This window comes from Amphibalanus amphitrite, unplaced genomic scaffold (genome assembly GCF_019059575.1).
Source record: "Amphibalanus amphitrite isolate SeventyFive unplaced genomic scaffold, NRLGWU_Aamphi_draft 001173F_arrow, whole genome shotgun sequence".
NCBI classification, from domain to species: Eukaryota; Metazoa; Arthropoda; class Thecostraca; order Balanomorpha; family Balanidae; genus Amphibalanus; species Amphibalanus amphitrite.
The window spans coordinates 110,346-225,610 of record NW_024882667.1 but is presented as its reverse complement, the minus strand read 5'-3'; the positions used below and the strand labels follow the sequence as shown (position 1 = coordinate 225,610).

At 49.1% G+C, this 115,265-nt stretch overlaps 8 protein-coding genes across 25 annotated transcripts; 4 read left to right on the top strand and 4 right to left on the bottom strand.

The window, feature by feature from the left end:
• Positions 1-227: 227 nt before the first annotated feature.
• On the bottom strand, positions 228-1,094 carry LOC122370847 (keratin, type I cytoskeletal 10-like; the record flags this gene model as incomplete). Its single annotated transcript, XM_043346798.1, has 2 exons — positions 930-1,094; positions 228-533 (listed from the first exon to the last, which is right to left on the bottom strand). Coding segments are annotated over exons 1-2 (471 nt in total), but the record flags the coding sequence as incomplete, so codon positions are not given.
• Positions 1,095-8,599: 7,505 nt separating this feature from the next.
• LOC122370854 (50 kDa spicule matrix protein-like) lies at positions 8,600-10,720 on the top strand. The gene is made up of 3 exons (XM_043346811.1): positions 8,600-8,888; positions 9,302-9,477; positions 9,935-10,720. Exons 2-3 carry the CDS (start codon positions 9,325-9,327, stop codon positions 10,559-10,561), a joined length of 780 nt encoding a protein of 259 aa, XP_043202746.1. The 5' UTR covers positions 8,600-8,888; positions 9,302-9,324; the 3' UTR covers positions 10,562-10,720.
• Positions 10,721-23,178: 12,458 nt separating this feature from the next.
• LOC122370853 lies at positions 23,179-25,818 on the top strand. The gene is made up of 2 exons (XM_043346810.1): positions 23,179-24,336; positions 24,902-25,818. The coding sequence occupies exons 1-2, from the start codon at positions 23,232-23,234 to the stop codon at positions 25,714-25,716; spliced, it is 1,920 nt and encodes a 639-aa protein (XP_043202745.1). The 5' UTR covers positions 23,179-23,231; the 3' UTR covers positions 25,717-25,818.
• Positions 25,819-27,430: 1,612 nt separating this feature from the next.
• On the bottom strand, positions 27,431-35,546 carry LOC122370849 (transmembrane protein 45B-like). The gene is made up of 5 exons (XM_043346804.1): positions 35,367-35,546; positions 33,512-33,752; positions 32,919-33,145; positions 32,083-32,286; positions 27,431-29,028 (listed from the first exon to the last, which is right to left on the bottom strand). Exons 2-5 carry the CDS (start codon positions 33,717-33,719, stop codon positions 28,834-28,836), a joined length of 834 nt encoding a protein of 277 aa, XP_043202739.1. The 5' UTR covers positions 33,720-33,752; positions 35,367-35,546; the 3' UTR covers positions 27,431-28,833.
• A 7,587-nt stretch (positions 35,547-43,133) lies between these two features.
• Positions 43,134-66,383, top strand: LOC122370848 (cullin-5-like). Of its 4 annotated transcripts, none has more exons than XM_043346802.1 (12): positions 43,134-43,270; positions 47,860-48,146; positions 48,520-48,780; positions 55,728-56,048; positions 56,526-56,768; positions 57,677-57,822; positions 59,034-59,172; positions 59,577-59,783; positions 60,278-60,532; positions 60,954-61,148; positions 65,555-65,985; positions 66,024-66,383. In XM_043346802.1, exons 2-11 carry the CDS (start codon positions 47,952-47,954, stop codon positions 65,936-65,938), a joined length of 2,346 nt encoding a protein of 781 aa, XP_043202737.1. In that variant the 5' UTR covers positions 43,134-43,270; positions 47,860-47,951; the 3' UTR covers positions 65,939-65,985; positions 66,024-66,383. The 4 variants fall into 4 exon arrangements, with proteins under 4 accessions (XP_043202737.1, XP_043202738.1, XP_043202736.1 ...); XM_043346801.1 differs by having other exon boundaries at positions 43,204-43,390; XM_043346800.1 differs by lacking the exon at positions 43,134-43,270 and adding exons at positions 43,937-43,952; positions 57,313-57,326 and having other exon boundaries at positions 57,691-57,822; positions 65,555-66,383.
• A 510-nt stretch (positions 66,384-66,893) lies between these two features.
• Positions 66,894-109,380, top strand: LOC122370842. 15 transcript variants are annotated; one of them, XM_043346784.1, is made up of 16 exons: positions 67,043-67,169; positions 72,174-72,440; positions 73,770-73,861; positions 83,526-83,635; positions 84,098-84,220; positions 84,698-84,853; positions 85,295-85,450; positions 86,975-87,227; positions 95,696-95,840; positions 96,191-96,297; positions 98,112-98,195; positions 98,507-98,617; positions 99,046-99,129; positions 100,075-100,131; positions 101,006-101,119; positions 107,914-109,380. In XM_043346784.1, exons 2-16 carry the CDS (start codon positions 72,347-72,349, stop codon positions 108,043-108,045), a joined length of 1,818 nt encoding a protein of 605 aa, XP_043202719.1. In that variant the 5' UTR covers positions 67,043-67,169; positions 72,174-72,346; the 3' UTR covers positions 108,046-109,380. The 15 variants fall into 15 exon arrangements, with proteins under 15 accessions (XP_043202729.1, XP_043202725.1, XP_043202722.1 ...); XM_043346783.1 differs by having other exon boundaries at positions 99,046-99,141; XM_043346782.1 differs by having other exon boundaries at positions 85,295-85,492.
• Positions 87,353-91,544, bottom strand: LOC122370846 (lactosylceramide 4-alpha-galactosyltransferase-like). Its single transcript, XM_043346797.1, has 4 exons — positions 91,498-91,544; positions 89,925-90,949; positions 89,202-89,439; positions 87,353-88,858 (listed from the first exon to the last, which is right to left on the bottom strand). The coding sequence occupies exons 2-4, from the start codon at positions 90,607-90,609 to the stop codon at positions 88,645-88,647; spliced, it is 1,137 nt and encodes a 378-aa protein (XP_043202732.1). The 5' UTR covers positions 90,610-90,949; positions 91,498-91,544; the 3' UTR covers positions 87,353-88,644.
• A 155-nt stretch (positions 109,381-109,535) lies between the features above and the next one.
• Positions 109,536-113,858, bottom strand: LOC122370845 (angiopoietin-related protein 7-like). The gene has a single exon (XM_043346796.1). It carries the CDS (start codon positions 113,693-113,695, stop codon positions 112,319-112,321), a length of 1,377 nt encoding a protein of 458 aa, XP_043202731.1. The 5' UTR covers positions 113,696-113,858; the 3' UTR covers positions 109,536-112,318.
• Between the last annotated feature and the right edge of the window lie 1,407 nt (positions 113,859-115,265).

Genomic DNA, 115,265 nt, shown 5'->3' with positions numbered 1-115,265 from the left:
GTATTTGATAGTACGTTACAAGCCTGTCTGTTGTCTGTTCTATCTCCCTCGCCCTCTCTTCCTCTTCCTTTCCACACTCCCTCCGTTACTCACTCTCTCTCTCTCTCTCTCTCTCTCTCTCTCTCCTCTCTCTCTCTCTCTCCCTCTCTCTCTCTCTCTCTCTCTCTCTCTCTCCCTCTCCAGGTCCGTCTCCCTTCCCTCCCTCTCTCTCTCCCCTCTCTACTCACCCCTGCACTGGATCCGGTGTTGACGATCTGTGTGAATCCTCCGTTCGGTCCAAAACTCTGTCCCTCTGACACCGTACCCTGAGCGGTACCGGAGGCCTGGCCCACTCCTCCAAATCCTCCTCCCAGTCCTCCAAATCCTCCTCCGAACGGGGAGCCTCCGAAGCCGAGACCGAAGCCGGGGAAGGTGCCGAAACCTCCCGGCTGCAGGGAGGTGGAGGCCGTGTTGGCGAACCGGGCTCCGTCAGCACCCTTACCGCTGCTGGCCTGGGCAGAGCTGAAATTGGGGGCGCCACCCACGCTCTTGCCCTGAAAAGCACGAGAAACGATGAGTGGTTAGATGCAAAAATGTCAGCTCTTTGCACACTCCTGATCCCCGAGCTACATTCAAGTACGTCATGATTTTAGCGATAGGTCTGTAATTCGATTGCAGTGATATTGTTGAAACATTTGGAGTCACCTTGGATTGGCCTACAGCAGTGATCAATATTAATGGTGATTAATACAATGTTGCAATATTTTTCATATTAATTGTGCATATTTTGACAGAAAGATATAGTGCGATAAACCAAAAATATACAATAAAGTGATAGGTAAGATGCAAAATTTGGTTCGAAGTGACATTGGTATACCAAGTTGGTATCATTTAGTAATGGTTTAGGTAACAAGAAAGGCATCCGATCGATAGCTCGATCTGCTACTTACTTTGGCCACGGAGGAGGTCTGAGAGAGGTGCTGGGTCCCCTGGGGACCGACGCTCTCCCCCAGGGTAACGGAGCCCTGGGCGTTACCCGCCGCCTGTCCGGGAAACGTGAACGGCAGGGCAACGGCCGCGGACGCCGCCCCAAGCAGCACCAGCACCGTCCTCATCGTGACTGAAATGGCAAGGGTTATACAGCAACGTAAATAAAGGGTTATACAATAACGTAAATAAGTAATAAAACCAATCTGTTAACATTCAACCTGTCATGGGTGCTCAACAAGGGAAGGGGTTATGCTACGGTTAGCCGGGAACGAGCTCATGGAAACGCTACAACATTACCAAAACACTAACACGATGACAGCCGCATGCCTAAAGTGGCAGCATGTTATTTACAAACAAATTAAAAAGCAAAAAGAACAAAGATGGAAAGAATATAAATCGTACATCGGATGTAAATTGATCAATATTTTTTTAAGCGAAAGGTAGGACGTTGGTAATGGGCTTTGATTATACATAAAGCGGTGAAATAATTGTGGGCGGGTGCTGCTCAGCACGAGATAAGCGGCACCCGCTCTTAGCGCGCCGGCGCGAGACGGTTCCAGCTGTGAGGAGGGGCAGCAGAAACGAGTTTCGAAATTTACAGGAAATGCTAGCGTGTCTGCATTTCATAGCAGAGAAACACGAGGTGACATTCCTTCTTACACAATAGAATGTCATCTACTTACTTTTCAAATAATCAACTTAATGAAAAAAGGAACGAAGTTAGTTGTTCTCAGGCTAAGATATGAAAGGGTGAATGAAAAAAGAAGCTAATGGACTTTTAAAAAATCAGTTGCTTTATATCCTATTGACACGCAGTTGACAGACAACACAAAAGTGATGCACAACTCTATCATGATGGCCTGGATCGCTATAAAGAACACACCTGTCATTGTGGGCTGGATAGTGCAAATGTACAGCTGATTCACCTGAGTATGTATTTTATACGTGAGTGAGGAAGGAAACGATTAAAGACGCCGCTCAAGGTTCAGGTTACGTATTCTGACCCTGAATTCCCTTGGAGACCGCGGGGATTGACCCAGATATGCACTTCTCAGTGGAATGGAAACCTGCGAGGAAGCCACTTCTTAACACTATTCCGGGAAATATATCAGGGCCGGAGCCAGCAGCCGTCATCATTGGCCTGTATCATTTTCAAAGCGTGCGCAGACGTCTTCCTTCAGTATCATTCGCACCGCAAAAGTTATATCAAAAGAAAAAAATCCTGCTAGCATGGAGCCACACTTACTGGTGAAAAGTCATTTTCACTTAATTTTCAAAATCATTACCTTATTTTTCCTGAATAAGTGATAAATTGGCTATTGAATTCTGAATTAAATAAAAAAGTTACGACAATTCACAGACAAACAACACACTGATCCCAGAACTTTGAGCACACGCGGGGAGGAAATTAGGTACCTATTTTCACGGCGTATCATCTGGTAAATATACCAAACTTAGCCAAGTCTAACCAAATATCTTTTTATGTGGGCGAGGATGGATGACATGGTTATGATTAATATAAGGAGGCTTGAAATAATCTCACGCATGTCAAAGTGTATTTATTTTAGGCAAAATACATATCTAAAACAGTAAAACAAGCTTTCGGCATTACGCCGAAAGCGGCAATGTTTTCCAATATGATTATAATGTTAACCCGCGCCCCACTGAAGGGGGGGGGGCTATTCATAGCCCCCCTCCCGTTTTTCTGCAATAACTTCCAAACCGCTTGACGTATCGATGCCAAACTTTCAGTTCCTTCGGCTGCATCGATTTGACACCTTGATTCAAAATTTGAACTTCGTAGCTACCATAGGTCGGCCGGAAATGACGTCAGAGTGACGTCATGTTCGGCCGATTTCGACGCAAAACATTGAACCACGGCAATCGCTCCCGAGGGCTCAGTTTTTAAGCTAGATCCAATTTCTTTGCATGTGAGCACTCAGAATAGACTGCGCTATCAAATTGCCGTCTCGGATTTTCAAAATTTTGAAAATTTCGAAAATTTCATATCAGGGCATATTTTAACATACTGACTGCGTCCCATTTTGGGACGCAGCCCCCTGCCTTTGGGACGTAGCCCTCGCGAAATTTGGACCACTGCGTCCCACACTGAAATGCCACGGTTTCAGCCGAAAAGTGCGAGCAAAAATAAGTAACATGCCTCGGTCTTTTACTGTGTAAAAGATGTTAGCTTTCCGATTGCTTTGTGCCCTGATTTACTATGTACCTAAGCACATACATGCCCTCTCCAGTCCTTGTGCCCTGCCCTACCCTTGGTCATACACCTTATTATGTTCTTCCCTACTATACCCCTAGGATATGTGCCCTGCCCAGTGCCCTGTCCTTAGGTCTTGTACCTTGCCCTGCCCTTTCTTCAGGCCCTGTGCCCTGGCCTTTCTTCAGGCCCTGTGCCCCGCTCTGCCCTGCCCTCAAACACGATACTTTATATATTCTGCCTGGAAATTTGATGCGCTGCCTTCCCGTCTTTTGGCCCCGTGCCCTGCCCCTGCCCTACCCTAGTTTGGGGCCCCTGCCCTTCTCTGCCCTCAAGCCTTGTACACTTGTCCTGCCATCAGACCCCGTGCCGCTGCCTTGTCTTCAGGTACTGTGCCCTGCCCTGCCATCAGGCCTTGTGCCTTCCCATGTCCTCATGCCCCGGCCCCGCGCCCATCCTCGAGCCTAATGCCTTGCCCTGCCTCAGGCCCTGTCCTGTCATGTTCTGCTTCCAGGCCTCATGTGCATTGCCCTGCCCTTAGACCCTGTGCCCTATTCTGCCATGAAGCCTTATGCGTTGTATCGCCCTCAGGCCCGTGCCCCTGCCCGGCCTCGCCCTAAGTTGCTGTGCTCTGCCCTGTCGTCAGGCCTTGTGCCGTCCCATGCCATCAGACCCTGTGTCCTACTCTGCCCTCAAGCCCTGTATTCTGCATTGCCCTAAGGTCTCGTGTCCCATGCTCGCTCTCAGGCGCTGTGCCCTGCCCTGTCATCAGGCCCTGTGGTGTCTCCCGCCCTCAGGTCCCGTGCCGTTTCCCGTCCTCATGCCCCGTGCCCTTACCTGTCCTCAGAACCCGTGCTTTGTTCTGCCTCCATGCCCTGAGCCTTGCCCTGCCCTCAGGCCCCATACCCTGGCCCTGTTTCACCGGTGATAGCAGCACGCTGCTATTACACGTGTCAAATTGGGTTTCCATGGAGACATCAACAGGCCCATTGCTCAAACACTACCACAAGTATGACGTCAGCTCGCGGAATTTGATAGCAGCGTCCGACGTCCGTGAAACACTGCCCACGTCTTGTCATACTTTCGGGGCCCGAAGGTATGACAAGACGTGGGCGGTGTTTCGGGCCTTGTGTCATATCTGTGTCTTATGTCTTGCTCTACCTTTAGGTACTATTTCTTGCCCTGCTCTAAGATCCTGCGTGTTGCCCTGCCATCAGGTGTGTTGATCATCAGGTGTTCTAAGGCCCTGTGTCTTGCACTACTCTCCGGCCTTGTGTAATGATAGCCTCAGACCCGCGCCTTGCCTTGCCCTCGGACCCTGCATCCTACCCAGCCCTCAAGTATCCGTCTTAGCTTAGCTTCATGGCCTGCCTGTGCCTGCCCTGTCCTTAGGGCTCAGACTCTGTGTCCTGCCCTTCCCTAAAGTCCTGTTTAGAGATGTCAAGTTGGAGCCCGCAGGCCCGGAGCCTGGCCCAAAATCCGGCCTTACAGGGCTTTTGCATGCACAGTGGATTGTATCATTGTTTTGAGGTACCTCATCGAAACGCATCGACTGATATGCGACATGATCTATCTTGGTCACGAAATGACCGTAATGTGAGCTCAAGTTCTGACCTTGACATTTCGAGGTAAAAATGAGAGAAGAACGATCGTGCAAACGAAAATTCTCTACCTTTTTTTAGTTCAAAAGCTTTTCATGAAACCAATATTGACAAAAATGGTAATTTTACCCGTTTTTGGCTATGGAGCCTTAACCGTTGATCTGAACTCAATCCTGACGAAATATTGACGAAAGAGCTGTTCAAGATATATCGATTGCTTTTCTCCTATCGATTGCGCCCTCCTAGCTATCATAGTTTTTGAGATACCGGCACGTTTTCCGAAAAAAATATCGCATCATTGCGAAGTTTGACATTTGATGGCATACGGTCAGATCAGGGCCGTCATGGCCGTCTGGCCATAGGAGGATATAGAGGGGGCCACGGGGCCATGCTCCCCCCCCCCCCCCAAAGCGCCCGGACATGGCACAAAATCGACACATTTCTGGGCATAATAATTAAACAAAGGAACTTCCATTGGGAAAAGTTTGGGTTATATTACATGATAGGCAGTAAGGAAGCGAAATCCGAAGCATCCAAAGCATCCGTTCATCCAAACCATTAATCTATGATGGATTTTTTATGTAGCTTTAAAATCCGATGATTTTTTGTCACAACTTAGGTGGGTACTGTTTGACCTTACGTCATCTAATTATTTCAAACACATAGTATCTTCAATGCAAATTGGCCATGTTTCACACGTCAACCTCTATTTTAAATCAATTGATAAGGGTGAAAAACGCATGAAGAGACGTATGTATCACATTTTAATCATGTGCATATTCATATTTATTCTCTAAGCATAGGTACAATTTGGTGCGTCAAGGGAGGTCAAATACGCCCAACGCCGTTCAGGAAAACGACGAGTGACTAACAACAATGTAAATGTCATTTTAAATCGCCGGTCCGCCCTTTGAATGCGGATAAAGAACGCACTACGACTGGGCGAATTTCGAGACTGGCCAAAAGCAATCACAGCCCGCTCCCAATATCCCGCTTGCAGTGCCCCTCCACCAGCACAGTACACAATTTATCTGTACATTATCTCACTTGCATTATATACTATTTCGCTTGCAATGTGCCCTTTCCGATCAAAGCATGTGCCCTATGCCACCTTTGGGACGCAGTGAAAAATCCTTAAAATATGCCCTGTTTCATATAATAAAATTCAAAACCTACATTTTTACATTTTTTCAAAAAGTTTTTGATTTTTCGAAAGAAAATAGGAATATATGTGATAGAACGCGTTATTATAACTAACTCTAGCATGTTTTAGCTAAATATCTTCAAAAATGGCCAAGTTATACGCATTATTGCAAAAAATTAACAATTATTAATTTTTCAAATCACTTTTCAGCACATATTTGACATCGTACGCCAATATAAATAGCACCATCGTGTTTCTGAGCTCAAACTGCATCCAATAGACACCTTTTCTATTGAAAAATCATAACTTCAAAATTTGACCTTTTTTGACCTGAAAGTGACCTGACGGCTGACCTAAGCTAAATTCGACTTAAAATGACCTCGAATGACACAGACGACATCAAATTCGAAATCTTTGGCCTAAATGGACCATAAAACATGTGTCACGTGACTGACGCATGATATAATATTTTCGTGACCTGTGATGACCTGACCTTGACCTGAAAATCAAAGTACAAGTTTGGTACCCTCAGGGTATCTAGAGCATCTGTTCATGAGTGTGTGAACCAAAAATGAGCCTGATCTGACTTGTAAGACGGCGGCCAGAGCCCAAAACGTGAACAAGCCAAAATGCTAATAGTTTTTACTTTGACCTGACCTGTGACGTCATCAGTGACCTCAAGGTCAATGAAATTAGGTTTCGTTCGACAGTTTTTCCGGGGCTATCAGACGCCGTTTTAATTTTGACGATCGGCCCAGTAGTTTCGGAGCTAGGAGGGGGGCTATGAATAGCCCCCCCCCCCCCCAGTAGGGCGTGTTATACGCAGACCCCAGTGGGGCGCGGGTTAATGTCAATGTTTACTGACCGAGTGTTGATGTATGCGGCTGATGTTGAGGTGAGATTTATTGACATCGTTGTACTTATGATGTATTGTGTGCATGTCATGTTGTAGTGTACGTAATGATACATTGTTGTACATTATTTACTTGCCATGTGCAATGTACCACACTATTTGCAACGTATTGCAATACGCTTAAAAAGTGAGCTGCTATGAGGATGCCTGGAACAATGTGATTGTGCTCTAGCTTTTGAAAATCAAAAACATGTTAATTTATTCAAACTTGATGATGGCGTAATGCCGAAAGCTTGTTTTACTGTTTTAGATATTTTTTTTCGCTAAAATAAAAACACTTTGACATGCGTGAGATCGTTTCAAGCCTCCTTAGATATCTTTTTACAGCAGTTATCCAAATATCATAACTTTATTTCAATGCCGAAATAAATAAAACGTAATGCCGGATAATTTGATTACAAACGAACCAGTAAAGCTTGGTCTTCGTAGAATTATAGAAATTTCTGAGTAAGTAGTCACTATTCAGCGTAGCTTATGTCTCTGCAGTCACTGGACCGTTTCCCTTGTGATCTGTTTTGAAAGGTAGCTTCATCCATGTCTGCCAAGTATTCGACTATTCCTGATGTGTATGGTTGATCCCTAATGCACGTGCTACCTGCTATACGAAGAAGTATCGACTTGATAACAGTTAAAATAATTCGGTATTTACTGGGTCGATTGTGCGGAAACTTGGAATGCATGATTGTATAGGCACTCGCCGGCTAATGAATTTTCATAAGCTACGCTTTGGGTGCTACTGCACGTGCGCACGTGTCAAGGGGTCACTGGTTATATTTGTTAGCTCCCGTCCTCTTAGGAATGGGTTGAACACCCCCTTGTAGTATTCCTCAAATGTTAGCTTTGGTAAAAAAATAGCACACCTTATCACAACCACGTCTGCGTATGTTACAAAAAAAAAAAATCTGCAGTAACCATTGACCCACCGAGGTGGCATTGAGGAACATTTGTCAGAGGCCCACAGATTCTGCTCAGTGCCAGCTGAGTAACCATTGGCACACTGAGTCGCCACCAAGGGCGGCAAAAGACAGGTCTGTTTTATTATTTACGAATTAGCCCTCGTTTACTCGAGTATAAAGGCGACCCCCCGACCAAGCAACGGCCGGAATCTATACCACCACGTTCCGTGTGGCAGTCGTTACCTGTGTGGCTCTGGCCTCCACCCTGACGAAGCCGCCTCCCTCAGCCAATGCTGAATGCGGTCACATCGCATCGCTCGAAATACAACGTTCGAGGGTTTCCAAGCCTGCTCCGCACGAGATACCCGAGTCTGTTCCGTTCCTTGAGAAGGGCGGTAGAAACATCATCGCCCTGCCGTCTGGATCGAACCTTATGGAAAGTCCTAACTTCCCAGGTCAGTATCCGAGCATCTTGGTTATCCCTAACTTAGCCAGATAAGTTTTCCAGATAAGTTTACAAGGTTAAGTAGATAAGGTTATAGATGAGGTAGATAAGGTTATCCAGATAATGCACTTTTCATATGATAATGCATATGTTTCGATATGATATGCCATGCCTATATGCTAGACTTGCTCTGTGACAATCATTTTATACTAGTTATGTTCCTAAATTATGACATGATACGCATAAAATAAAAATGTTATCCGCCAGGGTTCACTAGGATGGGTTCATTGTTGTCAAAGGGGTCCAGCAACATTTCTTACCGGGCCGCCACACAAGTCCAGTCCGCGACAAACCATGAGGCGGTCGAGATGAGCTGGATTGTGGCGCAGTTTGATACCCACCCGCCCTTCGGATAGGGTTGGATGATGAGGGGCGGCACGCCATTTGCCACTAAGTCGAGCCGCGACTCGCGGGTGGCTATCCGTGCGGTCAGCTCTACTGGGTCACGGTCAACGCAAGTGGGTTATATAATTTCGTCGGAAATTCAGATTCATCAGGAAGCTGAGTGTTCCTTCTGGTCACTAAGATCATGTCACTGGGTGACGGTAATCTCTTCCAAGAATATCTCAGCGGACATCCAGCATATAAATTCGATGCTCGTCTAGCCGCACCTCAGTGGATCCTGAAGTCCATTTGGAATCAAAGGTAGGGTAGCATTGCATCATTGCTGGTAGCAAGTGTTTTAGATGCTCGCTCTTTTGACATGGATATTTAATTATAATCCGTGATATAATCGAAAATAGAATGTGATTTAAGTGCATCGGTCATGAGTCCTGGAATCACCCAAAAATTGCATATCATTGATAAACCCTGCTAAGCTAATGTCATGACTGCTGCCTTCTCCATTGTAAATTGCTGAAGGCTTTTCACACTCGTGTAGTTGTGAGTGTACTTAATTTGGGAGATGTTAAGCATCTCGACTTTATTTGGAGACGTAGTCAGGTATCATACATCATGCCTACACAGTACACACAACTACTACTCGCAATATCGAAGCAATCGCCGTACCACCTCTCTGCCTACCGAGTGTGACGGTCTCCCTCCCACACCTCCCTCAGAGTTGACGATCCTGCTGACGACGATGCTGACGCTCCTGCTGACGACTCTGGTGGCGTCCGCCGCCGGCTCCCTGGTGGGCCCGGCGTCCGGTCACGCGTCCGGCACCGTCTCCCAGCAGATCTTCCAGCAGCCGTACAGCAGCGGCAGGTTCACCACCACCCAGTCGGCGGCCTCGGTGAGTCAGGGGGCCGCACAGATCCGGCAGGGCAGGGGCCGGGGTCACGGAGGGAGAGCTGGTGACGTACTAGACGTTAACGCTTTTGATGGTGAACACGTATTAGATGTTGACGCATTCGATGTTGATGACGTATTAGATGTTTAGGAAGCATTAGATGCTGATGAGTGATGCGTGATAGTTGCCGGTGATAGAGTATCTCTTAGATCGTCGCATGGAAACGCCAATTATCCGGCCATTCTTACCCGAGTACGATTAAAATGATTTGTGCAACATACGGCAGCATAATTTGCGTTTGGCTTTCGATTGCCTTCTGTTTTCCATTAGCTGCTTAGTACACCATCTAAAAGACGACAGCCAGTCTCTGTATAAGTCTAAAAACGATATTATCATCACCTCCAGCAGAAGCATAGCATCTCTATCAGTCTAACCTCCGCCTCTTCCGTTCATGCTACAGGGATCATCAGGCCTGGGCAGCTCCAGCTTCAGCGGCGCGACGGCCAACTCAGCCAATTTCGGCGGGGTGACCCACTCGAACACGGGCGCCAGCTCGGTGCAGTCGGGACTCGGTCTGGGAGGAGTGGCGCACTCCCCGGTGATTGGAGGCGGAGGATACGGCGCAGTTGGAGGACAGAGGCCGGTTATCGGAGGACAGCGGCCGGTGGTCGGAGGAGGAGGAGGGTTCCGGCCGGTAACCGGAGGTCAGAGGCCTGTGGTTGGAGGACAGCGTCCTGTGGTAGGCGGCGGAGGGTACGGCGCGGTCGGAGGTCAGAGACCTGTCGTTGGAGGACAGCGACCTGTCGGAGGTCTGGGACGCCCTCGGCCAGTGGTGGGCGCTGTCGGACGTCCCCGGCCGGTGCTCGGGGGCGGCTACGGCCAGCGCCCGGTCCTCTCGGCCGGTCTGGGAGGTCAGGTGGCCGCCAGCAACGCGGTACTGTCGGCAAACCTTCAGCAGGCACAGGGCTCGCTGGTTCAGGCGGGTGGCGCCCTGAACCAGGCCGTTGGTACGCTTCAGAGTGATGTGGCCCACCTCAGCCAGGCGGCGGCGGGCGCAGGTCACGGAGCGCTGGGCTACGGCCGCTGAGGGGCGGGTCAGGTCAGCCTGCCGCCCACCTGCGTCCTGTGTTTATCCTTTATTTGTTGAACAGAACACGTCAACAGTACCTTATGTGAGTGGTGGGACGCATGTAGCCGCTATGTGATGTGATGCGATTATGTTATCAATATAAAAACATGCCTCCGATTGTGTTTACTCCGTTGAAAGGATTAACTATTTGCTGGAGTGTTAATCAGGTCGCTAAGTGTTTTTTTTTATAAAAAAAGAATGCCCTTTTGTTACACAAACATGCCTGAGGGCTGCAGGAAGAATTATTTTGCCTACTGAGTACGCGGAGACTACTGGCACTTCACTGCTGTGTTCGCCACTGCTTGCGGTGCCTGGATGGCGGCCAGTCTCTCGATGACCTCAGAGACGTGACAATCGCTAGTGATCCGGTCAGCCAGAGCACCTGCAAATATGACCTTGGTAAGATCATATACGTCCAGTTGATAATATGGAAACAGAGCGGCGCCTTGTGGCTAGCTGCCTGAGCCCAGCGGTCGAGTTCAGCGGAAAATAAATTAAAAGATAAAGTATGGTGAGCAGACCTTTGAAGATGCCAAAAGCAGGTCAGTCGCGCCCAGAACAACAAGGACATCGGTAATTCGTTCATACAGTCCTCGCCGAAACATGGCTACCTACCTATTACCGCATCTTGTCAGATTGCTCACACACATCATGATAAGGCAACGCAGGCGACTAAAAAGGAAACGACACACGCATCGCTGACTCATGGTCACAAATTCGCGCACTGATTCTCCACTCAACAAAAGTTATCTGATGGTGTCTGTCGAACGCTCTCGGTGGCACTGCATAGCAGCACGCTAGATAAACAGCCGGCTCTCTGCTGAAGTATCCCTCTCTGTTCAATTCTCAATTATCAGTACGTATATTTAACATCGTACAGCAATATATGTAAATAACTCCATCATGTTCCTGAGCTCAGACTGCATCTGACAAACACCTTTTTGTTGAAAAAAAAAATCATCTTTAAAATTTGACCTTTTTGACCTGAAAGCAGGGCTGCGGAGTCGATGGATTTTCGGCGCCTCCGACTCCGACTCCGACTCCGGCTTTCAAAAGCCAGCTCCGACTCCGACTCCGACTCCGGGCAGAATTGTCGACTCCGACCGACTCCAACTCCCGACTCCGACTCCGCAGACCTAGCAGGGCTGCGGAGTCGACAGATTTTCGGTGACTCCGACTCCGACTCCGGCTCGGGTTTCTAAAATCGACTCCGACTCCGACTCCGGTCACAACTGTCGACTCCGACCGACTCCGACTCCGACTCCGACTCCGACTCCGCAGCCCTGCCTGAAAGTGACCTGACCTAAGCTATATTCAGCTGAAAATGGCCTCAAATGACACAGGCGACACATAGTTCGAAATCTACGGCTTAAATGGACCATAAAACATGTGTCACGTGGCCGATACATGATATAAAATTTCCGTGACCTGTGATGACCTGACCCTGACCTGAAAATCGAATTACAAGTTTCGTACCCTCAGCGATAAAGCACCTATTCACGAGTGTGAAAACCAAAAAGGAGCCTGATCTGACTTGTAAGCCGGCGGCCAGAGCCCAAAATGTGAACAAATGAAAAACATCGATAATTTCTACCTTGACCTGACCTGTAACGTCATCGGTGACCTCAAGATCAATGAAATTAAGTTAGCTCGAAAGTTTTTCCGGGGCTACCATGCATCGTTTTAATTTTGACGATCGGCACAGTAATTTCAGAGTTAGGAGGGGGCTATGAATAGCCCCCCCCCCCCCAAGTAGGGTGCGTTATATAAAGACCCAGTGGGGCGCGGGTTAAATGTGTTGTATGTTTGGTCTGTTTGGTCTGTTACTTGAAAGTCACGTGGATCACACAATGCACTATACCTATTTTGCTCGTCAATGCTATGCGAGTTGTTCGTAATGCAACACGGAAACCTGCAAAGCATCACATTTGGTATGGTAAACACAAGCATTAAACCGTGCAGAAAGGTCATCTTAGGTGATAGTGGTCATTTAAAGGTTTCCGCTAGTTATAGCCCATGACATGATGGAGCTAGAGGCCTGCACATGACACGACCCTTACTAAAAAAGTAGGTAGGTACCTACATGCTAAATCGATTTTGTGAAATTAGGTCTTTTGTGAGTTGTGACCATTAAAATTTAAAATCGCTGACCTGATGCCATTTTTGACGGAGAAACTTTACTGGAGCTTGGGAAAAGTTATGTTCAAAACATTTAACGTTTATTTCGGATTCCGTCTAACTACCTGTTGAGAAAATAGCAAGCATTTCCGCAAATGCAACAGTTATACAAAAACAAAATTTGGTGACATCAATATTGACCTGACCCGAAGGCGAAAGTGTTGTTATTATGTGAACATAAAAGTTGTACGTCTTTCAACGAACTAACTAACAAACGTCGTTTACCGGTTGTATTGTAGCTGCCCCGATGCTTGGTTGCCGAGATCGGGGGGGGGGGGAGAAAAGGCCCCCACCAGAAACCGAACCTTTCAGAATTCAGAGCCCACACGGAAAAGGCGCCCATAGAACATCCCTCAGGCAGGGAACGACTGGTGACACTTTTTCGGAACGATTTTTTAGCTGCGACTTTAGAGGCCCCTGCGGCTGAGAGGCTTAGGACGCCTCTCCACATGGGAGGAGGTTAGGAACTAGGAAGTTCCTGCGAATGGGGACGACTTAGGACGCTCCCCTGGTTGGGCGACTTGGGACACCCTTCCAGAGGAGGCTTATGACGCTCCAGCTGACACTGTGCCGTGATCATCCGACATCCCCCCGACGACACGCAAAGAGCCAGACCGTACCCGGCAGCTCTCTCTCTCTCTCGTGACGCTGCGGTCAAAAATTCCCTGCTTCGGCACCCGTCGAGGTCAAGGTCAGATTACCGACGATTCGCGTCAGCTGCGACACCGCAAGCTGGACTTCCGCAAAAAAAAAATTGGGTCAAGTTTTCCAGTTAGGAAGAGCTTCTGGAAATCCCAAATTCAGATCATGCGATGGGCTGTTAATAACGATAAATTACATATATTCACGTTGGAATTCCCGTCACTGTAACTCAGCATCGTGACTGAAAGGCCTTCACGACTGAGAGGCCTCACTTTTTCGAATGTCTAAAACAAAAACGATTCATCACTTCCGCAAATCTTGTGACTCCGGCGCAAGGTTTTTGATAGCCAGGTCACCAAGGCTGATCAATTGACCTAACCTTAATGAAATTCAGCTTCTCTACATGGCTAGATCGACTAACTATTAACGATTGCCTTAAAGCATTCCACAATTCGCTGTTACTTCGACAAACATTCGCCAATTGTTGGATAGTAGTAATAAATTTCGCTTTTCCGTTGTTAAATTGTATACATATATGCATGTATGTGCATTTAAGCTTGTGTTTCCTGCTTTGTTGCGTGTGTGCAGTGTGCGAGTTTTTTTTTCTAACGGGTGCCCACTGCCCACATCTCACGTACTATTGTGCTAGTTACCGGTCACGTTGTTGACTGTTGGTAGCCATGACAACGACCTCGCTGGGTCGGCCCATGCCGCTCTCTACTGTAAACAAATGTCTGACCGCCTGCCATCGACCGAAGCCACGCAGGAATCAATAACGTAACGGTGACTGAGGCACCTGTGGTTACTGCTACAGTTACACTCACCTGGCCTCATGCTCTTCTTCCGCCGTTTTTACGCATTCTACCACATATGCTCAAGTACATATACGTACCTAATTTGTTTTCAAATAGAACGGCAAAATTCTTATCACAGCGGATTCCAAATTACACAAAAAGAGATGAAGAAAGCCACGCTGTAGAGTGCAGGGGAATCTAGGCTTTCAACCGGCGTCCCGCTGGGTGTTCTGGATTTCCACGCCCTTCTGGGGCGGAGGATGTTTGAGCGGGTGCGTATTAGAATAGCCAGTAACATTTTACTTTGACATTTGAGCTAGTACAAAAGAGGCTAGTTCCTCCACACAGCTATATAGTGATAAAGTCGCTGGCATCAAATAGCTGGTTGTTCAAAACAGCTAGTGCCTCAAAATAGCTAAAGCTAATGTCAGAATAACTTTTTCAAAATGTAGTTTCAGAAAAGCCAGTGACAAAATTGCTCATGCATGAAAATATATGATCCTCTTTTCCCATTTACGTTCAAGGATTTCGAGAAACTTGAGCTCAGGATAAGGCCATGGCCTTACCGGGAAAAGTCATGTTGCATATCAATCGATCCGTATCGTCGAGCCGAACACATCTAAGGCGTTCCGCGTTTACAACGCTCTAGGTGGTGATGTTCAATAGGGTGTGTCGTCACTCACAAATCATAATTGGAATGTGATTAACCCTCGCCCCGTTGGGGGGGGGGCCATTTTGGCCCCCCCCCTGTGGTTTTTCCTGAATAGCAAGAAAACGGCGGCGCGCAGCGCCGCCAAATTTTTAGTACCTTCCCGGGCATCAATTTGACACCTTCACACCAAATTTCAAGTCTTAGATCACCTTAGGTCAGGAGTTATTGAGGTCAAACTGAGGTCATGTTCGAGCAAAAATGAGCAAAAAACATGCAATCTTGAAACGCTCACCAAATCTACAGTTATCAAGCAATTTCAAAGTTCTTTATATGGTCTAGTAGAAAGAAAGCGGCGCTACAAAACTGCTATCTCGGATTTTCAAAATTTCTGGTTTTTGACCAAAAAAAAAAATCAAAAAATTGATTTTTTTAGAAAAACTTTGCAAAAATCCAAAAATTTTCCGAATTTCGAAAAAGCCGGAATATATGTGATATTCCCAGCGCTCTTCTATATACATACCAAATTTCAGATCGATATCTCGTTTTTTGGCCAAGTTATAGCGAAAAAACTGTTCAAAAATGATGACGTCAAATTTTTGAACTCAATTTTTAGCAATTCTAGACGACGTACGGCAAAACAAAGACCACCATTGAACTCCCCGTGACGAGCTGCATCGATTCCATACCCATTTTATGCAAAAATATTAACTTTGAAATTTGACCTAATTTGACCTGACCTTGACCTGACCTTGACCTGACCTTGACCAAAACGTGATCTAAGCTGGCCCCAAAGGCTGCCTGACCCATATAATCGCATTTGTCATGTAAAATGGACCATAAAACATGTATCACACGACACTTTCATATTGTGACCCCCCGTGACCTGACCTCTGTGACCTGACCTGGTATCAGTGACCTCAAATAGCAAAATATGTGTTTGAAGAACATTTCCCCATCGATGATTTTCAATGAAATGCATTTTACTCGATTTTACAACGCATTTCTTGAAGTGCCTGTAAACGGTGAAAATTGGACCTTTGACCTGACCTGTGACGTCATCGGTTTGACCTAGGTCAATAAAATTGGGTCACAAGGTAGTTCCCCGTTGGGGCTATCCAACGCCGTTTACCGCTTGTCGCTATGTTGCGTGGTTCTCGAGATCTTAGGGGGGCCAAAATGCCCCCCCCCCCAACCGGGCGCGTTGCTCGGCAGAGCCCAACGGGGCGCGGGTTAAAGGTCATTAGAAAACACCAAGTCTGAAAACCGTTTGTCATTAAATTTAATATCTGCGCGGTAGCCGATTAGGTATATTTTAGGTCGGATTAATACACTGCGACGGTGGCGCCACCTATGCCAAGGGCATTACCTGAGACTTGCCTGAGACTGACGCAAGCTGTTCATGTTGTAAAAATGGGCTCTTCTAACTAAGTAGGTAGAGTCATATGCATAGGCTCAAAAGGCGCCCCTCGGCCCAAAGTTGCCGTCCCTCTGATAATTCCTCACCTTCCTCCTCAGTGCTCAGTGCTCACCCATATCCGCGTTTTCACAGCGAGTAACTTACAAGAGAGGGGGGGGGGGGTGAGGGGAGTTGACTACACAGGGCTAAATCGCGCAGGACTCGATAATAGCCGTTTTCACGACGGGCTTTCCGGCGAGTGCACCTGATTTGACCAAATCTGCACCTAATCTCTTTTACAGCAAATATCTACATTTTATGAATTTATTTCGGTGTTTTAATCGATGATGCTCTCTGATAATACGACAAAGCAGGCATATAAGCAATTAGTGTAACCCTAGCTGATAGCTACTAAGAGACACACTGAACCTGATTTGACCAAATCTGCACCTGATCTGCACCAGATGTGCACCAAATGTGTACCAGATGGCCGTCGTGAAAACGGCTAATACGAACGCACTTGACGGGTCGGTCAACAATTGTAAATATTCTGTCCTTGTCGATTTGCGAGGATCAGCGCTGAGTATCCTTATCTGCACTCGTGGTCGATTTGCCACGTTGGCAAAGCTTGCATATCAGTCGATGGATTATAGACGACGACAGTGCCGGCAGACGGCGACAGCTACTGCTGGCGAGCTGACCGTGCCGGGTGACGAAGTGACCGCGCAGTCCCTGGTAGGGTGACGAGGTGACTACGCACTCCCTGGCAGGGTGACAGGGTGACGAGGTGACCGTGCAGTCCCTGGCATGGTGACGAGGTGACCGCGCAGTCCCTGGCAGGGTGACGAGGTGACCGTGCAGTCCCTGGCATGGTGACGAGGTGACCGCGAAATCTATGGCATGGTGACGAGGTGACCGCGAAATCTATGGCAAGGTGAGGAGGTGAACGGGACCCGGCCATGGCCGCCCAGCTGAGAGCTGGCCGCACCCGCGGAAGAGGAGACGCACCGGCGAGGCCAACCGTGACAGAACTGGTGACCATGTTCAGCAAGCCCCCATCGTCACTTGGCCAGGTCAGTAGCGAGGATGTTCCTTTTCGCAGCGCGCGTGACAAAAGTGAGCGATCATCAGTTGGCAACGTGGCAAGGCTGATTGAACTGTACGACAAGCAGGCTTCGGCAGATGTCAACACTGAGAAAAAAGATGAGGACAAGAAAGAAAGAGAGCCGATATCTTTGATGGCCTTGAACCTGTTGGTCAAGAAAGCTGGACCCATTAGTGAGAAGGTAGTCAGCCTTCTCTTGGAAAGTAACCAGCCATTCAACTACCGCACACATGCTGTGACCCGTGCCTGGGACAACGCCCGCAGAGCGCTGCACTGGCTGCCGGGTGAGCCGCTGTGGCGCTGCCTTCAGCGGTGTCACGTGCACGCGGCCGGCGATTGTCCGTCCTGCTCCCCGCTCGGCCGGCTCTCCGTGCTGCACTTCAACCAGTCCGGCAGCAGCATCGAGGGACTGGACGACCTCGACGGAAACGACGGCCGGCAGTGCGCCTCAGACGTGGACGTCATGATGGAGCTCGGCCCATGCCGCTGGCTCAGAGCTGATGACCCCGAGGGGCCGCCGCTCTCGGTGGACCCGGCTCCTCCTGACGGCGACCCAGACTCGGCGCCGCTGCTGGTGGCTGAGCCGACCGAAAATCCAGGCTTTGTCCTGCTGTTTGTCAAGCCAACGTCTGCATGCGACCATAGCAATCCTCGCCAGTTTTCTGCAGACCATCTCCGTCGTTTGGTGCAGGATTGGTGCAGAACCAGGCATGGCTCGGATGTCATCATCGAAACAGCAGGGCCCGCCGTTAATGTCCGTCAGAAAGGAGACATCGACGGTGGCATTGACTGGGTGCCTTGTCTCCGTTGGCCCGTGTGGCCGTCAGAAGAGTTCCGCACCCGTCGACGTGTGACCGACTTCCCACCGGCAGAGGCGCGGGAGGACATCTGCCGCTTTGGCGTACACCTGGTGCCCACCGGCCACCCGGGGAGCTCCACTGAGTACACCGAGCTGCGGCTGTCATTCTCACGCGCCGAGGTGGTGGCTGGCTGGCACCTCTTCCCTACCGTGAGGATCGCTGCCCGTGGCCTAAAAAATGTGAAGAACGAGATGAAAAAACGCAGGAAAACGACAACAGTGAAAGACACTGGAAAGCGTCTTAAGTCCTACCACATCAAGACCACGGCTCTGTGGCTGTGTCAGGACCTGCCCAGGGAGAGCTGGAGAAGCGCCACCACGGCGATGCACCTGATTCTGGACAAACTGGAGAAGGCACTCACAGATGGCACGCTGCACTGCTTCTTCTGGACGAAAATCAACCTCTTCGCAGAGTACACCGCTGATGACCTGTGCGCTACGCAGCGTGAAGTCAAGAGGATGAGGAAGCGCATGCTGGCTGCGTTGCTAGCGTGGCACGACACCTGCTTCGATCTACAGCCGTGGTACGCTCATTACCAGCAAAAGATGGCGCCAGATAGGGCCTCGGGCAGCGAGGAAACTACGTCCAACGATCAGCAGATCTCGGACCGCTCGCTGCAGCTGTTTGCAGCTCGGTACATTACTATGTATGCAGTTCTGGAAATCATCAAACATCGGCACCAGGGCGTCTCTGGTGTGGAAAACTGCTCCGACCTGCCGGACTTGATCCGGACAGAGCTGTTACGGTCTCGGCTCGGTCGGCGATACCACCAAGGCCGGATATTTGTGCAGGCGATGCTGGCGGCCCCTGACGACCTGGTGGGCAGTGCGCGGCTGGTAGCCCACGGTGGAGACGTCTACACCTGGGACGTGGCGCCGCTGCTGGCGCTGCTCGAAGACTCAGACATGCAGCTGCTGCTGGGAGAACCCGATGCGGTGGCGAGCTGGTGGCGACAACAGCTGCGGCTGCCGCGAGCGGAGCAACCGGAGGGCATGACCGCTGACCTGGACACGCCGCAGGGCAGGAAGGAGCTGCTGCTCAATGTAAACCTCCTGCTGCGAGCCTGCGAAGAGTCCCAAACTCTGCTGACGCGGCGCTATTGCCCGCCGGGGAGCCCAGAGCTCCACTGTGGGTGCCGTGAGACCGACCAGCACGCTCTCGAGGAGCAGCGTCCAGGGCCGGCTGTGCCTCCTCCCACTGCGCGGAGCTCTGGGGGCTCGGCAGCGGATGAGCCGAGACGTAGGACGAGAGATGCTCCCGGAACACGGCGTGCGAGAAAGCCAATCTGGGAAAAAGACAAGCGCGACTGGGATCGTATGTTCGGGGATAACAGCTGGTACTGGCAGTCCTACGAGGAAATTCGCCAGGAGCTGGAGAGCGACTTTGGCTCCTACCTCTACGGCCGGCTGAAGCGGTGCGCTGTTTTCCGCGGGTCTCCGTGCGCCACTGCTACCGCTGAGCTCTGGAGACAGGCCATCGGTCGGATGCTGTCGGGTTCTGAGCTGCGCACCAAGTACGACGCCATCACTGGCGCCCTGCCGGACAGGTGGCAGCTCAGACAGTACGTCTTCGACGACTGCTGAAGGAGACAAACTCACGAGACACCTATGGAAAGCTGGCTTTCAGTATAAACGATGCGTGTGTACCTTTAGGTGGGCAGTGAGCTACCCGTCGCTGTGCGCTTTGAACTATGGATAGTCAATGCTTGTTCAGCCTGTGATTGTCATCTGGTTATTTTCTACAGGATGTCCGTAAAGTCCTGGCGCATTTTTTTGAAGTACCGTCTAACGTGCGCTGTGTTTAGTGGACAACCAACCAACCAACCAACGTGGGCATGATCCAACGTTGATCGATTAACGAGGGTCGTGCAAATATAGCCTTAAAATTGTGTACAGTGGTAGGCGAAGATTCGCCTTATCGCTGGATACCTGCGAGCACCGGTCGGTGTGAGGCTTGATTAAGGCGCGAGCTGCCGAGCACGATGTGGTGTTTCATGGAAAGGTTAAAGTGACCATCCCACCTAAACATTAGTTTTGAGATTGGAGTCCATGGCCTACTTCTGCAATTACCGGTTTGGGCACTCACAACATCGGGAAATGTTTTAACCGTCACACTTGTAGGGGGCGGGGTCGGATGGACCTCATCGGTTTTTCGCGAATAACTCGCGCAAGAAGCGGCCGATCGCGACGAATTTTTAGTACCCTAGAGTTGATCAATTTGACACCTACCCTGAAAAATTCATCACCCTGACCCAAATCATCCTTGACCTGTGACCTATTTCTCGAGACCGTGTTTGGCCGAAATCGCGAATCGGCGTATGTCGACTCATAGCCGTTTCCACGACGGCCATCTGATACACATTTGGTGAACATCTGGTGCAGATTAGGTGCAGATTTGGTGAAATTAGGTTCAGTGTGTCTCTCAGTTAGTAGCTATCAGCTAGGGTTGCACTAATGGCTTATATGCCTGCTTTGTCATATTATCAGAGAGTATCATACATTAAAACACTGAAATAAATTAACCCGCGCACCGACGGGGGGGCGGATATCCGCCCCCCTGAGGTTTTTCGCAAATAGCGGGAAAACCGCGGCGCGTAGCGCCGCGAAATTTGGTACGACTATTCCCTCATCAATTTTACACATGGTGTGCAAGTTTGAACCTCCTATCTTTTAAGGTCAGGTCACCAGGTCACTTTGAATGACCCAACCTCAAGTCACTTTTTTGCAACTTTGTCACCGTGCCAGAGCTACAGTAGATGTCGGAGGCCTTTGAAAGTCGCAAGATGTTATTAGGTCATTAGTAGCTACCATTTGTTTATCTCGGAATTTTGATATCGGTGACCTAAGGTCAGGTCAATTTCGCGACCTCCCCATTATAAGTCAATGGGGGAAAAATCAACTCCCTATTTTTACCACTAAAACGGGTCGGAATGGCCCCATATACCATACATGACTTCATATACGATCAACCTTCACTACCTTGAGGTCCGTTTTGCTGTTGGGCAGCTGTGAGGTCATGTGACGTCATCAAAGGTTACCAAAGGTTTTGGCCAATAACTCCGTACAGGAACAAGATACAGCCGCGTGGATGGTCTCATTGTGTTCAGCTCGTCAAGACGCATCGAATGATATACATGATGACCTCGAGGTCACGTGACCTGAGGTCAACCTTTGACCTTGACCTTTCGAGGTTAACATATATATCATTCGATGCGGATTGACGAGAGGATCACGATGATGCCCTTAGTAGTTTGTTCCTATCTTGACTACTTCGAAAGTTATTCGAGAAAAACTCTCTCCATATCTAGCGCCGCCATTTTGACTTTTTCGACCCCTGTGACGTCATCTTTGACCTGACCTGAAAATGACCTTTGTAAAAATTGTAGATCTTGACCGTGCGTATCCGATGCCGTTTACCGCTTGTCGCTATCTTGCTTCGTTCTCGAGATCTCAGGGGGGGCGGTCATCCGCCCCCCCCCCGTCGGTGCGAAGTTGGCGCAGACCCCCGTCGGTGCGCGGGTTAATAAAATAAAGATATTTGCTGTAAAAGAGATTAGGTGTAGATTTGGTCAAATTAGGTGCACTCGCCATATAGCCTGTACTGAACATTTCGTGGCGCCGCCGCCAAATTTTCAGTACCTTCCCGGGCATCAATTTGACACATTCACACAAAATTGCAAGTCTTAGGTCACCTTAGGTCAGGAGTTATTGAGGTTAAACTGAGGTCATGTTCGAGCAACAATGAGCAAAAAATATGAAATCCTGAAACGCTCACAAAAGCTACAGTTACCAAGCAATTTCAAAATTCTTTATATGGTCATGTAGACAAAAAACGGCGCTACAAACTGCTATCCCGGGTTTTCAAAATTTTGGGATATTGACCCCAGAAAAAAATCAAAACAATTATTTTTTTTTGAAAAACGCAAAAAATCCCAAATTTTTTCCGAATTTCGAAAAAAATGGAATACATGTGTTAGTCCCTTCCCTCTTCTATACACATACCAAATTTTACATCGATACCTCCTTTTTTGGCCAAGTTATAACGAAAAAAAAACTGTTCAAAATTGATGACATCAAGTTTTTGAACTCAATTTTTAGCCATACTAGACCACATGGCGCAAAACAAAGACTACTATTGAACTCCTCGTGATAAGCTGCATCGAATCAATACCATTTTTTTCAAAAATATCAACTTTGAAATTTGACCTAATTTGACCTCACCTTAACCTGACCTTGACCTGACTTTGAAGTAACCTTCACCAGAAAATAGTTTAAACTGACCCCAAAGACTGCCTGACCCACATAATCGCATTTGGCATATAAAATGGACCATAAAACATGCATCACATGATATTTTCATATTATGACCCTCTGTGACCTGACCTCAGTGACCTGACCTGGTATCAGTGACCTCAAATAGCAAAATATGTGTTTGACGAACATTTCCCCATCGATGATTTTCAATGAAATGCATTTTACTCGATTTTACAACGCATTTCTTGAAATGAAACGGTGAAAATTCGACATTTGACCTGACCTGTGACGTCATCGGTTTGACCTAGGTCAATGAAATTGGGTCACAAGGTAGTTCCCTGCTAAGGCTATCCAACACCGCTTGCCGCTTGTCGCTAGGTTGCGTGGTTCTCGAGATCTTAGGGGGGGGCCTAGGTCAAGCAACGCGTCCCCCCAGCAGGGCGCGTTGCTCGGCAGACCCCAACGGGCGCGGGATAACCGTATCACTTATCATTGCAACCAATCCGCACCGTCTTCCTGCTTTGGATGCGTTAAACACTGTTTTCAATTTTGAATTTTGAAAATGATTGAAGTCAGTTGCATTGGAAGAGTAAAGATGTAAAGAAGCCGCTACGAAAATTGGTGTGAAAAACCCACACCAAATTGAAAGTTAGTGTGTAACTCAAAAGTTAAAGGAGATCCCTGCGGTCCAGCAGTCTTCTCGTTAGCTATTGACACTGCAGCCAGAGAAGTGAAATCGGCCTTCAATATGTGGTATTTAGACGATGGATCTATCGGTGGGGACATCGATACCGTCTGCCGTGACCTAGAACGGTTGATTCCAGCACTATCAGCTAGAGGACTTGTTGTCAACCCTACAAAATGCGAGATCATCCTGCCACGGTGCTGTAGTGAGCACCAAACGCGGTCTATTATAGAGCGTCTGCACACATTTATCCCTGGGGCTGCCTTAGTAAAAGACATTGAAGCCAGGATGCTTGGAGCGCCAATGATGGATGCGGCTGCCGAGAAAGTAATGGCGGAGAAGAAAAATGACCTGGAGCGGATGGTGGACCGGCTACAGCACATAGATGCGCACTCGGCCTTCTATCTTCTGAGAAATTGTCTGTGGATCCCGAAACTCCAGTATATCCTTCGAGCAGCCCCTGTGTACAGGCGACTAGATCTCCTGCAACCTCTGGACGAGACGCTCCGCGCTGCAGTTTGTAGCATTACTAACGTCGCCTTTAGCCAGGACAGTTGGACACAGGCAGTTTTACCGACTAGATATGGCGGACTAGGCATCAGACGCACGCAAGACCTTGCACTTCCAAGCTACGTAACATCCCTTCACCATTGTATGCAGCTGCTGATGTCGATGCTGCCCGGATCGCTACGCGCCAGACTGTCGGCGGAACAAGAAGTTACCTTGACGGACTGGAGGATGGCGGCTGAGCCAGCGGAACCTCCAACAGGTGACGCTGCACGAAGTCAGCGTGCATGGGACAGCGTACTAGCCGACAAAGTGCGAAGCAGCCTACTGGCCACCGCTACCCAGGTAGAGCAAGCCCGTCTTTTCGCAGCAGGGACGGTGGAGAGCGGAGCATGGTTGCACGCCTTGCCCTCAGCCAGCCTGGGCACGCTGCTGGACCCTCCCACCCTTAGAGTCGCCGTTGCTTTGCGCGTCGGAGCTGAAGTCTGCCAGCCACATAGGTGTCGTTGTGGCTCCCTGGCCGACAGTTTGGGACACCATGCGCTGACCTGCCGTCTGAGCGCGGGACGTCATCCCCGCCACACCGCGCTCAATGACGTGATTAAGCGTGCCCTGCAGACTGTCGGCTTGCCATCTCTTCTTGAGCCCACCGGCATCGATCGTGGTGATCAGGGTTGCCAGATCCAGAATGGTCATTATCGCCAAATTCGCCCCTCGAATTTCGCCAAAATTCGCCAAATAGGATGCACTGTATAAGCATACGTAGCAGCGCAAGTTGGCGTTCGTGTAACCGTGTTCACGATTCGTTTCCAAGTTTACGATTTACCTATCTCGTTTCCCATATTCATCTACATAACAGCGTACCTTAACCAGCGCCAAATAAAATAGCAAAGGTCGCCAAGCAACCGTTCCCGCCATTCCCGCAACACGCCACAAAGTTGTTTACAAGTAAGCAGAAGATATTTTCATCAGAAACATTTTTATATTTGAGTGCCTTATATGAAACGTTGGAAGGTTAAATTAATCAGCTTACGAAATATTTCGTAACGATGTTTTTTGCTTTGTTTTGTTTACTTTTAAGATAATATTTGGTGATTTGGAGGTGAACTCTGGAAATTCGCCAATATTTGACGTTTTATCGCCTATCGCCAAACGCCGTGCTCCTATCGCCAATGACTTTCAAAATTCGCCAAATTGGCGACATATCGCCAAGTCTGGCAACCCTGGTGGTGATGGGAAACGGCCGGACGGCTTGACGCTTTTCCCATTTACTGAGGGAAAATCGCTCGTGTGGGATGCCACTTGCGTCAACACCTACGCGGCTTCCCATCTGCCGGCCACCGCCGCTGCTGCCGGCGCTGCAGCCAGGGACGCTGAGGAGAGAAAGATGCGCAAGTACTCGGGACTGGCTGATCGGTTTCAAATTCAGCCTGTGGCAATTGAAACTAGTGGCGTCTACGGCCCGGCAACAAGCCGCTTCATAAGCCTTTTAGGTGGCCGTTTAGTCAGCGTGACCGGCGACGCGCGTGAATCGTCCTGGCTGCGACAAAGACTAGCGCTGGCTGTAGTCCGTGGCAATGCAGCGAGTGTCCTCCATTCGCCATTTAGCTCTGGTCCCCTGAAGCAGGCAACAGGCGAAACGCACCTCACTGATCCGGCAGAGCGCCACCAGCTCCACGTTGACCCTGAGTGGGCTACCACACCGGATAACACCGCTAGCCGGTCAGCACCCCTCTCAGAGTCACAGGTCGGCGAGAACATAGAGTTATGCTACACCACCACCAGTCCACACCAGTCCAACAGTCACTCTCCACCACCTCCATCAGATGACATCCCTAGTATATCCGCTCGTTTGGCACGTTATCGTGAACTGTTCAGTCGAATGAAACAAGAATTCACGGAGCAAAGACTCGAGAACATGACTAGCCGCGACGTTATGGCCGATCCGGAGCTAGCCTACTACTTAACGCGAAAAGCAAAGGATCGAGCCGTGGACGCAGCAAGTCCAGAGGTTCCAAGAAGGTCGCTAACACCGTGTTGAAGAAACGCCGCGTTGTGAACAAGAAGTCGTGCTAAATGTTCCATCTCTCGTAACAATCATACGCCAGTTTTGGAATTTTGTTGTGCTTTTCACCTGCATAGCCTGAAATAAAATTGTAACGGATACTCAAAAGTTACGCTCGCGTATGGGTTTGCACGCATGAGCAGCAGAATTCTAGCCCTCGCCGGCACAGCGGGGGGTTGATGCAACCCCCTTTAAGGTTTTTCGCGAATAACTCACGTAAAAAGCGGCCGATCGCGACAACACTTTCAGTACCCTCGCATTGATCAATTTTACACCTACCCTGAAAATTTGATGACCCTGACCTAAATGACCTTTGACGTGTGACCTCTTTTCCGAGACCATGTTTGGCCGGAATCGCGATTCGGCGTATGTCGGCTCGCATTAGCCGCGCGTTTGCAAGCTTTTCGTGGTTTCAAACGTTCAAACATTTGATTTGATGTTGCTCCCATGCATTAGGGTGGGTGTCAAGGTCACCTGAATTTCAGCTCAGGTCATTGACCTTTGGTGACCTCGGTTCACTTTTTCGAGTTTTACATGTTTCTATGCTAGTTTTTGGAGCTGAAGTCGAGTTTAGCAACCATTTGAACATTTGCGAAGTAGTTTTGGTGCCTTCGTAAGTCGTAACATGTTACGAAGCTATCAGAGGCGGATGACAGGTACTACGAATACCCGTCAGGACCCCTACCGGCTGACCTGACCTGACCTGACCCGGCCTGGTCTAAACGCTTAATGACATTATCTCTGATCAAAACTAACACGATATTCGTGATCAGCACAGCACCCCGGAAAACCACATAGCAGCCACACTTACGACTTTCTAACAGGTCCCGATTTTCCCGGTTTTCGGGTCATTGACCTGACCTGGAAGGTCACCCGATGACCTAGGACCTTAAACTTGGGTAGTATTGGCTTCCTCTCGTGACAGGCAGCACGCTCGTTTTTTCAGCGAAGCTCTAGCTCCATCAGGGGCCAAACGCGAGGGGGGGGGGGGTCGTTTGCTGCATGACTCAGGGGTGGGCTTCGTAAATGTACACACAGTCGGCACACCGTTCAAAGGTATGTACCATTGATAGCGCTGTATTTGGTGCGTCTGATTAGGGTCATATGACCCAGCAGGAGCAGCGCCTCAGCGGTCCGTCTGACGGCAACAGAAACATACACATATCATTGGTTTATTATACATATAACTACGTGCATACGGTATATCACATTATTTTTGTCGAAACTGGTTTCTGGGCATTCAAAAAAAAAAACAGTTCGGCACTCAATCGAAAGAAACAGCGAACTAAGTACAGCTGGTTTAGCTCATGAAATTAAGGGGGGACATTTGAGGCATTCGTCCCTCACACAACGTCTGAAACTGCCAACATTTTGTCATTTTCCATTCATGAGACATGAAATCATGTTTCGAAACTTCTGCCAGATCAAAAATTGCTTACAGCGCATGACAAAGGAAGACAGGAGGAGTTTGAGAGCTAAGCATCGCCGGAAATCAGGGGTCCCCAATCCCAGAGTTTCCCGACCCATTTTATAGATCCACCAGTTTGTCAGCCTGGCTGTTTTGCTGTAACTACAATGTATACTATAACGTCATGTTCCCAGAGCTGCAAGCCACTCTTTTTTTGACAAGCATACGCGTATATGATGGCCAGATTTACCTTTGTTTTCACCTAACAAGAAAACGAAAGAGTAGTGGCAGCAGAACATATATTACAAAGCAAAGTATACAATTACAAAGTCAGTCACGCATGGTGGGTACTGGGTATGTACAAATAACAAGAAGAATAACACTATTGAAACCTGCCGCTATGTGATAGGCGGCGCATAGATTAGCATGAATAAGCTCGATTCATTCTTGGCTTGGATTCGCGTTTAGAGTTGCATGATCTTTCCTGAGGCAACAGCCAACAGGGATGTCTCTTAGAATCACGTGAGTGCTAGGTCTAGGTGCTGCAATTTAGCTATGTCCACGCTTTTTATGTGCTCAATCTTTCCAGCATTTTTAGTGATTATATTCTTTGACTCCCTGATAAGCTGTGTATTGAAATGCTCGTGAATTGTCGCCTTGAACAAGTTGAAAATCAAAACTGAAAATGTCGATTTTTGCTCGTTATTGTTCGAATCGAAAATCCTAACTAAATCGCCTTCGGTTATGCATAAAAAGCGAAGTAGTTAAACGCACAAGGGATGATCACGTGAGATCTCATATGACGGATAATGTGCATTGTACATACGTACATACAATAATTAGGTAGGTAAACAGCGTCGTAGCGCACTAGATGTGCGTCATTTAGCAGAGCTCACGAGTGTCGAGTTCATTATTTGTGCACAGTAACTAGCTGCACTAACATTCATCGTAACTTTTTCAACGAACTCTGTCCTACAACAGAATTACACATGAATGCTCGTTAACAAGACTCCGACCATGCTGGTTTGCTGCAGCGAGTCTCGGAAAGAAACGACGTGAAGTTCATACATATTGTTAACATGCACTTCTAACTAAGTGCACACGTATCAAGTGCTTTCCGGATGATACACCGATAATCATTGCTATTATCCAATGACCCACAACCGATAGATATGAGTGAAGTACTGTACCTGCAATTGCTCTCTTGCCTATGGTCAACGTGCAAGTGCATTAACATCGAACAATACAGGTGAGTACGATGCACTCCCCCCCCCCTCTCTCTCTCTCTCTCTCTCTCTCTCTCTCTCTCTCTCTCTCTGTCTCTCTCTCTCTCTCCCTCTCTCATCACCGTCTACAGTCCACAATAAAACACCTTCAAGGCACATTAAGTAACACAGACCACGGAGAAGAGTTTCCACCAGTGGCATGGTCGAAAACCATCGAAGCTCAGCAAAAAGCTCTTTCACAGGCACTGGTGAATTCAAAGGGACATTTGTGACATCCTTCCTATACCGTCCGATATTTGAGAAAAAATCGCATTTCTTATCGCACAGAAAAAAAGCTTGCTAGTGGGGAAGGTTGGATGAAAATTGCTCAGTAACACATAGCCTCCGATGAGTGTTTGGAAATAAGTGAACTTTTTTGAGAGTATGTCCTTGCTACCGCCGCTCCGGACCCGACGGCGTTCATAGCTCGTCATCCGAAGAGTGCAGCAGCTGGGTGGTATCGGCGCCGTTCCGGGGCCGCTCGCCGTGCTTCGGTCGTGGAGTTCGCGAGCGCAGGCCGAGGCCGTGTTTCCAGCGCAGGAACACGCCGATGGCGGCGATAGTCGTCAGCACTCCGACCCAGTGCAGCACGAACACCACCGTCGCCAGTTTCCGCTGCAGGGAACGAGGGTATGCTGTTGAGGCGCTTCGTGATTTTGATGACATTTTCTGATTGTCCAGAGATGATAGAAAGATGATAGATGATAGTACCGTAGCTTACACTGGCGGATCCAGGCTTGCGTTTTGGGGGGGGGGGGCCAACTCATGCAGGAGCCAAACCTAGGGTACCCCGAAATCCTGTTTTCTCATCGGATTTAGGCCACTTATTTTTCGTCACAGCCCTGACACTATGAATTTTTTTTTAACTAAAAAGAAAAATATATAAATGGTAGCCCACCCGACCCATGCCTTTATATTACTTTGTAAACACTTACCATTGTTTTTATCGACCAGTTAAAGGGACCCTCCCACCTTAACATTAGATTTGAGCTGAGATAGCTAAAATGGGGTCCCTGGCTCACAATTACCGGTTTCGGCACGCACTCACAACATCGAGAAATGCCTTAAATCGGAAATATTGAATTTCAAAATTGCAGCATTTTGATTCAGAGGGGCTAATGCTTTTGGATACCCCTCTGAATGTGTGACGTCAGCGGAGATCTAATGATTTTTTAATATTTTACTAAAACGTTTGGTAGCATGCGGTGGTATAGGCTGCTTTGCGCGCAACAAATGCTGCACTTTCAAATAAAGTCGCTAGGAACAGCAGCGGATATCCCAAAAAGTAAACAAAAATAAAAGTCTAATCTCTTGAAAACCGGTGAATATTTTTCGATAAAATTTGGTAGATATTCGTTTTCGCCCTTTCTGAACCTAGCGACATCACTTTCATGCCAATTCATTAACTTTTTTGAAGGTGGGAGGGTCTCTTTAACCCGCTTCGAGTCAGTGCTTGGGTCCCTTTGCAGGCCGGGAGGTGGCAAAACAGCCCTGTCTAACTCGGCTCCTGGGCCACGCCCTGATTGAACTATGTTTCATTATCGTTTGGGGAGGGGGAAAACGGGCCACTTTAGGCCTCTGGGAAGGAGGCATGGCCCTAAATGCCCCCTCCCTGGATCCGCCAGTGTAAGAAGAGACCATTGGAGCTGCAGTTGGGTACCTCAGACATCAGGGTACGCCCTCAGATGTATGCATAGGACTCGCATGGAGACCTCTTATGCTATAGTGTACTGAAAGGACCCAAAGGAGCCTGTCTATATGGGCTCCCGGAGATAGACGTGGGCCCTCAGGAGCCCGCCAGAGCCCCAATGAGGGATAAGTGAGGGATACCAAGTGCCTGCAATTGCATATTGCATAAGCCATAACGCCTTTACAAATCAATATATTATGCATCAGTGGCAGATCCAAGGGGGGCCACATGGGTCATGACCCCCTTGGTGCCCGGGGGCACCACAGGCCTGTCAGGGGCACCACCGGCCTAGTAGGGGCACCATCAGCCCGCCAGGGGCACCACAGGCCTAGCAAGGGCACCACGGGCCTGTGAGGGGCCCCACAGGCTTGTCAGGGGCACCCCAGGTCTGTCAGGGACACCAGAGACCTGCCAGGGGCGCCGCCGGCCTCGCAGGGGCACCATGGGCCTGTCAGGGACACCAGAGGCCTAGCAGGGGTACCACAGGCCTTACAGGGGCACCACCGGCCTTGCAGGGGCACCTTGGGCCTGTCAGGGGCACCACAGTCCTGTCAGGGCCCAGGGGCACCAGCGGCCTAGCAGGGGCACCACAGGCCTGCCAGGGGCACCACCGGTCTAGCAGGGGCACCATGGGCCTGTCAGGGGCCCCACCGGCCTCGCAGGGGGCACCACCGGCCTCGCAGGCATCACGGCATCACGCAGGGGCACCTTGGGCCTGTCGGGGGCATCACGGGCCTGTTGGGGGCACTTTAGGCTTGTCAGGGGCACCACAGTCCTGTCAGGTCCCAGGGGCATCAGCAGCCTAGCAGGGGCACCCTAGGCCCGCCAGAGGTACAGCCCACCGCTAAAGTAATGTAGGGTTTTACCAAACTCAACGGTTGGCTTTGACTGGCGATTGTTTAATGCGAAGTGATTGAAAAGAAGATGTCAATAGCTAAAGTTGCAGCTGCAAGGGTGACGATACATATAAGCTACATTCAAAGTTTCATTGTAGTCTGGCTAATCGTTCCTAAGCTTCAGAAGCACAGGCCTAAGCACAGGCCTAGCAAGGGCACCACGGGCCTGTCAGGGGCACCTCAGGCTCCCGTGCCCCCCCCCCCCCTCCCCCCCAGATCCGCCAGTGATGCCACACCACACGAAACACCGCCAACGTCTTTTTTTTAAGGTCGACTCCGCTCGCGCAACTTTTGACTGACCCTCACTGCTACTATATTGCTTCCATATTATGCTGTGGAAAGCTTTACTTCACCAAGTGGCTAAAAACCTCCATCAAGGTATATTTTCTTAGCAATTTTTCTGGCGTTTTGGGGGGGGGGGGCCAAACAGGCCACTTTAGGCCTTTGGGGGGGGGGGCCATGGCCCCCGTGGCCCCCCCTGGATCCGCCAGTGGTAGCTTATCATTTACGTTGCTTATCATGAACGTGTGGGAAGGTGTCGTTTTCACGCCCCTATCTGTGAGTCTTATTACGCAAATAGACTCCATCCTTTACCTCTGAGGTTATTTTATGTAAGTTCGGTAAAGCCGTGTTAGAGCAAAACAAGACCGTATCCAATGTAATTGCATCAAGCTAAACAACACGACCGACTTAAAAGCAGCAAACGTTTTCCGATCAGGTTATGACGCTAATCCTCGGTCAAAATTTTACAGGGAAAGCGTATGTTTTTATTTTACGCGTCTCCATGAAAGACGTACGATGCTGGTAATCTCACTGTTGCAATGAGCTTGAAATCCAAAGCCACTGCAGAACAAAATCCACAGCAAATCGCGATCTTAACGATTTTTTCCTTAGCTGAAGCCACACCGTCCACCCTACGTCACAACTGCTTCTGAGAACAGGCTAGCGAAAAATTATTACCAGTTACCGGAGCTATTGAGTTTTTCTCGCGAGTTTCCCGGGGTTCTACCTCTATTAGCTCATGTGGTTTGAGCTCCTCCCGTACCCACCTGTCTGTAGCTGTTGGCAGCCTCCCGTACCCACCTGTCTGTAGCTGTTGGGGTCGTAGTAATGTCCCGGCCAGCCACTGGGCGGGTACAACATGACGCCAACCTGCAGGAACCAGGTTCCCTGCAGCAGGAAAAAGAAGCACCTGCCCAAGGCGGGCAGCACGCGGTGCCTCCAGATCCCCTCCGCCGCAGCTGCCAGCGCCGTGGCCAGGACGACGTACAGCATTAGATGGTGGACCTGACAACGAAGCAGAGCATCAGATGGTGAGTTGGAAAATGACGCACAGATTCAAATCGTGTATCTGAAAACGATAGTGTTAGATGGGAAACCTGAAAACGACGAATAGTGCTAGCTGGAGGACCTGACAACGGCGTACGGCAGTAGGTAACGAACCTGAGGGCCACCTAGCAGCAGTTTCAGCTCTGAGGAACCACCTCCCAGACACCTACCAGCATCTCCAGCTCCTCCCAGCCACCTACCAGCGTCTCCAGCTCCTCCCAGCCACCTACCAGCATCTCCAGCTATCCCCAGACACCTACCAGCATCTCCAGCTCCTCCCAGCCACCTACCAGCATCTCCAGCTCCTCCCAGCCACCTACCAGCATCTCCAGCTCCTCCCAGCCACCTACCAGCATCTCCAGCTATCCCCAGCCACCTACCAGCATCTCCAGCTATCCCCAGCCACCTACCAGCATCTCCAGCTCCTCCCAGCCACCTACCAGCATCTCCATCTATCCCCAGCCACCTACCAGCATCTCCATCTATCCCCAGCCACCTACCAGCATCTCCAGCTCCTCCCAGCCACCTACCAGCATCTCCAGCTCCTCCCAGCCACCTACCAGCATCTCCATCTATACCCAGCCACCTACCAGCATCTCCAGCTCGGAGGAGCCGTGTCCGTGGAACGCGAAGAGCAGCGCCTCGGCGGCCAGTGCCATCACCGCCAGGACGTACTCCAGGCCGGGGAGCAGCTCGTAGCCGGTGACGCGCGCTGCCTCTGCGGCGCTGCTGATGGCGAACATGAAGTACATGACGGCGTGCTGGCCGTTACCCATCTCCACCAGACGGTCCCCGCGCCAGCCCGTCACGATCTCGCCTGGGGAGGGAAGGGGTGCTGATATAGGTAGCGGAGGCTGAGCCTTTTCCATGGTTACGTGAGGAGAAATCCTCGAGGCACCACAGACTGAACAGATGCATTGCTATCGCATTATATTCTTTATTCAAAACGCAATTAATGCAAAACCTCGATTGAAGTACTTTCGTTACGAAAAAAGGTATGGTCAAATTATGAATGCGTTGCGTATCCCTTTAGATGTTTCCTTCCGCATCCATCCTGTCACCCGCATTGCTATCCAAATCGCAACATTATGACATTGGGCTGCAGAGTCTAAGCGAAACCAGGAGGGAGTGGCAGCGACTAGAGCGGTGAAGAAGCAGCGACTGTGGATGCCGCCCTTCTGACCTGCGATGGCGGCGATGGCGCACATGATGACGACGATGCTCTCCCAGGGGACCCTCGAGCCGCGCCTCAGTGGGAAGGACATGGTGGAGTGGAAGCGTCCGCGGCTCTTCAGCGCCGCGAAGTAGCGGCTCCAGATGTTGAACGTCCACCAGAGCCCGCCGATGAGGAAGATGGAGCCCGGGACGACGTGGCCCATCAGCGTGCCCATGATGGCAGCGGTGCTGGAGGCGCGACTGGACCTCTGTGGGGGACATGGTGAGAAGGCGATTGAAGGCTTGGTTGTAACTCGTGACGAGACGGTTACTTGGAACTGAACTTAATCCTCGCACTTATCGTCAAACGTACATCCCCCATTAGGTTTTTCGCGAATAACTCGCGCAAAAAAAAACGGCCGATCACGACGAAACTTCCAGTACCCTCGAGTTGTTCAATTTTACACATACACTTTACATTTTGTGACCCTGACCCAGATGACCTTTGACCTGTGACCTATTTTTCGAGACCATGTTTGGCCGGAATCGCGATTCGGCATATGTCAGCTCATATTATCCGCGCGTCTTTTTGTGTTTTTAAACGTTCAAACATGTGATATGATGTTGGTCCCATGCATTATGGTGGGTGTGAAGGTCACGTGAAGCTCAGGTCAGGTCATTGACCTTCGATGACCTTGGCTCACTTTTCGAGTTGTACATGTTTCTAGGGTAGTTTTTGGAGCTGATTTCGAATTTAGCATCCTTCGAACATTTACGAATTAGATTTAGTGCCTTCCTAACGTATTACGACGCCGTTAGTGGAAGTTGACACCTATTATGGTAGCCGGCGGGACGCCTACTAATTGACCTGACCCGATTTGGCCTAAATCCATGAATAGGTATATCATCTGTGATCAAAACTAACATGAAATTCATGATCAGAACCCCGAAAAAAAACCTACAACAGCTTCAGTTTACGAAGTTCTAGCAGGTCCCGATATTCCCGAATTTCCGGTCATTGACCTGAACTTGAAGGTCAACCAATGACCTAGAACCCCAAAATTGATAAAATCGGCTTCCTCTCGTCACGGGCAGCAAACCCTTTTTTTCTTCGCCAAGCTCTAGCTTGATCTGGGGCCGAACGGCAGAGGGGGAGGCTTACCGACCCCCCCCCCCTCCCCATACGCATTAGACGCTGTAAAACGCCGCACACAGGCGAGGGTTAAACCTCTTTAGTTACATGACGGGAAGTGTGGCATAGCTGGAAAAAGTAGGCATAAAATAACGACTGTATGTATATATCAGAATTTGATCATACAGGTAAGCGAAGGCGATGAACTGTTGAATTGTTGAATTAAAACGGCAACAGTCAGCCGTGCCCCGGTGCCGTCATCACCTTTTGAACCTTTTTTTAGTAGGACTCTTGAACCAATTTAGCTGCTTTTTTTCCTTTTTGATACCCAACGCCGAGGGGCTGAGCCCAACATTAAAAAAAAAACAATTTGACGGGACATAGAGCCTCGTCGAATTCTGGCCCATACCGAGCCTGGGTATATAAACGTCAAACGACCGCAACGCTGTTCATTCGCTGATCGTGTTGAACTTTTGACCTCTCTAATCTCAAGAACAGAGTTGTATCATATGAGCGTTCATATCAGAGGAGTAAGAGTGCACAACGCTCATATGAGCGGAGACGCTATCTGCCGTACCATCCAACACTGATCTGGAAAGTCATATTTAGGGCAAGCTCAATTTATAGGGCAAGATTATTGGACGCTAAGATGAATAACTCGGTTTATGGAATGCAATCTCACAACTCTTAAGTGCTTTTACACTCTCAGCATTGAACACGCATACCTCATTAATATCAACCGAAAACTTACCAAAGGCAGCTCAGTGTGAAGCTCCAAGAGACCTGGCTAATTCACCTATGTAGCTGATGGTCGCGCACAGGTGCCGTTACAGCGTTTCCGCGGGCTCCCTGCGTCTGACCCGGTCTCAACACTCCCGCACCCCGGGCCGACCGCCACCACACAGCGTCACTGTCCGTGTGTCCCGGGGGCACGCTGTCCATGTCCAATGCTCGACGAAGCCGGCGATAGTAGCGATAGCGACCGACGATAGTAACGATAGCGACCGACGATAGTAGAGCGGCCAGATTAGCCGACCGACGACTGTAGAGTGGCCGGACTCGTCACATGGGCCCAATCTTACCAATGCCGTGAATAGGATTTGGCAGCACTGGCCGAAGTTTATGGCACTGATGTCAATGATATCCCTTTTATTTACACCCAGCTAATCTTATCCAATGATTTTCATAGCGAGAATGATTATGAATGTTACCCGAACGAATGAATAAATGAATGTTGAATAGTTTTGAATGTTACCAAATGCCGTGAATACGCATTCACGGCATTTGGTAAGATTGGGCCCTGGAGTCGGTTTGCCCGACGAGTGAGTGAGCTCATGAACAAGCCCCGTTTTCGAGTTCTGCACAGATTTGTCAAAACGTGTTGAAGTATACAAAGTTTTACTTTGAATGACCCCTGACGGCCTAACCTTTGGCCTGAATTGGCTGAAATAGGTACCTACTTCCTTCATGATTTTTTACACTTTTCGAACGCTGCCTACCGTGAGTCGCTGACGTGCAGTCACTGGCCAAGGAGCAGTTAGACAGACGGGTGCTGACCGCCCTACTCCTCACCCCTCCCCTCCACAGCCCACAGCCCCGCGCGGGATAAAATACCCTTACAACTGATTCAGAAGCGTGTAACGCGTCGTGTTGTTGCTCAATGTCTAGTGTCTATGCAATATGCATGTGTTCAAGCAGGGAAACGGGAGCTATTTCAAAGCTTAAGGGCGAAGTTCGGTTTTCTACAGGGTGTCCCAGAATTACCCGAACATTGTTAATTAGCGTATAATATATATTATATAAGGCAAACACAATTGCGCTTTTTTCTTTTTATCGCCCAATATAGTCAACTAGGGTGGCTATGAAATGGCACATGCAATGGAAACGCTAATTACTTGATTAGCCAACAATGGTGGGAAAATGCCAGCCGATCTTGGTTCCAGCTGTTTTGCGGATCTCCCGAACTTGGTTGAAGGCCAGTTTTCTTAGGCCTCTTGCCGGAGGATAATACGATCATTTTCGATTAAATTTAAATCATTGATCATAGTGTTCTTAGGCCATAACGCATTCATCCCCTAAACAAAAATTTCTGCCCACACCACTGTTGCGTTGTTTTTGACGTCTGAAGTGGAGAAGCTCCATGCCTCAACATGGCGCGGCCTTTGGCTTCCAACAGATTGAGTTTCCAAAACAAACCCGTTCATGACCATTTGGTTCGCGACATCCAGTTGTTTTTTATAAATTCGGTGTGATTTTACGTCGGACGGCTGCCCTGCTTAGGCAGCTGGGACCGCGTTTGACGCACTTGCCGCCGCGCGAGCGCGCCGCCGTACGGCGCCCGAGCCGGATGATTTGTCCCCGTACCAAATAAACCGTGTCCCAGCTTTCTTTCTTTGAATGAGTGGTGAGTGAATAATGACCGGTGATTCAATTATATCGTTACACTCGGCACACCTGGACATGTGGCGTGCGAGGCGGAGTAGTGCTTCGCTACGCCGCCTCGCAGTGCACGAATTATTGTATGCCGTGCAGTTGCCTCCCATATACTCGTATAATATAGGTACAAACGCACTGTGTCGCATATATCTTGACATGTACTTATGCATATTCCAGTTTTTGTAACGCTAGAATATTACCGCAGTAGTGCCCTGTGTTACCGGTCGTAGTTGGAGCATCATGTGAAGCTGAATGAGTGCACCGTCAACCGTGGCTAAAAATGTCTCACAATTTGATTTTAACGGGTGCCTGGCCGTCTCCGCTGTTTGGGCGTTGCGTTGCCGCCACCTGACGTCCACACACGCCTTTTTCGGGCGGTTCAAAAGACAGAATACTTTACTTGGGCCACAAAGTGTGTTTCTATTTACATTTTTGTTGCATATGCTATGTTTTTTTTTTTGCTAAGTTGTAGCGATTTGCGCTGCTTTTCCGGTAGTTTTGGCATATTTTTTTCAGGCGAGGGACCCCCCGCGCCCCGCTGGGGGGGGCAGAATCTGCCCCCCTCCCGTTTTTCGCCAATAACTTCTAAACGCGTTACGCCAGCGACGTCAAACTTTCAGTACCTTATCATACATCAATTTGACACGTTCCCTGAAAATTTGAGCGAAATCCGTCGAATTTTTTTTTGAGAAATTGACGTTTTAGTGACGTCATGTTCGCCATTTTCGCCTCAAAAATGGCAAAATTTCAAACGCCGCTAACATCTTCATTTTTAAAGGAATCAAGACGTAACAAAAAAGGTTATACGTGATTCTACTTTGTCTATCAAATGGCTCTCGGTTTTTGAAAATTTTGAATTTTGGCCCAATTTTTTTTTTCTTCAAAAAACTGTTTTTTTTTTTGGAAAATATTTATAAAATCCAAAATTTTGAGTGTATCGAAAAAACCGGAATATATGTCAAAGAAGTGGTCTATGTGCACCTACATACCAATTTTTAGAAGAATCGGTTCAAAAATGTGGAAGTTATTCAAAATTTTATGACGTCACGACAGACAAAAATTTTGAAAAATGATTTTTTTTTTTGAAGTTCTAGACCTCGTACGGAAACAAAAATAGCACCATTTGATTCGCCGTGAAAAACTGCATCAGATAGACACCTTTTTAGGCCTTAACAACCAACTTCAAAATTTGACCTCACTTGACTTGACCTTGACCTGACCTCGACCTGAAATTCATCCAGAGGTCCATACCACTTATTGAGTGCGCCTGTTGAATTCTATGAGTAAAATGACCCATAAAACATGTGTCGCACATGCCCTTTTCTATATTTTGTTTTTGGTGACCTGACATGACCTGACCTGACCTTGACCTTGACCTTTGAATGACATTGTATGCAACTAATATTGTCTTGGTAGTCTAAGAACACGTTTTGGGCAATCAGTCTCAGTCCATTCTTCGGCAACTACGGTGCAAGGCCGATACTGTAGAAACTTGCATCTTGTACCCTTGACCTGACCTTGACCTGACCTCTGACCTACTTAAGCAAAAAATTTGGGCTCTTAAGATCCGCCTTGTTGAGAGCTTTCGATTGCCGTTTTCCTCGTCTTTCTACGACCATCAGTTCGGAAGTTAGACAGGGGGGGCAGAATCTGCCCCCCCCCCCCAGCAGGGCGCGTATGGCTGAACAGCCCAGCGGGGCGCGGGTTAATTCCAAAATTTTGTCAAAAATAGTGGTACAAAGAAGACTGATGTTTTGCAGCTAACCCTGATATTGTTTTTAACCAGATCGGTGACGCTTATTGTCCAATGGCAACCACCCACTTGACAGCTGGTGCATGGCCCTTTTTAGCCGCGCCCAGGCTTGTCGATCAGGCTACCTCTCGCTCTCTCTCTCTCTGGCTTGGCTCGCTGATATGACTGCGTTTTGCCCACTCCTACCTGCTCGCAGATGAGCCGCTGGAGCTCTCCACCAAGAACCATGCCGAAAGTCCGTTTACAAAGTTGAGAACGGCACTTGATTCATCATGGCTGCCTATTTCTGGCTAAAGCTAAAAACGGAAAGGGACTACCCTCATCTGGCTCTGGATAACAATTGACTCGAGTCGTGACCGGTCACTAAAAGCGCACAGCCTCCAAACTCGATACTCGATAGCTTTGAGATGTCTAAAAAAGTATGATGCTTGAATATCATTAGAATCGTGCACGATCGTGCTTTTAGCCAGAAAATAAATGTTCGGGTAATTCTGGGACACCCTGAACAGGCAGGAGGCCGAGGGGCAAATGGTACCCCGTCCCCGGCTTCCGCCATTTTCCCTTGTAACTGAGCTCAACATTACGAAAATGAGCGTGTGCGCCGTTATGAGACATAGCGACTACATAGTAGCCGTTTTTACGACGGCCATATGGTACACATTTGGTGCAAATTTGGTGCAGATTAGGTGCAGGTTTGGTCAAATTAGGTTCAGTGTGTCTCTTAGTACCTACCTAGTTATCAGTTAGGGTTGCACTAAATGCTTACACGCCTGCTTTGTCATATTATCAGAGAGTATCATCGAATTTACAACACTCAAATAAATTCATAAAATAAAGATATTTGCTGTAAAAGAGATTGGTGCAGATTTGGTCAAATAAAGTGCACTCGCCGGACAGCCCGTCGTGAAAAGGGCTATTGCTGACAGGGTTCATCTGCGCGATCTGAAGAATGTGTCACGGGCGCTGCTGTCCGCTGACTCGCCGCCGGCTATTAACCCACGAGCCGCTGGGGGGGGGGGCATAAAGTTGCCCCCCCTTTACGTTTTGTAAAATATCTCCGAAACCTGATGAGCTACGAACGTGAAACTTGGCATAGCTTCAAATGAATACCTAGGCAATGTTTGAGGAAAGTTTGGTGGTTGTAGCACCTAAGATGACGTCACAGTGACGTCATAAAGTTTTGTCGTTTTCCGATATGGACCGTTTCTGATGACGCTGAGCATGAAACTCGACTGTAAATGAACTAGACAGCACCTGCTGTCATCCTAAAACATCTTACTACACTTCCATCTAGTTTCTGACCAATAATCGGCCCTTTATATTCGGTCCCATATATGTGATGTATCGTGAGGAATATGAGAGTCGCAAATCTATAATTTCACTTATGACGTCACTGTGACGTCATTTCAAATGGGATCGACACCAAATTTGGACACAACCTCGGCTAGGTATTCAGGAAGATGTGTGCAAAGTTTCGCTTCTCTATCTCTTCGCGTTGCGACGATATCGTCGCAGAAGTAAAGGGGGGGGCAACTTTATGCCCCCCCCAGCGGCCGGCGGGTGGCGCGGAGGCCCAGCGGCCGCCGGGTTAACCCGCGAGTTGCTGGGGGGGGGGGGGCGTTAAACGCCCCCACTTTTTTTGCCGGGCCATAGCATAAAAACGGCGCGCCGCAGGCGCGCCAAATTTTGGGTACCTGTAGGGAATTGATTGAAGTTTATTGTGACAAAGTTTCAAAAAAATCGGTCGGAAAATTTTTGAGATATCGAGGTTTTAGTGACGTCATGATTTCTGAGTTTTCGACCAAAAACGGCATATGTTCAAAAAATCATATAAAATCACAGAATAGACATATAGACATGCCGTAAACGCCATTAGACTGCCAATACCATGGAGAATCAAATGGCTATCTTCGATTATTGATTATCGTTCGGCATTTTCCAAAATCTTGAACTAAATCTTGGCAATTTCTCGTGACTACTTCACGACCATGATACATGAATTTCTTAAATTGAACTTTTTTAGCCAAACACGTACACATATGATAAAATGAATGTCACCATCGTGTTCTACGCCCCAAATTACCCATAAAACATGTGTCACAGGCTGCGAATATCAGTTTTGATTTTCGGGGATATGTGCCTGCCCGGTTGACCTGACCTTGACCCTGACCTATGCTTGACTGACCCCTGCATGGAGCTGACACTCTTGTAGGCCTTATATGATGGATTGTGCACCGTTTTGACAGAGTTTATGACGAGAGGCGCCCATTGCGAAGTCCTGAAGTCCATGCTACTGAAAGCCCGATTTTAGGTGTTTGACCTGACCTTGACCTGACCTGTGACCTCAAAATTCAACTTTAAAGTACTCATCTGAAGCGTCTCGTCGCTTTCTTTCGTTTGCCGCCTCGTGCGTTTCGCTGCGCCTATTGGTTCTCGAGTTATCGGCTGGGGGCGTTTAACGCCCCCCCCCCCCCCCCCAGGAAACGGTGGGTGGCGAAATACCCCAGCAACTGCCGGGTTAATAGCCGGTACTAAGTTATAGTACCGGCTATTATACTTACTTAGGTACCGGTCAGCTGGTGACCTCTGTCCTCTGAGGTCAGGCCAAGTAGGCGCCAAGGCAGAGTTTTGGTTTTGGTGAATAACTGCCAAAAAAGGTCGCAGAGCCAATTTGACACCATTGCCGACAGCCTCATGTCCATTTCTCAGATGCGTCGAAAAGATGCAATTTTTATATGAATCAATTTAGGCTCAGGCCTTAGCCCGCGAGTTGCTGGGGGGGGGGGCGTTAAACGCCCCCACTTTTTTCGCCGGGCCATAGCATAAAAACGGCGCGCCGCAGGCGCGCCAAATTTTGGGTACCTGTAGGGAATTGATTGAAGTTTATTGTGACAAAGTTTCAAAAAAATCGGTCGGAAATTTTTTGAGATATCGAGGTTTTAGTGACGTCATGATTTCTGAGTTTTCGACCAAAAACGGCATATGTTCAAAAAATCATATAAAATCACAGAATAGACATATAGACATGCCGTAAACGCCATTAGACTGCCAATACCATGAAGAATCAAATGGCTATCTTCGATTATTGATGATCGTTCCGCATTTTCCAAAATCTTGAACTGAATCTTGGCAATTTCTCGTGACTACTTCACGACCATGATACATGAATTTCTTAAATTGAACTTTTTTAGCCAAACACGTACACATATGATAAAATGAATGCCACCATCGTGTTCTACGCCCCAAATTACCCATAAAACATGTGTCACAGGCTGCGAATATCAGTTTTTATTTTCGGGGATATGTGCCTGCCCGGTTGACCTGACCTTGACCCTGACCTATGCTTGACTGACCCCTGCATGGAGCTGACACTCTTGTAGGCCTTATATGATGGATTGTGCACCGTTTTGACAGAGTTTATGACGAGAGGCGCCCATTGCGAAGTCCTGAAGTCCATGCTACTGAAAGCCCGATTTCAGAATCAGGTGTTTGACCTGACCTTGACCTGACCTGTGACCTCAAAATTCAACTTTAATGTAGTCATCTGAAGCGTCTCGTCGCGTTCTTTCGTTTGCCGCCTCGTGCGTTTCGCTGCGCCTATTGGTTCTCGAGTTATCGGCTGGGGGCGTTTAACGCCCCCCCCCCCAGCAAACGGTGGGTGGCGAAATACCCCAGCAACTGCCGGGTTAGGGTGTTGGTCAGGGTCAGGTCAAAACATTCAGGTCACAAACTTAGTTGAAAGAAGCCGTTTTGCATATCATTCGATCCCACAGCTCATTCTGAGCTCATTTGTGCCTTCTTCGACTCACTAGCCAGATTCGATCGTCGATCCGTACTCGGTAGTTATTAGTGGTGTCAATCGGAACTTGAATCTTCGGAATTCCGATTTTGTCCAATGTCCAATTCGGAATTCGGTTGGAAAATGACAGCAGGCTTTGGACAACCTTCGACAATCACTTGCTACACCTCAGCATTTTAATAAAGTAATCGTGTTCAACATTGATTGGCTATTAGAACGCTCAGCTTTCGATATGCTTAACACCTTTGAGCTGGTAACGATACACAAATTAAATAACGGTGTTAAGTGTAAACTATTGCGTAGATGTCGGACATCTTCGGACAAATGGCTGGCTTGGACATTTTTGGACGGACAGTCGACGTAAGTATTGGACATTGGACGGACATTGGACATACGTTTTCTGAAATTGACACCACTAGTAGTTATTGCCTTGGCCAAAACTCCTCAATCACCGTGTGAAGGAAAAAGTAGTATTTTCCCAAATATGGTAGCTCAGCAAAACAAGGGTAATTTGGAAGCGTCTTTTTGATACATATATGGTGTGGTGGTGCGCCATTACTTTTGCAATTTGTTTGTTTGCAAACTACCTCTACAACTCTATAGATGGCCTTGACTACAACAAGACAAGAGTGATCGGATTGGACGAATTCAATTTACAGTGTATGAGGTGAAGTGAATTACTGGAATATTTGTGTGTCTATCGTTTTGAATTTATCGCTCAGACGTTTATAGTCAGCCTACATTTGACGATGTCCAAATATGAATTGGATCTAACGAAGGAAACCTAGTAAGTCGAAGTGTAATGCGGAAGAAATCCTGGGTATATGTCAAGTTTAGGTCCTAACTACAATTGTGGCGCTTTTGATACAAATATGAAACAGCAATAATTTTAGGTTTTAGGTTAGGTTAGGTTGTAGGTTTGTAGGTTTTAGGTTGTAGGTAGGTAGGTTTGTAGGTTAGGTTAGGTTAGGGTAGGTTTGTAGGTTGTAGGTTGGTAGGTTATAGGTAAGTAGGTAAGGTTAGGTCAGGTTTGATTATGTTTTTTTCTTTCAGGATGTCAAATAATGTAAAAATATGAAAAATTTATCAATGAAATCTTCTTAGGACTTAAACTTGACATTTACCATTTACCAAATCCTGTTCCTCTTGTTGGGGATCAGGGTGGGTGGAAGGAAGCAATAAAATGAATATATTCATCTCAAATAGAGAAAATACAGGGGAATGCTGCATACCCAACTGTGGCCTGTTCCACGTGCGGTGCTGGGATTTGGATGAAAGTTGTAAATATAGCGTGTGTTCATTGCACTTCTAGCATCAATTAATGCTCAGAAATCACAAAATAACCATAGGAAAGTATCACAAACAACAACATGTAAATAAACATAGCAAAAATTATCAAATCCCTAGCTGCATTAATGTAAAGTCACTCTGACTCATGTTGCTCTTACGGTACCGTAGCGGAGCGGGAGCCTTCCTTCTTGAACCATTTCACAGCTCCAGTGTCACAATGACATGTCTTGACACAAGGGTTGGTGCTGGCATTAGGGCTTAACATTTAATTGATTGACATGCAAAGTAATGTAAGTAATGATGGTTTCTTGAGTTAAGTCATCTGAAACAAGGGTGTTGTTTCATTACAAGGCGACAGGCCTTATTTTTTAATTGATGCAGGTTTGGCGGTGTGGTGTAACCTGTAAGCCGCGCAAGTTTGACATAACGACATCGCACCCCTGCTCTGCTGGTGGCGCAGACTGGTTGGCAAGTGGTTTTGATTAGACAGTAGCAAAATATGCTGCTGCCTGCGGAGCAGAAAAATTAAGCAATTTTGACCAATGATGTGAAGTGATTTCTGATAAAAAGCACTAAAATATATCACACAAGTATTTTCTAAATTTACTATAAGGTGGCAGCTCACTGGTTGCTGATTTGCATCCCTCATCACATCCATCAAGAAAGAAACATTCAACAATTAAACTGTTTTGTGCCACATTGAGGGCAAAATAATTTGAATAACATGACTTTTATGCCATCCTGCAGCACTTTCCTTTTTTGCTGTGATTTAATGTTTTGCAACTCTATCCCTGGCATTGCCAACTATGCATACACCATGAAATAATGTCCCATTACATGCTATGATAGCACTGGCCTCTGATTTTGAACCCTGATTTTGAAATTTTGAACTCTGATTTTGAATGGAGGGATTGACAAGGACCCCGCTAGGCAGAGCTTGTTGCTTGCCCCTCTCCACTTCCTTCTGATCACTCAATTCCTGGTCTATGGCAGAATTTAGCCTTGGAATTCAGACTCCAAAGTTAAACCCTCGCCCGTATTGGTGTTTTTCCAGCCGCGAATGTTTAAGGGGGTGGGGGTCTGTTGGATCCCTCCCCTTGCCGTTTAGCCCCTGATCGAGCTAGAGCTTTGCGGAAAAAACGAACGTGTTGCCCATGACGAGAGGAAGCCAATGATACCCAATTTTAAAGGAAAAGTGCCACCTTTGTGAAATATGAAGATATCGTTGCTTTTCATTTTGACATTATTATTTTTCATGTTCTTTTTAAATCTGGTGCCAGAAGTGCATAATTCGCAAAAAAGTATGTCAAACTATTTAACATATTGGTACTATGTTTGTACTCTCTACCGCACCTTCTGTATGATGTCATAGCGATGACATCACACTCAAGCCAATCAGCCTTCAGAAGACAGTCTCGTCGGCTTGTGTCAGATTAGCTGATTGGTTAAAGCTGAGCTGATTGGAGCTGATTGGTTAAAAACCAAAGCCTCGCCGCGGGTATTACAGGATAATAACGCATTCCTGGGATAAGGACGCATTCCTGGCATATTTTCTTTTAAAATTGCCGATACATACAAATGGAGGCCGAAATCGGCCGTAAGGTGGGACACTCTCGGGGTTTTCGGACACGGGCTACAAGATGGCCATCTCAGTTTCAAACCCCATGTTAAAGGTGACCCTTTTCCTTTAAGGTTCTAGGTCATTGGTTGACCTTCCAGGTCAGGTCAATGACCCAAAAGTCGGGAAAATCGGGACCCGTTAGAACGTCGTAAAAGGTTACTGCTATGGGTTTTTTGGGGTGCTGATCAGTGATCACGAATATCTTGTTAGTTTTGATGATGTTCAGATGATTGATGTCTTCATGCATTTAGGCCAGGTTGGGTCAGGTCAGGTCAGGTCAGGTCAACCATTAGAGGTCCTGCTGAGTGCTGAGTATCTGTGGTAGGTGTCAACTGCCTCTGACAGCTTCGTAGCATGTTATGAAGGCACCAAAACTACTTCGTAAATGTTCATATGGTTGCTAAATTCGAATTCAGCTTCAAAAACTAGCCTAGAAACATGTAAAACTCGAAAAAGTGAACCGAGGTCATCAAAGGTCAATGACCTGACCTGACCTTCAGGTGACCTTGTCATCCACCCTAATGCATGGGACCAACATCATATCACATGTTTGAACGCTTGAAACCACGAAAAGACTGCAAACGCGCGGCTAATGCGAGCCGACATACGCCGAATCGCGATTCCGGCCAGAAATAGTCTTGAAAAGTAGGTCACAGCTCAAAGGTCATTTGGGTCAGTGTCATGAATTTTTCACGGTAGGTGTAAAATTGATTAACCCGCGCCCCGTAGGGGGGGCCGAAACGGCCCCCCCCCTGTCCTTTTCGGTCGATATCTCCTAAACGGCTGGAGATATCGCCACCAAACTTTCAGGACCCCTCCGGGCATCGATTTTACACATTGTGACCAAAAATTATTCCAGAGGCTATGATAGTTTGGCCACAAATGACGTCAGAATGACGTCATGTTCTGTCATTTTCGACCGAAAAAAGACCTTCGCGAGAAGACCTGTCAGGCCTACAGCTTTGAAGATACAGAAAAATGATCAAGACACAAAAGGTGTAGAATTGACAGGGCTACAAAACTGCTATCTCGGATTTTTGAAATTTTCGAGTTTTGACCCCCAAAAATCAAAAATGCATTTTTTGGATATATAAGCCGAAAAATCCAAAAAGTTTTTTGATTTTCGAAAAAAACCGGAATATATGTGATAGTACCTACCGTCTTCTATCTACATACCAAATTTCAGATCGATACCTCGTTTTTTGGCCAAGTTATAGCGAAAAAACTGTTCAAAAATGATGACGTCAAATTTTCAAACTCAATTTTTGGCAATTCTAGACATCGTAGAGCAAAACAAAGACCACCATTGGACTCCCCGTGACGAGCTGCATCGAATCGATACCCATTTTATGCAAAATTATCAACTTTGAAATTTGACCTAATTGGACCTGACCTTGACCTGACCTTCACCAAAACGTGACCTAGGCTGGCCCCAAAGGCTACCTAACCCACATAATCGCATTTGTCATGTAAAATGGACCATAAAACATGTATCACACGACACTTTCATAATGTGACCCCCGGTGACCTGACCTCGCTGTGACCTGACCTGGCATCAGTGACCTCAGATAGCAAAGTATGTGTTTGACTAACAATGTACCATCGATGGTTTTCAATAAATTACCAATTTACTCGATTTCACAACACATTTCTTGAAATGCCAGTGAACGGTGAAAATCTGACCTTTGACCTGACCTGTGACGTCATCGGTTTGACCTAGGTCAATGAAATTTGGTCACAAGGTAGTTCCCGGGTGGGGTTATCGAACGCCGTTTGAATTTTGAAAATCGGCCGGTAACTTTCCGAGATCTTAGGGGGGGCCGAAACGGCCTCCCCCCCCCCCCTACGGGTGGTAGGGTCCGCCGGTAGCCCTACGGGGCGCGGGTTAACGCGAGGGTACTGAAAGTTTCGTCGCGATCGGCCGCTTTTTACGCGAGCTATTCGCGAAAACCGAGGGGGGTCCGTTCGACCCCCCCCCCCCCTATACGGGCGAGGTTTAATGTACGCACATAGTCGCGCACGGCCGGTCCCCTCACTGACTTTCTGACTTTGACTGGGCTACGGTCTGCCACCAACCTCAACCATACCTGTCAGGAGGTTCATAAAGATCGAGCGCATGTCGAGCCTCGAACCCAGCCCTTTACAACCGGGACGCGTACTCTCACCACGAGGAGTCCAACGATCTACCAACTGAGTTACGGGACGGGCAAAGTTCTCCAAAATTGTTCTGGAAAAGTTGTACCTAAATAGCTTACAGTGTTACAATTATCCCCTGCAACCCACCGTGTCTGTATTGTAACCCTCGGCTCCTAATCTTGTCTGAGACCCCTGTGTCTGTCCCACAGCCGCGTGTCCAGCCTGTGAGCCGTTGGGACCTGCCGCCCCACCTCCGCTCGCCGCCGGGACCTGCCGCCCCACCTCTGCCCGCCGCTCAGCCATGACGTCGGCACTGCTCAAGGACCGGGCGCAGAACGCGTTCCAGGAGCAGTGGCCCAGCATGGAGCCAGTGATCCAGCGGCTGCTCCAGCAGGATCCGGTCACCAAGGCCGACTGGCAGAACCTCTTCTGGTCCACCCACACCGTGTGCCTGTGGGACGAGAAGGGCGCGCCCAAGGTCTACAGGTACCTCCAGGTTAGTGGCTGGTGTTAGCAGGGTGGCACAAAGACTACTGCAGATACATGACCAATGGCTGAGAGATAAATTAACCAGATTGAACACACTTCTGATGGCTGAGTGTTTGATGGGGCATTAGGCAGCATATATCGTCGCTGATAAGCTACGAGTTTGTTACAAAAAACAGTATGTTTATGGTACATCAGTTTAGGACCATTTTTAGTGCATCTACTTTTTATGAAATTGTTAAAACAACTGTTGATACGTAATCCATGGCAGAGGATCGGAAGTTGAATTGATTCGAACATTTTTTTTTTGTTTTTGTTAGCAGTGTTACTGATAAGTTAAATCCTTTCCGTCGACCTGACGAGTTTCCCGATGTCACCACCAGGAGGCAGTGCAGTCGTTCGTGAAGCTCGCCTATGACCGAATCGGTCAACACGAGGGCGAGTACGAGACTCTGAAGGCGTACATTGGCGAGTGGGACCGGTTCTTCACACAGTGCAGCTACCTGCCACTGCCGTTTGGGCAGCTCGAGCAGGCGCTATCCGGCAAAAACACCAACAGCAACAAACCGAAGCAGCCGCACGAGAGCATCGTCAGGAAGCTGATGTTGGATACGTGGCAGGATGTGATCTTCTCGCAACTCAGGGTAGGTGGTGGTGGCTGGGTTAGGATTGGTTGACCTGGGTCCAGCAGTCATGACATGAACGGTGATGAAGCTGGATCAGGGTGAGTCGTGTTTAGTCAGGACTGGAAGGGTGATTATCCGGGTCAGGGTGGGTTGACTTGGAGTCAGTCAGTAGAATCAGAATGTGCGATAAATGGGGTGGAAGCTGACCCGGAATCAGGGTGATTTGACTCGAAGACAGGGTGGTTGAAGCAACTTTTTCATCTACCCCTCATGTTAAACCATCACCAAGAAATTAAAGTAATCTGCGTCATGTACATTTTATATTCTCTGAGCACATTATCTCCGCATAAAACACACATTTGAAAAATGCATTCCTCGCGCCGAACTCGTGGAATTTTCTAATGATCCCTCAATTTCACGACATTACTCGTGTCGTGGAATTTCCCAACGATCTCTCAATTTCACGACATTACCCCCCCCCTCGAGTGTGCGGCGCGCAACACCTAGTTACAGGCCCCTATCTAACAGATCATAGGTAGACATGAATGCTCATTACACATGGATACACAATCTTGTTCGACATGGGCATACACAGGTTATATGACACGTTCACATCCTACAGCTTAAAGTCGAACACTGGCTTTGTAAATTTTACATGCGTACGGTGCAGCCTTCCAGTTGTTCCATCCATATATTCAACGTGACGACGTCCAACCATCCCCACTACAGTGTGTGTGCGCGACCACGGATGCTCCATCTTAAGAGCAACCCCAGCCTGGTGCTTGAAGTTACGCACACGTATGCGATCCCCGGCCTTATACAGCAAGTCTTTTGCTTGATTACGACGATCATATGCGGCTTTGTCAGCTGCGGCGGAAATACGCCGCTGCTCCTGAGCCTGCCGCAGATCTTGGGATAGCGTGCGCAGCTTTTGATGGACAAAGTTATCCGAATACATAGGGACGGATTCATCCACCAGCCGAGATAGCGGAGCGGTAGGATGGCGCCAAAAGTACAGAAAATATGGCGAGTACCCCGTTGTCCTAGACACTTCGTTGTTCAGAGAGAATACGATCCCCGGCAAATGCACTTCCCAGTCTACGCCATGACTGTCTGACAGAGCGCGTAGTCGCCGTTTCATATCGAGATGCTTCCTTTCAATCTTTCCAATCGCCTCATGGTGATATCCTACTCCTGATACGTGTTTCACACCAAAGTACCGACAGAGCTCAGATATTTTTGAGCTTTTAAGGTTTTTACCCGCGTCAGTTTCCAATCTCCCTGGAGGACCAAACACAAGGAAATGACTTTGGAGAGCGTTTGCAATGTGATCGGCTGAGCCTGACTGAAGTGGATAAAACGATAAGTACCCGGTGAATTTATCAACGCAAGTGAGGACGAGAGAAACGCCTGTCGTCCTGCTTTTGGGCATGTGTACGATATCCACGACCATCGCTTCGTTGGGAAGATAAGCTTCCTGCGGTATCAACGGCGGTGGCTGCGCACCCTTAGTGTCTTTGCGCTCGCTGCAGCGTTTGCAGCTCCTGACGTAAGCGCGACAATCGTCTTTTAATGCAGCGTACCAGGCATGTCGTGAAACTTTCTCAAACAGCTTGTCTACGCCGCAATGACCATGGTGCGATGGGTCGTGATTTTGGTACAGAAGCTCAAAACGCTTGGCAAATGGCCAGACAATCCGACCGGTTTCCGGTGTGCTGTCGTCGTACCGATACAAAATGCCATTCTTTAATCTGAATTTAGTTACATCATATCGCTTCAACGTTGGGCTGCACTGCCTTGGCCACTTTCCAAAGCGCAAATGATGGACAATGGCCCGACAGTCCCGATCGTGTTTTTGGTACCAAATCATTTCTTCGCGATTAAACGCTGGTTGAACGTGATCTGGCTCAATCAGGCTGACGCGGAGCTGATCCTGAGTTCCTGAAAGCGAGGGAGTGGCATTTTCTGACCGTGTTTGTGGCGGAACGGGGACCGTTTTACCGTTTCCTTCGGTAGCCACTGCCGTGCCGCTCGGGGCCATTTGGCTGGTCATCGACTTGTCCTTACTTTTCTCGGTCGCGGTTGGGCTGGATCGCCCCTGTGGCATGTTCTTATCCGGACACTCTGTGTCTGGTGGCATACCTGGTGCGCGCGACAGCATGTCAACGTGCTCCATAAAGTTTGCACGGCGGTGTTCGGGGCTATAGTGAAACTGACTGACGAACGATCGCCAGCGCATCAGTCGGGGGTTGACGCTGTCTTGATTGTTCAAAATCTGCAGAGCGCTTTTGCAGTCACATACCCACGTAAATTCCTGACCAGCCAAATATTTGTAAAATTTATTTAGACCTTGAATAAAACTGTAAACTTCTAATTCATAGATAGTCCACTTACGCTGGTGTTTGTTATATTTGCTGCCACTGAAAGCAATCACTCTTTCCACTCCATTTTGGATCTGACACAAAATTTGGCCACTGCCGATCGTACTGCTGTCAGTATACAGGATGAACCTGTCACTTACGTCTCTGCTAGGGTATGCTAGTACACGGTCAGAGAGCAGAGCCGCGCGTAAAGACTCAAATGAACGTGATAATTCTGGATTCCAATAAAATTTCTCAGAGTTCGCTAAGTTAACCAATGGAGCTGACAGATCAGCGAATCTTGGAATAAATTTCCGAAACCAAGAAAAAAATCCATATAATCTCTTGGCCTCTTTGACAGTGGATGGCGGTTGCATGGTCGAAATACATCTGAAACGATCAGGGTCTATTGAAATGCCCTCAGGAGTAACCAGGTGGCCCAGGTATGACAGCTTGTTCATCCCGATCTTACATTTTTCAGCCGAAAGCTTTAAACCTGCTTCGTTAAGTCTCTCGAATACTGTGTGCAGCAACCGATAATGTTCATCCATACTGGCGCTTGTTAAAAGCACGTCATCAGCGTAAATGAAAACTCCGGGTATGTCACCCAAAACGCGATGCATAACCCGATGCAAGAAAAAAGAGGACTGGGCACACCCCATTGGCATCCTCTGCGGGTAATATGTGTTGCCCATCGCGTAGAACGCACAGATCTGGCTGGAAGTTTCGGAGAGACGCAAATTCCAAAACGCGTGTCTAATATCCAGGGAGCTGGCCACTTTCCAACACCGTACACTTCACCGTAAAGACTCAAATGAACGTGATAATTCTGGATTCCAATAAAATTTCTCAGAGTTCGCTAAGTTAACCAATGGAGCTGACAGATCAGCGAATCTTGGAATAAATTTCCGAAACCAAGAAAAAAATCCATATAATCTCTTGGCCTCTTTGACAGTGGATGGCGGTTGCATGGTCGAAATACATCTGAAACGATCAGGGTCTATTGAAATGCCCTCAGGAGTAACCAGGTGGCCCAGGTATGACAGCTTGTTCATCCCGATCTTACATTTTTCAGCCGAAAGCTTTAAACCTGCTTCGTTAAGTCTCTCGAATACTGTGTGCAGCAACCGATAATGTTCATCCATACTGGCGCTTGTTAAAAGCACGTCATCAGCGTAAATGAAAACTCCGGGTATGTCACCCAAAACGCGATGCATAACCCGATGCAAGAAAAAAGAGGACTGGGCACACCCCATTGGCATCCTCTGCGGGTAATATGTGTTGCCCATCGCGTAGAACGCACAGATCTGGCTGGAAGTTTCGGAGAGACGCAAATTCCAAAACGCGTGTCTAATATCCAGGGAGCTGGCCACTTTCCAACCTCCCAAACTATTCAGGAAATCATCAATACTCGGGAACACGAACTTTTTCGGGAGTAAGCATTTGTTTACCTGCCGCATGTCTTGGACTATGCGGTTTTCCCCATGTGACCCCGGTTTTGGGATCAAAACAACTGGGGAGTTCCAGTCAGCTGGCTCTCCTTCTGCTATTACACCGCACGCCTTTAGTTCATCAAGCTGCTCCTTTAGTTGTTGTTCTTTTGACCAAGGAATAGGATAAGGGCGCACAAATTGCGGTGACACCCCGGGTTTCAGCTCTAGGTCAATGGGGTCCCCCTTGTAGCACCCAATGTCAGAATATCCGTGGGAGAAAACACCGGGAAACGACTGGATCAAACCAGCTAACCTGTCCCGTTCTCGATCCGTAACCGCCTCACCCATCATAAACCTGGCTAGGATTTCGTCCGTCGTCTGACCAAAGAATTGACGATCCTCGCTCGTGATGGCATTCACCTCACTGGGACCTGAGTCTGAACACCCAGGCTCAGCCGATTCATGACATTCAATTCTCTCCAAAAAGCCAATGACAGTCTTCCTCGGGAGAGTGATATGACGATCTGAACTATTTCTGATATAAAGAGGGATTTCTTGTGAAGAGAAAGGGCGTACTAAAGAGTCAGTAATCTCTAAGCTTTCCGAGTTAAGGCCAACCATAAGGTAAGTACAGTCTGTTGATAGCTGACTGTCTACTTTGACGCTTAAGCATACTGCGGATTTTGCGGGAACACTAACGGGTTTTGAAAGTCTGGTCTTAACCTGAAAGGGAGCATCTGCACAGTTCATGATAGCACCCTGACTGCTAAGATAATCCCAGCCAATAATACATTCATGTGACAGGCCCTCTACCACCTGAAATTCGAATGCCGTTTCCTTAGTCTGGCCACTAGATGCCAGCATTTTTACGGGCAGGACACACTTTCCAAGCACATTCATATTATGCCCAGACGCTGATTTGAGATCGGCTGCACGTTTCAGTTCTGTTCGAGGGGCCAATGTTCTCAATACTTTAGAGTCTAACAAAGTCAGCTGACTTCCCGTATCCACTAAGCAGTCGTTTAGAATTGCCCCATTTATCATAACTTTCGTCACCGGCAGCGACATCAGGCCAGCGTTATGAGCCTGCCCGGCTATTCGTTTGGGCACTGAGACTTGCGGTGTCCCCAGCCCCTACAAGACCAACAGCGGATCATACCGTGAAAGCCGTCAGGTGGGTGTTCGTTGTTTGACCCTCCTCGGGGCGGTGTGCGCCTTCCCCAGGCGCCGGGAGGCCGCTGACCTCGCCAGCCACGGCCGCCCCGTCCAGGTGGCCATTGCTGCTGGTAGTAGTAACGGCCGCCCCGTCCGGGCTGCCATTGCTGCTGGTGATAGTCATCCCAGCCAGGCTGCCATTGCTGTCGGTGGTAGTCGTTCCGTTCTGGTTCAGATGGTGAAGGGCTGCGTCCGCGAGCTCTGTTTGGACTCCGACGGCTGCCCGGCCACCTATGTGAGTGATCACTCTCGTAAGGCGGCGAAGGACTACGTCTGTGCCGCCAGGGCGGGGAGGGCGAGCCACTTTGCCGGTGCCGCTCCTGCTGCTTCTGTAGGTGACTGTGTGGGCCAACCCCGTCCGGAGATTGTTGCCTGATCTTACTTTGGCTCTGGATCACGGGCTGGGTCTGGGCTGCATCGTCGCTGTACGGTGAAGAACTGCGACTGATCGGATTGGCCCATTGAACCGATCTTGGGGCTGTGCGCACTGAAGAAGATTCATGCGCTGTCTGCACAGACTCTTGCAGTGACTCCTCGCGCGATAACTCAGCTATTGCTTCCTCGAACGTAGTGACTTTAAGACGCGACAAGAGGGTGATGTCGTGTTGGTCTAGGCCGGCCACAAAATGCCGGTACAATGTGGCACTATAGGCCGGCTTGCATATGTTCTTGACCTGGCCGTTAGTGCAGAAAAAATCGGGGCATGCCTGTCGCACCAAGCGCCGCACTGATATGCCATAGTCACGAGCGCGTTCTTGTGGTTGCTTCCGGAGCTGTGACAGTTTCATAGCAGCTTGTGCTGTGGAAGTTTGGTCCGAAAAATGACTCATGAGTTCCGCACACAATGAAGTAAATGTCAGGCCACCGTTCAAACTTTCTGTCTCATTGACGACACGCAGAGCCTCACCGGAGCAGCGTGTAGCGACGATCATGCCCAACTTGTCTGAAGTGAACCCACCCAGGTCGCCGAGACGCTTGCATTGAGCGAGGAAGTCGTCCGGCCTTGAAAAGCCGTCATAAGTCGGAAAATCCGCCACTGAAACTTTTGGCGAAGGCGCCGAGACAGCTCCTTCTTCGTCCATGATTCGTAATTCTGGATATAAAACTAACTCCACACCGCTGCCACCATGTTAAACCATCACCAAGAAATTAAAGTAATCTGCGTCATGTACATTTTATATTCTCTGAGCACATTATCTCCGCATAAAACACACATTTGAAAAATGCATTCCTCGCGCCGAACTCGTGGAATTTTCTAATGATCCCTCAATTTCACGACATTACTCGTGTCGTGGAATTTCCCAACGATCTCTCAATTTCACGACACCTCACACCGTTCTCTGTCTGGACCGTTCCTGCCTCCTGTCTACCTCCGCTCCCCTCTGTCATGGTTGTTTTCAGCTTTTCGCCTCTCCTTCTGGCCCCACCCCTCCTCTCTTGCACTGCTGCAAGGCATTTCTTGTTCTGCCCCTCCCCTTCTGTCTGTATCAGGGCCGTCTGTTGCATGCTATTTCTCCATCGAAGCCTAGCCCCTCTCCCTCCCCGCTCGACCCTCCGCTATGTGACACCTTCTCTCAGTCTAACCCCGATATCCTCCGTCTCCCAGGACCGTCTGTTGTTGCGTGGCACCTGCTCTCAGACTAATCTCCTCCGTTCTCCTCGTCAGGACCGTTTGTTGCGTGGCACCTCCTCTCAGTATAACCCGCTGTCCTCCGTCTCTCAGGACCGTCTGTTGCGTGGCACCTCCTCTCAGTATAACCCCGCTGTCCTCCGTCTCCCAGGACCGTCTGTTGCGTGGCACCTCTTCTCAGTATAACCCCGCTGTCCTCCGTCTCTCAGGACCGTCTGTTGCGTGGCACCTCCTCTCAGTGTAACCCCGCTGACCTCCGTCTCCCAGGACCGTCTGTTGTTGCGTGGTACCTCCTCTCAGACTAACCTCCTCCCCTTTCCTCGTCAGGACCGTCTGTTGCGCGCCGCCATGCACCTACTGGACACAGAGCGTCGCGGTACCTCCATCGAGGGCGCCCACCTGGTGGTCGGCGTACGGGACTCGTTCGTCCACCTGTGTACGAGCACAGAAGACCGGCTCGAGTCCTACCGACAGCACTTTGAGACCGTGTACGTGGAGTGTCTGACGCGTTACTATCAGAGCCACGCGGCCGAGTTTCTGGCTGATAACGGGGTACATGACTTCATGCGGTACGCAGACAGCAAGCTGAAGGAGGAGGAAGAGCGGGGACTGAAGTACCTGGAAACCAGCGGAGACTCGCTGAAAAAGGTACGGACGCGTGAGTTTTTGATACGGGAAGTTTTCATGGTTATTTGCTAAAAAAGTTTATAGTTTTTACGAACGGGAGCACCACTGGACCTTGTCGTTGTCAGAGGATTAGGAGGCTCTCTGTGATCCCTTGAAACTCCATCTCGTGCCCCGAGTCTTTTGTTGCGTCCTCGCCAGATCCTTTGTGTCACGGACCAATAGACAGTTGCGTCTAGCTGACCCCCTCCGGCCTTTAGTCGGTGGGAGAACGTTATTACTATTAGTGTTATTTTCATGATTAATATGTGAAACGGACGCCCCCGCTCTTACCTGTCCTGGTTATCCCCAAATATTTTGCCACCACTCAGACCACTAAACTGACTTCTCGTTACCGTCTTCAGATCCGTGACCACTGACCAGTGTATATGCATCGGACCATTCCCTTTTTGTCCAGATCCGCGACCAGCGCGTACATCTGACCCCTCTCTGGTTCTCCAGATCCGCGACCAGTGCGTCCAGCTGCTGGTGACGCGGTACCGGGACTCCATCCTGGCCGAGTGTCCCACCATGGTCCGACACCACGACACGGACAAGCTGTCTCTGATGTTCGGCCTGCTCGACCGGGGCACGGAGGCCGGCGGAGGCGGAGGAGGGGTCGAGCCCATGCTGAGGGTGGTCGAGGACCACATCAAGTCGGCGGGACTGGACGCCATGATGGCTAACGCCGACACAATCACTCAGGTGAGAATTGCTGGGGGGGAGGGGAGGGACTGGGGTGTGCGCGTGCGATTGTTGGTTTGTTGTTAGGCTGGTCATTCGTTCATTCTTTGGGTTGCTTGTTGCTTGTTTGCCGTTTTTTTCGCTGTTTTTAGTTCGTCTGCTAGTTGTTTGTAGTTTTTATCGTTCGTTTGCGGCCCATACGCTCATTTGATTGATATATGAGTTTCATATTTACTTTGTTAGATTACTTAGGTACTTAATTATTTTTACGGGCTTCCCATATTTTCTACTTCGTTTGTCCGTTCGTCCGTTCGTCCGTTGTTGGTTCTTTCGTTCGTTCTTTCGCTCGTTCGTTCGTTCGTTCACTGTTTTTTTCTTGCCTGACTAGTTAGTGTGCTCGTGTGTTCGTTCGTTCACTCTGTGACAGTGACTCAGTTGTCTGCCCCCAGCACTATGAGGGATACGTTATGTGACTGTGACTGTGACTATCATTCATTCCAGGACTGTGAGCGGTACGTGATGTGACTGTGATATTGACTGTGACTGTGACTGCCGTTAATTCTAGGACTGCGAGCGGTACGTGATGTGACTGTGATGTTTACTGTGACTGTGACTGCCATTAATTCTAGGACTATGAGCGGTACGGGATGTGTCTGTGATATTTACTGTGACTGTGACTGCCGTTAATTCCAGGACTGTGAGCGGTACGTGATGTGACTGTGATTATTGACAGTGTGACTGTGACTATCATTCATTCCAGGATTGTGAGCGGTACGTGATGTGACTGTGATATGGACTGTGACTGTGACTGTGACTATCATTCATTCCAGGACTGTGATGTGACTGTGACTGCCGTTAATTCCAGGACTGTGAGCGGTACGTGATGTGTCTGTGATATTAACTGTGACTGTGACTGCCGTTAATTCCAGGACTGTGAGCGTTACGTGGAACAGCTGCTGGAGCTGTTTCAGAAGTTCAGCGCCCTGGTGCGGGACGCGTTTCACAGCGACCCGCGCTTCCTCACCTCGAGAGACAAGGCCTTCAAGGACCTCGTCAACGACACCAGTGTCTTCAAGTGAGTGACATTTAGGAAGGACGGAGGGCTACCCTACGGCCTAGTGGCTGTCTTCTTTACTAGGTACATATTGTTCTCTTCGGCGTTTTCTTTTGTTTGAGGTTGTCTCTTTTTTGTTGTTCACTTCTTTCGTTTGCTTCTTTCAGTTGCTTTTTTGCTGTCTTGATTATGTCCTTGTCTCTCATTTCTCTTCGTCCTTTCTCCCTTAATCTCTCTGCCAGTGAATCACGGAAAACGACATGCGTGCTTATTGCCGTTGGTAAATGTAAGATGTGTGGTGTTTGTGTGGTGTATTTGGAGTTAATTTAGTTACATTGGTTTGGTTGCTGCTACATAATTGATTATGAGACAGTTACCGATATAACGTGTTGCTATCTGACCTCTGACCCCGCAACTCCTGTCCCCTTACCTGACATGCGATTTCTGACCTCCGACTTGGTGTGACCTCTGACCTGACCTCTGACCTGACCTTCCTCCAGACTGGAGCTACCAGCTCGGGGTCGCGCCGGCGGCCCGCTTTGACCCCTGACCTGACCTCTGACCTGACCTCTGACCTGCCCCTCCAGACTGGAGCTGCCGGCTCGGGCTCGCGCCGGCGGCCCGTTCTGACCCATGACCTGACTTGCCGCAGACTGGAGCTGCCGGCTCGAGGTCGCGCCGGCGGCCCGTTCTGACCCCTGACCTGACCTGCTCTGACCCCTGACCTGACCTCTGACCTGACCTCTGACCTGACCTGCCGCAGACTGGAGTTACCGGCTCGGGGTCGCGCCGGCGGCCCGCTCTGACCTGACCCTTGACCTGACCCTGCAGACTGGAGCTGCCGGCTCGAGGTCGCGCCGGCGGCACTCTCTGACCCCTGACCTCTGACCTGCCCCACTAGACTGGAGCTGCCGGCTCGGGGTCGCGCCGGCGGCACTCTCTGGCCCCTGATCTGACCTCTGACCTGCCCCTGCAGACTGGAGCTGCCGGCTCGGGGTCGCGCCGGCGGCACTCTCTGGCCCCTGACCTGACCTCTGACCTGCCCCTGCAGACTGGAGTTACCGGCTCGGGGTCGCGCCGGCGGCCCGCTCTGACCCCTGACCCCTGACCTCTGACCTGCCCCACCAGACTGGAGCTGCCGGCTCGGGGCCGCGCCGGCGGCCCGCTCTGACCCGTGGCCTGACCTCTGACCCCTAACCCCTGACCTGGCCTCTGACCTGACCCTCCCGCAGACTGGAGTTACCGGCTCGGGGTCGCGCCGGCGGCCCTCTCAAGTCCACACCCGAGTCTCGGTGTCCCGAGCTGCTGGCCAACTACTGTGACATGCTGCTGAGGAAGACCACATTCAGCAAACGGCTGACAGCTGATGAGGTAAGGCACTGCGGGCTCAGCACTGCTAGGGCAAGAGAGGGGTACAGTGCTACTCCTGTTCACTTGTATTTTTTTTTAAGAGTTGTTCATTTCTTCTTTTTTCTGACGGACACATGGCTAGCAGTGTGTTGCAATTGCGCGCTCTTTTCTTTGCACCCGTCTTGGCGATTATTAAATGCTCGTTGCTCTGTAAGCTTGAATACGTCTCTCTCTCTCTCTCTCTCTCTCTCTCTCTCTCTCTCTCTCTCTCTCTCTCTCTCTCTCTCTCTCTCTCTCTCTCTCTCTCTCTCTCTCTCTCTCTCTCTCTCTCTCTCTCTCTCTCTCTCTCTCTCTCTCTCTCTCTCTCTCTCTCCCTCCCTCCCTCCCTCCCCTCTCACTCATTCCTCCGCTCTCTCCCCCGCCAGGTTGACGAGAAGCTGCGCTCGGTGCTCTGCCTGCTGAAGTACGTGCAGAACAAGGACGTCTTCATGCGCTACCACAAGGGCCACCTGTCTCGGCGACTGATCCTGGATACCTCAGCAGACTCGGAGAAGGAGGAGAACATGGTGGACTGGCTCAGGGGCATCGGCATGCCGGCAGACTACGTCAACAAACTGTCCAGGATGTTCCAGGTAAGGAGGGATTGGGGATACCAGTGTTGTGTCAGCACTGCAGCAATCTGTGTAGGTTGTATGTAAGGATGGATGTGTGTGTATGGGGGGGAGGGTAGTGGTATTAAACTGCATCAACAAGTTGTCCAGGATGTTCCAGGTGAGGAGAGATAGGGGATGGTGGATTATGTCAGCATGCTAACAAGCTGTCCAATGGGTTCAAGAGTGTGCTGTAGGGAAGGGGTCAGGCTGGGTCAGGCCAAGATTACTATGTTGACAAGGCTGCCCAGAACCGGTTCCTGTATGGATATCATTTGAAGCCTGTTTTAGTCATAAATTTTTACACAACGTTAGAGATGAGAATGTGCGTCATATAATCCAGGCAAACGTTTCACTTTGTTTTCCGTCTAGCTGCTATATATGTGCCTAAGCTGCCCAACCTGCTAGCACCCTTCCCACTCCATGCTTATTCGCCTACAGTTACACCGTTTAACCCCTGTCTCGCCTCCCTGCAGGACGTGAAGGTATCCCAGGACCTGAACGCTGAGTTCCACGACTCGCGGCCCAACGTGGCCGATAACGTCAACATCAAGATCCTGAACGCGGGCGCGTGGGCGCGCGGCAGTGAGCGCGTATCGGTGACGCTGCCCACCGAGCTGGAGGACTACATTCCCGAGCTGGAGGAGTTCTATCGGGCCAAACACAGCGGCAGGAAGCTGCAGTGGCACCACCACATGTCAAATGGAACCATCACATTCACCAGCAAACTGGTACGGAGGGGGACGGGGAGGGGAGGGGAAGGGAGGGATCCTATGGACTAGAATAGACAGGGTGGTTTAAGAATGTGGAAAAGTCTGACGTAGTTGACTCCATTTTACATATATTGCGGCGAAATAATCCTGTCTTACTGAATTAACGTCGGCTGTTGTTTAAATTCGCGGCATTGAGGTTGTACCGGAGTGACACATCACTAGACTTGGACATTCCAGCGATGTCGTTTTCCGATAAGAACTTCCGTGGTGATTGCTTGTTACCGTCAGTTTATCTTTTTTTTGCGTTTTAAGAATAATCGTTATCATCTTCTATCAATAAAGTCACGACCCGCACTGACTCGTAACCTGTCCTCTGGCTTGCCCTCTAACCGATCCTCTCTGACCACCTCTCTGACCTCCCCTCCGTCCTCTCTTCCAGGGCCGGTACGATGTGGATATCACCACCTTTCAGATGGCCGTGCTGTTCGCCTGGAACCAGCGGCCGGCGGAGAAGATCAGTCTGGAGAACCTGCGCCTGGCCACCGAGCTGCCGGACGCCGAGCTGCGCCGCACGCTCTGGACGTTGGTGGCCTGCAGCAAACTCAAACGGCAGCTGCTGCTCTATGCGCCCGAGGTGCGGCGTGGGGAGACGGGGGGGGGGGGGGGGGAACGGGTGGGAAGGTGGGATTTGTAAAATATGGCGCAATAGTTTCTGTTTGAGGTTCTGATACAATCTATGCGCCTGGTTTTGTATGGAATATCATGAATTGCTCATGATCATGATCATGATTATTTTCGTTAAGGCTTTAAGTATTCTTTGAATGGTTGTGCTTTGATCATGCTTAGTCATCGATTTACGGCATAGGATAAATCAGTAGGGGAGAGTGGGGCAAAGCGGCCACCCGGGGCAAAGCGGCCACCCATCGTTTTAGCCCTTCATAGCTGGCGTCAGTTCCAATTTATGGTTTCCAATTATACTTCGCTTCACGGTCGTTCGAATGAGCCAGACCGGGGTTTCAGTCCCATCATCATTGTTCTGTGAAACACGGAAAAGCATTTCTTGCCAGGTTACCAACTATGTTTACAATTTTTAAATGTTATGTTATTCCATAACCGTTTGGAATTTTTATAAGCGTTCTTGTCCATGCATTGCATGGTTATCGTACATGTATTTTACCAATTTTAATGTTTTTTACCCCACTAATAGATAAGCTGGAATATTTTTGTCTCGGGCGGTATGCGCGGGGCAAAGTGGCCGGGGCAAAGTGGCCAGCCCCCAATTGGCCATAAGTTGCTTCCATCTGGATAAAAAACATTATTTATATTCAAATGTGTCGTCATGCATTCGTCTTGGCCACTTTTCAGTTGCATGAGTTACCAAATAATGCAATTAAATGTTTATTTTCATGAAAATCCTTTCTTTGTTTACCTACAGGTGGAAGATGATAAAGTAAACATCCATCCTCGCTTAACCTTGTCACCATCAAATATCCTAGTCGTACACGAGGCAACTATTTTGTTTCTCATATCGGGACTTGAGAAGACGCCGGTGGCCGCTTTGCCCCAGGGTATGGGGCAAAGTGGCCAATATGCATAGGTTTAAAGTTTTGTCAATATCTTTCATATGTGAACGCCTTTGGAAATAAAACGCAGTTGAAATAAAAGGCAACTTATAGGGATCACATTGGTATAGAAAGAATCTTTCCAAGTTTAAAAATCAAGCGTTGGCATCGTGAGAAGTGTTAAGGTGGCCGCTTTGCCCCACTCTCCCCTAGTGTTATGCGAGCTGGCGTGCTTTGGTTATTCTGTATCTCTTTCTGGTTTCCTGGTTGAAATCCTGGTCATTTTCCGCTGTTGGCGCCGTCATTATTCCTTAGTCTCATGAGTGGGCCTCTGTGGCATTAATTCTGCTCGTCACCCCGACGGAAGAGTGTAGGAACGCAATCCGAGCACGGAAACGCGCCTTCAAGCAGTTTAACCGAAACAGCACCATGGAGAACCTCATCGCTTTAAAAAAAAGCGCGGGCTTTTGCACGACGCACAATCAAAGAGGCAAAGGTCAGATCATGGCGCACCTACGTTAATTCTTTAAACCGGTTTACTCCGACGAGCCAGGTGTGGTCACGCATAAAGCGCATCTCGGGACGGCTCAGCTCTTCTCCACTTCCGACTCTGAGGGTGAACAACTCTGATATAATACATCCTTTTGATGTCGCGGAGGCTATAGCTAGAACACTCTCAGAGCGCTGCCGGGGTGACGCTCCCTCGCAGCCCGCACTAGGGCGAGCCCGACCCCAGCTTGGCTTGGCGGATTTTTCCACTGACGAACATATAGAATATAACGAGCCTTTTACAATGACTGAACTGAAGCACGCCATATCCTCGCTTCGAAGTGTCGCCGAGGGCCCAGACGCCATTCACAACTCCATGTTGAAGCACCTTCCTTCTATCGCCCTGGAAACACTGTTAGCGATATTTAACTCGCTATGGGAGAGCGGTTTGTTTCCTGCAGCATGGCAAGAGGCCACGGTGATCCCCATTTTAAAGCCTGGCAAGTCGGGACTTGACCCACTTCACTACCGTCCTATCTCATTGACCTCTGCTCTTTGCAAGTTGATGGAGAAGATGGTGAATGCTCGCTTGAGTTGGTTTCTGGAACATAACGACATTTTTACGGACGCGCAGTGTGGTTTCAGGAAACACCGCAGTTCAGTTGACCATATCTTAGCTCTTGACGCCGAAGTGAGGACCGCTTTTACCGAAAAGAAACACCTTGGGGCTATCTTTTTTATATTGAGGCTGCTTACGACACAGTTTTACGGCAGATCATCTTGAGGAAGCTTCTCAGCTATGGTATCCGTGGCTGTATGGGCTTTTTCATTTGCAACTTTTTATCTTATCGCACCTTTCGTGTCAGGGTTGGAAACCACTTGTCCAGCTCCCACCTTCAGGAGAATGGTATTCCACAGGGAGGCGTCTTGAGTGTGGCACTTTTTGCTATCATGATTAATGACATTGGCGACAGACTCCCAACGGCTATAGGGAGATCCCTTTTTGTCGACGATTTGGCGGTATGGTTCTCCGCCTCAAGTGCGCGGCACACGTCACGACAACTTCAGCTTGCTGTGACGCGTTTAGAAAAGTGGAGCAAGGATAATGGCCTTAAGTTCTCAACTTCAAAGACTGTGGCTATTCACTTTTGCCGCCGCCGCTGCCACGATCCTGATCTTGGAATCCGCCTCTACGGGCGAAATATCCCCACGCAGCCGGTTGCAAAGTTTCTTGGTGTTGTTTTGGAGAGACGTCTGACGTACAACGAGCATTTTAAAACTCTTCGTGAGAGATGTTTTAAAACTCTAAATATTTTAAAATGTGTATCACGTACGTCGTATGGAGCTGACCGACGAACCTTGCTTTTACTCTACCGCTCTCTGGTACGTTCAAAGCTCGACTACGCAAGTTTCATTTATGACAGCGCCAGCGAGTCGCGTAAGAAAATGCTTGACACCATTCACCATGCCTCACTTCGCGTTGCTACGGGTGCTTTCCGTACTTCGCCAACAAGCAGCGTTCTGGCTGAGGCTCACGAGCCACCGTTATCTCTCCGTCGCCAGATGTTGGGCATGCGGTATGTTTTAAAACTTCGTCAATTTCCCTCGCACCCGGCATACCCGTATGTCTTCTCGCGAGAGATCAGTCGGTCTGACAGAGTGGCTGGTCGATCGACTTCCTTCGGTGGACGTATGCAAGCTCTCTTCTCAAAAGCGAACATTTCTCTTCGCGGCGTGAGGCGCACGTGGAGCGCGCCCTCGCCGCCCTGGAGAAATGCGTATCCACGAATCGATCTTTTACTGACAGACATCAGGAAGGACGATCAGCCGCCATGCACACTACGAGCACGGGCGCTGGAACACATTGCCTCATATGATGGTTTTACCTCGTTTTTTACAGACGGCTCGAAAACAGAACATGGTGTCGGCTGCGCTTTTGTGACTGGTCATGACACACGCACATTCTCTTTGCCAACTTCTGCCTCTGTTTTTTCTTCCGAGCTCGTTGCAATTGAGAAGGCTTTGTGTTTTATCGAGGTGTCTGACAGCTCCTGCTATCTGATCTTGTCAGACTCCCTCAGCAGCCTCTTATCTTTACGGAGTTTTAATCCAGACAACCCGATAGTACAAGACATTTTATCTCGTCTTACGTCGGTGGAACGAGCAGGTAAATTCATCCAGTTCTGCTGGATACCGAGCCATGTGGGCATAAGAGGCAACGAGCTTGCCGACGCAGCCGCAAGACGCGCGGCCGCGGCCCCCTGCCTCCGTCGTTTGCCTCTGCCGGCTCGCGATTTTTACCCAGCCGTTCGATCTTTTACGACGTTTAGCTGGCAGACAGAGTGGCGTCTCCATGGATCCGAGAAGCTACGAAAGGTGAAACCTACTCTGGAGCCCTGGCAGTCCTGCTTTCAAGGCAAAAGACACCATGAAGTGGTCCTCTGCAGACTACGGATAGGGCATACGTATGCAACGCATGGCTATCTCCTCCGTGGAGATGCTCAACCAACATGTAGCCATTGTGCCGTGCCGCTCACAGTCACTCACATTCTCTTAAGTTGCCCGCACCTCGAACCAAACCGGACACGCTGCCTCGGCCGCATTGCCCCAGGCACCACCATTCGCCACCTGCTGGGTGATGACTCACCCTGGGTTTTATCCGGCAGCATCTTTTCTTATATTCAATCCATCAGTTTTCCTGTGATATACTCGTTTTACTAGTATAACGTATCTCAAGTAGTTCTAGTCTTCTTCAGTTCGTCAGTTCTCTGTTGACATATCCGCTTTACCAGTACAGCGTTATGGGCGCAAAATGACCACCGCAGTCGACGCGCCCGTAAACCCCAATGAACGAACGAACACCCCTCACATCCTGCGACACCCTTTTGACGTTCATCCATCTCCTCTGCGAATCGCCCACCACTGGGGTGAAGGAGGCGATCCTCCCGCTGACGCCACCTCTCTGACTCTGACCCTGTCTCCCGCCCAGGTCCACTCTGCCAAGGAGTTTGTCGAAGACACCCAGTTCTGGGTTAACCAGCAGTTTGCCGTCGTCAAAAACGGCAAGCCCATGCCGCGGGGCAAGGTCAACGTGATTGGTCGGCTGCAACTCAGCACTGAAAAGTCGCGAGAAGAAGAGAACGAGGGCATCATCCAGCTGCGGATACTGCGAACGCAGGAGGCCATCGTCAAGATCATGAAGATGCGGAAGGTGACGACGAACGCCCAGCTGCAGACGGAGCTCATTGAGATCCTCAAGAACATGTTCTTGCCGAGTAAAAAGATGATCAAGGAGCAGATCGAGTGGTTGATCGAGAACAAGTACATGAAGCGAGATCCGGACGATATTAACAAGTTTAAGTATATGGCCTAGTAGGGGTTGTCTGCCTTTCTGTGATGATATCGGTGGGTGGGGTGACAGTGACACAGTGACAGGTGACAGTGTGTCACTATGACAGTGACACAGTGCGCCGGCGGCAAGACGGCTGTTTTTTAGTGCATATATTGGTGCGGGCGAATGTGAGTGATTGGTGCTGCAGATTAATGCGGGACGTGGCGCGGTGTAATTATGCCAATATGTGGGCGTCAGTGAGACGCTCTCCTCTCCGAGGCAGGAAACTGCCGCTCCGCCGCGGCGGGTTTATATGTGCCACCTGTCGGATGGTGAGTAACCTGCGCTTTGTGTCTTGGCCGAGAGATAGCAGGGCGGGCAGCTTGTGCCGCTTAGTATGGCATTATGGCGGTGTTCCCGCGCCAGTAGGATAAGTTGATGAAGAAATGGTGCGTAATAAATCTCATGGCAAATGCTGATTATATTTTTTTGCATCATATACGTTTGCCTTTCCTTTTAGAAAATAGCTATACCTCATGCCGAGCGAGCATTAGTCAATGCCCTTCCTGACTAGCAAAGAAAGAGATCTGGCTTCTATAGATGGCCTTAGTCTGGCTTCTGTTTTGTGTTGTTATCTCAGTGGAGTTCACGAATTGCTGATGTCATCAGGGAACAAAGAAATATTCGAGCTGTTTCGATATGTAAAAGAAAACTTGCTAAGAGTGCATACCAATCCAGCACCGAACACCAGTCACCAGCTATGAATGCGATTTTTTCTCATGTCTCTGGGTACTTTCTCATAAGTTTTTAATGCATAAAACAGTTCTTCAGTAGATCGATGCCTACATACAGGTCTAGAGATATTAATTGACTTATTCTAACAAAACAAAAGGAATACGACATCTTTGAATGCAGTTAATATTTTGGTGGCAATTACTTCGATGATTCCACAATATTTTGTCGCAGCAGCGCATGTCACGTCAATATTTTGGAACCTGTTCAAAATTTACTTTATTGATGCCATCGTAGCGCATGGGACGGAAGCTTGTAAGGGCAGTCCTGCTAGCGTACGCCTGTACTTCTCAGAAATAGAACATAATTTTCAATTACTCTTTTGTCATGGTCGGGAGTATTCCTCACAAAATTTCAACACCGCTATATATTGATGATTTTCGTGTAGTTTTGGTATATCTCCGGTGTGCTCTAACCGTCAGTTTATGAGAAAAAATTGTGTAGACGTTTGTAACTCTTGCAGCTTGACTGTTTCAACCCGGTAAGTACAAGCCTGGCCATTACCCTTGAAGGCAATAAACGAAACGTCGGGTTATTTTTGTTGTAACATCTTGCATATTTTACGAAGCCTGGCCATACAGAAAAAGCCTTTAGGTATACCTTCATTGTGCTCTTGGTCAATTGACAATGCCTCAAACTAATTTGCTGAGTTAAGTGTATTCATAGTTGTCAATTTAATTGCGTCCTAGTCTGCAAACTGCAAAGTGTGACATTAATGATGTGTTTCCTTCATGCGTGCTCAATCATTATTGTTCACCTAAGGCTGAGCCACACTATGCGTGATGGTCCAGGAAATAACGTGCGTGATCTGCAGATCCGTGATTGCGAGACTCCCTTGACATCGGTTTCTGCGATTTTCCAGAATTTCCGTGAATTATTGTATGCTGACATAATAATAACAACTATTAAATGGTTTCACAATAAATGCTTAATTTTGCTATCTTCTATACAATCTTATTAATGATTAGTTTATTTTGGTAATAAAACATCAAAAACACATGAAAATTAAAGAAACAATTATTAATTACGTCATTTGGATTGATATGGTGCGCCACCAAGTGCGCCAACAGCTGTCTCACGTCACGCAATCTTGCAGATTCTGCAAAAAAGTTTGTAGCTCTGAACTTTATATCGGTACGGATTACGGAACATCCTGACGGTCCTGACTATCCGGCATTTCCTGTACTAAACGTCCGGGATTTACTTGACTGAATCTGCGTGACCCCAGTGTAGCCGACCCTGTGTACTTCCTATCAGCTGAACTTGACCTGCGTACCGATTTTCTACAAAACCCGCAAACTCGCAGATCACGGACGTAGGATCCCGCATAGTGTAGCTAGACCTTTAGGCTGGTCATGTTGCATATAATATTGATTTGATATGGATATGAATAGCATTGTGGGCCATTGTGGGGTCGGAGGTGGAGTTTGCATAGAGCAGGTGTTTGTGTGTGCTCTACTGTGCTACAATGTTGTACTGAGGTGCTGACTGAGTGCTGCATGACAGGCAGGATAACCATAAGACAGGATCAGGATATTTGGTGAGAAGTGAATAATTGAATGGTAGGAAAGTGAGGAATGGTATTCAATGTTTTTCCATTTTTCACTGAGTTGAAAGGCCTTGAAATTTTGTAGCTCACATTTCTGGCTGTCTAGTGTGTTTTACTGTTTTCGTATGTCCCTACTTTAATCAGGTTTTTCATTAGGTATTCTTGGATAGGGCTATTGCGGTGGTTCCACCAACTGAAAATCATCTCCGTTGGGGGCTATATATTTCAACCACAGGAGTGGAGTAACTTTAATGAGGTTGATTCTCCTAAATGATGTGTGTTGTATGTATTGTATGATATTATTCCTTTGGTGTTTGACAATGACATTGTTTTCAATTTGGCTAAATGGTTGAGTGGGTATCTGGATCACATTGACACAGTAACTGGTGTTTGTTATGAATTATAAAGCTGGCCCATCATCTTATCTTACCCTGTCCAATTCAATGGCCGGTGATAGTTTCATAGATTGGTGTATAGTGACATGATTCTTGTGAATCTAGTGCGTTTCCCTGTTGCCGGTTTTATCTATTTTTTTCCGCTAGCACAAAATATTTTGGCCTGGAAAAGCCATTTCAGAAATGTGAAGCTTCCTTGGGCTGGATAGTGGATAGTGTAGGATGGAGGCATTTGATTGTACGGACTATGGACGGTGCGCCGCAGCGGCAGAGACCGTCTCAGTGAGACAGTCCGCCCTGCCGCCCAAACTAGCACCCCGGAGAGGGCGTAGTCTAACGAAAATGATGACCTGCTCTCACCACCGCGGATTAAACGTTACGGAACTTGCCGGCCGAGAACTCGCTGCCCATAGAAAACGGACGCTTTTGAGCGCATATATGTATTGCCGTTCGCTTGCGAGTAATTACTGATAAACGGGGAATTTGGAGCTTTGAGGCCGATGCTAAGCGCGCAAACTGCCCATCAAAGCTGGACGTGGTCCGTCCCACTCAACGGACTTCAACTGGCTGCGGCTGCTTCAATCGACCTCAGACCATCCCCATCAGGAGCCTCGTTTATCGAGCGCTGGAGCGGCTGAAATCGGGCCCTGTCCCGCATCCTGTCGGACCCCGTCCGGCCTCCGTCTATCTCTGCTGTCGGTGGTTCGTCACTGCTGCCCCGCCCGCGCCCGCTCGGTGGCGGGTCTATTTTGGAGTACCCTGCGCGATCCGACGCGCGGTGGCACCGACTCCGAAGCGGCTCAGTCGGTCGGTCTCGACGGCAAACTGCAATTGACACTCGCGGCCCGAGCTGCTCCGCTCCTCTCGGGAGAGAGCTTCTCACGTGAGAACTTTTCACGTAAGAGCGTCTCGCTCGAGGCACTCGTGACTGGTTGTGCGAGAGATAGTCCAGTCGGGGCTTAGCGTAATCCGACGTTGTCGGTGTGTGAAAGGTGGAAGAGTCACTGAGGTGCCGAGAGACGAATAGTGTTTGACTTTGAAACGACAGCTTGTTTGAGAGGGTAAGCTAATTCAGACTGCTGTTTGGAAGGATGATGCTGAGCCGTAATTTTGTGTCTGGCAATGGGGGTTCTGAAGTTCGTTTGGAAGTTGCAAATATGTAGGTTTCCTTTGCGACATAGCATGTAGCCCTTCGACGTGGGAGTTACCTTCAATATGTTACTCGTTTTTCGGAAACCTTTGTAGGTGCCGTATGCATCGTTTCTTCCCCCTTGGTAGTTTATTTATTTTTTCCTGTTACGTTGTCTTCTCTTGATTACTTTAAATTTTATCCACGTCGTTATTGATGAGATACTGCTCTGCATCTACCCGGTAGCGCATCCCTCCGGATGGCTGACAAGCTCCTCCCACCGTTTTCCTATCAATTTCCCCGCTGTGGGCCTGAGCACGTAACGAGGCGTCTGCAAATTGATTGCGGCACGGGGCGCCCGACACCACATTTTAGCGTCCGAGTTCCTCTCCCGCTGACAGCCCATCACTCTACCGAGGCGTGAAGGGGTGTCCGCGTTCCTGCGGAGATGGACAGATGCCTGCAGAGTGATAATCGGGCTGGAGGTGTGGTATACCTCGCCCCGGTCGGAAAGATGGTTCTCCTGTCGGGAACAGAGCTATTCTGCTATTTGGAGGAGTGCTTTGATACACCCAATGATGGATTTTCTCAGGAGAGCGACTCAACGAACTGAACGATGCCCTCAAAGCTGCAGAATGTTTTTGCTAAATTGTGTTAAGCATTCAATGTTTGGATTTTGTACATCCAACGAAAAGGTTGGATGCAGTAGGCGCAATTAGGATTTTCTCAGTTTTCCCTGTCCTTTTGGTGATATTTGCGCCAATTGTGTGACAGATCGCAATCTTGCATTGCTGTCTGCAAGCATTAGCAGCTTGAAATTCAGGACAGTCAACTCACACCCAATCGTTCTGTGTCCGTCCATAGGTACGGCTCTCGCGAGATTAAGCGGTAGGTTTTGCACTTTTACATTTCCGGTTATATCTCAGAAACTAATCGATCTACGATGAAGCCATTTTACACGATCATGGCCGGATGTGAACCAACAAGTCGATCGCATCTTCAACACTTAAAAGCTTAAGACGACGAAGATATAGCCTGAAGTACACTAAATTTTCTAGGTGCAAAACCTACCGCTAAAACCCGCGAGACCTGTATCTTATCCAATGATGAGTTGCCCACTTATTACGACCTTGACACCCTTCCAGAAGGTAACAGTCCCTTTTGATGTTTGATCCGCGTCCTCTCTGGCCCTTATCATCCGTTCAGTATCGGCTCAGCGCTCTGCTCTCAGTGACGTGCGCCTGAAGTTCTGATTCAGCACTGAACAGTCGACAGGGACTGTTTTGATTGGCCGAGCTGCTCCGGCCGGCTCGCCCAGAGTTCCAGGCGCCGAGTCTGGAGGCATGCCCTCGACTACTGCGCCGAAATGACTCGGGCGTGACTCATACGGTCGTGACTCGCATCGTGACTCGAGCTAGGAGGAGTCGGAGTAGTCAGGTGTTCGGTCGTTCTCCCTATACAAAAATGACTGAAGTCTGAATTTTGGGGAGGCTGTACGAACTCAAAATGCTGAGATACGTGTTCAAACTAACGACCGATTATTTCAATCCTTAATCCATTGGCTCCCCTTTTAAAGTAACATCTCTTAAACGACTAACCATGAATTAACTTTCCTTTTGATGTAGCAGGCTTTCGTTGAGCATGCTTTCGTTATTTTACGCATCACCTCATAATCACCTCAACTGAAAAGTCACGATGCTTGTGGATGTTGTTGTATGTATAAATATAACTGTAAAATATGATAACACGACGTCTTATTTATACTCCGTCGTGGTGATCAGACATTCAACTTCGATTCAAGGATCTATCGATCCGGTCTGAACTGACTACAAACGAAGGATGGGTTTCACTCATCAAATCTCCCTTCGTTCAGTGGCGCTCCTGTTACCACGCTTGGTTATGCTGTGCGTCACTGTTTCAGCTCATTGGCTCTGTGTGGCAATCACCGTTTACCGCTGTTCTGAATGCTGTGTGTGCTGTGTGCGTTATCTGCATTCAGTGGCAGCCAATGTGTATACTGCACTGCGACTTGAAGCATTACCTCCTCGCAGTCGCACCGGCGCTGTTTTAGCGAAAGATTGTCTGTAATTCTTCTGTACTTGACACGATTGCTTCGTTACAATTAGTGGGAGATGTGTGAATGTTGGGCTTTGTAACAGTTCCTCGAGTTTCGGTAATTGTAAGATCTATTGCACCTTTTTCCTGGCAATGACTTCCCGTCTTCGTTTCCTGAAGTCTTACCCGTGCACAGCAAACCTTCCGCGATCAGCTTGCTCTTCTATGCCAAATCGTTGGCCAAATATTGCTCCTTCGCACCATCTAATGTGTGTGTGTTTTTTTTTTTTGTCAGATCAAAACGAACTGTTGGGACCAGTTCTCTGAGTTCCCTCCCTCTCTTTCTCTCTTCCGCAGGATTCCCGTCTGCTCAGCGGCTCGTTGACGTAGCGGTCCACCGGCTCGGTCCTTCAGTCCAGCAGTCCGTCGGTCCGTCGGCCCAACAGTCCGTCGGTCCGTCGGTCCACTCGTCCGACGCTGACAGGCCGCCACTGACGCCGCTGACAGGCCGTTGCTGACAGGCCGCCGCCATGTCGGACGACGAGACCGCCAGTTCCAGCGTGTCGGTCTACATCTACGACCTGACCGCCGGCCTGGCCCAGAGGTTCTCACAAGCGCTGCTCGGTGAGTAGGTGTGAGGTTCTCACAGGCCCTGCTCGGTGAGTAGGTGTGAGGTTCTCACAGGCGCTGGTAGGGGAGTAGGTGTGAGGTTCTCACAGGCGCTGGTAGGGGAGTAGGTGTGAGGTTCTCACAGGCCCTGCTCGGTGAGTAGTCAGAATGTGGTGCTCTGCTTGGCCTGTAGTGATTACACAGACCCTATAAGATGAGTAGGCTGCGTGCGCTAGGAATTGTTATGGGCTATACATACTCTGAAAGTGAGTGAATGCCTGTGTTGGAAGGTTATAGTAAGAGTACGCGAATGTTTGGCTTGGGGAGTAGCAAGTCTGGTAACAGTATGCGAATGTTTTCCATGGGAGCCTCTTTGTGAATATTTTCCCGGTGCTGTTAGGTGTGTGTCTGTGTGCCGTGAGCCTGAGTCTGTTCTCTAAGGTCCCGGTAAATGCTGAACGTGCTCCAATGTGTTCCGTTGGGTGGGTTTGCAATGCTGTTACAAGCGCTGAGAATCAAAAGTCCGTTGTGCTGTGGGACTAGTTCTCTTCTCTAAAGTTCTGTGCACTGTGCAGCCATTCTGTTCGTTCCGGTTCGATGCCACGTATGTAGTCATGGCGATGTTTTCCCTCCATCTGAGTCAGTTACACTGTTTACGTCACTCTATACGGCCTTGTCTTCGTCAGTGTCTAGGCCGTCTCAGCTGTTGTCATTTCCGAGTTAGTTTGGTTCGGATGGTATAGATTACGACACAGATAACAGTAGTACTACTGTTGTTACTGTTATCTGTGTTACTGTACTGTTACTGTACTGTTGTTACTGTACTACTGTTATCTGTGATTACGATAGACACAGTCTGGGTCAGGTTCGATTGTGTCTGGGTCTAGTCTTATCTCATATGACATTCTCAGTTACAGCTAAAGTATGATCCATTTGGCACGCTTCAAATATTCGCTTAAAGCATTTTCGCAGCTTTCGCTCCTCTCTCCCGGCGCTAGATCTTTTGCTTTTTGTCTACGTTTTTCCTCATCAACACTTTTTGTTGTAGCTCCTGCTTCTCCTGTCATGCTATTTTAGCCTTTGGAGTCAAGACGGCGTGCAGTTCAAAAACTATGTTTTGATTGGACAACGCCAAAGTGAAAATGTCAGCATAATGTGTAGCCATCATCCGACGGATTCCTTTACTTCAACGTCTACCCCCAGGCCTAATGTCGAGTTATATCGTTTTTACTGTAGCTATCACGAGAGGTGATCACGATTATGATATTCCTTTGTCCAGTCTGTGATCTGCTCCCCTCCTATCGCTGCTCGCGCCGCACTGACGACTCTATGTCCTGTCCTCAGGTCAGCATGTCGAGGGGATTTGGCACACAGGCGTGGTGGCGTTCGGACGCGAGTACTTTTTCGGCAGCGAGGGAGTCCAGAGCTGCGCACCGGTTAGTGACGGGGATACCGGGTGGTGGGCAATGGGTGAGGGAAGGGGTGGATGATGGGGGATCTTGATGGGAGTGGCGGCAAGGGATAGATTGGTGACGTGGCGGGTGATGGGGGGCCTTGGTGGGTGATGATGGGATGGGCGGTAACAGTGGTGTGGGGTGTGGTCGGTGATGGAAGGGTAGCCGGGTGGTGTGAGATGGCTAGGATAGGTGGCTGGGGTGGTGGTGTGGGATGGTCAACGGCTGAAGGTGGGTAGGACGACGTGTGGCTGCTAGTGCGTTGTTGGGGTCATGGAAAGAGGTTGGTAGAAATTGACATTGTCGTGTTATTTGGCAAATCAGTTGAGAATGCTGGACGAAAAAGAAAATCGGATAAATAAGCGTGCAGTGTGCAGTAAGTCTGGTTAATTGCTGGCAGGGTTATGCACTTTGAGGTCGTTGCAACTTTGAGGTCGTCACAACTTCTTCACTCTTACACTAGTATGGAACCGAACTTATTTCATTTTTTGAGAACTGCAACAAGTAACTTGGTAACGGGATGCGTTGCAACATTGTGCCATTGAGGTGAATAGGTGATCATGTGTTTAAAACAACAAACACCTAAAGAACCTGGTACCGAAATGCGTCATTAATGGTTACATCTGCTACCAATTAAACTTGCTGTCATCGTAACCATCTTATTCACATCTGATAGCCCGGCTTCTGTTGTTTATTTGTCCGACCTCGGGTGACGTGGTATCTCCGTAATAGCGGTGTCTATTTTGGGCTGTCTTTGTGCCGCGTGCCACGGGGGCCGGGCCAAATCGGTCACTTGACCGGCCGTCCAAAGCCGACAGAGGTCAGCCGCTCTCGTCGCCAACCCTCTCCCCCTCTCTCCTCTCTCTCCTCTCTCCCTTCGCTCTCGCCCTCTCGCTCTTGCTCATGGCGGTGAGAGGCGCAACAGGAAGGCAGAAGATTTATTAGACCGTAATATCTTACCATTCGGAAATGTTGTGAAGTTTGTCGGGACATGTGCCGGCATGTGGAGAACAAATTGTCCGAGGTAGTCCGTAGACGTGTTTTCTTGCGGTATTTAAGAGTTAATTTTATTGGATTAGCGTCTAGTGATTCGGAGTCTAGGATGATGTCAAAGCAAGCTAGTCACTATCTAGCATTTCCTCATGACTGGAGCGTTTCGCTAGCATCCCCGTCATAACACATCTATTAAAGCAAGAAAAAACATGAAAGCTCGAGGCAGTTGGACATCTGAGCCGAGCTGCTATGCCTTCCTTTCTTACCGCAGCATCTCGTTTATAGCGGAAGTTCCCGACCAGTCTCCGTTTGATGTGCGATGGAGCGTGCTGAGGTGAAGTTCAAGGTCAGCTGCCGCTCAGCTGTTACCGTCCGGTGTGACCCGGCCTTAGTGACCCTGTCTGGGTGCGCTGTGGGCCCGTCTTGTCTGACCACTCAGTAGTTCTGGGCATTCGCCGGAGAGAAATCTAGTGTGACTATGCGCCTTGTTCTTTGCCGATAAACGTGTTGCAATACGTGATAGTGGTTCCAATCTAACTACTGTTTTTCGTAACTTTGAAATAGTTCGAAACCGTTTCGGACTTAGATCAATCTGGCTTTTTTTGTAAGTGTACCGAGTCAAAAGTCATATATTTCTAAGCGCATTGTTTTCAGACCTACCTAAATGCTGAATTCCCAACTACATAATGATTACATTTTCTGGAGTAACTGATGATCTTTTAATCGTACCTTGTCATCTCGTTTACAAACGCAGTTCAAGTCTCGTGAGTGCTGAAGTTCACAGTCCGTGTTGACTATGTAGACCTTCTAAAGGTTAAGCTGAGCTGGCTTGTGACCTATGACCTCGACCCCTGACCCCTGCCCGTTCCGCGGGGCTCGGACGCCTCGGCTGGTTCTGAGTCATCTCATACTGGGAGACCGAGAACGTCACAAGAACGGTCTGCCTCGGCCGAGTCTGGAGTGTCTGATGAATAGGTTCATATCAGGGCACTAAAGTTCATATCTGTCTCTCTTGCCGTGGATTTGCCTGCTAGTGCTGAGTCACGCAGGTGCAGGCTATAAATGCTGTTTTATTTAAAAAAAAATTCCAACCCCAAAATGGATGATAGGCTGTTTTTATATAGGTAAAACTGATAAGTAGCCAGGCGAAGTCAGTGAGGGGACCGGCCGTGCGCTCTAAATTCTGCCATAGAACTGGAATTGCGCGATCGGAGGGTAGGGCAGGGTCACCGCAACAAGCTTCGCTTAGCGGTGGCTCTGTCCTTGTGAATCCTTCCCATCAAAAGGTTCGGACTAATTTTTTTTTTAAGTTGTGTGCTGTCGATATGGGTAAGACCAATTCGAGTAACCCGATTGCATTTTCGCTAAATTGAAATGTAATGATATTAATTCATTTTCTGTTGACATTTTGTGCCAAACCAAATAATCTTCATTTTAGATTAGCAGCCATGCCTCTCTCCTTCCGTGGCCGTGTTCCGTGTGTCGCTCTATCAAGCATTCATCCCATCATTTACTTATTAAACTGTCTGCTGCTAGCATGTCATGCTCTTAATCCATCTGCTTCACATTCCTGACATGACTCAAATTTCCCACATGCTCCACGTGTCTCAAATTATCCGTATTTTCCGCCTGTTAACTTTGCGTGTCATCTGACGGTCACGGTATATGCCCTCCCTGTCAGCTAAACTCTAGCTAAAGCTAAACCCAGTCCCCCGCCGCGGTCCTACGCGTTGTCTCACCCCTCACCCCTCCCCCTCCCCCTCCCGACAGGTGGCCCCGATACCCCTGGCCGCGACGCTGGCTGGGGGTGGGGAGGGGGAGGGGTGACCGTGACCCACCCGGGGGTGGAGCCAATAGTAACAAGGTCACGGTCGCTGGCGCCTGTCCCCTGGTCGACCCAGACAGATGAAACTGCTTGGAGGGGTAGTGGGTCATGGGACGAGTGTAATGAAGTTGAACTGTCACGTGAGCTTGGGTGGGGTATCTGCCTGGACCGAGGTGAATTTGTAGGCATTTTTTGCAGTCTAGTCGTGTCTGTAGGGAAGGAGGTTGACGTGAACGAACTGCACTCACTGTATAAAGTATTGGCTCAATAAGTAACGTTTCAGGATCATTGACTTCTCTGCGAGTAAAACAACCTGCAGACTATTATTTCCAGGACATATAAATATGCATGCATTTTTGCAAGAATAAAACCGCGCGAAGGTTTTTCTCTATGTGTGACTAGCATGCTGCCTAGATCAAAGCACGTGTTGGTAAAGTAATTTTGATCCATAGGCGCGCAGTTCGAGTCCCTGCACGTGTGTCGCCGAAGTCCGGTGGGCTGTTTTACACCCATCAACTCTGACGCTTGGCACTAACTATGTTGTCGGTACTAAATCGAGCCAGACGAAATCGGCCTCTTCGTCGCAGTTTATATCGCGACGTCCTTAATCTAAACTAAGATCAGTCGTAGAAAATGCTGAATTTAAACTACTTTGTTTTTGTGACCACTTTGTTTATATTTATAGATATTATTGACATCTATATCGAGTGTAAACCACAAATGGCCTGACTGGCAACGCTGCTTCGTTTAGTTTCACTCCCTTCAAAAATATTTGCGAGAAAGGTTTGACCAATTTATCCAAGGCGAAAGCTGTTCGGCTAAACAGTCTCCCTCCCCACTCTCTCCCTCTCTTCCCTTCTCTCTTTATTTCCTCACCTTATGACTCAAAAGTTCAAAGGAATCAGTAGTTACCTTTTACTGGCCACTTCATCCGAACCGGTTCACTTTCCGGTGTTACGGCGTAGCATGTGTTTGATGTGATATGACACAGATTTGGCTGAGGGCACCATCGATACTGATGGGAGGATGTTTACCTGGGCGCGGCTGGGCCCGATCCGAACCCCGTGCCAGCGATGAGCGCCCAGTTTTGACGGGTAAACAGAGATGAATGTTACTGCAAATGAGCAGCATCCGGACCGAAACGGATGAGTGTGGTAAACAACAAACGTAGTTTTCTTATCGTTAACAAGGAAACCTAGGTACAGATGAGATGAGAAAGAGAAAGGTTCAGACAGATATTGAATAATTGCCGCAGGATTTTGAAAGGATTTATGCTTGTCAATCGCTATGAGTTGTTTTTCTTGGATTGCTGCTCCCTGGATTTTTCTAATAATAAACTTAACTTAATCCGAAGTCTCCACTCCACTAGCCGAACCGTCCTGTCTGCTCCTAGTTCGCTCGTTTGCCGCCAGTGGCGCTGGCATCGCCCCGCCGCTCTTCGTTTGAGAGATCGGCAAATAGCCCGGGGACCAGCGTGACACGAGTGACACGCTTTTTGTCACCTGTGTCTCCGTGTTTCTTGGCGTGCGCCCTGTGGGGTCGAGGCGGGAAGCTAGCGTCGGGGCCGGGGGAGGGGGCGGCTGAACGCGTGGGCGGGGCGGGGGCGGTGACGGAGGCCGTATGTATGTGAGGGGGGAGGGGGGGGGGGGGCGGAGGGCTCTTACGGCCGAATGCGGAGGCGGGGAGGTGGGAGGAAATAGGGCGGCGACAGTGTCATATAAGCCGTTTTGGATGATCCACCAATTTTTCAGAATAAACTTTTAAACTGTTGCTGAACGAAATGAATGTACAATTTTGAAAGTGTAGTTCGCAACTGCCAAAATCTGTGTCATTTACTTTTGATAGATGTTTTGCTGGTTGACTTCCCACCAGCTTTTACCAAAATCCTGGTGGATGAGTAATTGGAACTATTAATTAAGTAGGTATGGTCCCGTAATTCAGCAAGACAAGACATTCCTTGTGGCTCGTTACATCATCCACAGAAAGTTTCCATGTTACTTTGTATGTAAGTTTTCATTCTCCGACACTTGGTGCATGGAACGCTGGGGCAGCTAAAAGCGGGGGCGGCGGGGGCGGGTCGGTGGTGAGAGAAGCCATGGCGGGGGCGGGGGCGGTGAGAGAAGCCATGGCGGGGGCGGGGCGGCGGCGGATGCCTTCGGCTCTGTTTGCCAACAGTGGAGCTGTGTTGACAGAGTGATTGCTGGCGGGTCGCTCGCGACTCGCGAGGTTTGTGCCGCTCGAACAGTGCCGGAACGCTGTGTGTGTTTGGGTGGGGCCGCTCGCTGGTAGTTGTTGATAAATAACGTTCCTCACGTCTCAGGGCAGGGCCCACTTCTCCGAGCACGGCTTCTGTGGTTTATACGAGCGTCAAGTCTGGTATTCACTCAACTATTTTGTTACGTGTAGCGTGTACCTGCTACTACACCCTTAATTGGTTCTCGATGTGCCTCGAACGTAGGTAGGTGCTCCTCATCTTGATATTGATAGGTTGTACCGTGTCGGTTAATTTCAATTCACTTTATGTCTTTCTTAGTATCTTCGAAATGTTGATGACATGCCGTCTAAGGACAGGCGAGCACAGATCAATATATCACAAAAACACACACAGAGCTCCACTTGACTAGTTACCGTTTGTTTTTGTTTTGTTGGGTTAGGCCCTTTCGGTCAATTGTGACCATTTCAGAGCCGGAAGGATGATAGGAATTAGGGGGAGACATTGGTCTGGGCAGGCACCCTAGTGAGTCACCGGGGCTGAGCCCATCCCGAAGGACAGGCCGGCCAGCCCCAAGGTACTCACTGCACCCGGCTACGGGGTGCGCTCCCTCGGGAGCAGCGGTGCTGCTCCAAGGGAGCAGCCCGCATGAGATAAAGTTGCCTGTCCAGCCCGGAGGGGGGTTGCGGCGTGGAGGAGAAGGATTTCTGCATCCTGAGGATAGAGGCATGGAACGGTGACTAGTTACCGACCAGGCCAATTCAGGATCCTCTATTAGTTATTACAGTTTGTCTGGTGGAGTTTTTCTTGTCTTGCTTTCGTCGACATTCTTCGTTAGGGAAGCGTAAGAAGTCACCAACACTTATAATTACTTGCGTTTCTATTTTCAATATTATTTATGGTGAGCCAGTATTAGATGCTTTCCCAGTGCCCACCTCATAAACCCTTGGATTTCACGTTTGTCGACGTTTTTCGTCAACAGCACCGTCTACCAGGAAGTTGTGAAGCGCTAGTTCGCCCGTTGGCCGTCGGTGGCGCTGAGGCTCGGCTGCGGCGGTGGCGCTAGCAAACGCCGACCTCAGCGCCTCTGCTTACAAAATCTAAGCAGATGGCGCTGTCATAGCCGCTGCGTCCTTGCAGCGGGGTGCAGCTTGTATTCGGTGTGATAAAACTTTTCTTGGTAAATAAATGCACAAACCCTTGTTCTTCATCGTGTAGCGTTAATTGTAGATAAATGAGCGCGCGTGCAATTTCGATTTCTGCACCCGGTCAATTCAAGCAAAGTCGGTCATGTTAGGTCGATTCAGAAGTTCGGAGGCCACCCTTTGGGGGTCCTCGCGTCCAAAAACATCGCCCGTCCCACACATCAATCCACGATTGTCGCCACGACGCGGGGTTGGCTGAAACTCCGGTGTGGGGTGTCACCACTGATTTACACTGTTGTTTGTCCGTCGCCGGGGTGTAAAACAGGGAGACTAGCGCCCGAGTCGAGAGAATGGTCCACTTCTGAGAATAGCTGCTGACCTGAAAACTAGGAATGCTGTTTTTATGATTCATGGAAAAGGCAGTTTTGCAGCAATCAAAGGAATTTTTAAAGTGTTTGTACCAAAGTAATGCCCACCCTGTCAAATGTTTGGAAATGAGGACGCACCTTACGAAGTCCAATCATTGAGATCTTATAATATAAGATCTGTATGAGTTCAATATATCTTATATTATAAGATCTCTATGAGTCCAATAGGGTGTCCTGAAACATTTCAGCGTGTACGACGTTGAGCCCGAAATAACTCTAGCAGATTGTCTGCAGCAGTTGGCAGTCGATGTGTAGCCCTGCCCTAGCGGGGTTTGTTGTACCTCAGGCACAGCGTCAACATTGCAGGCTATAGAGTGAGGTCCGTTGTCACTCTCGAGGTTGTAAAATCCGCGGCACCTTGGTTGCAGAAGAGAAACGGTACCGATTCTGGACACTCCGCTGCGTATTGAACGATACTTCATCTGGCCATACCCACCCAGCCTCATCTATGTGTCGCAATATCTCGATCTGCCCTCTTCCGCCCTCCCCCAGCTCCACTCCTGTCCGCTCAGCTTCATTGGCGGTCATCTACCTCGGACATCGGCGCCCGTGCCCACCCGGAAACTGACACATGTCCCCTCTCCTCTCCTCTCCCTCCCTCCCAACTCTCCCTACGTCTTCCTCGTCGCGTCGGGCGCCGGTGGCTGTGTTCCTAGCTGTGTCGGTGGCGGCGGTAGCCGGCGGTGGTGGCTGCCAGGTCTATTCTGGTCCGCCGCCGGTGGCCGGGGTACCGCCGGCTGCGACTCGCCCGCTGCCGGGCACGCTCTCTCGCTGCCGCGCGGCCGCTGTGAGCTGAACGAGTCGGTTTGAGCTGAACGAGTGCACGCCGGGAACAGCCAGGTGAGAGCGTGGTGAGAAGGATGTGAGATGAAGTGGTGGATGTGTCTGTGAAGAGTGGAGTAGACGCGGAAGTGGTGCAGGAATTGAAGACAGAAGAAGTGGTGGTGGTGCAGGGCACAGGCTGACCGGTGAATCGGCTCAAATTTCAGTCAGAGGGGGCTTTAGGCCAAGGAAGAGGAGAAAGGCGTTGGTAATCATAGTTCATGAGAGGCTTATGGTCATGACTTTTGTCTGCGGTAGATAATTTTTACAACTTGTGAGTTGTGCGGCCCGTGGCTTTTCAGAAATAGTCTGTCCTGTGTGATCATCTCAGTTTTATCCTGGCTTTCCGCTGTGGCTCCGGCCTACCTCGGCAACCTCTTGAACTGGGAAGATTTGGCATTTCTCTGTTGGTTGCATTACAGAGTAGCGTGTGCTTGTGGTGTTTCGGCTCTGCTAGGGGCGACGTGTTGCGAATTCTACCCGGCTTCGTGGTTTTCTTTCTTTAAAGTTCATAGGTCTTTGTTTTGTTTATGGTGTTTGTATGTGCTTATCGTAGAGCCTAATAATAATGGTCGCATCCTTCGTTTCATACAGGCATATCTTCATGAAGGGAACCCACTTCCTACTTTAAACACAGGAAGTATTGTTGGTGATCCTCAACCTTTTCCATTTTTCCATTTTTACCCGTTGGCTGCCACGAAGGCTCACACTTCCCTGCAAGGCTGGACCGGTGACTCCAATATCCACCTCACCCGGCCGGCTGGTAGCCGACTCACCCGCCCCCTGTGAGAAGGTGAGAGCGGTGACGACTCACCCGCCCCCTGTGAGAAGGTGAGAGCGGTGACTCACCCAGCCGTTCGGAGGCGGCAGAGCCGGTATTCCTGGCAGCTGGTGGCGCCCCGCCCCCTCACCCCTCCCTGCTCCCCCTCCCCCTCTCCTGCTGGTCGACCCGAACCGCCGCGCCTGCTGATGACTGTCTCAAAGTTAGGTGCTCGTGCTGAAGGTGTATGGGTGGAGTTCAACATGGAAGTCTAAACGTTTTAATGACGACTTCAGTTTTACTGCAATCTTCTTTTGGGCATATTAAATCATAATGTTAGGATATAAATTTTTTGTGACATGGGAAGTGTTGCTAATGAACGTTTGATATGAGGCAAGAATTCGACTTACATACAATGTCAAGATCATTTTTGGACTGCTGTTATGTAACCCTATTTCAGGCAAGATAAGTCTCTGCCCATGGGAAACAGTTTTTGTGTAACGCCCTTTTGTCCTTGGACAAAACACGCCTACCCACGAAGTGAATTATTTCGCGCACGGCCGTGCATCCTCGGTCGAGCTATTGGCGTGGGCGGGGCTGGTAAATAGTAGCCGATCGGCGCGGTATTTTCGGTCAGCGCCCGTTTATCTTGGAAGTAACAGGTGGAACGGTCTGGGTCGGAGATGTGGGGGTATTTGGGGGGGGGGGGGCAGGGTGGCTGGGGCGGAGGAGGGGTAGCTGTGACTGGTGGTTGAAGGTTGGAGCAAACTGATGTGTTTGTTTCGGGGTGGAGCCGAACCACCTGTTGTTAGCAGACGAACTCGGCTGCTCGGTAGTGGGGAGTTGGTTTGAACTTTGAAGGCCAAATTATTTCACTGCGTGGTACTGCTGTGATTCCCAGGGCTGCTGTTTTACCCAGAGCTGCTTAAAATAGCCTCTCACTTGTCTTGCAACTTCCCATTGCAATGCATTGTATTGATTTATGACATGCCATTTTTCCTGCAACAAGAGGCTATTTCAAATCTAGTTTGTGATTAGATGAAATGTAAACTATCGTGGTATGCCATACCATGTTTGTCATCTTCGAGTCACCCCGCGAGCTCTCTTGCCGTGCGTTCTTGGCATGTGCCATCTGACGCATTTGACAATGTCCTCTGCCTTTGTCTATCACAGGGTAGGACGATGCTCTGTATGTATGTCATCTGTGTCATCTGAAAATCTGACAATGTCCTCTTCTTCTGTCATAGGGCGGGACGATACTAATGTGTGTCATCTTCTATGTCATCTGATAATGTCCTCTTCTTTTATCACAGAGTGGGATGATATTTTGTGTCATCTTCTGTGTCATCTGGCAATACAACAATATTCTTCTGTCTCTGTCTAGCATAGGGCGGGACGATACTATTGTGTCATCTTCTATGTCATCTGACAATCTAACAATGCCCTCTTCTTCTGTCACAGGGCGGGACGATACTCGGCGAACCCACTCGCGTGGAGCGTATCGGTGAAACTGAGGTGCCTTACCAGCTCTTCTTGGAATACGTCTTCGGACTCGGAGAGAGCACATTCGCGTGAGTTACAATGGAGGGTGGGGCTTGAGTGTGTTACTGGGATGTCAGTGGGGTGCCACTCTGCATTATCATGCCTCTCATGCCTCCTTTATGCTTAGTGGTATGGTGGAAAAGAGTGTTGGATAGTAGAGGGAAGTGTGAGATGTATCTTTTTTTCTCGGTTAGAGAAGGGACATGACGTTTAAAGTTCTTGTTTCCTTGTTCATTTGATGGTTAGTTATGCTAGTTTGTGCATACTCAGATCTAGTTAGGTGTTAGATAACGGCTGGTCCTAGTACGCTCTAGTTAGCTAATGCCTGGGCCAACTTTCCCTAGTCGGTTTAGGATGGGGAATAACACTCAAACGAATCACTTGATTAATTGCTTTTAAAACGATGTTGGATTTATATTCAAAGCTTGACGTTTTTCAGAAGGCAAGAGACAAGAGTGTTTATTTGGCATGTCGTGTTTTACGCCTTGCAGGCCGGGAAAGTACAACCTGATCGAGCACAACTGCAACAACTTTGCCGACGAGGTGGCCACCTTTCTCTGTGGCCACGGCATCCCAAAGTTTATCCTCACACTCCCTGACGAGCTGCTGAACACGTGAGTATCAGGGAGGAGGGGAAAGTCGGGAAAGTGAGGGAGGAAGACAAAGAGAATGAGAGTAACGACGGAGAGAACGTAATAGAGTTTTCAGTTTTTCAGGAATTGTTTTTCTGTCAGTTCATCAATATTCTTTTTTTTTTTATTTCGCATTTGTAATTTTATCAAGCTCTACCTATATTCTCTACAGTTGCCTTGAAAAAAAAAACATGTTTTCTAGCACTCCCGACGTCCCTGAGAAGTGAGAACTTGCCTTCATGCAACTGAACTTCAACTTCATCCATGGACTTACTTCTTCGCAAGCAGCATCCCAGTCTGTCCTAGCTAACCCTCCCCCCTCTCTCCCCATTTTAACCCCTCTGACCCTCCCCTCCTCCCCCACAGACCCCTGTCTCCTCCCCCACAGACCCCCTGTCTCTCTCAAGCAGCATTCCAGTCTCTGTCCTAGCTGACTTCCCCCCTCCCCCTCACCCACAGGCCCCTGGGTCAGACAGTCGCCCCGCTGCTCGCCAGTTTATCCCTGAAGCGTAGCCCCAACGACCCGTTGTCCGTGCCAGTGCGGGACGTCAGGAGCTCGAACAGAGAGGACAGTCCAGACTTCGTGGAGCTCAACCAGCGAGTCGAGGAGATCCGGTTAGTAGAGCGGGGAGTGGGCAGGGAACTGGAGGAATGGGGGACGGCTGTGTGGTGGTGACGGTTCGTTGGGTGATTTCTTCTTAAAAAAAATATATCAGTGATTGGCCCTGCGAACAGCCTTTACAGTTTGCATTTCATGTAGGTGTCGCTTGAAGTAATTCAGCTGAAATCCGTCCACACATAGTGTATGATTTGAAATGCATATTACTCCGATAAATGGGCATGATTTCCCATATGTTTGCACTCACATTACCACAGCGACATACGCTTTTATCATACAATTCCATCGAGCCTTTATTTATTATTTATTAGCCTTATATATTATTACTTTACCGTACGCAACAGCCACTTAACTACATTGCACGCATGTCATGTTCATTACCATCACCAAACCGGCCTATACCGATGCTGACGGGTCCGGCCGGCGGGCTGTCTCAGCAAACAGAACCAACTGCTCGACGAACGGCGCAGCTCGCTCAGCGAAAAACTCCACAAGGCTGAGAAGAAGAAGAAGAAGCGCGACGGCAAGTCGCACAAGAAGCGTCGCTCGCGGGCTGGCTCTGCGGACCTTCTGGACGTAGAGGAGAGCTCGAGGTCGGAGCAGCGTGTCGGGTCCCCGCGCCGTGTCACCTTTAGGTACACCCGTCCGTAGTTACCTACCCTGTGGGAGGCAGCGGCGGCGGCGGCGCAGGGGCAGACACCTTCTGCGTGGTGGTCTCCGTAACGTACAAACGTTCTTAGTCTGTCTCAATTCGTTAAAGCCCCCAGATATCATGTTAGATTTGGGCATATTGTCAAACTTGGTCCTTTAAGGCTGCATTAGATTCTTTGAGTTTGGGACTTGTGTAAATTGTCAAAATTATCATTCGGTATCTAAGCATAGAGGTTCATTTGGTCTGGTTTGGATTTTACCTTGACCTTTGAAGCATCATTTATCCAGCCGAGGCATACTTCGAACGTGTACACCTTAACCTGAGCCTATTTCCAACGTTCTGTTGCCCACCGCCGCCCGCCGCCGCCGCCCGCCGCCGCCGCCCGCTGCTACTCTGCAATGCAGTGCAGTGTCAGGACTCTGCTTTGTCGCCCGCCGAAGCGGCAGTAACGCGTCCAGCCGCTCCACCCTGCCAGAGCGGGCGCTCTTTGGAGACGTGGCCAGCTCCGAGAGATACTAACACTGAGCTCCAACATGAGTGAACGTCCCGTACTACCAAGGACGATTTGTGCGCTAGTTTTGTGCAGTTTTGTCGACACTAAGTGGTAATGGTCCTGTTTTTACTTACACACTGACGTGAAATATTGCAGTGAAATCTATCTGAGGTTTGGAATAATTTATTATCACTAGTGTGAAGTCTGTGGAGCACTGTGGAGTTATTTCATCCTCCAGTGGGTACTTTACCTTTGTTGTGGAGAGGAGCATTGCTCTAATGGTTGTTGCATGGTATTTATCCATTCTAGTTGTTTCGTACCTACTGTTTTGAGAGAGCGTGGTGTGTGATACAATTTTACTAACGTGTGAAACTAACATCGATATTGTTTGAAGAATATTGGCATTGCATGGATGCCCTTTTGATATCATAGCGCTGGTGATGTGCTGGTGCTTTTGTTCATTGTTTTTTTTTTTTTTACATCATTACAGTCTTGTTGACGAACTGTGCTTATTCATTTGTGAATGTGAAATGATTGATGCTGTCGTCATCTGAATCTGATTTGTTCTTATAGTTCGAATCATGTGCGCTGCTGATTTATGTTCCATGAATCTTACCCGTTATTGAGCTACCTATGCAATGTGGCGCCGACGGGGAAGAAAATGTTTCCCTGGGCTATAAACAATGTTATACACTTGTCACTACAATTTTCCTGATCTGTTTGAGCCCCTTCAGTGCCCCTAAATAACTCCCAAACCTTTACCTAACCCCTGGCCGGCCTCTTACCTTAACCTGACCTAGCTTCTGACTAGTCTGACTTGAACTTCAGCCAGTCTCCTCCCCCCCCCCCCCCCCTACAGCCAGCCGGAGGAGCCTCGGAGCTCGGCCTCCGCTCTGACCCTACACCTGGCCCTGACCAGCCCCTGACCTGACCCTGACCTCTAACCTGACCTTCACGTCTGACCTCTCACAGTCAGCCAGAAGAGCCTCGCGGCCCGGCCGACGGTCAGTGCGGAGCCTCCAGCTCTCCAGAGCTCAGCTCACGGCCGCCCCCAGCACCAGCACCAGCCCGCTCAGCACCAGCACCACCTCGCTCAGTAGCAGCCATGTCTGACGGCACGCCGCCACCGCCGGCCGAGACGCGTCCCCCGGCCCCGGGTGCCGAGGAACCGGAGCCAGAGAAGCCGCGCATCCCGCCCGTCGTCTTCAAGGATGCCGTCAGTGATGTAAGTAGCAATGAGGGGAGCGTAGGGGGAGGGGAGAGGGCTGGTCTTTGGTGTAGCAGGCTGGAACATAGGATTTTGTAGTGAGGTTTAAGAGAGGATCGAATAAACTGACGTGAGTCAATTCACAGAGATTCACATGTATTAGCTCATTCATTCATTCTTCATTCATTGGTTCATCCATAGACCTCTGTACACCGGGTTTACAGAGGTCTATGGCTCATCCATCCTTCATTTGTTTGTTAATCTATCTATTAGTTCGTTATTGCGCCATGCATCCACTCACTGATGCTGTAATTCGTAATCGTCAGCTACCAGAGCACTGATAACCTCATCTCACTGCAATGACACGCACTATCGGATGACCAAACTGACAACGGCTGGACCACTTCGGGTGTAGCATATACGACAGTGGGTGTGACATAGTCTGTCCCAGCTCTGAGAGCCATTCTGGTGAGGAGACACTGGTAGCTGAGTATATTTGCGGCTTGTGGGACGCCTCATTGCGGTAGCATGTCGTGGCTCGCGCATACACTCTTAGAGAATCCTTGTTGGGAGTAGCTGACACATAGTGACTGGCGTTTACTCCCCATTCCACTTAACTACTAAGCAATGTGCACTGTGAATCCACTACTCACTTTGGCCCATTCCTCAGTTATCACTGTAAGACCAGACCTCACTATTTCACCGAAGCTGGCACTCTTCTCATTGCGTCATCACCATTGGCGTCTTTTCATCTACCCTGTATCACCCTGTGGTTTGGACCCATCACTACCCTGTTTCGTTCACTTAAGACAGCTTATCATCACACTATCACTATTTAAACTGTTCCTCACTGACACCTCCATGGCTGTCCGTGGTTCAGGGTCACCACAAGCCTCCGTGGCACCACAGCGCATCACCAGCGGCACCACACTGCACCACTGTGTCCTCCTCTCCTCACCATTTACCACTCTCGGTCAGAATATCTACCGCTGACTTGGTCCTCGGTCACTGTCAGTGAGGTTCTATTGGGTCTGGCAGCATCTGGTATTAATCAGGGGCTCTTCCCCTCGCCGCCGCGGCCGCTGGCTATCGCCTCTCGTTCAGAACCTGCTGCCTCTGGCGGTCGGCGAACAGTGCTGTTCGTTAGAGCCTGCAGTCAGTGAACAGTGCTGTGCGTTAGAAGATGCTGTCACTGACAGTGCTACCGTTAGAACCTGCTGCCACTGACAGTGCTGTCCGTTAGAAGATGCTGCCACTGACAGCCTGTTGTCCGTAAGAATCTGCTGCCACTGACACTCCACCATAGCCTGCTGCTACTGGCGGTGCTCTTTACCAGAGCTTAATGCCAGCTGACAGTCCGCTGTCCATCAGAGCCTGCTGCCACTGACAGTCCGCTGTCCGTTAGAACCTGCTGCCTTTGACAGTCCGCTGTCCATCAGAACCTGCTCCCACTAGCAGCCAGCGCCAGCGGACAGTGCTGCTCAGCCAGTTGGTACAGCGCCGATCCGGGCGGTGCCGAGTGGCCCGATATGTGCAGCCCCCACGTGTGCACCACGTACGAGGCATCGACCCGCTCCAGGACCGTGTCGCGCTGAGCGGGGGTGAGCAGCAGTCGCCACTCGGGCCACGGTACGCCATAGAAACGGCGACTGCGGGAGGAGAGGGAGGGGGAGGGGTGTTAGTGGCTTAGGGGAGAGGGTTGTTATGGCTCTGGGGAAGGGTTGACTGGTAATAAACATTTTACACTTATACAGAGCTCTGATATTGGACATTGGACACATATGAAATCGGCCACAGTCGTATGTGTAGTGAACTGTTGCTGCTGAGGCTGAAGATTCTATAATCATCTTACATCTATTCACTGGCACGTTGGCTGGTAACCATGATAGCTACGATGTAGGGTCGCCAATGGTAACTTGTTTTTCTTCCGTCCATACACTATTTTTCTCCAAGTGAGACTCGAACCCGCGCTTCCCCTTACCATCCCCTCACCTGCCGAATATGGTGAAGTCGCCGCAGTGCGAGGGCGGCAGTGGCAGTCCTCCTAACCCGCACCGCCTGAGCAGCACGGCGGTGACCACCCCGGGTCCATTGGCACCCCAGTCGCTAGGGTCGTACTGCTCGACGAACCGGGCCGCGAACAGGCCGGGCAGTGCCGAGCGGCGGGCGAATTTCAGCACCCCCGCGGCCACACTGTGCTCCGACTCCAGGCCGGCGCCGTCGTCCATATCTGGAAACGGACAGAGGGTGATAAAGGAGGTGCGAATTGTCATGTAAGAAGAGTTAGATAGATAGATAGATAGATAGATAGATAGATAAGCTTTATTTCAGACTCTGGGTCCATACTCTTAAATACTGATGATTTCAGTCAGTGCAGTGGCAAGACAACCAAATGTCACACAAACAATCATTCGGGCCTGTTTCAGCACTCGCGCAGAGCTATGTGCTAAAATGAACGTACAGTTGCTGTTGCCAGTGGCGCCTCATGGAGTTGATTTGGCCCCGCGAAAAGCTTTCGTCATTGGTTGGTATTTGCCTGATATGGGTTGATATTTGATATTGAAGATTTACGAGTTGAATCTTCTCAACCTGATGATATGCGAAATGTCTGTTCATGTTTGCAGATAGATGCAAAATAATTCTAGCATTCACGGCGCCAAAAACCCCCTATAAACAGCAGCTACGTTGTGTAACTTTCTCCGTCGTCGTTCTCACCTGCCATGGAGCGGCGTACGATGACGTCCGTATCCAGATAGATGCCGCCGTATTTGGTCAGCAGCGCGAACCGCAGTGCGTCGCTCATATGAGACGCCTGCCACCAGGAGCGGAGCACCGCCCGCGACCGGTACCACTCCTCGAGCAACGTTCCTTCGAAAACCTCGGCGAAGTCGAGCTGCGCCAGCCGTGTGTTGTTGAACGCCAGGACCGCTGCGGCCAGGGCAGTCCGCCTCACCCGTGCTGTGGCTGTCAGGAAGAGGACTGTGTAGCCCGGGTGGGCGCGAGCGGCCGATTCGACGGCACACCACTCGCGGGGCCGGATCTCGGATCGGCCCGAGGTTTCCAGGAGGAAGATGGTTCGGTCAGGGGTGATGGGAGGAAGAGGAGTGGCCTGGATCCAGACTGGGTAACGCGGCGGAGCGGGGAGACCGTGAGGGGTGTGGGTCTCCCAGCTGTAGTAGAGATCAGAGAGCTGGTCTGGGTCTGCAGTCGGGTAGAACACGTGTGTGAGGTCTTGAGAGGTGGGGTAGAAGGCGTAGAAGAGTAGAAGCGCGACAGTGGCGCTGACTAGGAGCAGCAGCGCGCGTCTTCGCTTTCCGCCGCCGCCGGCGCATGGCGCCACCATCGCGCAGCGCCGACGGAGCAGCGCCAGTGTATGCGAGTGGGGATCCGAGACGGTCATACATCGACTCTGGCGTGCCCCGGCTTCGGTTTAACGCGCCTCATCGCTGCGTTTGACCTCTGTCCGCCTTCACTGGTTCCTGGCGACTTGCGGTAATATTCGGCAATGGCCTAGTCTGACTTCAGGCGACTCTCAGCTTCTTGAAGATTTACACCCGACTCTCTGCAGAGCTCCCTTTCACACCAAGCGCTATCCACCAGCTACTGGCGCTTTTTGATGGTCCGTTGCCTACATTCGGTACTTCTGGCCATGGGTTCTGCTAGCATTGCTTAGTCTGCGTCTGTACACACTCGAACTTACTTCCAAAAGACGAGAAAGCTTGAGCGTGTACTGGGTTGACCTGTGGACAAACGGTTTGTTGAATGTAGGTTTGAGTTAGGACAGGTGCTGTCACCTCACCTTTATCGCTATCCTGCATGGAATAGAGTTTATTCATTCCAGTATACCTATCATTATTGAAACGGGTGCTTTGGAAGTTACGATTGTGGTAGCTGACGCACCAAACAATTTTGACATACCAGTTTTATCGCTATCCAAGTATGTCGAGTATGTCAATACCTAGATCTCGGTGTACAGAGGTCTATGGACACCTTTCTCATGCCAGTGGATTACATGTCTTTGCAGCTCGTAGCCAGTCAGCTCGAACAGCCCCACCTTTGTTATACTCGGGTCAATTATTTAATTGTAAGTTCAAACAGCAAAGGGCATCTGTTTCTGTCTGAACAATCAAGTTCTGCTGGTATTTAGTTGCAGAGCTACGGTAACATTCTAACGTCTTCACTCGTAGACTCTTTACAGAGGTCTACGCTTCATTAGTCCATCATTAGTCAAACAGTTTAACCGCGAGTTCCGGCTAGAGTGGCTCCCAGAATTACTCGCTGTACCCACCTGTTTACCGTCCCATTAAAGTCAACTGTGAAGTAGACACTTGTTTGGCACTTACTGCTTCGTGACTTCTTTAATCGTCACTCTGCCAAGTGTTGCAGTAAATGCTGGACAGTGATCACATCACATGTCATCATAACGTCACTATGAAAATACATCACACCGTCACACTGAGTGAACCCGTCTCGTCACACCTTTCCACTTACACGTCACACCTGAACACGCCCCGTCCGGTCGGTCGTTCCGCGGAGAACTGCCGCCTACCTATCGGCCTTATCAGCTCCCCGATAGGCAGAGGAGGCCCGGACCGCTATTGGTGGACCCTCTGTGACGTCATTGATCTGAATCAGCGGCGGGGGACTGGGATGGTGTGTCGTGATGTCTGTGTCGTGGCAACTTCTGAATATCGCCTGAAAGATATATGTATGTGCGGCAAACGCACTTCATAACAAATGCTTCACTTCAAAACGTTTCAAAGCGCAAACGCTTCATATGGATTTTCGCAGTGTCGCCGCTATGCGCTAATTAGCGCCAAGAAATTGACTGAAATTTCAATTTCTTCAGCAAGTGAAATTATAAAAGGAAAAGTCACACTTCCTAGTGAGGCTGTTACAGGGCATATTTTAAGGATTTTTCACTGCGTCCCAAAGGTGGCATAGGGCACATGCTTTGATCGGAAAGGGCACATTGCAAGCGAAATAGTATATAATGCAAGTGAGATAATGTACAGATAAATTGTGTACTGTGCTGGTGGAGGGGCACTGCAAGCGGGATATTGGGAGCGGGCTGTGATTGCTTTTGGCCAGTCTCGAAATTCGCCCAGTCGTAGTGCGTTCTTTATCCGCATTCAAAGGGCGGACCGGCGATTTAAAATGACATTTACATTGTTGTTAGTCACTCGTCGTTTTCCTGAACGGCGTTGGGCGTATTTGACCTCCCTTGACGCACCAAATTGTACCTATGCTTAGAGAATAAATATGAATATGCACATGATTAAAATGTGATACATACGTCTCTTCATGCGTTTTTCACCCTTATCAATTGATTTAAAATAGAGGTTGACGTGTGAAACATGGCCAATTTGCATTGAAGATACTATGTGTTTGAAATAATTAGATGACGTAAGGTCAAACAGTACCCACCTAAGTTGTGACAAAAAATCATCGGATTTTAAAGCTACATAAAAAATCCATCATAGATTAATGCTTTGGATGAACGGATGCTTTGGATGCTTCGGATTTCGCTTCCTTACTGCCTATCATGTAATATAACCCAAACTTTACCCAATGGAAGTTCCTTTGTTTAATTATTATGCCCAGAAATGTGTCGATTTTGTGCCATGTCCGGGCGCTTTGGGGGGGGGGGGGGGGAGCATGGCCCCGTGGCCCCCTCTATATCCTCCTATGGCCAGACGGCCATGACGGCCCTGATCTGACCGTATGCCATCAAATGTCAAACTTCGCAATGATGCGATATTTTTTTCGGAAAACGTGCCGGTATCTCAAAAACTATGATAGCTAGGAGGGCGCAATCGATAGGAGAAAAGCAATCGATATATCTTGAACAGCTCTTTCGTCAATATTTCGTCAGGATTGAGTTCAGATCAACGGTTAAGGCTCCATAGCCAAAAACGGGTAAAATTACCATTTTTGTCAATATTGGTTTCATGAAAAGCTTTTGAACTAAAAAAAGGTAGAGAATTTTCGTTTGCACGATCGTTCTTCTCTCATTTTTACCTCGAAATGTCAAGGTCAGAACTTGAGCTCACATTACGGTCATTTCGTGACCAAGATAGATCATGTCGCATATCAGTCGATGCGTTTCGATGAGGTACCTCAAAACAATGATACAATCCACTGTGCATGCAAAAGCCCTGTAAGGCCGGATTTTGGGCCAGGCTCCGGGCCTGCGGGCTCCAACTTGACATCTCTAAACAGGACTTTAGGGAAGGGCAGGACACAGAGTCTGAGCCCTAAGGACAGGGCAGGCACAGGCAGGCCATGAAGCTAAGCTAAGACGGATACTTGAGGGCTGGGTAGGATGCAGGGTCCGAGGGCAAGGCAAGGCGCGGGTCTGAGGCTATCATTACACAAGGCCGGAGAGTAGTGCAAGACACAGGGCCTTAGAACACCTGATGATCAACACACCTGATGGCAGGGCAACACGCAGGATCTTAGAGCAGGGCAAGAAATAGTACCTAAAGGTAGAGCAAGACATAAGACACAGATATGACACAAGGCCCGAAACACCGCCCACGTCTTGTCATACCTTCGGGCCCCGAAAGTATGACAAGACGTGGGCAGTGTTTCACGGACGTCGGACGCTGCTATCAAATTCCGCGAGCTGACGTCATACTTGTGGTAGTGTTTGAGCAATGGGCCTGTTGATGTCTCCATGGAAACCCAATTTGACACGTGTAATAGCAGCGTGCTGCTATCACCGGTGAAACAGGGCCAGGGTATGGGGCCTGAGGGCAGGGCAAGGCTCAGGGCATGGAGGCAGAACAAAGCACGGGTTCTGAGGACAGGTAAGGGCACGGGGCATGAGGACGGGAAACGGCACGGGACCTGAGGGCGGGAGACACCACAGGGCCTGATGACAGGGCAGGGCACAGCGCCTGAGAGCGAGCATGGGACACGAGACCTTAGGGCAATGCAGAATACAGGGCTTGAGGGCAGAGTAGGACACAGGGTCTGATGGCATGGGACGGCACAAGGCCTGACGACAGGGCAGAGCACAGCAACTTAGGGCGAGGCCGGGCAGGGGCACGGGCCTGAGGGCGATACAACGCATAAGGCTTCATGGCAGAATAGGGCACAGGGTCTAAGGGCAGGGCAATGCACATGAGGCCTGGAAGCAGAACATGACAGGACAGGGCCTGAGGCAGGGCAAGGCATTAGGCTCGAGGATGGGCGCGGGGCCGGGGCATGAGGACATGGGAAGGCACAAGGCCTGATGGCAGGGCAGGGCACAGTACCTGAAGACAAGGCAGCGGCACGGGGTCTGATGGCAGGACAAGTGTACAAGGCTTGAGGGCAGAGAAGGGCAGGGGCCCCAAACTAGGGTAGGGCAGGGGCAGGGCACGGGGCCAAAAGACGGGAAGGCAGCGCATCAAATTTCCAGGCAGAATATATAAAGTATCGTGTTTGAGGGCAGGGCAGAGCGGGGCACAGGGCCTGAAGAAAGGCCAGGGCACAGGGCCTGAAGAAAGGGCAGGGCAAGGTACAAGACCTAAGGACAGGGCACTGGGCAGGGCACATATCCTAGGGGTATAGTAGGGAAGAACATAATAAGGTGTATGACCAAGGGTAGGGCAGGGCACAAGGACTGGAGAGGGCATGTATGTGCTTAGGTACATAGTAAATCAGGGCACAAAGCAATCGGAAAGCTAACATCTTTTACACAGTAAAAGACCGAGGCATGTTACTTATTTTTGCTCGCACTTTTCGGCTGAAACCGTGGCATTTCAGTGTGGGACGCAGTGGTCCAAATTTCGCGAGGGCTACGTCCCAAAGGCAGGGGGCTGCGTCCCAAAATGGGACGCAGTCAGTATGTTAAAATATGCCCTGGGCTGTTATCAAGAATTGCGTGCTTAATTATAAATATATGTAGAACGACCTTTTGGGGATCATATTTAGAGCTTTATTCCATGAATATACGTTTCAACTGTATATACACACGACGAAAAGGTCAAGCAATCCATCAAATGAGTTTCTGTGTTTTTCGTGCTGCGCGACCGCAGCTCGTGATCGTTATAGTTATACGGTCCTCATCCACTGGGCTTTGTGACTATAAGTACACACTTCCGTTCTGTGTTGGTCTTGTTTGGCCCGTCCGTTTCCTGTGTTTACCTGAGCAAACAGCCGAGCTTCCGATAAGATTATGCATCGAATCGCCCCCAATATTTATCACATTAACCGGGCCTGACGTTGGACAAAGCTGCTGGTCATAGGATTTGTCATAGGTGAATCCAGTGAATCCTATGTATATCGCTAACGCTGACGTTCAACTTGATAACAGTTGAACTCAGTATAGCTAACGCTAACCGAACCCGACGTCTGACGTGGTTGCTTGATAACAGTCGAACTCAGTATAGCTAATGTTAACCGAACCTGACGCCTGACGTGGTCGCTTCATAACAGTCGAACTCAGTATAGCTAACGCTAGCCGAACTTACGTCTGACGTGGTCCCCCTCCTCAGGTAAAGGCTGAGTTTGACGGCCTCCTGAAGGCCGTGGACGGCCAGCTTGGCGACGAGGAGCTGCAGAACGTCAAGGAACTCAAGATGTACATGCTGGAAGACGAGGGAGCCTGGGCCCTTGGAGAGAACTTCATCAACTTCCTGGGTAGGTGGAACCTCGACCGGATCTCGAGTCAACTTTGTGGATTCGTGTTATCGCTTCTCTCATTTGTTAGAATAGTAAAGCGTTGATAAATTTGAAGGGATCAACGTATAATGAAAATTTGAATTGAATGAGGAGTGGACATCTCCTTTGAAAATTTCGGATACTTCTTTTCAGATTAATACATAATTCGCTTACCAGTTTGCCGTAACCACGTTAGGATAACATCTTGAACATGTGTTTTAATGACGGAGATAACCGTCATCAACCTGACACGACTGCTATCGTCCCTACCCTCCGGCGGGTTGTGTTCTGACCTGATCTGACCTGACCTGACCTCTGGCTGGCTGCAGGTCGGATTCTGCACGACAAGTCGCTGCCTCCGGCGGCACGTGTACACCTGCTGAACCTGCTGTCCGTGGCGACCACCAAGGACGACTTCATCCTGATCCTGCACCAGGTAAGGACGTAAGGACTTCACCCTGATCCTGCACCAGGTAAGGACGTAAGGAATTCATCCTGATCCTACACCAGGTAAGGACATAAGGACTTCATCCTGATCCTGCACCAGGTGATGATGTAAGGACGAGTTCATCCTGATCCTGCACCAGGTAAGAACATAAGGACTTCATCCTGATCCTGCACCAGGTGACGATTATTTACTCCTAATTCTGCACCAGGTAAGGACATAAGGACTTCATCCTGCTCCTGCACCTGGTGTTGACGTAAGGACGTAGCAGCCGTGTCTGCGGCTATTTAGCCGAGAGCTGAGGTGATGCGGCACGACTCAGACAGACTCTACCCATCCCAACCATCCCAACCATCTCAAGACTCAGTTTCCAAGTCAATCCCAATCCAACCCAAACAAACTATACCAAATCCGATGCAAGTCTTCAAGTTTTTGCGACTAGTCTTGCCTTTAAGCGTTCTTTTCTCGGCTTCTAGTTGTTTATTGTATTTAGAAACGAAGATGATAAACTACAACATGAGCATTTACAAGTCAATGTAAATCATGCCCAGTTTACCCAACTCACATTATAACAACCCCACATCATCATCGTATGATTACATGACATGGCCCTTACATGACATCACGCTATTCACCCTCTCCGAAACAGAGGAACACATTTATTTGATCTCTCCTTTATTCAGCAGGCTCCGCCTGCGCTGTCTTTACTCCACCCCGCGTAGAGAGCCTCCACTAACCGGCAGACACCTTCTCGCAGCGTTCCAGCCGCCCGCCCGTCCAGTCGATCGCAGGGCACTATCGACCCCGGGTCAATTCATTTCATGATCGTATTGACTGCCGGCCGTCCATTGGAGAGGGAGGAGATATGACAGCGCGGTTATGAAAGCTTCCCGGCACTGGACGCCTTTCTGAGGTCGATGGCGGGGTGGGGTCTATTTACCTATCGGTGGTCGATTCGGACATGTACTGGTGGTATTAGGGAAGTGACACAACACTTTTGGTAGGGATACTCACCACTTGATTGGTCGGTTAGGATTATGGTTGTTGTGGTTAAAGTAAAGTGCCGCAATTGATTTATTGCGCTTTTTGCTGGTAGGCTGATTATGACATAGGTCATAAGAGGAAGCACGGAAGCGGAAGCGGGTCGCAAGTTTCCACGTGTTGTATTTATAATGAGCACCTTAGCGTCCACATTGACGCTAAGTGGCGAGTGGCCCGTTCGGGGGTTCGCGTTGCATGTTACAGACGATAGGGCACTGGATGTAACCAACAGTCGATGGATACTCGGTAACTAATGGGGAATCGAAGCGACCTCGGAGTGCTGCGCGTCTCAGTAGCGGTGAATTCGACGGCATGATACTCTAGGCTGCTATGGAAGGCAGCCGCATATTTATGTAATGTCTGCCGAACGTGATTAAGGACTGGATAGTGGATACTATTGGAGATAGACGATGAATCAGCCAAAGTCTCTCTCGTCCCCTTTTGATTCCTGAACCGTTAAAGTCCCTGTTTCAGCACTTCACCCTTTATTTTTAAAAGAATATTTTGTCGGTACTTTACAGTGCCTAAGCGTAAATTAATGGTATTCTGTGTTTCACATTTTAATCTCGTTTTCATGCGCTTTTGTTCATTTTTGCAGCTGACATGACAAACTTATTTATTATCTCATAGAACTTATTGGTCGCCATGTTTGTGTATTTCTTTTTCACTGTGGTCCTCCCTTCACGACACGGCCAGTCGGTTCCAGCTAACTGTCGGCCATCCCTGTCATGTCACGTGACCGCGCCGTATTCGTGTGCCCGCAGGACCGGCGTGAGCACGTGATCATGAACTACGCCGATGACGTGGACCGGCTGCCTACTGAGGAACAGACCGCTCTGTCGCTGATGGTGAGAGAGTCACCGATAGAGGAGGGGAGGAAGGGTCAGATACTGGGTTTCAGCTCAGTGGTGGGAGTGACAACACAACCCGGCCTTCGACTTCGTTTGAAAATCGAGTAAGGATCTCGATCTTTAGAATTAATTTACATAGGCCTCATTCAGTATGCTATATTACCTGTTGCACTGCTTGGAAAGGTTTCACAGCTACCGGCTCATTGAAGGCCGCTTTGAGGTGTATGCTCAATGCTCATGATGGATTTGTTCCGACTAACGCAGAACACAGACTATCGGTTACATCAAATACTGTCCATGTATTTCAGTTTGCCAACATGTTTGACCAGAACGGCAGCAGCGAGTGGCTCCTGTACATCTCCGAGTGGCAGAGCCCGCACAACAACATGCCCATCTCCAACATTCGAGTCACCACTAAGGTACTGTCCCGCGGTCAGAGCTAGGGGCGGCCCTGGGTCTGTCAGTGGGCTCGGCACCGGCGCAGGGCTCGGGTTAGAGCTCCGCCCACATCGCCGGCTTTGGCGCTTGGTACTGCGTGGGAAAGAGGGCGTGGGATGACTCGTATATAGTTAGTAGTTACATAAGTTGCTGACCTGGCGTAAATGTATTAGGTTTCACAGTAATTAGAAGTGAGTCGTAGTATGTTTCATTGACTTTTGATTTATATATGGGGCTGTTGAAGCTCCTAAAGTGCAAACTATGCCCGGATATTGTAGCGTTTTTTTACGATGTTTCCATTTTTGTTATCAAGTAATTTAGTTTGTCAGCCCCTGGACGCGCGGCTGCGAAATCCGTCAATCACTCTACCGGCGGCCGGTGAACCTGTACTTTTGTTTTCCGTCGCCAGGTGGCAGTGAACGCGCTGCTGGCCGACAGCGCCGAGATGCAGGACCGCGGCACGGCCATCATGTACAACCTGGCGGTGAAGGAGGTAAAAACCGTGGTCAGTATCGCCTTCTACCGGCACGAGTAGACGTTCTACCCGTTTGAGTAGAGGTGGATACCGCCGCCAGCCCGTCCGTCCGCTCCCCGCCACCCGGTAGAAGACGTCACTCAAACCTCTGGGCGGAACACGGATTGTTCTATTCGGCACCAGCACATGGTCATTAACCGGATAATCTATGTGTGTTACATTATCTTGTCATGCCGATGCCTCGTAAATATGGTAGTGTACAACGTTGTACGTTTGCCGTTCGAACATCCTAAAAATCTAATCCAGCATTTATCTGTATTTTCTTTCTTTCTTTCGGAGTGGTGCTGTCTAACGAGAGCCATTCCAACGCTGATGGTGACATCAAGTAAATACAGCGAAAATATTATTATAAATGCCATAATATGCTGTCAGCCTGGGTTTGAGTGACGTCCTTCGCACCAATAATAGTCAGTTTTGTCTATATCTGTATTCAGTCATATTGCAGTGGTATTGTCTGCTAACTCCGGTTTGCATTTTTCGTTCGTTCTGTTGTTGCTGGATGATAGGCCACTTTTGATCCCAATTCTTCTTTCAGGATTTCAGGCCTTACATTTTACCCCAAGACGTTGTCAGTTGGCTTCGCCTGACTATTTTATGCAACTTCATTAGCGTTATAACCAACCAACTGTTAAAACGATCCTTACATCTGGAACAACATTTGTTTCGATTTTTCGCAACTTTTTTTAAATAAAAAGCACACTAATCCCTCAGTATCTCGTGTAATTTAATCATGCCTCCTAATTAATTTCACGTCATCTGTCTAAATTTTCCGCTAATCACGCCAGCTCTATGTCAATTTCGCCTACTAACGAGCTACCCAGCGGCCGTGCCGCACCGCGTAACGGCCTGCGTGTGCGTGCGCCCGGTACTCTGCCGTCCCTCTCCCCCCTCTCTCCCCGGCAGAAACTGAAAACTAACATGAACATGCGCAAAATGATGCCCGCTGGCAGCCTGAACAAGGTAAGACTGGCCCCTGCTGTGCTGTTGCCGTGAAGACACTCGCATGCCAGTGTCCTAACAACAGTTTCTCTTATATAATTACGATTTAATGGTTGTATTCCTGGAATAAGCCGTAACAGTCAACTTAGATAATGTCTCGAAGCATCATTATTTGTATTATTTGTTTCGTGTCACAGATCAATCTCAGCATTTTTCGTTTTCATCGCATACTTAAGATTTTATGGGGCATAAAATGCCATGGTTTTCAATGACAATCAGTGCTCGTATGTGTAATCCATGATCAAGCGGTGTGCGGATTTTTCTTGTGAATGATTCAGGTGACAGGTAAACGTTAATGTGAACGATTTACCTGTTGGTAAATCGTTCGGTATCCCATTCTGAGGTAATTATCGTAAATATTCAGAAAAAAACAAGCGCAATACATTTCACGGTGCTGTCCGATCGTGCGTCTGTATCCTTTGTGCATTACAGTCTTCGGCAGTCGCGCCCTCTATTGTCGACCACAGCAGTAGTGTTTTCCATACCGACCGCCAGGTGTCCGATAGTGTGACAGTGTCGCCACCTTTAGGCGGCCATGAGAGTAGTGTTTCCTACACTGGCCGCCAGGTGTTTGATGTTGTAGTGTCGCCATCTATGAGCGGCCATGACAGTATTGTTTCCTACACTGGCCGCCAGGTGACCAGTGTCGCCATCTATGGGCGGCCATGACAGTAGTGTTTCCTACACTGGCCGCCAGGTGTCCGATGTTGTAGTGTCGCCATCTATGAGCGGCCATGAGAGTAGTGTTTCCTACACTGGCCGCCAGGTGTCCGATGTTGTAGTGTCGCCATCTATGAGCGGCCATGACAGTAGTGTTTCCTACACTGGCCGCCAGGTGTTTGATGACGTGGCCACGGAACTGGCGATGGCCATTCTGCAGTACTTCCAGACGTCGCCACCCGAGGAGCGACTCTACAGGTGTATGCGCGCCCTGGCCAAATTCGCCCAGGTAAGTGACGAGGGTAGAGGAGAGGAGGGAAGAGAGGAAAGGAGTCGAACTGGGTGTCCGTTTACGTGGGGCGTATCGGGAATGAGGCTGCGTTTGGTGTTTGTGATAAGATCACGTTGAGCGTGCTATCGAAGGCCTTATATTGGGGCATCCGGTTCCTGAATCTCAGCTTCCTGATGTCCAGACAGGTCGTTATTCATGCCCGGGAGGAAAATTCCCTACATGCAAGTTGAAGGAAATGTATTGTATATTTTATGTATGTCAAAATGAGTGATTCAAAGGTAGTTAAGTAGCCTAGCTGGTTCTACTTAGCGCTTCTAGAAGTTAATGAATGGTTTAATTTTTTCGGCCTTTTCAGTTATTAGGGTATCCATATATTTGCGCGCTTGGGTCGAGAATTATGGCGTGTCGGACTAAAACTAACCGATAAACGTGATCTAAAACACACTTTTAACTCGTTACGAGTTAAACCAGACGTCTATTAACCATCCGTAACATATATTCAATATCCATATGTCCGGTTTGCCTATAACCTAGCATGTCTATTGCCGTAGTGTGTATGTAGTTTTAAATAATGAATGCATAAATCAATGAGAGTATATGGCCAGCTTATTGCCTGTTCATTGCCAATAACTTTCAACAGCATGGCGTTTTTCTTTTTCAAATCGACTTTCAGCTGGAAGAGCGCCCGTAACGGTGTCACCTTCCCCTGTGCAGTACGTATTACTTCGGTTATCAGTTGTCCATTCACACTGCTGCTACGGCTACTGCAGCTGTTGCTGTGGACTGGTCGAGTTGTTGCGCGCAGCTACTTGGATCGATAAAGGATAGGAGTGATGTGTTATTTTGGGCGTCGATGGCCGAGTGATGGCTGTATGCCAATATCCGACCACGCGACTTATAGTTCTTGAGACGCTAAATCCGCAGACTGGCGTGGATTTATCTGTACTCAGCGGCTTACCTGAGATTTACGGGGAGCTTACCACTCTACACAATACTCAAACTCTAATTCTGGCCCCTTGACAATCTTCTAAAGGTCATGTAAAGCTGAGCCAGTGCATTACTCTTCCACTTAGCGTATCTGCAGGTCTTTGTGCTCGTCACGGGAAGGAAAGAATCTGACAATCTTCTCAGATTTATTGTTGATGCGACGCGGTCCGTTTGTGGCAGGCAGCTGTCTGAAGAAGCTAACGAAAAGCCATTTCTCTGGAAATCATACCAGAACATGTTTGCGAAAACCGACTCTCAGGTTAATGTCCCGTAGACTCAAATTGACGTGAGTCCGTGTACGGCCCTCCAGGTATTTAGTGGTTGGTTGCCAACATCACACTAAGCGATCTGCCTTGATGAATACGTCTAATGGCTGTTGAAAATCACTGCCGAAATGTGTGCACGAACCCTTTTTTTCATTTCAATAGAGTCATTTTACAGGAGTGTCTCTGTCATTTAAAGTTATTACACCAAAAGCACATAGGCTAACCAACCACTCTTTTGCTGGAGGGCCGTACTTCGGATGACGCTGTAACTCAATCGGCGCTGGCTGCCGACCCCACAGCAGTTTTGGCTGGAGGATTTCCAGAGACCGTTGTAACGGGATCGGCTCTGAATTTCTGTCAATGACCAAATGCCTTTTTGTAATCGTACTTTGACATTGCTGCATAGGCTACACTAGGGTGACCCGCGTGCTCCGCAACGCGAAAAGGGGTATTTTCGATCGGCGGTTGTTTGGTTGTTCTTGTGTCGGTTGGGTTATCTATCCATTTCGGTCGATTGCTTTTTGACGGCTAAACGTTTTGGTTTGTGGAAAAACATATCCACCGCATCGAGGTGCCCGTGTCTGATAAGCATGCTTTCCACTTCAGAATCTGTCAAATGTGCTTTATAATTTAGGCGCGTAGTTTTATGACAAATTAAAGGCGTAGATAATTTTCACTAAAAATCGTTTTGCAGAGGCTTGAAACATTTATATTTTTAAGAATACTGTTGCTTGTCATGCAAACGTGATGATTGGATCTTGGAGAGAATTGAATGCTCTTTTCAGTGATAGCATTTTCAATTGTCAAACGTATCAGGTTAAGCAGCAAAATCCGTGTAATTATTTAGTGGCACATTTTGGACAAATACCATTTAATTCAGCGATTTTTTTCCACATTGTTTTTGATCAATTAGCTTTCCACAATTTTTCCATGAGAGACGGTACATTTTTATTGCTAATAGGCGCTGTTTCAACTCATTCCGTCTGACGATCACCTGAAATTAATATAAATTCCAAAATCCGTCCAAAACGTCCATTTTTCAAAAGAAAGTGTCCTCCCCGGTGCACGTGGCGCGTGCCAACCCCTGCACCGCACACCATTCGATAGCCCGTTCGATTCTCTACACGATGCTGTTTTCCCCGTACCGGTCGGGCCCACGGTTACCGAGATATTGCACCGGGACCGGACCCGTGTCGGGCAAATTTGGCTGTTTTCGCCCGTTTTTGCCAGCCGATTAATACATGTAAAGTCTATGACGCGAATTTGCACTTTTTGGGCACGCGCCACGCGCTCGCTATCGATCCGATCGAGCTGAGACCCATCAAAGGCACGTTGTCCATCCTTGTTCTATGAGTTGCGCAAACTTCAGCGCGGTAGGTGCAACGGTGTGACCTGTAACCCGCGCTACGTAGCACCATGTCGCGACCTTCGTAATAGACAGAAACTACGTCACCACAAATAGTAATATAGATATGCCAACTGCATAAGCTTAAATGCCCAATCATTCCTTACTCAACCATTCTATTCTCAAGTATTCCTTACTGGCGGCCTCCAAAATCCATGGCCACCAAAAGCCCTGTGTTTGATACGTTCATATAACCGTGTATGACCTGGAAGCGCTCTAAACTTGTCTTAGCATGATTCAGCTTCCACTGAGCCCGCTCAAATACTGAATGACTGAACTCGACAGATTCGTTCGACCGCCAATTTATGGTACCCTGAAATTTCGTTACGCGTTGATTGTCGCGAACCAGATTCGGGCGTAATGGTTGGTGGTGGCCGGTGGGTCTTGCTGAAATTGGCAATAGGCTCTATCGAGCCTGGCCCGTAGCCACTTTCAAAACATAGCTACCCCAAAAGTATCCGTGTCGTCTACGTTGAAGGTATTTAAGCTTATTCCCACTGGTGAAACTTGAGACGCAGCTTCGTTGCTGTCCTTATCAGCTAGCAGCCCTGAAAATAGTAGCGTCCATCCCACGAACCAGCCCAGCGGCAACCCTAAAAATAATACCGCCCCTCACACCGACCAGCGGTAACCCTGAAAATAATACCGCCCCTCTCATCTGCCAGCAGCAACCTGAAATAGAATACCGTCCCTCTTATTTCCTCAGCTATCAGTAGTAATAGAAGAAATGCTGATTAATGCTGGCTGGGCGTCATGCTCGATGAAATATTTTTAGGATCGGTTCTTCTCTGTAAATGTATATGGCATAGAGAATCACTCATGTGGTAAAATAATCATGACATGTTTTATAGAGAGTGTGTCCCCAATATGAGTACTTGCGTCAGACACTTTTATGTAACATTATTGCTTCTGAAATACGTGAGACGTGCGGAAAGCAAGCCCCAGTAATGCTCAATCGCCAATGCGCGGCAAATTAACCCTCGCCCATGTGGGGGGGGGGGGGTTGGTGCAACCCCCCCCCCCCCCGAGGCTTTTCGGAAATAGTGCAAAAACGGCGGCGCGCAGCGCCGCCAAATTTTGGGTACCTTATGGGGCAAACCTTGCGCATCTTTTGATAAAAAAAAAAATGTGACCGGGTCATGTCAGGTCACGGAGTTATGACGTCACAAAGGGAACAGCCTCCGGCCGGATTTTCACAAACTGAGTGCCAACGCCCGAGGTTTCCTGCCGATGGTACGGATATCGGTTGATGGATCGTGATGAAACTTCTCATGCATGTTGGGGCAAGTATTGGCTATCATATGGTATAAGAAACTTGACCGGGTCAGGTCAGGTCACGGAGCTATGACATCACAAGAGGAACAGCGTCCGGAACTATTTTTGAAAAGCGCCCGAACCACTATTTTGCTAATTCTTGTCACCTCAATGGGAATATGCAGCAATATTAGCTTATATAGGGAGCAAATGGACCTCCCAAATCCAAAAATACAATCAGATTTCAAAAATTTAAATTTTGATTTTTCGAATTTCTGCCGCCGACTGTGACCTTGCCGACTTCCGGCGCTCCCAACGCGCCATTTTTAGAGCTAGGGAAACGAAATACATACCAAACGATAGAGAATTGATCAAGGAACACGATAGTGAAGGATTCAAGTCGATATCTCCCACCGTTTTGCCGCAATCGCCGCCGAAAGTTGAAAAAGTCTATTTTTCCGAAAATTTGACCTTTGACCGGTCAAAAGTAGGTCAAATGTTGACCTAGGACCAAAAAATATACCACCAATCGCGAGATCTCGGCGAGAGCAATCCGTTGGTCTTTTCCGCTAAGCTCTACGACGCTCCGTTTTCAAACGCCAAGGGGGGGGGTCGCACCAACTGCCCCCCTGCATGGGCGAAGGTGGCAGATCGCCGTTTACGGGCGAGGGTTAAGAAGATGTCAATTGCCATGTTTTTCTGCGGGGTTTCCAAAAAGGTTTTCTATTTAGAACTCTTGTGATTAACCCGCGCCCCACTGGGGGGGCTATTTATAGCCCCCCCCCTCCCGTTTTTCTGCAATAACTTCCAAACCGCTTGACGTATCGACGCCAAACTTTCAGCACCTTCGGCTGCATCAATTTGACACCTTGTGTCAAAATTTGAACTTCGTACCTACCATAGGTCGGCCGGAAATGACGTCAGAGTGACGTCATGTTCGGCCGATTTCGACGCAAAGCATTGAACCACGGCAATCGCTCCCAAGAGCTCAGTTTTTAAGCTAGATCCAATTTCTTTGCATGAGCGGACTCAGAATAGACTGCGCTATCAAACTGCTATCTCAGATTTTCGAAATTTTGAAAATTTCGAAAATTTTATATAATAAAATTCAAAATGTATATTTTTACATTTTTTTTCAAACACTTTTTGACTTTTCGAAAAAAAAACGGAATATATGTGATAGAACGCATTATTGTGACTAACTCTAGCAAGTTTTAGCTAAATATCTTCAAAAATGGCCAAGTTATACGCATTATTGCAAAAAATTAACAATAATTAATTTTTCAAATCAATTTTCAGCACGAATTTGACATCTTACGCCAATATAAATAGCACCATCGTGTTCCTGAGCTCAAACTGCATCCAATAGACACCTTTTTTGTTGAAAATTATAACTTCAAAATTTGACCTTTTTTGACCTGAAAGTGACCTGACCTGAGCTAAATTTGACTCAAAATGACCTCGAATGACACAGACGACATCAAATTCGAAATGTTTGGCCTAAATGGACCATGAAACATGTGTCACGTGACCGACGGATGATATAATATTTTCGTGACCTGTGATGACCTGACCTTGACCTGAAAATCAAAGTACAAGTTTGGTACCCTCAGAGTATCTAGAGCATCTGTTCACGAGTGTGTGAACCAAAAATGAGCCTGATCTGACTTGTAAGACGGCGGCCAGAGCCCAAAACGTGAAGAAGCCAAAATGCTAATAATTTTTACTTTGACCTGACCTGTGACGTCATCGGTGACCTCGAGGTCAATATAATTAGGTTTCGCTCGACAGTTTTTCCGGGGCTATCAGACGCCGTTTGAATTTTGACGATCGGCCCAGTAGTTTCGGAGTTAGGAGGGGGGGCTATGAATAGCCCCCCCCCCCCCCCCAGTAGGGCGTGTTATACGCAGACCCCAGTGGGGCGCGGGTTAACTCTTGTGAGAAACTCTTCTGAACGGATAATTGCCGCTGGGATTTCCCGCCATAAATCGGACTCCATATTATTCCGTGTGTGAACCTTTCTGTCCACTTGTGCAGGAGTTCTATTTGCAGGTCAATTTGCAGCGCCACTCTATAGCTGTTTCGTGTAACGTTTCTTCTTTTCCAATAGTGCCTTGGTGAACCTCTGACGCACAGGCGCTATTGGTTTCGGGTAGAGCTCGAGACGCTACTGAACAGCTTTCTACAGTAGTGGCGTTTCTGACGTCAAGGGTGGTCACAGAGTGGCTAACAGCCATCCGTCCAATCTGTCCTCAGAACTAACCATGCGTTTCTTGGTGTACGTGATCCTGTCAGAGCTGGCTGGCGCAGGGTAGATCCTAAAGGCATGGGAGGTCGTTTTAGTCGCTGGGTGGCCTGGCCTACCGGGACTCAGAACAAGTTGTGGTCTCTCTCTCTCTCTCTCTCTCTCTCTCTCTCTCTCTCTCTCTCTCTCTCTCTCTCTCTCTCTCTCTCTCTCTCTCTCTCTCTCTCTCTCTCTCTCTCTCTCTCTCTCTCTCTCTCTCTCTCTCTCTCTCTCTCTCTCTCTGTCTCTCTGTCTCTGTCTCTGTCTCTGTCTCTGTCTCTGTCTCTGTCTCTGTCTCTGTCTCTGTCTCTGTCTCTGTCTCTGTCTCTGTCTCTGTCTCTGTCTCTGTCTCTGTCTCTGTCTCTGTCTCTGTCTCTGTCTCTGTCTCTGTCTCTGTCTCTGTCTCTGTCTCTGTCTCTGTCTCTGTCTCTGTCTCTGTCTCTGTCTCTCTCTCTCTCTCTCTCTCTCTCTCTCTCTCTCTCTCTCTCTCTCTCTCTCTCTCTCTCTCTCTCTCTCTCTCTCTCTCTCTCTCTCTCTCTCTCTCTCTCTCTCTCTCTCTCTCACACACACCTGTATCTCTCTCTGTTGTCGCCAGGTCTCCTACAACGATGTGCCTCAGCTGATCAAAATGATCGGGCCGGAGCCGGGAAAGTTCCGCGGTCAATCGGCGAGGACCGACGAATTGATCGCGGAGCTGGAGACACGCCTGGCTCGGGTGCAGATGTAGACTCGAGTCACGGAGTCAGCGAGTCACGGAGTCAGCGAGTCGCAGAGTCAGCGCCCCCGGCCAGGAAGACGTACAGTCGGGTGGCAGGACGCTGTGCTGATGTGAAAAAAGGAGAAGGTGCTCAGAGTTGGTGTGTTAGGCGTCACTCAGCTGAGCGGAAGGGGTGATTTTGGGTCACGAGGCAGCCGCGTGTGCCGTTGAAAAGGATGAGCGGCCATGTGCGGGTTAGTGAATTCGCTTGAGGCGTGCGTGTGTTGAGTGACTTGGCTCGAAATGATCAGTGGTTTGGTTTCGCTATTCGGGGGCTTTTTATGAAAATCGAACGTCGCATGGTAACATACGTTCGCAGTCTTTCATAATGTAGCTCAATTGCGACGAATCAATTATGAAAGGGCATTAATTACGCTGACAGTGTCATATCTATAGCGTGCCCAGGAGTCCCTCTTTATGATTCATACATCCGAGATACGCTATACTCAAAGCAAGCTACAAAGGGCTGGAAGCTTAGCGTAGCTGAATACCTACCTAAGTTCAAATTCGTCTATCTATTAAAAACACATCCGGCAATGCCCAGCGGTTTTATGAGTTCTCTGAGAGTGGCGCTGTAGCTGGTGTTGTCCCTTATTAGGTGTGTGCCCTGAAGCCTGAGCGGCGTCTGAGCGAACCAGATTTAACCGGTTATGCACCGTCAAGTGGCTCTGATGGACCGTAAGGTGACCCTCGGCAGATAATCGAAAAGCTCTCTGCCAGACGACAGGTTAGTGACGCAAAATAAAACACCCAGAATAGCCACCAAAACATCAAAGTCAGGGGACAAAAACTGACACTTGGGGCGTGTGTTTCCTGACAAGGAAATTTCAGTTACATCTGAAAAGTATGTTTGTCTATGTTTGTGCGAGATGTGCGGTTGTGTTTGTTATTGCGTAGGTGTGCGGCTTTATGCCACCTGATGTGTTGTACATTTATAACGCGCCTTCGATATTGCGTCGCTATTTGACGATATTGTGCCTGTCGTGTGCTCTATTAACGTTACATGCTCGTCGGGTCGTGCCGGACTAACGCGTGATGATCGTCACCGAATCGCTTCTCGGCGATAGAGGCAGGATGCACGTACTGCTAACTAAAGCGACTTCGCTTCAGGGCTTCGTTCCTGGCTACCGGTCTCGAACATTGATCATTTCAGGCGCTCTATCTACTGTTTGTTCTTCTAGTCCGGGCTGCGGGCCCGTCCGCCGCGCTCAACTGGCCACTCTAACCGTGTCTGCCGCGCGCATAAGCTGCGGCTCTGATCGTGCAGGCGCCATGCTGTTTTTTACATAAACTCTGCCTAGTGAGGTGGTTTGTTTAGTCTGGAGGTGTCGGGACGGGTTGAGAGCACATGATGGCGCCAAATGGTCACTCGACGGTAGTAGTTGGCTTCTGATTTGTTTATAAAGTAAGAATTTCGCGAGCTCAAATTAATGATGCTTCTCTAACCAAAAACAAATCAATACTGCGGAACAGTTTATTATAAGGAATAAACCAAAGGATTTGACGTCCAAACAAAACGACAACCTCATTACGCGGGTGTGGCCCAGTGCATTCAGTGTGATCCAAGGCACGAGTCAGGTAATTAATGTCAACTCAACTTACAATGCCAGTTAAACAACCATTCTGATTGGAGAACTCAGAACCCTGTAAAAGCTGGTGACACATCTGGTGAGCTCGTTATATGAGGCGTCACGTTTTCTCTAATTGATGACGTCATCTCTATTTGAAGGGACGCTGGCAGTCCGGCAAGCTGCACACACTCCGTCAAGCTCCAAATCCAGCACCGCATTGTCCGCTGACGAGGCACCTTATCTTCTCAGTCGCTGACGTCATCTCTCCACTCGTTGAAGTCATTTCTCCAGCGGATGACGTCATCTCTCCACCCGATGACGTCGTTCCTCCAGATGACGTTCGTCAACTCTGAGTACCCATTTGCGGAAGCAGAGTGTACAGAATCCGTCCCCCCGTGATGTGCGTCGCATCTATCCAGCCGCCTTTGATGGTACTACTTACTCCAACCATCTCTACATTGTTACTACAGCCGATCACATTTGTCAGCTCCGTCGTCTGGCCAAGTCTCAGACACTAGCTGTTGCAGATTACTTCTACACGCTGTAACATTGATGCGTCCACCTGATGACATGTGTTTTCTCCGTCTACCCGAGTCTGTGGCACTTGTCACAGGGCACTTCCAAGTTCCAACCCTTGTTCCATTGCCACGTCCACCTGACGACGCTGTCAGCGCGGTCTAGCCGAGCCTGTGGCACTGGTTGTTGCAGGGCGCGCGGCAGCAGTGGTGCCCCCTCTGGTGGCAGTCTTGGTCGCTGTAGCATTGATTTATCCACCTGGTAAAGCACACGGCAGTCGGGCCGGCGCAGACGGGAAGAAGGGGAGAGAAGAGGAGAGGAAGGGCAGAGGAGAGGGAGGAAACACGGGAAGAAGCGACGGGGGCCACGTGGCGATGATATGTGACCGGGTGGCGGCGGTAGGCTCTGTACTCGACTGACGGGCGAGGGAAGAGGAAGAATAGTAGGACAGTCGCTAGCAGGCAGGCGCGCATGGCTGTCGCGACGGCTGGTACAGGATGGACAGAGGATGGGATGGAGAGAAGAGATGAACTTCCGAAGAAGTGACGACTTTTCCCTGGCGAGCTGAATATCTGGTGATGCACCGGCGTACTTCAGAGAAGCGAATCTCGACGTCCTATTCGGGGAGTGAGCGAGGCGACACGCCACGACGCCTGTATCACCCGTGGTCTGTGAGCAGAGTGGAGAGTAAGCCTGCAGGGGCGGTGTTATATGCCTCCCACTGGACACGAACAGGAGGGGAGTGGTTGACCGCATGCCCGCCTGCCGGATGTAGTCACCTCCGTCCCCCAGGGGAGCGGGCACTGCTCCATGGCAGGCTCTCAGGTCATGGAGAGGTGACTGTCTGACCGCGTTGAGCACTCACCTGATGTCTTTATTTTTACACCTGTCTCTGCTGTCGGAGACGGTGAGATTTAGTGGACGAGGATCGGCAGCCGTTTCCGTCATCTGTTGTTCACGACCTGCAGAGTTGTAAAATTAATCCGACTGTTCAAAACCAGTAGGGGAACCCGGGACAAAGCGATCACCCTAACGCTTTTTCAAAGCCGACGCTTCATTTTCGAACTTTAGATTCTATCCATAAAGGTTAAGTTTTCGTTTTATTGTCGAATAACAATTCTTTTCTCGATTTCGGGCGCTGCGGGGAGCATTGCCCCAAGTGCCCCGTGGATCCGCCAGGATCATTTCATTCATCATTATTAACCCGCGCCCTGCTGGAGGGGGGGGGACCCCCCTGTGGTTTTTCGCGAATATGTATCTATTGGTCCATAGGTAAACATGGCACACTGAACGTGAAAATGGCACCCATGATCCCTGTTTATGCTTCTGAGGTCATCCCAGGTCCCAAAGGCATCTAACAGTTTTTTCGCGAATAACTTTTGACAGAGGCATGCTAGAGCGATGAAAACGCCTTAAATGTGTTCAGCTTCGATGCCGAGGTGGATGTCATCACTTTGAACTGAGGTCAAATTAACAAGTTGACCTTTCAAGGGCAAGTTGTAGTACATTCGATGCGTCTTGACTAGAGGGACACGATGCAGGTAAAAGCCGTAAGCTCGTGCAGCGTTTGAATCAAAAGTTATTGCAGAAAGCTTTCCGCAAAAAAATCGTCTATCATTTTGCAGTTATTGTCCCCTGCAGGCAAAACATTTCAATTTCACGTAAGTTCAAATCTGAGCGGGATACTCAGAAGGAGCGCTAATAGGGCTATCAAATGCGCTTTTCCAGGACGCTGTAGCTCTATCAGTTTCCGAGTTATGCGTCGGCTTGTTTGATATTGTCCTTGTTTGAAAAAGATATTCGACCTGAAAATCGGCGAAATTTGGTCTTCAATGACCTCTGGTGACCTGACCTTCGAACAAAACTAACTGCAGTTCTTTCGTCATAAGTTTTGACGCTCTTTTGAACGTTGCCTTCCCCGTATCGCATGGCCCAGGAGCCGAGTTAGAAGGGGGTGTTTAAACAACCCTCCGCCCCCCAGCAGGGCATGGAAATCCAGGAGTCCCAACGGGGCGCAGGTAAATATTACATATTCGTGCATTTTACATGCGTCGCGTCTATCAATCCCTACGCGTTTTTGAACGCTTTAAAACAACGAAGAGTCAAAAATCAAAATGAAGCACAGAAGCGTGGAGTATCACATGGTGTGCCACTGTCTATCCATCATTCAGAGCTATCCTGGTGGGTCGAATCTTCATGGTGACCGTTTTCAGGGAATAGTCGCTACCCCGCCAGCCGTCCCATACGACACCGTGACCTTTCTGTTTGTGCTTACCGGAAAGATACTTGCCATTCAAGCTGGAAAAGTGACATTTCTTATGCCACCAAGGGGCCTCATAGAATTTGGCGCAGTTAGATTTACTACTACCATCGTTGTCTCTGTCTTCTGTTGTAAATCGTTGTCCTGAGTGGTAAGTTAGCGAGTCCCCTGCATTTCCGCTGTAGTTGAAAACATGAAGTCGATATCCGTCCGTTTCAGAGGAGATGCGGAAGTTCTGGTATAGTGCATGTCTCCGTCCACCTTGAAAATCCCCGAAGTCAATCCTCAGTTCGTATCGCCGACCTCTTGGTGATGTCATAGTCCACATGTTATCGAGGCCCCACCAGAATTCGCTATCAAGCTCTCCGAATCCCTCCCTGTAGGCGGTCCAGTTCCGGTAAAAGTCCTCCCTTGGCTCTATATCGGCCCGTCGCTGGATGACGGTCCACCGTCCGCCGTCCGTCTCCAGGTCGCAGTAGGCGGGCACCTCTCCGGCGGCCCCCAGACCGGGCCGCAGCAGGTAGATGCCGCTCTGGGAGCCGACCGGTAGGTCGCTGCAGTCCCGGGCTACAGAGTCACCATCGGTCGAGGCATTCTGAGCGGCGTCAAGGCGGAGGGTGATCCCATCAATCCGCGCCCGCTGACCACCGGTCCTGCTCTGAAGCGTCTCCAGACTGGAGTTCAGCTCGGCAATTCGAGATGCATGTTTACCAATAGAGGATTCGTAGAGGCTGACCTGAGACGCTTGGCTGTCGAGGCGCGAATCATGCGAGTCGATTCTCGATCTGAGTCGACCAATTAGTGAGTCCTGTTTCTGGAGTCGCAATACCTGCTCATCGAGTCGGGACTCCGCGATTCCTAACTGCGATGGCGTCACGTTCAGCAGCAGTTCATGGTTGTCAACTTTGGTTTGCTGTCCTTGTAGTTGAAGGTTGTGATCACTCAGACGTTTTTCAACGTCTCCCAGTTGCAACCTGACCGTTGCAATCTCAGAATCCTGTTTGCGCTCCTGTTCGAATACTCTGTCCAGTCGGGCGTCGAGCACATCCAGTCTGGAGTCCAGCGTGTCGATGCGGCTGTCCAGTTTGATGGTCAGCGGCTGAATGGCGGCGGTGACGGCACGATCAACAAGCTGCCACAGCTCATCAGGAGTGATGTAGAGTCCCGCTGCGACCTGCTGCTGCTGCTGCTGCTGCTGCTGGACAGAACACTGCGCTGGCAGTGCTGCCGCCGTCAGCAGAGCTGCCACCACTGCTGGCAGCAGGGGCGACATGGCTGCGGCGACCCTCTGAGGACGACAGGGGACGGCCTCTCTGGTCAGCCCCGACCTACGAACGACTCTGAGCCTCAGCGGCAGACTCGGGCCGGCGCTCAGTGGGCTCGGAGGGACACACCGGGCACTACGGCTTCCACCGGCGCGCAGGCTGGCGGCAGACTGACACGGCGGCAGCTGAGAGGCCCAAGCTCAGCTCTGGTGTCGACGTGGCGCCGGTGAGGAATTCGATGTTTATAAACTGGGGGTGGTTTATCCGACCGGGACTATAGGATATCGTCCGTGGTCGGTCAGAGGCAGCGGTGTCGCCACGGATTTTTACTGGCGGGGGGGGGGTTGACCCTCTGAAAACCCCGTCCTTTCATAGTGCCTGTTGTTACCGTACTTTTTCCAAGCCGCTGCATTGCATGTGTATTGTATAATGACAATGAACCGAATACATGGGTGCCCACTGCACTGTAAGTACACATCCGAAATCCGTTCCACTTTATCACGGTTAACGGCAAAGCCTCTGAGCTTCTATCAGGGTGTAATTATTGACATATGGCACCCACTAGATAAAACATAGGAACGCCTTTGCTCGCGTGGGGGGGGGGCACTGGGGGATCCAGAGAGGCAGTCTTGGACGCTGCGGGGGGGACATGTTCCTAAAAAAGGTTTCTCCAAACTCCAAATAGGTACTCCGATGATTTCGATTCCTTACGCAATTTTGAGCAGTTTAAAACTGATTTTTCCTAATAAAAGATGTTAAGAATTATGCTTTCGTTTCATCCTCGGAACACCGCAGATCTTCGTCGATATCGTCGATATCGATATGTGGTGGAAGTGTGTTTGCCCTAAATGCCCCCTGGGCCTCGTTTCATAAAGCGAGTGCGTACCTTACGCCGGTTTTTGGTATTGTATTGCAAGTGCATTTGAAGCGATGACGATAGTTTGAATCGTTGAATTTATTTATCTTACAAGCAAGAACAAAAGGGAGAAGGGGAAATAAATTTATCGCTTCACGTGCACTTGCAATACAAGCCCAAAAAGCGGCGTAAGTTACGGACTCGCTTTATGAAACGAGGCCCTGGATTCGCCAATGTTGGGGTGGCAATATTTTTCCCCTAATAATACAAGTTTTCCCTCATCCCTCGTTTTATTTGTGTGTGAAATCGGCGTCGCGTTAGCGTAGCACTGCGAAGCTTTGCAAAAACTCTTGCCAAGACAGCTCTAATGTACAATGATATTTTCCATCCCGTTTAACAAGTTAGATGCCAGAACACCTAAGCCTGGACGCCCCTAAGCTTTTGCAGCATTTCATGCTCTTTTAACGTTCAAAAAGCTCATTTTTTTGTCGTCGAAACTCGTACGGACATACCGTAAAAGATTTTGGAACTTCAAAACTTCGACGGACACTGTCGGTAGTGGTCGAAGTAGTGGCGACGCCCATGGACTATTTCCGGTCGAAAACTCAGAAATCAGGAAGTCATTAAAACCTTGATAGCTTTTTTAACCCGCGCCCGGCTGGGGGTCCTGGATTTCCACGCCCTGCTGGGGGGGGGGGGTGTTTGAACACCCCCCCCCTTCT

Excerpts from the sequence above, each read along its gene's own strand:
- LOC122370854 (XM_043346811.1), top strand. The coding sequence starts at position 9,325 with ATGCTGACGCTCCTGCTGACGACTCTGGTGGCGTCCGCCGCCGGCTCC. Across the intron at positions 9,478-9,934 it reads CCACCCAGTCGGCGGCCTCG|GGATCATCAGGCCTGGGCAG; the intron begins GTGAGTCAGGGG and ends TTCATGCTACAG.
- LOC122370853 (XM_043346810.1), top strand. The coding sequence starts at position 23,232 with ATGTGGTATTTAGACGATGGATCTATCGGTGGGGACATCGATACCGTC. Across the intron at positions 24,337-24,901 it reads TGAGCCCACCGGCATCGATC|GTGGTGATGGGAAACGGCCG; the intron begins GTGGTGATCAGG and ends CTGGCAACCCTG.
- LOC122370849 (XM_043346804.1), bottom strand. The coding sequence starts at position 33,719 with ATGGGCACGCTGATGGGCCACGTCGTCCCGGGCTCCATCTTCCTCATC. Across the intron at positions 33,146-33,511 it reads CGCCATCGCCGCCATCGCAG|GCGAGATCGTGACGGGCTGG; the intron begins GTCAGAAGGGCG and ends TTCCCTCCCCAG. Across the intron at positions 32,287-32,918 it reads CCTCCGAGCTGGAGATGCTG|GTCCACCATCTAATGCTGTA; the intron begins GTAGGTGGCTGG and ends CTTCGTTGTCAG.
- LOC122370848 (XM_043346802.1), top strand. The coding sequence starts at position 47,952 with ATGACGTCGGCACTGCTCAAGGACCGGGCGCAGAACGCGTTCCAGGAG. Across the intron at positions 57,823-59,033 it reads AACGACACCAGTGTCTTCAA|ACTGGAGTTACCGGCTCGGG; the intron begins GTGAGTGACATT and ends ACCCTCCCGCAG. Across the intron at positions 59,173-59,576 it reads AACGGCTGACAGCTGATGAG|GTTGACGAGAAGCTGCGCTC; the intron begins GTAAGGCACTGC and ends CTCCCCCGCCAG.
- LOC122370842 (XM_043346780.1), top strand. The coding sequence starts at position 72,347 with ATGTCGGACGACGAGACCGCCAGTTCCAGCGTGTCGGTCTACATCTAC. Across the intron at positions 95,841-96,190 it reads GAACTTCATCAACTTCCTGG|GTCGGATTCTGCACGACAAG; the intron begins GTAGGTGGAACC and ends GGCTGGCTGCAG. Across the intron at positions 101,120-107,913 it reads CCCTGGCCAAATTCGCCCAG|GTCTCCTACAACGATGTGCC; the intron begins GTAAGTGACGAG and ends TGTTGTCGCCAG.
- LOC122370846 (XM_043346797.1), bottom strand. The coding sequence starts at position 90,609 with ATGACCGTCTCGGATCCCCACTCGCATACACTGGCGCTGCTCCGTCGG. Across the intron at positions 89,440-89,924 it reads CGTACGCCGCTCCATGGCAG|ATATGGACGACGGCGCCGGC; the intron begins GTGAGAACGACG and ends GTCCGTTTCCAG. Across the intron at positions 88,859-89,201 it reads GACTTCACCATATTCGGCAG|TCGCCGTTTCTATGGCGTAC; the intron begins GTGAGGGGATGG and ends CTCCTCCCGCAG.
- LOC122370845 (XM_043346796.1), bottom strand. The coding sequence starts at position 113,695 with ATGTCGCCCCTGCTGCCAGCAGTGGTGGCAGCTCTGCTGACGGCGGCA.